We start from the raw sequence: 124,932 nt of genomic DNA, 5'->3' as shown, positions 1-124,932 counted from the left end.
GAAGCCATAATTCGGCATGTTCAATAGTCAACAAATCTTTTCTGCTGTTTTCACTGACCAGACCTACAGCTCGGCTCTAGCTGCATCTGAAACTAACAGGCACACAATCAAACAGATACAATCAAAGTCAAACCCGGCTGTGTGTGTGTGTGTGTGTGTGTGTGTGTGTGTGTGTGTGTGTGTGTGTGTGTGTGTTGCACCACCGTATCTGTCCTCTTCCTAGTTAAAAAAAGAATAAATCTTTTGTTTTATTCTTGCATATGTGTCACACTTACTTATTTTAAATACTAAAGATAAACTAAAGATCAAAGCAAGTTTTCCATCCAGTTTTTAAACGATGATGTTATTTATTAAGGCGAAAAAAAGCAAAGGGCAGTTCTTTAGATGCTGGGTTATTTTGTCACCTCCTGGATGAGTCGTTGATGCCCTAATGTACAACCCCATCCCTCCCCAATATATGAAATCATCATTCAAAAACTGTATTTTGAATTTACTCAGGTTAGCCTTGTCTAATATGACAAAACAAATAGAAACAATGAACAAACAAATCAGGAAGGGCAAATACTTTTTCACAGCACTCTTACATCTTTACTCTGTAGCGCGCTGCCTCAGAGCATCTCTGCTCAGAAAACCAGACATCACCTCTTGCCCTCATCAGAGGAAGCTTCAGTTCTTTACTCACAGCAGAGGAGCATGCTCTGTGCTGTTCTGGGTCACATGGCTGAGGTCGAGGGAAAACACTGGAGCGTTTGTGGTCTTGTGTCCTTGGACCTGAGCCTTAAAGCTGTTTGTGTTCGCTCACTTCCTCGGAGCCTAATTCACACACGCTAAGGAGATTGACAGACTCGTACTGACCTATTAAACAATAAAGTTGAGTCACACACAGCGCTCCCATTTAAACTCATGCCGTCACACAGAGCTTCATTAAAACACATCGTCAGGACAGACGGGCGAGCTGTTCATTGTTCTGGGCCTGTAATCACATATTCAGGGGTAAAACTGTACTTTCAGGGCAATTAAATTCTTTGACAAACATAACACTTGAGACACAAACTTTTCCACAAGGAGACTGATGCCATGAAGCCATTTGAAAGAGACATCATTAAAGTTCAAAATGAGGATAAAGGTAAAATCAAAATGAAGAAGGATTTTAGAATTTTGAGATGATTTAAGGAAGGATTAAAACAAGTTTGGTAAAGTATGATGTCTCTGGATAAAATAATGTGATACAGAATAACTTGAGACTCAATGGCTAAACTTTTTAAATATATATATTAGAGATGGCACAATACCACTTTTTTTTATGTCCAGTACCGATACCGATATCATAAATTTGGATATCGGCCGATACCGATATGAATCCGATATAGTGTTTTTTAATCAATAAAACTGTTTTTTTAATATCTTGCTGCATTTTGTATAAGTTCATACTCAAGTTTAAATAAACAACAACACTAAAGCTATTCTGTTATACCTGTATGTAAAAAATACACTGCACCCAAAATATTTCATAGTTCAGCAAAACTGATCAATCTAATAAACTTAAACCTACTCAATCCTTCCTATTCTGGTATTTTAAAGAGTACTTAGCAGAAATATTAAGCAACCTAACTAATAGGGTTGTAAACTCCCAGCAAAGAAAAAAGGGAACCACCCCCCACCCTCCACCTCATGATGCTTAATCGACGTAATCAACTTTAATTTGATGCAGTGTGGAAAAAAAAATGCACAGAAAAAAATTATTTTTCAAGAATAATTAAATAGATTCAACATCTTTCTTCTACAGATTTGCAGACTGCACAGATGGTATCTTCCTAAAGGAAAAAGTACTAGCTTACTAGGGTATATTACACTTAACCGTTACTATATACAGTAATGGACTTCTATATATTTTACATAAGATTCAAACTTTGGGTGTAAGATTCAGATAATTATTTATTAAAAGTTAGACATTTTAAATGAGAATAAGAAAGAAAAATATGTCTTTGTGCCCCCTTTTCCCTGTTCATGCCCTATCGGCCTCCCTGGCTAAACTTTGCTAGATCCGCCCCTGCACAGTTACCAGCCGTCAGCTACATAGAAAAGGATCCTGGTCTAGAAAGTAATATTAAATAAATTCTAACAACAGATTATCAAGGTTAAACGTGCTGTTGTTGTTTAGCCGCTGGTTTCCTCTTTCTGGTGCAAAGTGGGCCAAAAATAAAGAAGAGAGACGGACTCGTGACAGAAAAGCCGATCAGCTGATCATTAATCAGTTTCACGATTGAAGTAGCAGCAGGAGAGGGAGGGAGAGAGAAGAGGCACTTGCTCCATATATCGGTTGTTAAGCTTAACGTGGGAATGCTTTACAAACATTCAGAGATGAACTTGCACACTTGCTTTACTTCTCTCTGGGATAACTTCCTCAGAGATGAAATGCTGGTGAGGCTACAAATACACACAGCCGCTCTATCACGTGACACACACTGCTCCAACGTGCTACGGTTATGAGCCGAGTTACGCCGTGTCGCAAGTTTTGTGAGGTGCTTTTTTGATATTTAATGGATCGATTACATTTTTTATTCCTCTCCGATATCTGATCCAGTAATTTACGTCAGTATCGGACCGATACCGATTAATAATTAATTAATTAATATCGGATCGGTCCATCTCTAATATATATCAACACTTCACCGAGTTCTTTTGATTCCTCAGAGGCATCCAATGGAAGACAAAACACTGCTCAGTAGACCATTTAATACTTTATTTCTCTTTCACATTACTTCTAGAAGGGAGATGCGTCCTGCATGACACTTTGCCATGGATCTGAAAATGTTGGTGTGCCCCTAACAGTTTTATTACAGAAGCGCTCTCATTCTAGTCTAAACAACAGTGTCTCAGTAACTTTCCCCTAGAGATGGTCCACTCTTATCTACTTTTTCCCAGGCAAGCGTGAGCGAGAGTCTACAGCTTTCTACTCCTCAAGGACACATGGTCCAATGCCTTTATTTTTCAGTTGAGCATCTTGGCTGTCACCATCTTGATGTTTTTAACCCAGACATGAGGAACGAGAGGGGGGAGTGACCATGAAACAGAGGAACGCTCCATATAAACAGACAGTCTACATACTTCAAAAACATCCATCCATCCATCCCTGCTTAGCTGTGCTGACCTCCCTCGCCCCAGTGACCTCCTTCAGCTCATCTGGGGAGACACCAGGTTGCTCCCAAGCCAGCAGCTAGACAACCTCTTCTCAATGTGTCTTCCACCTCGCATAGGTAATCCAAGGTGCATCCAGGAGGCATCCTGGTCACATGCTTGAACCTCCTTAACCGCTTTCTGTCAATGTGGAGGCCCACTTCACTCCTAGGCCCTCCTGAAATAATCAAGTTCCTTACTCCATCTCTAAGACTCATAATTGAGTAACAGACTGCATAATGACTGAAATTAGCAAGCTTTTCATAAGGTTGGCGAAACTGCAGTCAGCTGAGACCAAAGAAGTTGAATCAGTGACAAAATGTTTCTCCCAGCGTCAACGCAACATTCAAATGAACAGAAGCATTTGAATGGGGTGTACCTAATAAATGTCCAGTGTGTGTATGTAATATAAAGTCTGTAATAACAGGTTTGTTGGGGATTCTAAACAGGATGAACATGTGGGTATGGTTTGTTTTGGTTTAATGCTTCTCCATGAAGCTATCATCAACTATAGATAGATAGATAGATAGATAGATAGATAGATAGATAGATAGATAGATAGACAGATAGTGTTATTCCCCCCTAGTATTTTAGATAAAAACTAAGCTCTTATGGTTGTTTTATTTTTGCTTGTTTTTGTGTTTGATACTAAACACAAACTCGAGACATGCTTCTGTGTCTGAACCTGTTTGTGTAAGTTTACTGTAGGTGTCTGTCCTGTAATCAGCACTCTGGTTTCATCGTCTGCGTGTGAGTGTCTTTGACCTTAAAGCAGCCATCTGTCGTCCTGCCTCTGCCTCTCTGCCTCTTAGTCAGGCGAGGAATTAATCAAGCCAATTACTCCCATGCTGAGATCTAGGTGAGCTGCGTGACGTGTGCTGGAGGAGGTGAGGCCAATATTTGTGTACCGGCGGGTAGAATTTATACACTGGTTGGATTTTTTTTGTTTTGTTTTTTAATTCTTTGTGTGATGTGTATGTGAGATCAGTGATTTTCTTTCTTTTTTTGTTTACGGTCTCATCATGTGCATCAGTCAGAGGTTAAAGATAAGAAATGCGGAGAAAGAAAGATGCCAAAAAGACTGACAGGAAAAGAGGCGTGTCCTTCCAAGAAAAAATACAACAAAGAGGAAGAAGGGGAGGAGAGGAGGAGAGGAAAGGGAGGTAGAGACAATAAAGGAGGGATAGAAAGACTTGAGCACTACTCTGGAGTAAATCCCCTCAATCTGATCAGTGTGTGAGGAAGGAACTAACTAACTCACAGCGTGGACGCACAAGCTTTAAGGTAAGAACGCCTGTGTTCATTTAACTAATGCCATGTATGTGCCATTGGACATATTTGAATTATATATATTTGCTGTTTATGTGTCAGGCATTTCAGTGCAGTGTGATAGATGCAGCTGCATTTATATTTAATACTAGAGAGATGAAAATGAGTGCTGGCTTTGAATCATCTGGATTAAAAAGATAAAACACTACGATGGGTACACAACTTTAATTTGTTATTGTTTTCAGTTTCTTATAACTCTGCTTCGCTAAACTTAACCGTCAGAAGCAATATGAATATGTTCGTTTACTAGAGTATTGCACAGTATTGTCTGGGTAATAAGTCAAATGTTGGACCTGCTGGGGAAGGTCTCAGATGCTTTTTCGTGAGCTGTGAGAAAAAGAAAAAGAATAACTGTTCAATCAGAAACAACAGTGATGTCACGCTGTTAAGTGAACCAATCAGATTTTCTTTATTTTTTTGTGCATTTAACTGAATAATTCACAAACAAAGAACCAGAATAATTAAAATTATTGAGGTTTTTGGCAACAATCCGAGTTGTTCAGCATATAATAGTTAATTTAAGCATCAAAATTGACATTAAATTTCTCTGTAACTGGCACTTAATAAATTGTTTGGATAATTATTGCTTAATCTTGCTTTTTAATGGGGATATTTTGCATATTTTGTGGCCAAAGTGTGCACTCTATGTATCAGGTTAAAACCTCTTGACAAATTAAATAAGAGTTCAACGGCAGCGATGTCGATGCTGACATTGATCTTTTAATGCACTGGGATAATTATAATTTAATGTGCTTCTACAAAAAACGTGTATAAACTGAGACCGGCTCATTTTGCAGAATGAGCTGTTCTTTAATCACAGGTCAAACAGCAGTTGTCAGTTTTGGAGATTAATCACACGACTTAAATATCCAACTTAACCATATGTTGCTGGTTGGTGCACGACCCCGGTGTGCAAGCTCACTTATCTCGGGTTAAGTTAGCACAACAACTGTTTTCAATTAGGTTAATTGAGGGACCTGTGGGTGGTAATAACCTCTAAACGGCGGCGATTGGGTGTGACACGGTTCTGCGCTTCGACCATCTGTCCCTCCTCTAAGCCATGTAAATCGCAGCAGGAAAAACAGAGGCAGAAGATGTCAGGTGGAAAGGTTATAGGCTGGAAAACACCCATTTAAAAATGAAGATTTAATCACCTTAGACTCCATCAGACACACACTCACTTTGTTTCATTATTGATAAAATACAGTGAACCATCAGCGCACAGTCATTGGAGAGGCTGGTCACTGCGAGCAACAGGTGGTCATAGAGGTTTAGCTGTCACATCACGTGTGTGCCATTTCAAAATGCCGACCCCGTATAATGAAGGACACGTTAGAGCTACAGAGAGGTCAGCTTCCCTTTATGATACAGATCATGAAGGAAAATAAAAAATGCAGCCACGAAGATTTCGATTAATATTAAAAATGTGCTCCTGCTTCACCGCTGGTCCTCTGTAGCTCCATCCAAATTCATCTAAAAACATCCGTATTAGCACTGGTGGGAGGGGTCAGGTCTCAGCGTGGTCATGCTGTAACTCTGGCTTGAACTAATCTTTGTTTGGACAGGTTCTGGTAGTTTTGGCACATGCCTCTGCCATGAAGGTTGCTGCCCAGACACACTAAAGCTAAGTGGGGGCACAAATGTCAGGCTGAGGTGTTTAACCTTCACCACATCCTGCTGAGAAGAACCTTTGTGTAAACTCATTGTTCCTTTGTTTGTTAAAGGAAGCTGACACAAGAAGAACAAAAAGCTAAAAAGAGACACTTTTATCTAAATCTGACAATGTCCTAAAACTCAATTACTAATATATAAGGATTCTTCTGGACCTTTTAGCTTCATTTTACAATAAAAGAATCAATGGATTCTATTAAAAGAGCGTTAACTAAAATCCTTTGTTTTGTTTTGCAGGTTTCTTCTATTCTTCAGTGAGGAGAAGAGAGACCCCAATCCATAAGAAAACAAACTCACACTCACATGTGACTGAGTTCCTCACAGCTGAGTTGATATTTTGGGGATGGAGATTTGTTATTTTGCTCCCTGATGCCTCCTTCACATCAGCAAAGAAGTCAGCACAACCTTTACTTCAGGTGGCATCACACATTTTGAAGCAAAGCCAAGCTTCTTTGTCTGTACAAACTCTGGATGGAGATGATGAGGAACTCGCCATCTGTGCAGCTGTTCCTTGCTCCCTTTGTCTTTTCTTTACTTTCATTACTCCTCTGGCCGGCATGTGCCAGCTCAGGGTCTGACTATGACTTTGGAGCCCACCCACGCTTTGTGTGCACCCCTATTCCCGTGGACGCAGACCCTTCCTGCTTCCCTACATCAGGTCCAAGCGTAGGTGCAGCGGGGCCCAGCGGACCAGGCCATCAAAGTGCACCTCCTGCTGGCTGGTGGGGCGTGAGCGAAGAGGCCAAAGCCACCATCCTCCACCTTAGGGAGAGCCTTGTCCAGCAGAAGGAGATCATCCTGGACCAAAGAGAGACGATTCGGGAGCTCACGGCCAAGCTCACTCTGTGCGAAGGCTTCGGACGGGATGCTTCACCCCACGACTCTTCACACTTGCATCACGCTGGGGTGGCCAGCCATCACTCATATGCTGACAATGGGCACTATAGCAACCAGCAGGGTCACCATGGAAACAGCAACCTCATACCAGACTCGCCACACTACCCCTCGGTGGGAGGGCAACGATTTGACGGAGGGCACAGTGGCAACAACCACGGGAAGGATAAACATGTGACACCAGGGGACGTCGCATCATCGCCAGAGCAGATGGAGAGGATGCTACAGGCGCTGAAGGAGAGGCTGGACAACCTGCAGGTGAGCATGAGGGAGACAGAACTTTTAAAACTTTTTTAAACTGTTGAGAGGAAGAAAGGCTGTATCTAAGCTGTTTAAGTAGATATAACTCAGCTGATGAGGTAGAGGGAAGCTTGTGACGTTCCCACATGTGATTTTCCTTTGTTTGGACATTTGTTGCATCACTGGAAGCCTTAAAGCGTTACACCCACTAAGTACTTTAGATAAAGGAGCAACTTAATCGCATAAAGCCACTCACACTCAAGAGAGTCCCTCTAATGTCCTTCAGTGGGCTCCAAGGACCAGCAACAAGCTCAGGGGTGGACGTCAGAGAGGCAGTGGATTGACCGGGTACATTTAAAGACCTCGAGGATATTTGAGTGTTTTGAAGTCTGTTTGGGTACCTGCCCTTATGTGCTGTGTTTTCCATCTGTTGTGATCACAGACAGGTGTCAGGAGCTGTCTAAGATTGGCAGTAATTATCGTGATCTCTCTTGACAGACTCATGATCAGGGCACGCACCACAACTAAAGCCCAGATTACCTGAGAGGAAGGGAAACAGACACAGAGTAGCACAATGAGTGTGAGGGGGACCGATCAGCAGCACAACTGGCTGCTTTGTTTGACATTACACAAATATCTGCAGAAGAAATGAATAAATAGACACCAGTCTTTTATAAAGATTGAGCGAGACACAAAAAGCAGAGGTGTTACATTGTGCCTTAATAATGCGCCTTCACCTGCGTGTTTCCACCTCTCTCTGCAGAAGAGGAACACATCCATCACATACTCCAGCTCTCTGAAGGAGTTGCTGCAGAGGAAGATCGACGCACTAGAGCAGCAACTGCACCATCACACTGACGGCCACGGTGGCCCGGACCACCACGATGATGACAGTAGCCACAGAGACGACAGAGAGCATCACGCCGATGACCACCATGATGACGGACACCCCGGTGACCACAAAGACGACCGCCATGACGATGGACATCGAAACGGTCACGTTGACAGCGATGGCGGCCACACGGAACACCACGATGACGGCCACAATGATGACCATCACGATGCAGACGGGGACCATGATGATGATGACGGTGGTGATCACCACGACAACGAAGCAGACAATCACAGTTACCTTCCACACACGGGATACAGAGCACCAGGGCCGCGGACCGGTTTCCACTCAAATAAGCTGGAAACGATGCTCAATCAGCTGCACCTCTCCGGTACGCTGTTCAGCAAAACTGCTTTTTAAACCACGCTCAGGTCTGATTGTTTGGTCAGCGGGTGAATGTTGTTATGTTTCTTTAAGCAGGTTCCAGCAGGAAGAAATCAAAAAGTCCTGATGCGTTCCAGATCAGCTTCCCTATGAGGACCAACTACATGTACGGGCGGGTGAAGAGGACGCTGCTGCAGGAGATCTTTGCTCTGACTTTGTGTCTTTGGATAAAGGCAGGAGTGGGACCGGGACTGGGGACACCTTTTTCTTACTCTGCGCCTGGACAGGCCAACGAGCTGGTGCTCATCGAGTGGGGGAACAATCCCATAGAGCTGCTGATCGATGATAAGGTGAGCGAGAAGAACCACGAGCTCGCCTCTGTGTCTGTGTCTGTCATTTTAAGAGAACTTCTTTTTTTTATGTGTGGATCAACTTGAACAATACAATAAACAAGGCCGCTATTAGGATAGTTAAAGTCTATGCCAAAAATCAAAGCAGTTAATCTAAAATATTATGAAATTTAATAAATGAATTATATTATAAATAATAAAAATCTAAAATTTAAAATAATATACTTAATATATACTTAAAAATTAAAATATTTCAAATGTAATATTTAAAAAGACTAATCAAAATGAATTGAAAGCATTCATAACTGAAATATTTGAATCAAAATCTGCCTGATTTGATATCTTTGCTGGGTTTTTTTAGTCATTGTCAATCAAACCTGAACAAGTCACCCAATAAATCAGATTAACTTTGGTGATCAAAGTCAAGTTATTTGTAAAAATGTACTTTTATTAACTACTAATGCTTGATTTATACTTCTTTATACATATAAGGTACTCATGTAGTGCTTTTTTACTTAATTTGAGTACTCAAAGTAATTTCTTAATACAAGCCCTATTCAGCCATTGGTACTCGTGCTTTTTTCTAAGCCTAAGCACTTCACCTAACATTCACTCACACTGGGATGGATGCATTGGAGGTAACTCGACATGTAGACTGGGGGATCCGGGGATAATGAAATACCAGAGTTTTACTGAAAAAACAACAAACAAACAAACTGGACATATTGTACCACACAGAAGTCAACAGTATTTTTCAGTTCAGTGACTCCATTTAGCAAACACGAAGCAGGAACCTGCTAAAGCTGCCTGGTTTGCAAATCTGTCAATCAAAGAACCTATATATACATAGCTCTAAAACTCCAGGAGTTTTATACAATCACCCACTGCACAGCTGGCTCACACACACAATAAAAAGTTTTAGGCTGTGAACATTGTTTTTAGTTTGACTTGCTTTTGAAGACAGCCTCTAGTGGCCACCAGAAGAACTGCAGTTTTTGGCACTTCACTGCTGGCTTCATTTTTCAGGCCTGGATTTTGCTCTTCGGTCTTCAGCAGTGGCTCTGCATGCACTGGGCATTAGAGAAAAACAAACAAACAAACCAGAGGAGATTGAAAACGTTTTAAACTGAATTTAAAATGTTAATGAAAATTAAAAATGGCACACCCAGTCTGCTGAACTCTCCTCTTGACACAACACGCTTATGACCAAACCCAACCACAAGGGGGCAGTGACATGCTAATTTTTTTTTACCCTGGTGTGGAGGAAGTTAAAAGTAATTGTTATTATCTGTTAACAAAGTGTTTCTGAATTGAAATCATATATCCTTAGAACATGTTTACATTCGTTTTCCACATCCCCTCCACAGGCAGCGACTCTGCCCCTGTCTCTGAGTGATGGGAAGTGGCACCATGTGTGTGTGACTTGGACCACACGGGACGGACAGTGGGAGGCCTACCAGGACGGGGTGAAGCGGGGATCTGGGGCGAATCTCTCAGCTTGGCACCCCATTAAAGCTGGAGGGGTCTTCATCCTGGGACAGGAGCAGGTAAAGTCAACGCGAGCTTTACTCCAGAGATAGAGGCAAATATTATGTCCAGAGTTAATATCCGAGCCATTTAGGACTCTTCCCAGTATTAAATGCCTGTATGTGTGCTCATGTTGAGGCTCCAATATACTGCAGACTTACCTTCATAAAAACATGACCTCATCAGTGACTCTGTTATATTATACACAGGAGATTTCACATAATCTTCTATATGTTAGTGAGAAACATCAGATGTTCATCACGTGTCTCTGATCGATGAAGATGATAATAATCAGGTATTGATCGTTGTCGTGCGTCTCCTCTTCAGGACACTCTCGGAGGGCGCTTTGATGCCACTCAGTCATTTGTGGGCGAGATGTCGGACCTGCACATGTGGTCACACCTCCTGAGCGCCAGCGACATCTACAGCCTGGCCTCATGTGGCAGCCACCTCAGAGGTGACATCATCGCCTGGTCCGACACGGAGGTGGAGCTTCACGGAGGCGTCGCCAGATACCCCTTTGACCCCTGTCACTGAAGGTCGTTACCCTGATGGTCTGAGAACATTTATGAAGAGAAGCTACGGGGACTGAAGGAGGATTAAGATAACCACTCAGAGCCAATGCCTTCCATTTGAACTCAATCAGTGAATTTTCTATAAATAAATGAACAATGAAAGGAAAAATGGTGATAAATCTTTATTCACAGGTAACGTGTAGGGACTCTGTGGCTGTAGGCCATTATTTGTTGTACCCACGAGTTAGTATTTTATTTAAACGGACAAGTGCTGTATGTGACATATTGCCATATTGTTAATAAGACAAAATAAAGTTGGTGTGTGCTAATCTTTGCAGGCCTTACACGGGGTCTGCTGTGGTGACAAATTGTAAGTTGTTAGTTTGAATGAAAGTCATAGAATTTTTTTCCTGCTCTGGATTCTCTTTTTAAAGGTTTCCATGAAACATACAGCTACTTCACCAAAGAAATGTAGACTTCAGGTTAAACTTTGTGTTGATCTTTTCTAATTTTATGAATCTGTGTATCATAGATAGGTCCATGTTGGATTTTGAGAGAAATGCTGAAGATCCTGTGAGACAGGAAGTGTTTTACAGTTAATACATGGACTCTTGCCTCCGTTTTGTACCATAAAAGGGCTTCTTTGAAAATGCTGATTATACCGTTTCACCCAAACTTTTATATCTTCTCATTGCAAATCCCATTTCTCACTGAAATAGTTTGTAACTTTTGATGTCGGCTGCACTGTGAATTTGTGAATCTGGCCTTGATTGTATATTTATCATTGTACAGTAATTTGTTTTTTAGCAATGTTAGAATTTTCCCATTGTGTTTGTCATTGAAAAAGTGTTTAAATAAAAGTGTGACAGTTTATGTGTCTCATTTTTCATTTGTTAATGCAGCGACTCCAAATGGTGCTCTGCAGTTTGCATAGCTCTGATCAGTGTTCACGCTCCATCACTGTCATTTTTCCAAGATATGTGAAACACTAAGTCTGGCAGACCTCACGTTATCGCTGTTTGACTTGCAATAACAGTGATGATTTTATATTTGTATAAATGTATGTTTTTGTTTTGCTACTTTGTTGTGTGTCATCATTTCAGATTAAATAGTTGCGTAGTCCTTTTTCCAGGTTAAATCAGAGAAAAATGAATAAAATTCAAATGAAATTTAGCGCAGATATCTTTTAAAACAAATTTAAATCTCAATCAATATCTCAGAAAAACAAAAAGCACAACAACCGCTCGTCTCCATTTACCTTTTATTGTTACACAGTAGTTTACTGGCACCAATGTATCACGGTTTTCCTTTTTGCTACATTTACAGATGATCTATCCATCTTCACCTCACAGTAAACAAAAATAAATAAATACAAAATAAACACGTTTTTTGAAGGTGGCGGCTCCGGGGTGAAAGGAATCAGAAACAGTGGTCCAGCTTCATTCAGTTCACTTTAGTGTTCATTCTTGCAATATGAATGAAAATATTATTTTTTTGGCAACTTTGCATTTCAAGAATACCCAGAAAGTGAAGGCCTACAGAGAGTCTCTGTGATGAACAAGAAGCACAAACATGAAAGATAAAGTGACACCCTGGAGGGTGAATCATAAAAGGGAAGACCCCGTTCAGCTTAAAGCAACATGATCAACATCTGCTGCTACAGCTGGAACTGATGAGGTGATGTATCGACACAGTTCACACTTCAGCCTATTAAGCTGCGTCTACGCAGGAAGCGATTCGCAGCGACGTGGCGATCATAAACCACAGAAAGTTAGTGACATTCAACGACTTCACCCGACTATGAAAAATAAAAAATAACCAAACACGCTGATGATGCAAAGTGGGCGGATCCCAGATGACTCTTTCAACGCTGCAGGATAGCGGTGACTGACATTCAACCTCGCAGTAAAAACAGGGAACGATATGCTTGTCGCACCTCTTCGAAGCCGACCAGTGAACATTTCGGGTCACTCTGGGATTTGGTTGCCTGAGTAACCCAACCACCGATTTATCTCAGGTCCAAGTTTCAGACGTTGTAGCAGAGACACCCAAACATCCCTCCCTCTCCCCAATCACCACCTTCAGCTGATCGAGGAGAACACGAGGCGTTCCTCAGCTAGCGTAAAGAGATAACTCCCCAGCGTATCCCGAGACACCTTCACTTTACAATCAGCCCTCTCTCCACAGCAGACCGGTACAGCATTCACATCACTGGAAATGTGGCCCCAATCCTGAGTAACCCTCTATGTCAATCACCAGTATCCTGCGCTCTCACTGGCAGCTTCAGTTCAGTTCAGGAAAGAAAGGTTTTTCCTCTGGATCCATCTGCTTTGCTTCACCTGTTTTTTTTTTTTAATTTTTGTTGTTTGTTTGTTTTTAAACACCCTTGAAATCGCTGAATGTCGTTCACTTTCTATAATCTCTGAATTGCTTCCTGTGCAGACACTCCTTTAGAGCAGGGGTGTCAAACTCCAGTCCTCGAGGGCCGGTGTCCTGAAACGTTTGCATGCATCCCTGCTGCAACATACCTGAATAAAATTAGTAGGTCATTAGCAAGACTATAGAAGTTGACTGCATGCTAAGGTGGCAGTTCAGCCTTGTGATTCATGTTACAGCAGCTCATGAGTGAATGAACATGGTACAATAAAAGTACTTTTAGAAGTACATTTTTCCCCAAACACTTAACATTTATTTTAATTTACTTGAGGAAGGGTTAGGGGTTGCCACTTCAGCATGCAGTCAATTTATAGTCTTGCTAATGACCTACTAATTTTTTTCCAGATGTGTTGCAACAGGGATACATGTAAAAGTTTCAAAACATCTGGAGGACTGGAGTTTGACACCCCTGCTTTAGAGTACTGTTTTCCAAAATGCTAACATCGATAAAGTGCAGTTAACAAACATATTCTCTACCATCTAAAGCGCCAATTCTTTAAACTACTAGATTAAGATCGACGACGGGAAACCAATCTAAAAGTCTTATTCTTTATATATAAATGTTTCTATGTGATATTTCGAAGTGTTTCTCGTCTCGTTTCTCTTCATTTTAAATCGCTGTAGTCTTCGGTAGCTTCGGTTTGTAAACGGCTCCTTCACACTTCATCTGGACTCGATCGTGTAACAACCGAAGCCTAAGACCGAATCTCTGCTTGTGCTTTACTGGGTCTGATTTACTCAGCAATAAATAAAATAATGTAGTGTGTGGTTACAGTTAAATCAGACTACAAAACTTCATTCTCTCAAAAGAAGGTACAACTGAATGGGGTCATAAACTTTTGCATTAACAATCTTCCATTTTAAATCTTCTCCAAGTCAACAGGAAACACTAACACTTCTCAAACCAGTGCACTAGCATGATCAGTGACGCATCAGACCTACGACCGACGCCTCAGTTTATCGACATGCAGTAAAACAGTAGCTCATACAAAAAACAAAAGAATAAATTAAATCATTTCTATGCGCATAGTAAACAAATATGCTAACATCTATTTACAAAAAGTGTACATTGTAATGAGCTGCCTTTGTGATTCCTTAAAACTCACTATAGCGGACAGACCCGACTAACAGTTTGACGTCAGACATGTTCGTCTTGTAGTGTTGAAAATGATGTGTGGCATGCTATAACGTTACATCTGCGAGAACATGATGCTAACTGCTCAGTGTCAGTGGTATAAAGGATTTGTTAACAAGCCTCCAAACTGGTACTATGATTTTCTACTCTGCTATTGCTCAAACATGTTAGAGAAACATGCTAAAGAACATTTATATATTGTCTAAGTGAGCTTAACCGCGCAGCTGTCTGCTTATGTTCGTCTCAACTTGACCGTACTTCATGATCAACAGTAACCTGGAAATATAAATATTGTGCTAATGTACAGTAATGACGTGTCTACAGTACCCAAATGTGGACGAGTAGTAATGTAAAACTGTTAAGTACTACAGGAAGCAATGAGAACAAGTTAGTCATCTGAAATCACTTGTTTCCATCCTCACTCCACTAACTCAACGTTAGACGTATTAGTGTTTGTGTCGTGAATTCACATTTTGTCTAGGGCAGGGGTGGGCAATTCCAGGCCTCGAGGGCCGGTGTCCTGTAGGTTTTAGATCTCACTTTGGGTCAACACACCTGAATCACATGATTAGTTCGTTACCAGGCCTCTGGAGAACTTCAGGACATGTTGAGGAGCTAATTTAGCCATTTAAATCAGCTGTGTTGGTTCAAGGACACATCTAAAACCTGCAGGGACACCGGCCCTCGTGGCCTGGCGTTGCCCACCCCTGGTGTCGGGTATGCACAATCAAGAAAGGCAATGTCTCGTTTAGGTTCAGAGGACTTCTAACCTGAAAAAGACCACATTCACACTAATGCAGATGAATCTCTGACAGATGTTTGTTTCATTGGTTTTGGATCCACACCTGCATCTTCATATCACCTCCCAAAAATCCACTACATGTGCCAAAAAAAGAAAAATTTCCAACAGGCATAGGCAGGGGCTCAAGTCAGCCTAGAGTGTTTATGCTGAACAACTCGCTGCTATTTGTAGGGGGTCTGTGTGATGAAATGCAACTGCAAGACTCACAAAAGTGGACAAGATCAGCAGAGATCAAGACAGAAAATCAAGGCCTAAATCAAGTCGCGCGAGCATTATTATACCCCCCTCCCCCAAAAAGATCTCTGCTTAATGATACTGGTGGTGATACTGGGGATTTATGCTTCAGTGGGAAATCTGCGCTGTAGCTACGCCCTTACTGCAAACCCATGTGTAACCCTACAGCGTAACCTGACGTGGACCTCCCTACAAATGTAACTACACATTGGGTCGATGTAGTAATAAGAAATTACTGAAACTATCGACATGGGCATGAGGGAATGTACATTGAAGTGGAAAAGCTACAAGGACAAATATGTTTACCCCTAATAAAAACAAAAAGACTGATGGCAGCAAAGAGTGGGGACCCAGCAGCATATAAAACACTGGGACACAGCCACATGTTACGGAAGCGTAAATGCCGCTAACAACGTCAGCTGCTTACGTGGGTTATGCCGTAGGCTCTACCTAGATTCCCTGCAGAAGTCTAAATCCGGCCTTACTGTCTGAAAGTTCAAGCCAGTCACAAAGCAGTGAGTCATTATTTGTTACTTACTGAATTTAAACCCTAAAGCTCAAATTCACATGAGAAAAGTGCCGGATTCCAAGACTTTGTGTGAGTAGTTCCACTGAAAACATCAAACGTCCCAAATGTTCGCAGATGTTTAGTAACGCAGACAACCAGCAGCATAAAGGAACCTTTTAGTTCCTGTGAGGTGCAGACTTAGCTAATCTTAGCTTTTCCAGGTCCCTCATTACCAAGTATAATGAGTGTGGCTTAAAGGCCAAAAAAGTTGTTTTAGAGAAGATCAGCACTGGTGTGAATATGGTCTAACACACGCCTGTAGTGTGTAACAGCAGTAGTGTAAGAACCAAGATAAGAGGCAGCCACACAGGGTGAGTTTCTCACTCTGAATGTGGCTTTTCAAAAGTCTGGCAGATAGGGCAGCAAGGAAGAGTCCTCAGAAAAGGAAGAGACGACTATTAGGGATAAGGAAGGAGGGGTTATCAAAACTTATGAACGAGTTGTAAGGAGCAGGGATGAAGGAGCTGAGGAAGACAGGGAGAGAGCGAAGGGCGTGATCTATGGCTGCTCCTCTTTCTTCTTAAGTGATATACGTTTCTTCCTGGCAGCAAGCATCTCGTAGAAGGGATCCACACTAACGGCAGATCTGAGGAGATGAAAAATAAACAGTGATAGAAGATACATATTACCTTTTAACTTTTACCCAACAGAAAGTACTAAAAAGGAAATAAATTCTCCCAAACAGGAGAATATGAAGTTTTTGGTCAGAATTTCCTGCTGTTCCATCACTAACCGCATTTTCTTTGACATTTTTCATTTACATACTTGATGCTGTGGATCCACTCGTCCTTCTCCTCAGGTGTGGGAGCAGAGATGCGGTACACCATGTGGTTTCCTTCCACTACTCGCCCATCAGCCTCCGTCTTACACGCCTTAATCAGCTGACCACGGTTGTTGGGGATGTACAGCTCAAAGCAGTTCTGTTAGAAAAAAATTATTTGAAAGTTTCAAGCAAAATACTGTTCATCACACTGTTTAGCAAAAACAGCCACTTACAGGTTTCCTTGGGTCTTCTACTTCCCGAATGCTAAGGTTTTCCAAGGGAATGATACCTCGTGGCTCTTTATCCTGTAAATAAAAAAAAACATGAGTTAATAAATATTTGTGGGTATTATTTTGTGTTTTATGATGATTTGAATCAATATGACAAAAAACACTTTAAATTGACCCATGTGTCTTTTTTTTCTTAGAGTAGCATTCGTACATCTTTATTTCTGTACTACTTTTTAACTTTGTGGCTCAGCAAGCTTCAAGCAAAGCAACACGCTCTTCCTTCACTCACAAATATATTTTTAAGTCTTGCAGTTTTCAAAAATCAACAGATCACAAAATCCTTTTTGCCTCACTAAAACAAGTGCGTCACATTCACTGCAATCTCGAAGCCATTAGTCTGAGAAGTTAGCTTCTCACAGTGATTATTATTATTTGAGTTTCTGGGGTAGCGAATGGAAATCCAAGTCAAGACAACCGGTTACATCTATCTCTCATTTTATTTTAAACAAGTCACACAGGTCTAGAAAAGGATCCATGACCCTCACCGGTCGTGAGGAAAAAAATTGACTGTTTTCTGATCGGTTGTTGGAAGTCGATTGCAGTCACTGGAAAAATGATTGCAAGAGTTCAAGTAACGCAACGGATTTCACCCAGCGAGACCCAGCAACCTCCGGGAATCACTGCCAGCCACTGTCATGTCTAATATCAGAGACAGCACATGAGCAATGTGTGCATGACATATGATGAGAAACCTTAGTAAAGAATTTAAATGCTCTGTGACTTCAGTAAAAATCTTCCAAGTGACTTTATGGGCTTAGTCACTCATTTAGGGTCATAATGAATAAAACCTCAAGTCCGTTTTGTAAATTTTGTTCATTCTAAGGATGTTTTCACACTTCTAGTTTGTTTACTCTCAACCGGATCAGCTGATGAATTTGTAACCTCCGACTTTAATCTACCAGGGGTTTGCTTTCATCTCAGGCTACGTCCACACTAGCTCGGATAGATTTGAAAACGGCGTTTTCTCAGTCTCAGTGTGGACGGGAGGCCGAAACGGAGAGAAAACGATGTGGACGTAGCCTCAAACAGAAAACAAATCAAAACGTGTCACTACAAACCAAATGTAACTGGAGTAGGAGCAACAAAAGTAAACACAAGTAGTAGGTGTTGAGTTCTAGTTGTCACAGTTTCATTTACTCTGCACGTCTGTAATGCCCAGAATGCAAAGCATACCTGGCTAGAGGAATGTGTTTAGCTCAAGCTTGCATACACCACAGTTGGATCAGATCGAGCACAAATCATGAGCTTGTTTAGAACTGGACAAAGATTACCTCCTGTAAAGGGTGCAGCTGTTTCGGTTCAGACACAGTAAAACAGTGAACGATTTTAATGGACTAAACAGTAAAGGTGTGAAAACACCCAAAGGCAGGAGGATTTTTCCGAGGATTGCTGGGTAATCGCTCGTTAGCCATTGAACAGTTAGATCCAAACAGAACAAGATGGTAAGGTCAAAAAAGTCCAGCTGGAGGCTGAATCAGAATTTAAAAACCAATGAGTGATGTCATGGAGGATAGATCCATCTTTTATATTATCTATGGTTCCAGCATGACCAGTCAATACTACCCAGACTATAAAACACCGGAAACCCAGGCGTGTTTGCAGAGTTTACATCCACTGAGACACTGAATGAAGACAGAGAGACTTACTGTAGTATATTCAAAGTAATAAAGGCAGTTATCTGTGAGAATGAACCATCGACGTTTCCAGGTTTTCACCCTTCCCCCTGAAACACAAAAACATTGATGATGATGATGAATGGCAAGAGAGGAAAACTAGCTCTGTGTGTATTACTTCTACAATCTACAGAAATCTACGTGGCTAATCGATGTCTACAACTTTTTGAATAACTCTGTCAGTACATACCTCCTGAGAAAACAAGCAGCGGCAGTAGAGGATGGAAATCGCAGTGAAGAAGGAGAGGGGAAAAAAAGGAAAGGGAGGATTTGGAGGAAGACAGAAGACAAAACAGAGACAGAGGAGGAGGAAGAAAAGGAGATCATATTAGTGACACACAGATGACAAGCCCCGCCATGCAAAAGAAAACAATCAGATTTTAAGGCTGCCATAACACAAGAAAGTGAGTCTTCTTTTTCACCATCATGCTATGGCAATTTTTTTTATGCCACAACACTGAACTGATTATTGGAGGCAAAGAGAAAAGTTTATCACAGCACAAAGCCTTAGCAGAGAGTACAGTAGCATACAGTATTAATAACACTCCTGACCAGAGTTACTGTAGTTTATTTTTTTGTAATTAGTTTTCATTTTATTTTGTTTAGTTTTTGTTTTTAATTCTGTTGAGTTTCCAGTTTAGTCTTTATTAGTTTCAGTGTTAGTTTTAGTCTTTTTAAGTATTATAGGATGGATATTGTATGCCAGAGGTAAGATTTAGGAACATAAGTACAGGTAGTACAATAAAATAGAACTTTTTAAAAGCAGTTAACTTACAGTCTTGTAGACATCTAATAAACATGCAAATACTATAACTCAGGATATTTCCTCTATATTTTCATTTAATTTAGTCTTTTTTGCAAGTTCACAAAATAGTTTTCATTTTGTTTTCTTCTCAGTTTTATTTTTTATTTTATTTACATCTAGTTTTAGTTTTTGGTTAACTATAATGACCCTTCTCCTGACATTTTAAAAGCACACACGCACACAGAGATAGAGATGAAGAGCAGTGCTCCCCATCACAGCATAAACACCGTACCGAGCTTAAGAAGCCAGCCCTCTCTGTCAGGGTTGAAGAAGGTGTGTGTCAGGTCATTGCCGTCATCTTCTGGGATCTTGAAGGGCTCGTTCTTAATGCTTTCATAGAGATTCTGAAGAAACAAATAAGAGAAACATAAGAACACAGAATAAACATCTCTCTGCATCTACAAAGAAAAGCAGTGCTGGGTTGATCGTACTCTGAGCAGCTCCTCTGGTAGGTCTCCCCCCTCATTGATCCCTCGGTTCATCGAGATGAAGCGGTCCACTCCAGGTTTGTCTCTCACGTTGGGATTGTGGAGGCTCGTGTTCAGCATAATTATGGCAAAAGAAAGCACGTAACATGTGTCTGTGAACAGGAGAGACATATGTTTACATTCAAGGTATCTACAGAGTAGGGTTTTTTCTTACTCCATTGCTCTTAACTATTAGCCTCTTAATACCAAGTTTTGACACCTCGGTGTATATCAATAAAGATGAGGTTTGACAACATTTTAAATAGTTCCTGGGTTTTTCCAAGGGTGGTTGCATAGGTGGCGACCAGCCTCATTTACTTCTGATGCAAACCGAGTCACTGTTCTTTAAGCAGGGCAGAAATATGACAGAAAGCACTCATTACAGGAAAAAGCATAAAGGGTTGCTCCAAGGGTTTCCATCGGTAAATAGTTTAGCATGTTTTACGTATTATTCAGTTTTTTATAAGTTACATTTTTCTGTATTTTTATTGTCTTATATTATTTTATGTAAAGCACTTTGTAACTGCAAAAAATACATATAGCTTATTTAGGTGTGAAGTAGCCTGAATGAGCAGTGAAGACTGTGGGCTGGCATATCAGGTCATTTCTCGTAAGACAGAAACTGTTTGCATGAGTGCACATATTCTGGAAGGCCACTCCTCACTTTACTTTCCGTTTCAACTGCACTGACAGGAATTCAAAGAACTCAAAAACAACAATTGTTCACTCACACCATAACTAAACAATTGATTTAAGACAAGCTTTCAGTATCACCTATTCTACTTGAACTGCAGTGCGACTGTGTGTTTATTTTACCAGTGCTCTGGAAGACACCGGGGTTGCAGTGGCAGTATCTCTGAGCAAAGGCTTCCATCATTCTGTCGATCTTCTGAGCTTCACCAGGCAAACGGAAACTCCACAGGAACTGTCTGCAGAAAACAGGTCAAGGTTTAGGTCAAATCAGAGGGAAAAAAACTGTGCTAAACAGTCGCTGCCGCTCTGTTTCATAACCTTTTTCCATCTGCATCCTCAGGTAAGAGCGAGAGTGGGATTTTCCACTGTTGACTAGGCTGCTCACCAGAGGATGCCTGATACAATTGAAGCTATTTTTTTCCACAACACACAAAAAAATCCACAGTAGACAGAGATTACCTGAGGGCCTGGACGAGGTTGAGATCAGTAAACTCATGGAGGTCAACGAAAGCCTGCAGGACTTTGATGTTGAAGTCATCTCTGCAAATCATAGAGGTCAGTTATACATGGCTGATTAAAAAAACAAGAGATAAGGGACAGAAGAAATGTCAACGCCTTGCACCTTTCTCCGAGGTAATCTCCTATAGCCGTCTTGTTGAGGCCCTCTCCTTTGTATAAGAACTGAGCAATGTCCTCTGGAGTGTGTCTGAGCAGCTCATTCTCCACCAGAAATGCAATGCCCTGCAGAGAGAAGAACGAGTCAGTCACAATCCAAGGAATCTAGAGGAGACACGTTCAGCACCTGTTTGAATATTTGAGGTATTACCTTTTTAGGATCCATGTTGAATTTCTTCCTTCCCATTGCCACATGCCTACTTTTCTGTAGAGTTTTACTGCAGAGAAGATAAATGTGTTGGCAATAATTAACTTCTGTGATCAAATCAAAGCTTCTGATAAAAATGGATCCTGACAAACCTCCATGAAAGCTATCACCAAGTACCAAGACTGTTTAACTTATAAACACCAACATTCCTCTTCAATACACCAAGAACATGAGGTTTACATCAATGCAAAATCTTGACATTCACCTAGAAAAGCTATGTGTAGAAAATTAAAAGGGAAACAATTACTCCATTTATTCACTAAAACAGAATTACTATTAAAGAATATTACCCCAGGCAGAGTGGACACATACATATTTTCAGCTCCCTGTTTTTATTCTTGGATTCTACACGAGTAGCTTTGCAGGAGTCACAGTTCAAAACAATGCATAATTATCTTAACCCCGTGAATCTGAGATATTTTGTTTTATAAAAAGACTAACATCCTTTTTAATGTGTAAGTAAAAATGCCTTTTTTGTTCTTAATTTGCCAAGAATTGGTAGAATTGTTTTCAAAGGCCAATAATCACATATCCCAACAGCATAAATAAGCTAAATTCATTTTTATTTATAGAGTCCAAACCAAAACAACATTATCCTTAAGCTGTTTAAGGCTAACTTAAGGTAAGGTAAAAACTCTATAATGAGAAAACCTCATCAGTCACAACAACCCCTGTGAGCAAGCACTTGTCAACAGGGGGAAGGAAAACTCCCTTTTAACAGGAAAAATCCTCTGGCAGAACCAGGACTAGAAAGGAGCAGCCATCAGCTACAACCAGTTGTGGGTGAGAAGGGGGAGACAGGACAAAAGACACATATTCAGTTTAGGGTTAGGGGTTAAACTGGGACATGGTGCAACCTTTTAGCTCCTCCACCATCTGGTTTGACAGCAGGTGAGTGGAACTGCTTTGCTCATAGTCAGAAATTTAGGCCATGTTTAATATAAGCTTCCACGGTTTTAACAGTATGCGTCACAGAAAATGAAATTTCTCATTTAAGCATATATACAACAGAAGTGATTTATTACTCCAAAAGCATTTTCTATTGTATTATTATTTTATATCACTTCCTCTTTGTTTTGTTTTTTAGAGTAACTGATGTGGGTTTTCTTATTACCTGCCCTCTGTGCTTGTCTCCAGTCCCTCTACCTCTAAAATTGCCTCTCGTAACTCCTCTCTGAGCCTCTGGATCTCCTGCAGCAGGACGCCCTTCCTCCTACGGATGTCCTCCAGCTCAGAACGCTCCTCTGGGCTCAGGTCTACTGGGACTGTAAGGGAAAAGAAGAAGAATGAGTCAGCTACTGCTCCATATATAGAAGGTGGTAACTGTGCCCGAACAATCCCAATCAAACGCTGTCTCCAACAGTGGCATAAATATGCTGTACGACAGCATTAACACTGCTCCGTTGACTGACTCCTAAAATAAAGCAGATTAAATTAGAATTAAATCTCTAAATGCTTCTTACACTATGACAGAGAAACTGCTCCAAGCCTGTCCCTGGTAAAGCACTGATTAGTTAAAAGCTTGGTTAATTAAAGAGAAAAATTACAAAAATAGTCTTGGATATTAATTGGGGCATCAACCTATGTAATTACACAATTTTCAGGGTGATGAGCTGACTCCTCTGAGATTTTGGCTGCCACTAAAAAGTGAATGTACTTTTGTACATTTGGTGTGGTCACTTTAAATTATTTTCAGTAGTACTCCTATCTATACTCTGTTCATAGCAATACACTGTGATATACAAACAGGGTTTTCCATTATGCAAAAGGGGCGACTACAAACATAAGCACCACTGCACTGCCTATAATTTAGACAAACTTAGAAGTTCATGCATTTTCCTGTTATTCTGGCCATTTTTTAAACAAAAAGATTTATTTTTAGCTGAAGTACGTTTCTCTGCAGTTTTTAAAAATGGCTACTTAAGAAAAGCAAAACCCTTTGCGGGAAGTGCCATTCTTTATTTGAGTGAAATAAAAACTGTATAAATCCACAAGAAGTAAGCATCACACTGAATGACCATCTCGCTTTAATACTCACTTTAAAAATTCAGGATGTGGCCAGAATCAAACCTCTAAAGCTAGACCAGGAATCAAGACTTGACTTCTGCATTATGAAGAAGTATAATTTATTTCCACTGCATATAAAATGTGTTAAATATTAACACCTGGATAATATACGGACTTAAACTACATTAGCACATACGGCCAGACTTAGACTTCTGCGGGGAATCTTTGCAAAGCCGACAAAGTGACCTACGTAAGTGGTCGATATTATTGCCAGCATCCTTGTCTGTGGTACGTATGCATTAATTACCATGTGATCGTGTTCCAGTGTTTTACATGCAGCGCCAGCCGATAGAAACAATTAAAATGCTGGGAGTTTTTTGGGTCTCTGCTTATTGTTGTGGTCAGTTTTTTCCCCCAGAGGCAATCATATCTACCCCTCTATTTTATCTCACCTCTTCTCTTGCCCATTAAGAAATTTGCTGACATTTGTGAGTCCTTATATTGATGCCATTATTACTCTTCATATATTGAGGTGATGATGGTTATTCTCTCACTGATTAAATCAAAAACTGCCGCAAAAAAGTATGTGGAAATGCACATGACAAATCCACAGCGCAAACCAGCCCAATAGCGAGCACTCCACGCTGCTCTGACCCGACATGTAGTTACATTTCTAGGGAGGTGCAAGTTGGGTTATAATGCAGCGTTCAGAGGGGTTCACGGTTACGCCATAGATTACGGTGTAGAATTCCCACTGAAGCACAACTTCCCAGGAAATATGACTGCTTCGCTTATACTCGTGGCAATAAGTCCGTGTTGTTTGACATAACCGAAGTCTGTGCATTTTGCTGTCCTGCCTATCTTACATTTAAAAAATAACATATATAGATATTTGTATATATATTTAATTCCCAATCCTGGTGACAGCCGAAAACCTCAATAGTGAGCATGGGTGCCCAGTTGTTGTCTTCAAGGTTTAAAACCATTTGCCAAAACCATAATCTTTCAATGGCTGGACAAAAACATGGACAAAAAGTGACTTACTAATAATGCAGGTCTAGTTTCCGAATGCCACAGTTACGTTAAACTATAAGTCTGTTTATACAACTAACTCATTTCAATAAGGGCCAACTAAATAACAACATTCCTGCAATAAATTAAAATGTTATGAAGCCAATAATCTTCAGTGTTTGCTGAAGCTGTTTTCATAGGCAGTGTTAAATATTTTATAAACCTCCATAAAATGATTACAACTTAACAGCACAACAAATTACAGGCTCCAAAATGAAAATAAAGTTAAGACATGATAGTGATAAAACAGTTTCACATAAAACTGAACATGATAACCTTCCGATAAGCAGTCTTTTTGCACCCAGTTCAGACATAAAGTACTGTGTAAAAAGCCTTGAGTCACCCTTCAATTTGTCAGTAGATTGAGAAATAGATTTACTGAAACATGTGAAAACATAAATTGAAATAAAGTATGCACGTCAAAGGGAGTTTGTACAATTCTCACAGGCTTGAAAGTGGTTATTTGTTACAACCACCTTTATTCTTCAAACCAGCCTGAACTGTTAGGCAGCTTTCTTTTCATTTCTTTAAGTGGTCTTCGGGAGTAATTCTCCAGCCTTCTTGAAGGACGCTTACAGCTCTTCTTGGATGTTGGCTGCCTTTTGTTACATTCTCCGCTTCATTAATGAAGGAGGTTGGGACTCTTGAGAGGCCAATCCATGACTGAGTGTCCTGCTATGTTTTGTTTTCTATCCAGGTTTGCTCTTATTACACTGACAGTGTGTTCGGGATCATTGTAATGTCGAACAATCAAGCTGTTGCCAGATGGTACTGGTAATTTTCCAGATATTATTGTACGATGGATCAAAATCTGATACTTTTCCACAATCACAATTTCATCAGTTTTGATAAGATCCCGAACACTACCTACTGAAATGCAGTGACAAACCATAACAAAGTCTCCATCTGGTTTTACAGATGTACAGCTGTAGACACTCACTGTTGTGCCTTTCTCCTGACTACCTCTGTACATATTAATGATTTAAATCAAAAATTTCTAATTTGGATTCATTACTCCATAAGACCTGTTGTCATTTATTTTTAGTCCAGTTCTTGTATATATGTATGCTATAAATATTCTTCCTATACTGGAAGAATAACTATTCTTATGCCTCAGCCTTTTCTGTCCATTTCCCTTCCTTAAGAATGGCTTCTTGACAGCCATCCTTCCACTCAGACCAGGCTTGAGTGAACAGTAGATGGATCAACTAATTGAACTAAAGAAATTAAAGAATAATGTGTTTTTGCTAAATTAAAATTGGCTATTTTCTGAGTAATTTGTTATGTTATGTGTAGGTAACACTAGTTCATGCCTTATGTTAGATGACTTTTATGCTTGAAAGATTTATGTATCAGGGTTAAGTGGCTTTAAAAAAAATTAAGGGGTTCTTGTGACTTTTTCACAACACTGTAGATATTCAAAATAAAGTCAGTGCTAATGAAACAGATAGTGCTATTAAACATACGTACATGTATATTGCATATATGCATATTTTAGAGATGAAGTCACTTAAATTTATGACTTTTAGAGGGATAATGTCTGAGGTTTTCTTAACTGTATTTTATCACTGTGCAAGACATTATATTAAAGTGAAAACATCAATTTAATCACCTGCTATATGACATAAACATAAAAGCAGTACCACAATCTACAGCTTCGGACTAAATCAATACCTCTGAAAACTCCATTAAAAATAATATTATTAGGATAACAGCATTTATCTGAGCAGGGTTTACTGCAGAAAACGTTGACCTAGAGGTCAAAGCAGCAGTGTTTACTCTGCAAAGCAAGCAGCTGCTGTGCACCACCACCACGCCCACAGCCTGGATCAAAGCCGTGATCCACACAACAGCATCCACTACACTAACTACCTAAAGAAGTTGGTGTTTTCAACGAAGTACGTCATTATTTCGAGCCTTTGTGTAGCCTAAAAGCTAGTTAGGGTTTTATAAATCAATCCACCGTGGTTAGCTAAAAAGTTAGCTTTTACCACTCACCGAAACGACCAATGTTTAAATGGCCTCATGCAAAGATAATGCATTTCCTAAGCTAGTTTAAACTGTAATATTGTAAACATGTACACCCATACCTCTACAAAATATTCTCACCCCTTTTCCGTGGTATTTTATTTCCATTTAAATGCTAAATGAGTTCTTGAGTTCTCACCTGCGCTAATAAACTAAAGCTAGACTGTTAGCCACAGTTGGCTAGCGATAGATACCCTGTGCGAATAGCTACTTACTGTAGTCCAGGTCATCCATTTTTGGCGCTTTACTTTTAGGCATAAATAGTTCAGAATCGAATGTCATTCAATGTCAAAAAATAGGGATATATATAAATATATCCTCAAAACTAAACGGGAGAAAAAAAAGACAACCACTGGTGTCGAAATTTTGGGCCGGAGACAAAGGAGGTGGCGACACCGGAAGTAGTGTCTGACATTTAAAGAGGTAATCTTCCGGTCAGCTGTTTTTCAAAATAAGATGCATCGCATTTAAAGCTAGTTTTAAATGATTAAATTGGCATTAAAGCACAACAAACCCTACTGGTTGGAAGCTAACCTACAAATAATTTCACCGATTTATTTCTAGAATAAGTCTTCTGCTTCTTTCAGCTGCTTTCTTTCTCTTCACCTACCTCTAGCATCCTCCTCTGTCACTCCAACCCTCTGCATCCTTCTTCACTACATTAATGAATCTCTCTAGTCTTCCTCTTTTCCTCTTGCCTGGCAGCTCCAAATTCAAAATCCTTTGTCCGATATATCCACTGTCTCTCCTCTACCAATATCCAAGCCATCTCAGCTTTGCTTCTCTAACTCAATATGAACCAAAATCGTTCAGAAATGTTCCCTGCACCTTGCTGCATCTGTGCCATGCAGAATTTAATCAACTCTGAAGTAAAAGGGGGTCCAACTCAGTACAAGCATGGCATACCTAATAAGTGGCTGGTGAGTGTATATATAACACTTTTAAGAGGGAAAAAAGGATCGACAGTTACAGATCAATTTTATTATGAATGCGTTGCTGGAAGGGTAAAAGATAAAAAAGCCATTTAGATACGTGAAAAAAGCTTCCTGTTTTCCAAACCAAATGGTTTAATTCTATTATAAAAATGTGGTGGCATTTTAGTGACTAAAGACAAAATAAGGCATTAATTTGCTCCAAACAAACTTATGAAGTTACATTTATTGAAAACCATATATAACTATTAACTGTACAATGTATATATTTTCATTGTTTTAGTAGTAATTACAATTTCATTACAGGCAGTCCACTACAGACATCTTTATGGCATTAGCAACTGAAGGGTAATACCCCATCATGGTCATATAGGAATTGGTCTTTAACACCATGGTCCCAGCTATGGCCATAGACAACAAAATGTTTAGGAAGGTAAATGGTCATAACTAGTCTCTTAAACATCAAGGGTAAACATTTTGGCAAAAACTCCATTCAAAGTGTATAGAGACTCATCTATTTGGTAATATTACAAGCCTAGACCCAAAATGTTGTACTCACATTCTGTAGCTGTGTAAGCACAGTGAAGCTGTGGTAGAATAGCTGCATTGTGCGCTCAAAGGAATACAAAATAAAAAAAAAGCAAAAAAATAAGATCCTGGTAAGCAAAAGAGTTTTACTCCATTTTCTGCAGTCAGGTTTAAACAGTTCATGATCAACAGCCAGAATTTACAGGCTTATTATACAAAGGCATTGATTTGTCCAGGTATGACCGAGACATACAGTAAGTTGATGATCTTCCTGATTGATGAACTGCACATGCTAATGATTTATTCTTCGTCCAAGTATCAGCAGGTTTGAATAAAATAAAATAAAAAATCCTCAAAGGGCTTCAACCTCTGTAGTTTGATTCAACTCATCAACATTTGGAAATACTTGTAGTCTCAAAATATATATTTCAGTTTTAAACATCAGTCTGTTGCCTACTTGAACAAACTGCCTCTGCTGCTGGCAAATTTCTCAAAGTGCAAGCTGTTCTTCCATCTGATTTACCACCTGATCTGACAACGCTGGGGATTAGTGCTGACTCTACAGCAGGATTTTAGAGTTTCAACATGATTTTGTTAACGGTCAGTCACATCCTCAAAAGCTAAGAGTCTTCAAAGTGCAACAGTTAATTCATGTCAGGTGACGCTAATGCTAGTGGATCTACTTTCTGAAACAAAACACTGCATCAGACAGAATAGTGTTACCTTTTAGTTTGAATTGTTCTAGTGTTGTGATCTTCAGCATGTTTGGGAAGAATAAATGTGAAATGTACTTCTTAACTGAGGCATGCAACGTCTGTTAAACATCACTATCACTGTGCCTCCACTGGTTAAGAAAAAAAGGCAGATTATGCAAACGTTGGTAATGGATACCCTTCAACGGATCCACTGCTCCTACTAATGTGGTGACCCTGAAAAGCTTGATCCTGCTGCTCTATGTGGATTTACTTGCATGAGAAAAATGATTACTTGTAGTCACTTTTTTCTCCACTGATACACAAAAGTGGCCGAGTCACATGCGCTCAGACTTTATGTTTTTTAAATGTAGTCAAAGGACTTTGATAGGTGAACGGAAATCAAGAAGATTAAAGTTTCATACATAAGAAGGAAAGGATAAAGGTACAGCTGTACTGTACAGTATCAGATAAGGCATTCCTTTCAGGGACTAAAGTTTTTATACTCAAACATCTGGATGTTGATGTAAGATGAGGCTGTTTGATGATAGAGACGTGGCAATAATTTCACTGGCTCTTGGCCCAAGAGAATCTCAATACATTTTTATAGCTTTTCATGTGTACAAACAATATTTTTTGAATTTAATCTGATTTCTCTTCATCTCAGCGTAAGGCAAAAACAAAAACAAAAATAAAACAGGTAGTGCTTCTTTGCATGCATACTGTTATGTATACATCCAACACATGCACTATCTGCACAAAAACCCATAAACATTCAATTGTTTTTCCCTCTCATCATCCCAGGCCGTGCTGTTTTCATGCTTCTCAGGGTACACTGTGCGTAATCCAACAGCTGTGTAATGAGGTGCATTTTTCATCCATTTTGAAATTCACTATTAATCCCTGCAGAGATGCTTCAATGATGCGTGGCTTGGTTGGTTATCCCTTTCATTAATCCGTAGAAAAGCAGTTTCTGCAATTCAGGCTATTTGAAGTCTCTCAGCTACTCCTGTCCTCTCAGACTATGGATGGCAACAGAGATTATATAATTCAGTAGAGTGCTGATATGTCAATCAAATCAACCAATCCCTGATTAGAATCTGGTAATCCTCTCTCCAGAGTCTCCAACAATGAGACGGGCAATGGAAGGATGGATCTATAAAACATTAAGAGATCAGGAAAATGAATATTACTAATCACAAGTGTTAGCAAAACAAAGCAGCACAGAACACACAGTACTTAAGTGTTGAGAGTAGAAACATACAGTACGTAAGTTGCTGTTGGCAATGTGAATGAATAATCACAGATGATTAATTAAAAGCTTTTAAAGTACAGAACATGTAGTTATTACAAACTAAATTCAGACTGAGACAAATGAAAAGACCTAGGAATTTATCACTGTGGTTTTACTCAACAAGTATTATTTATGCTAAATCTTGTTTTTCTTTCTGACCTGTGCTTGAAGCGGCCCGTAGGGCACAAGCTCTCCGTCCACAGTGAGTGTTCCTCGTGCCGACAGAGGCTGCAGCCTGAATGCTTTACAGGTAACGTGGCTCACATATGGAGAGCTGACAGAGTGGTGGGTTCCTCTTTCCATGGCAAAGAAAAGTCTCAGTAGAGTTGCTCTAGAGATCCCTGCTCGCACAAAAGTCAGATGGATCAGCCCATCGTCAAACCTGGCCTGGGGTGCAGCAAAAAGGTCAGCCCCAAGGTGGGTCTGATAAAGGGCCAGGACCAGGACAAAGTCCCCTTCAATGGTGATCCAGTCTCGAGTGGGAAGGGGCTGGTCAAGAGGGGGTAACAAGTCATCCCTTGGTAGATTTAAAGGCAGCGAGAATGATGGACGGTTCTTGAAGGGTCCTGCTGGTTCAGCAATGTCAAAGTTAAAAGAAGAGGATGGCGTGCGTAAAGAGGGCGAGGGTGATGTGGAATTTGGGGTGTTAGGACGAGGAGCGAGGTAGGATGATGAGTGTGGGGAGGCACAAGAAGGAGATGAGGGGGGTGTGGGAGAAAGAGACAGGGAGAGAGAGTTGAGTTTAGGTGGGAGGGAATTTGTCTGGGAGTGCTGAAGGAGGGAGAGGGGCCTTGGCCGGGAGGCGTTTTGGTTTTTGTCCAGGGTTTTGGCCTTGTAAGAGAAGGGAGAATGACGAAAGGGAGAGGAGATCGTCAAAGCTCGCTCACGAGCGACATCCAGTGTGTATGAATCTTTCCGGTAGTAAGTTCCATTCAGATCCATATCATCGACGCCATTTGAAGTGCCTAAATCTGCATCAGCCTCCTGACTGAGAGGCTGGTTGCGGAGAGCTTCGGCTATCTGGCTCGAAGGGGCTGAATTCTTTCTCACTGCCTGCCTGGTCTCATGAAGGCAATCCTGGTGGGTGACGCCATCCTCTGGCTCTTCATCTGCCTCTCGCCCCATGACAACCCCATAGCTCTCTCCCAGCTCTCTCGCATGCAACACTCCCTCTCCTTCTACAGAACCACTGCTCCCTTCCCCGTCCTTACCTCTATCGTCTTCCTCAATCTCCTCTGAGTATTGCTCTGCTGTTCCATCATCTTCCCTTTCATCCTTGATCCTCTCCAGCCTTTCTTCCCTTCCCATACTGCATTCATCCCTTTCATTTGATTCTGAACTTGTCCCTGATCTCTCTGAACAAGTCCCTGACCTCTCCTCCTCTGCTTCCATCTCCATCTGTCCCTCCCTCTCTCTGTCTTCTGCCAGACTGCTTGCCCTCACCACACCAGTTCCTCCTCCCCTGGCCCTCTCCCTTCTTCTCTCCCTTTCCTTTTGCCTCTCTTCTTTTTCCCTCTCTCCCTCACCCCTGCGCAAGCTCCTCTGTTCACTTATGCCCATGTCAGAGCAGGTGCGATGGATAGGCGTGCGGCAGAAGCCCTCCAGGCCTTCTGTGATACTGCGGGAGAGCGGTCTCCTTGGTGGAGGTGTGGCATCTGGTGATGTGGTGACAACAGAGGGTGGTAGGAAGGAGAGACGACCCTTGTAGGATCGTAGAGAAGCTATGCGCACTAACGTGCCCAGGGTGAAGCGAGCTGAGCCAAGACCACGATACCTGGAAGAAGACAAGACTGCAAGTGAAGCTACATTTTGAAATTGACGTCACATAATTCAGAATAAATTAAAAGCCAGGCTTTTATGAAGAAAACAACATTAGATTAAGATTCTGAAAACTTGAAACACCCACCTCTCACTCTCAATGTCCACATCGGACACAAAGCCCCAGGCAACAGAAAGAAAGGAAAACAGTTTCCTGGGTGCTGCAGCACGGTTGCTGTTGGAAGGGGCGGGGCTTGTTGTCACAGAGACCAGGTCCATGGGTCGGACTCCGCCTCGACAGAGCAAAAAGCAGCAGTTCAAAAGGAGGGGCTCTCGAAGGCACATGTCATACCTGAGGAAATTTTTAAAAAAGACAACAAGAGCCTCCTTTCAGTAAAAATAAAGACAGATCTGTACAAAGACTAGATTAAACAAAACAAATATACATAATTCTACGGTCCTTTGTTTAGGAAAAAAACGTTGTTTTTTATGTAGTTTATTTTAACAGAATAATCTGGGTATCCATGGGCTTTTTTGTAAGGTCAGTTTTCATAAAAATAAACTCATCTGACTACATCAGAGGGTCTCAGGATCATCTAAACCTCTGTGTACAAGCCAGCAGATGAGGACGTTACATTGAACATAAATGTCACAACAACTGGATATTCTTCTCGGAAGTTCAGTAAAGCAAAAGAGACATGCCATCATATGAATATATGAATATAATAAGAAAATTCAGCACTAGCAAAGAGAGCATCCATTGACTCTGAGACCCTCTGTGATGCAGATCCAAGGAGGTTTAAATCATAGAAAATTATTTCTAGACAGAAGGATTCACGGCTAGAAAATGAACCTGGTATCAAAATGTAGATTAAAAATGAGCCATTTCATTGGCTAAAAGTTGTTTTGACCAGTGAGCTATCTCACAGGATGAGATAGCTGGCTGAGGATTTACAGAAAGTGCACTTTTTTAAGTTTCTCCAGAAACGTATCAGAAAACAGATAACTCTTTCAGGGTATCACAGCTTGTTTCTGTTACTCTCTGTCAAAAATATTAAACTAGTTAAGTTTTGCTGTGGAAGAGTCCGCATATGCAATCTGTAATATGATTGGCTCATTCAGAGGTCATAAAGTTTAAAGAATTAACTTGACTGCACCCGTTATCAGCAAACACAATCTAGACTGTCAGCATTACTTTAAATCCTCCATTATGCAAACACTGAAGGAGATATGAAGACTTAATGTTCCACCTAATTCCACACTGCAAAGGCAGCTGGAAGAAAAGCTTCAACCTAAAATGATGTGCTCACCCTGCGTGGTGATTGATGGAGCCAGCCAGTGCATTCCCAGAGCCGCAGGGTAGAATCCCGACAGGTGTTTTTATTGCTTGTTCCCAGTCTGAGCGCTCCATCAGCCCATTAATTACCTGCAGGAAAACAAGACAGAAGATTTAAATAATCACAGTGTTAGACATAGACATACATTTACGTGCCACAATTTCAGCCTGGTTGTCCTCTCAGGCCAAAAACACCTTACCTCATGCAGTAGACCATCCCCAGAAACAATGATGATGCCATCCCACTCTGGGAGTGATATCTCTCTGATGAGCTCTCTGGCATGGTTCTGGCGTTCTGAGGGAGGGTAATTACGTTAATGCCTGCAATATAAATGCATGCATTCTGACTCATTGGGATGTCTTAGACCTCAGGGTGTTACCTGTCTGTATAAGGTTGTAGCTGATGTTGGACTCTCTAATCATTGGCAGGATGTGGGTCTGACACCACTGCATTGCCTGGCCTCTTCCACTGAAGGGATTGACCAATAACAGTAGTCGCCTGGGACGAGGTAGCAGACTTCTTGAAAATTCTTCACAAGAAAGACAGAACAGGATGGATTAATTAAAACCTGCACAGCTCTGGTCCAGGACAAAGAAAGTGGTTCAGCACATTTTCAAAACCAGCCAACTGGGACATAAGCTAAGCTGGTATTACAGTGTTGCCCAACCTTGGACTTTGAATGCATTTATCCATTTGAAGCCTCCTAAAGTTCTCCTGACAGAATACATATCACACTGTCCTTCAAGAGTGAGTTTGTCAATCATTTAAAGTCAGATATATGATAAAGGGCACATTTAAACTTCAAATTATAGGTATTATAGTTGGTCAAAACTAAACAGTGGCATACGAAGGCAATGAAATTACTCTAGTCCTGTTCTATATAACCTGTGGGGAAAGTAAATATCTGAGGATAAAATTCAATATAAACTGTAGTATGTTATAGATGAAACCACTGGTGCATGAGAGGATATTACGCGGCTGTGCTGTCACATAATCCTTGATTATGTAATAAACCACACTTCACGCTATTGTGCGGAAAACCCATCTGACCACACCTATAATGCCCGTCAGCATAAACATTCTCAGAATTGGACCACTGAATGATTCAGAAGTGTGATTATGAATGTTACACAAGCAGAAATTAAAAAAGAATGACAGCTGCATCACTGCGAGTGAAGGGTATGCACTAAAGATCTCAGAAGACGAGGATATTTAAGAGACTTAAGGATTAAAGAGTGAGCCTACAGACGAGGAAAAGAAAAACAGAAGATGGGAGATGCCGATTAACTCTGTGCCACACAGACAATGGAGACAAAAAAAGTAAACACAAACACAAAGTTCACACTGAGCTGTCAGATAACTGAGGATGGTGACTCCCCGCCCTCTGTCTCTGCATTACACACTGAAAGATACAGACCACATGTGCAGGAAAGATAAGAGGAAGGACGTATAGCTTTAGATGGAAAAAACCCTACAAAAAAAAATAAAGAAAACGATGCTGTTATGTGAAACACACAAAAGCCAAAAGCTCTCGATGCTAAATCTCACAGCCTCTTAGGGTGCATTAGTGTTAATCCTCATTTGTCTTTTATATAATGCCCCAAAATGTTAAACTAGTCTTGTTACCATTTGTGCTCTCAGTGAGGAAATGTAATACATTAAAGTCTTGGTTCCCTGTGACATTACGCTAGGCTTAGTAGAAGTTTACAAAGAGGGCATGGAGCAAAGTGGATTGATGCTACATTGTGTAGGTTTTCTACTGTAAACATCTGAAATTCAAGACTTTATCAAGGAGACAAATACAAAGGCTAAAGCTCCATAAACACTGTGATAAGCTATTAGTGTTACTCTTTTAATTAGGCCATCACCTCAGTGTACAGTACCAACGATCAGGGCGAACTGTGGTTTACAGTTGCTGCCACTATCAAATCGATTTCAGCCTAGTCTTATATATTATAATAGAGCAGATGTAGTTGTATATAAGACATCGGAAAACTGAATTTAGCATTAATGAATTTTTGCCTTATTGTTCACTAATTTGCTTTTTTTTCTATTAAATTGTGATAAAATAAAATAAAAACTGTCTGAATTACTCCTGGAAAATGTTCAAAAGCTTTGCTTCTACTGCCCATGGTCATTTATAATAAAAGTTTATCATTATGACATACTTACACTTAAGACAACATAATAAAATTCATGCAATAAAACAAAAAAAAAAAATCACACTCTACAGTATATAAATACACAAAATGTGTAGCTACTACTACAGTCTTTTGTATGTTCATTTAAAAACAAGATCCAAGCTGTACAAACAAACCTCAGGTAAAACATACACTCACCTGTGTTAGCAGTGACGGTCACACCTCTAAGTAGACACTGTACAGCAGCCGACCACCTCTCAGCTTCAGCTCTGCTTTCTGCCAGATAGGCCCTCACCTGCCTGCGCCGGGACACTCCTTTCCTTCGTTTTCCTGGTGGGTACCAGTACAGCACCAGCAGAGGGGGAGCAGGGGACCGGGGGCAGCTGCACCCCACCAACTCTAATAGGGGTAGCAGGAGACGAGCTTCTTTTCCAGGCCGGGGGGACAGGCGTTGTATATGTATGTGGGTGTGGGTGAGGGTCAGGGCGTAGTTGGATGCCGGAGCTGGAGTTGGAGGAGCAGCTGGGGACAGCCCTCCTGAACCACCGGGGCTGTTGGGACTACTGTTATTGTTGCTGTTGCTGCTTGTTCCCCAGCTGGCAAACTGGCCATGTAGGAGAGCTTCTGCTGGAGAAGGTGAGGAAGGTTCTGGGGATCGCATTTTCTTTGCTCAAAGTTAATCAGTCTAAAACAAAAACAAGGGCTTCTGAACTCAGGTGCTTGAAGAGCTGGGCAATCTACCAGCTGTTCATGTTTTGCAGCACAAATCGAAAGACTATGTCTGTCAAGAACTTTCTCCCTAAAATCTCTTCAAAATCATTCTTTTTGTCAGTGCTTCAGTTTAAGGGGTAAAAGTCACAAAAAATGATCTTCCTGTCGTTCCAGTTCAGATATATGTCTTCATTTGAAAAGAATACAAATAACGTTTCCCAGTTTAATCCTTCTTCAAATTAGAGTATTTTTTATTGATCCAGTGAAGATGGGAACTGCTTAAGACCAGTCTTTGTGTCACAGTTAGAAACCTCCCATCAAGGTGTGATCTGTGGAGCTGTCAGCTCATACAGTTTGCTCCGAGTTGGAAAGTGGACAGAAAATACATCAACATAGTCACAACAAACAGGATTTTTATAAAATGTAGAATCAGTCATTTAAGCAAAAAAAAAAAAAAGTGTTCTTCACAAAGTATAAAAATAAGTTTACATTACAATGTAAAAGCTGCCTATTGTGATAGCAATACAAGGCAGCTGAGCAGCTACTTAACAATGACAATTCGCCTTAAATAATTACACAAATGGACAAAAATGAAACTCTTAGTTGCATTAAAAATGATCATTAAGTATGATCAAGACAAAACACAAACACACCTTGTTTAGACAAGGAGGCTACAACAATTAAATTAAATTAATGCACAAGATTTTTGTAAAGTAAGTTGCATTTTAAGTGTTGCCCAAAAAGTAATTAATGCCACAAAGATAGATTAGTGCAGACTTTTCAAGACCTTTGATACTTCTATTGCTATCTTGTTCTAAGTGACATAAAGGAGGCAGACAAAAGGAGTGACTAAGCCAGTTCCCCAGACAGTAGTGTGATAACATTCACTCAATCAAGTACTACTCCCCAAGAGGAGGAGCAACACAAAGACAGGTGAAAAAACAAAAATGACAACAGAAATCAAAAACAAAAACAGAAACAAAACAAAAGACAAACAAGGAGACAGTTCCAGTTGGGTCCTTAGTTTATGTCATCTTAAAGTCCTTGAGTCAAGCCTCACGTTCCCTCCCAAATATCTCTGTTCCTGTTTGAGGACAAAGGAGAACAGCAGTTAGTGGAAAAAAACAACAGTAGGAAAAAGAAACAAAAGCAGGGGCCTGACTAAGAAGCAAGTTCAGCATACCCTGAATATTTTTCCTTATCTGGTTTCAGTTACTCTAACATGCACTGATCAGCTCAATAACTTAACCCAGTGTTTCCCAAACTACCTGCAAGTGTGTTCTCTTGATGGGGAATTGTATTGGCAGCTAACACCTAAACAGAAATATGGACAAGTCCATGCTATACAAGGAGACAAACCCTAATATTAGAAAAATCAAAAGATTTTTTAATGACCTAATACAGGCTGAAAGCAACACAGCTGCTACAGACAAAGCATGTATGTGTGTGTTCACTCACTTACTGTCCCAAGTAGGCAAACTTGTTGTGGAGGAAATTAATGAAGCACAATACTTTGTTATTAAGACACAGGAGGATCTGACATACGTGTATGTAAAACATTTTAAATTCAGTGCCAGTGAGGTTAAACTGTGTGAGAACATGTAAAAAATAAAGGAAAATATGGTTTTCCTGTCTATTCACAAACTTTGTATAAAGTTTGTAAGAACAAGGCACAGGTGTCCTGTTTTAAGATCATGCTACTAAAGGCGTACAGAACACGAAAACTACTTTAAACTTGCTAGCAGCAAACAGAAAAAAGCCTGTTCCTGTACAGCCAGTGAAAGCTTAGTTCACATTGCCAGCAGTAAGAGTCAGACCCGCTCCCGGTGGAAGTTGGACTCTATCAGGGCTGCCCTTTGTCACTAGTTCTATTTGCAGCTTTTGCAGACAGAATTTCTAAGTGCAGTAAGATTGTGGAAGGTTTCTGTTTTGGAGGCCATGGATAATCTCTCTGCTTTTTTGTGGAATCATGCAATTTTTATTTATTTTTTTTGGCCTCACCAGGAAGTGGCCTCCAGCACCGAGGTGGTTGGTAGCTTAGTGTGAAGTGGGATAAGAATTAGCGAATCAAAGGCTACGTTCACACTGCAAGCGAAAGCGCATCAAATCCGACTTTTTTGACCCTACCCTAAACTGTTGGGAAGACAACGTTGGAGAAACGTGAACATTTTATTTGTACTGTATAATCTGCAGATTCTGACAGAAACCTGCAACTATCCTTTGAAGCACAGCTCCTCTCTAAAACTGCAATAAGGATAATTATTAGGCCATATGTAAATAACACAATAACTTTATAACTTAAAGCAAAATTGGGAAACGTAAAGTCCGAAACAAGTCTTTATATTAAGGGCTATCAGTCAAACAATACTGTTTGCTCTGGGTCTAAACAGAGCGCATTGTGTGTGACGTCTTCTTTCGCGCATGCGGGCCACTTTGAGGGTTCACACTAGAGCGCTTTTGCTGTCACATTTTATTTGTAGTGTGAACAAGCAGACAAAAAAAATCGGATCTGATCAAAAAATCGGAATTGAGCATTAAGACCTTCAGTGTGAACGTAGCCTAAGACACAAGGTTCTCAGTCAGAAAAGGGGTGATTGCCCACTCAAGGTTAGAGAGGAGTTGCTGGCTGAAGTGAAGGAGTTTAACTATTTCTGGGTCTGATTCATGAGTGATGGGAGTTTGAAAGACTGACTGGCACAGCATCAGCAATGATGTGGACGATAAACCGGTTTATTGTGGTGAAGAGAGAGCTGAACCTGATGGTTTACCTGTTGATCTACATTCCTACCCTCACCTGTGGACCCAAGCTCTGGGTAGTGAACTGAAATATTGACATCATTAACACAATCAGCAGATTAGAGATAGGGTGAGAAGCTTGGTCGTTTTGGAAGGGCTCAAAGTAGAGTCATTCCTCCTACACATCAAAAGGAGCCTGTTGTTGTTCAGGGATCTGACTGGGATGCTCCCTGGGTGCCTCCAAGGTGAACTGTTTTGGTCATGTCCTATCGTGAGGACGCTCTGGGGTACACCAAAGAGGTGCTGGAGAGATCTCCCAGAAAGACTGTGAATACCTTGGTGTCTTCCTGGAAGTACTAGAGGAGGTAATTTGGGGGGGGGGGGGGGGGGGGGGGGGGGGGCTGCCCATTCAAACCATGATAGTGGTAGATGGATGGATGGCACTAAGAATCCATTGTTTCTCATTTTCAAAATTTCTCAGACAAAAACTTCACCCCCTCAAAATAGCAGTACCATTAGGTCCATGGGTCAGAATAGATCATTTACTCTGGTAAAAAGTGAATCACCCTTTGTAACACTGAAGATCCAGTGTTATAGCTGATGTTACCTCAGTAAGAGCAGAATCTTGCTTGCCAGTACAAGCCTCAGCACTATGACCACACCACAATGCTGTGGTGATAACCATGACATGATTTTGCAAATATTTAAGAAATCAAAATTTAAGAAGCACAACAGTAAATTACATGAAATGAATAAAACTTTAGATTGATTGTACTGCACAAAAACAATACTTCAGTCAAGTACAGAGGAGGACACTGACGATAAGAAAACTGATTATGGGTACAGGGTGAAGCAATATAAGATTCGTTATGCCCTTTGACCTGAGGTGCGTCTGTGCTAAACCACGTAATGACTCAAGAGTCACACATCCTCAACTGGCTTGCTGAGACACTATTTTTTGTGGAGGAAAGGTTGCATGACAATTCATGTTTTTTTTTTCTAATTCAGGGTAACTTCTGCGTAACAGGATTTAGGGGCACAGTGTCTCTTTCACGGTTTAAATAACCTAACCTAAATAATCGTATTAGATTTTACAGACTTTGCAAGAAGCATTAGTACAGTCTCATATTTGTACCAACCAAGGAGGTCTGGTATTACCTCTTATCAAAGAGCCATATCAGGATTTTCCCTGTATGTTAAATCTTTTATTTCCCTCCAAAAAGGTTTTAACCTTCTACCAAAGTAAAACAAACAGAGGTATGATTTTTGAAAGTGGGATTTCATTCAGTCAAGCTTAAACATAACTTTGGTTTACAACATGCCCCCATATAATAGAAAAACGCACAGACTTCTGCATAAAGTACTTATGTTGACCCTAGAAAAACCCTGGATATATAATCAAAATACACCGAAACACATGTATTATTTTCAAATTACATTACACGTGAGGTTACAGCAATGTTAAATTACCAAGTCAGCAGGAGACAGATCATTAGACTTTAGCCCATAAAGTACAATTGCTGCAGTCTCACCTGGGACTTCGGTTTACCCTAAATTAATAAACTGTTCACATCTTTCAACTTTTATAGCAGTCAGGAAACATTATGCAAGCTGTGGTGTAGACAAAATCAATACTTGGCTGATGTCCCGTCCTGATAAAGCACACACACAGAAAAAGACCCTACCGATGCCCATTGTTGCACCTTACCCTGTCCTTGAATTGCAGGGCGGGGACACCCAAAAATAATAATAATAATAATACTATGCTCCGGCTAATTTTGGTCTCCCACACAATGAGGTTGTCTTTGAGTGACTTCAAAGTACTTTTGGCCAATTTTCGATAAGGGTACACTTTTGAATTCGAGGTCGCTCTTGTAGTAAAGGCGTTATTAAACATTTATTAGCAGCTTGTCTGGTAGTAAGAGCTACGTCTATGTCGTTAAACTTTAATGCTACATGGATTTGACAGGCTGTTAGCCTGCTAACCTGGTCATGTTTAGCTGTATTTTGACAGTTACAGCACAGGCGAGTTAGAGCCGATAATTCTAGCTTGTAGTGCCAGAAATGAGAAGGTGAAATATGAACTGCAGGAAGCGGGTCTTTGTGTACGGTAAACAGAGCTGCTAAGCAATAGTTGTGAATTGAGCGTCACTAACATTAGCTAATGTAAACGGCTGACACGCTGCACAGGGGCTAGCTAACTGACATGTAGCCCCAGTTCAACCCGACTAATATATTCAAATATAACTCCACTAAAGATTAGTGAGGAACACTATGGACAAATCGAAAAGAAAAGGCCCATTTTGTTTTTCGCTGGGTTTAATTAAATACTTAAATTAGCGCATAGGATACATGGTTTTAGCTAGCAGTTATTAAGACCCTATCAAAATGAGCAACAGGAAAAGTTGTTTTCGAGCTTTGTATGTCGCCAGAAGCATATCTGTATAACCCATGTTTAATATCATTTCATGGTTTTTAAAGAAGAAAAGAAAAAGCCCCAACTACCTCATCTTGGCTCCCCTCTTTCGACAGATAGCCTCTGAATGCTGTGGCTCGGTGCAGGAAGTATGTGGAGACGCAGGAGCAGCAGCTCTGAGCGGCGGAGAGGAAATCCAATGACGATAAGGAAAACAGAACACCCACCCACCGACATTCTCCAATCATTGACAGACCAGCACTTCCTGGCCAACTCACTTGTTATCAGGCCGGCTGATAAATGCCAATTAAAAGACGTGTCCTGTAACATTTACGTGGGGACCTCAGTTTATTAGCCACATGCCATTCTTGTCCTCCAGCATGGCTGGTGCTTTAACACGAGCTCCACCATATTAACAATGAAGGGTGTATTTTGCGGAGAGCAAGCACTCAAACAAAAACACAGAAGACATTTTGTACAACCAGCCTTTTATTGGTAGCAGAGTGAAAACAAAAACGCATTAGTTCTTGTAGCCGCAGCTGGCTCTGCGACCACGGGCTCTCTCGAACTTCCTGCCCTTGGAGCGGACGTAGGGCCTGGAGAAAGACACAAAAGGGTTTAAATTTAGCATATCTAACACATAAGATTAAGTTCCATTTGTCCCTTGAACTCAATGTCAGTGGTAAAAATCGATCTTTTATTTTTCCAGTGGGAAAAGACTGAAGCAGGTATTTGAATGAAGCCTTTCATAGCTGGGCCTTTACATCATCCTGTGAGTCACAATCCAGCTATGTTGATGGATCATACATCATCCTAAGAGCTTCATTTGTTTGGGACAAAGTGCTGGAATTTATTTTGTTTGGGAACACATTTCCATCAATTCATCATTACCTTACATCAGCCTCACATGTCTTTACTTGTTAAAGGTAGGTTTCATCAACATATGAAGTACTTTATAAGTGTCTTCTGATTTATCTCAAGAGTCTTTTTATAACATCATTAACATGTGTGAAAGACATTGTTCTACACTGACAACCAACAGCACCTCTGAACTCCTCAAACCTTAAAACTATTGTATTTAAAAACATCAAACACTGATTAAATCAAGAGATATGTACCATGTCTACCACCTGTGAGATTAATTTACTAATTATGACTGAAGTGCTTACCACTTCAATCATGCTTTTAAAAGGGCGGAGATTTCTAATTCAATTTTGCAATCTCGTCCTAGGAGATGAGCCCAAGAAACAGCTGGATGTGTATTTACTAAGTCTGAATGTAAACTTTTTTTTTTTTTTTTTTTTTAAAAAGCATGCCAGAATAAGGAAATCTTTTAATTCTGGCCTTTGTGGACTCCTGGGCATTTAAAGCATGAAGCAACAGTAGACTACTGAGAATCCCTTGAGCAGTTTTCAAACATGCATTGGAAGCGCTTCTCACAGCTGTGTGAGTATGATGACCATCAAAAACTTAACCACAAGAGCACAAAACTCTGTCCAGACATTCTGAATATGTCACTTCCTGCTAAAACTAAACATTGATTAGTGATTAGAGAACTATGAGGCTTATAATCTCCTTATGTGTGCTACAGACAAGAAAGGGCAAGTTAAGGCAAGTGTGGACAATAGTCTCCCTGATTCTCTCAACGCAGTCCTGAGTACATGCACATAACCAGCTTTAGTTAAAGGCTAAGTAGGGCTGTGCGATATGACCAAAATCTCATATCCCGATATAAAACATCTAATAACGATAATGATATAAAATCACAAAATTTTAACATTTTCTGTAAATTCTGTGAATCTCGGGCAGCTCGACTCGTGAAGTGTTTCCAGCTGGGCGCCATGTACCTGGAGTCCAGTGTTTTAACCGATGCATGAAACTACACATTTTTAGTCATAAGTTGTAACGGCCGCCGTTTTCTTTGTGAGTATTTATTACACGGCGTGCTGCGGGGAAAAGCCTGTTCTAACGTTTGAGTCTAAGGTTTATTTTTTAGCACCTGACGGCTCTTTTTTGCTTCTCATCCGTAAACACTGCATACTCTTTCACGTGATTCAGTTTATTTTGAAGAGTCTCAACAGGATCTTGAGCTTTATTGTGAAAGGTTTATGTGGAAAATAAACAAGCGGATACGGGATGGTCGTTGTTGCTAACGACAACTAAAAACAGGCGCTTGTCCGTCTGTAGTGTGGTTATATAAAAGAGAACTTTAAGAAATTAATATAGCCACTACAGTGACCATCAAAACGATGAAAAAATATTGCAGTAAACAGTTTATTTTACGATACCACGAAACAAATGATAGCGTAAAATGAAACGATAGATGTTTTTATATCGTCATCCGATATATATTGTTATATCGAACAGCCCTAAGGCTAAGTAGTTTTTTACAACAGCAACTTCACATCAGATGTACACTTACTTGGTGTGGCTGTGAGGGGTTCCAGGAGCCTTTCCAAAGTGCCTGTAAACCTCTCTGGCTTTACGGGGTCCTGGAGGAAAAGACGATATTAAAGGTTAAAATATACATACACACACACACACACACACACACACACACGTAAGTATGTACACACACACACAAGTCATAACTGATGGGAGACCCGGACCCAGTTCCAATCAAACATCACTCCAACTCTGATTTAGTTCAAGTATTCTTTTAAAAAAATATATAATTTGTATAATAATAATAATAATAATAATTTGTATATAATTTGTTTCCTTTTCCTTATGTCAGATATTAAATTAAGTGCAAGAATCACGATCGTGGCTGAGGGGCGATCGTGGCTCAAGAGTTGGCAGTTCGTCTTGTAATCGGAAGGTTGCCGGTTCGAGCCCTGGATCCGACAGTCTCGGTCGTTGTGTCCTTGAGAAAGACACTTCACCCGTTGCCTACTGGTGGTGGTCAGAGGGCCCGGTGGCGCCAGTGTCCGGCAGCCTCGCCTCTGTCAATGCGCCCCATCACCAGTGTGTGAATGGGTGGATGACTGAATGTGTAAAGCGTTTTGGGGTCCTTAGGGACTAGTAAAGCGCTATACAAATGCAGTCCATTTACCATTTAAGTGCAAGAATTACATTTTAGTACGGACCAGATTTGTAAATATTAGGGAAGCACCACTGCAAGTTTTTCGAAGTTATAATGCTCCGACCTCAGGTGTCTGCTGATGCTGAATATGATGTCCTAACTGCTGTTTGCTTCCTACATGCTATGCTACCTCCACCTGCACCAAACAGTGAACTGCTGCTGAGGTGTGACAAATTAATCACAAATGAATCGATCCGCCAATACGAGATAAAGCTGTTTGAATCAAGAGTCAAATATCACACTGATAGATCCTTACCAGATATACTAAACACCTGAAGGAACAAGAAGACTGAAAGCCTTAAGAGTGTAACAGACCCTAAAATCTAATATTTGCACTTATTTAATGTAATTATCAAGGCTATTTGAGGAAGAAAAAAAAAAAGCAGACGACAAATGTTTAACACAATGCTGCAACATTATAGTATGTAATTACTAGGGGTGCAACGATACACAAAATTCATGGTTTCGTTCGGTTCGATACTTTGGTGTCACGGTTCGATACAAAAAAATGTTCATGCCTTTTTAATTTGTCATTTATTAAAATTATAAATATATATTTTAACTCAAAAGTACAGTTTTTAAATTTAATGTTGCTGAAACAACAAAGTAATAAAAAAAAAAAATCTGATTGAGAAATCACTCATCTTTGGAAAAGAGAGTTTATTACAGAGAAATGGCTCTTTCCAAAATAAAAGCTATACTATACTCTTCTTCTGGGCTATATTCTCAGCAGCATATTAAACATATGCTCCCCATAAGGAGAATCATGTGCTAACTGCTGTCTAAATGACTCAGGTAAAGTTTGTAGCATGCGTGCTTGTTGTTTGTCTGCTTCCACTTCTCTTTGCACTAGGATGATGTCGGCGTAAATGTGCAGTCATATTCGTTGTGTTCCCACTAGTGCTGTCAGCGTTAATCTGAAATGACATTAACGCCACAACACGGCAAATCTCCGTTAACGAGCTACCGCAGATCACCCCGTGCATGGGGCTGGACGGCATCAACACGTTAACGAACAAACTGCGCTAACGCAGTAGTTCCCACCCATGTAATTGAGCATTGCGTGGCACATCCGACATACTGTTTTACTTTTGTCCATGACGCGCTTACCTTCAGGGTCATACTTCACATGAAGACCAAAATAGTTCCAAAGGCCAGATCTGAATGAGGGTGGGGGAGGTTCAATTTGCCATGTTGCAACGAGCTTAGCTTCTGTCTTGCTAGCTTGTGCTGCACTCAGTGGATCTGCGCTCGACAGTGCAGCCTAGGTGGAGTAGTCGAACGCAGATCCACTGAGTGCTCAACACAGACAGCATCGTCAGAAGAAAAGTTGATAAAATAAATTAAAAATTTTGTATTGTTCGATACATATGCGGACCGAACCGAAAGCACTGTATCGAACGGTTCAATATCGATACGAGTATCGTTGCACCCCTAGTAATTACCTAAGCTAAACTAAAAATTTACATGTGAACTGAACTAAAGTGATTGTTTGAAGTTAGAAAACTGTAATAAAATAACAAGAGGACACGTCCTTAGTTTTAGTATTCGTTGGTTTGGTGAACTGTGTAATCACAGCTTGCCTAACGAGACTTTGGATGTCTTCAAGACTGTGATTCTACCAGTTTCAATTCTACTACTTAAAACCTGTTAATGATTATCCTAAATATTGTACCTTGGGCATACAATATCCACCTAATAATCAAGTATAAAGCTAACACAGAAACTAATAAAAACTTAACATTCTCAAACAATTAAAAAAAATAAAATAAAATAAAAAATTTAGAAACAAGCAATCTGCTCTGGAAAAATACTGAACTTCAACCCAGTCATCAGTTCTTATTGCATGTGATTATTGGTGTTATTTGCCAATTTCTTGGTTGTACCGATATTTAAATGAGTAAAATTTAATGCTTGGTTATCTCTAATGACAATAATGACTGAACATTCCCTCAAAAAAAAAGTCAGGTGAACAAATCTTATGTGGTTTCAGATAGGCTAAGACAGCGTTCTCTTGTGGAGAAATAAGATATTGACTGCCATTGAAAGCAGAAAAATACATAGTTGTTTGATGTACAATCCTCATCCATTGCAGTGTGTTCTTAGCCTCCAAATAGCCAATGAAGCTCAACCACTACAGCTTCAGCAAACTGCATACTTAAGCTGTTATCTGGTACATCTTCCTTATTGGCCAGTTTCTAGGGTATCTGGTGGAAACAGCTTGTTTCAAAAATAGGATCTCCAACTCAATATGTTCAGTTACCTGACAGCAGCACCGTGCCTTGTCCTTTGGGAGAAGCCAAAGCCAGCTGGTCGAAGGTCATCACCTGACCTCCTGCCTTCAGGATCCTATGGCGGGCACCATCAGTCACCCTCAGAGCACAAATCTGTGGGACAGCAAGCAAGAGGTGAGGTCTGATTTGAGATTTTTTTTTAAGCCACCTTTACAATGTTGAAGAAGCAGTTAGTAAATGTATTTTCTGGTGGGGGTGGGAGTGAAGTTGAACTGTTTTTTTCTTAAATGTAAGACCTACCTTGAGCTTGGGGATATCCTGAATCCTGACATCATCAGTGACTGTTCCCACGACGACAGCGATTTTGTTCTCACGGCCGGGAAGCTTCATCTTACGGATCTAGGGGAAAAAAAATAAACAAACAAAAAAAGAAGAAGAAATTGAGGCAAATCAATGTGTGATTATAGAACTGATAACAGGGAGCACTAAAATAAAAATCCAGTGATTTGTTTTACAGAATCTCTAAAGACGCATTAAAAACTAAATGGAAAGAGTAGCAGAGATGCACCGATCCAGGGCGCATAATCAGCCAACTTTCCAACATTCTGGTTCCAACAACCAGCCTCCTACATGACCGACTTACCATTACCATGAAGCTTACCATTTCATGAATGCGCAACACAGAAAAGAAGTTGCACTCACACACTCACAGCTATACCGGACATGCTGCGAGTGTGGGTTTCACACTGAGCGAAAACAACAAGTTGTCCACTTATGTCAGGAATGTTCATACCAGGAAAACCAAATCTAACCAAAACCTAAACACAGACATTTTAAAGAAACTCAAACGTAAAGCATCTAGAACTAAAGCAATCCAAAGCTCAGAGACAGCCACCAGTCAGCAGCCTCAGTATGCGCAAAGGGTCAAAGCAGTTAAGAGGAAAATTATGGCAATGAGTAACATTATTATTCCAGTATCCGGCATTTGTCTTCTTACACAAATCTGCTGAACCAGCTTTGATTGATGTGATCAAATCTGTCAGGTAACAGTAGGCATACAGCAACTCATTTTCCATTAAATTTTTCTACCTCTTTCCATCCATTGTTTCATTTGTTCAAACGAGAGATCCTGTAACTTTCTGCAGCTTGGGTGAAACTGTAAAGTGAGCCTCTTTTATTATAAGAGTAACTTCTTCCTTAAAGAATTAATTTTGTTAGTATATGCTGTCAATTGTAGTCCTTAGAAAGGAAATACACTCAAAAAATTGGAAATCTGAATCAGTAAACTGCAATTAGTGCATCTCTCATAAGAAGAAACCTTAGAGAAGCCCTGATAGCCCTCTTCCAGCTTTATTTTAGGTTCACTGCACAGTTCGGTACATTAGACCAGGGATGCTGAAGACTAACCCATTAACCTGGACACCATAGTAAAAGCAAACAGGAGAATATATGTGTGACAATCAAAGTGAGAGGAAGAAAGACCTACCAGGCGGGAGACAGCAATGGGAGGCCTGTTGGTTCTGCTCATGAACAGCCTCCTCAGGACGACCCTGTTGAAGGGAGCATTGGAGCGGCGGGCCAAGAACCTGTACAACTGTTAAAGGCAAAACACCAGGAATGTCAGGATTACAGGTTTCAGACTGTTCAATAGTTAAAATGCACAAGCTACCATTTCAAACTTCACACACCTAGAAATTAATCTTACCTTGACCAGGAGCCTCAGATAGATATCCTGGCTCTTTGGCTCCTTCCTGTGCACCTTACGGTCCTTGTTGTGCCTGATGTCGACTCCCTGGAAAATTGATTAGAAGCAGATTCATATATTAATCAGGTAAGAAGAACATATAATCTTGACCAAGAACACCTCATACGTCTAACCCTCAACTGTTTATCTTTAAAATAAAAAATATAACACCGAAAACAAAATAGCATACATTTAAGAGGGATATTACACACTACATAGCTCATACTCATCCACATAACAGCGGCCGATACACACGTTGACACTCTGCAGCTAACCGCTAACTCTGAACGGCACAGCAAACATGCACATAGCGTCAAATAAGGAAACTTCTGATCTTACGACACATACGTTGAAGTTGGGACAAAAATAAACAGTGACCTGTGATAATATATGGCATCATTAACCCATTGTAAATCTGACTTATTCTCAACTTGGAGCCGTAAAGCTACCACCGGTGTCGACTCCCAAGAATATAGGCTAATGTGAATTATAAAGTCAAATCACACGAAATCTTAGCACGACTCGGACATAAAGTATGTTTATAACGTGTAAATGTTTTCATCTAAAACATCAGGTGGTTTAATTCAGAGGATGACCGCGGATAGTCTGACTATCGTGTTTTAGAAATTCTGTTAGCAGGACCTACCATCTTGGACTCAGAGCGAAAAGGGAAAAGGAAGACCCGAGGTCTCGCGATAAGCTGTGCGCTTAGATCTCAGGCGCCTGATTGGTTAGAGAGCATGCGTTTCCTGCCCCAACAGCTCGGATGATATAGGATGGCGCCTCCAGTGGTAGAAACAGAAAATGAGCATTTCTCGAGTTCACCTTTTCGCATCTTTTTGGTTTAATTTAGTTATAAGTATTTAAGCAAATTAGTACATTGAGTAAAATACTAGAAGGATTATTTTTTTATCAGGCATTTTGAAATTAAACACGGAATTTCACCCAAAAAGTAGTTTTATATCACAGACCTTTAAAAATGAATTGTTTAGATTACATTTTGTATCAGAAATGGTTTAGCAACAGGAGCATGATTTATATTTAGCATATGAACAAATTGTTTTGGTTAGTTAAGTGGAAAATTTTACGTGACCTCATTATTAAAATTATAATAGCCTTCGTTTTTACCAGGCATTCATACCAGGTAATGTGTCTTGCGTTTTCCATGCTACATCGCTGCACCATGCATTCTGCAAATGAAGCTGAGGCCACAGGGTGTCGCCAAAATGCAAATAAAGCGACATCATATTTGAATTTTAATATGTTTTATTGCTCCCTGACATCTTTATTCCTCTCAGATCTTTGACATTTGCAGTGCCGTTTTATTACTACCCCGTTTTTCTATGCTGATCTCTCAAGTGGTTCTTGTTGTGATAATGATTTTTGATCCATGCATATTGGAGGATTAACAGCCCAAAACGGTCGCACGACTGAAAAATCGGCTCAAAATGGGCCAAAAAAATCGCACAGTGTATGCCCAGGGAGCACCTGAAGGAAGTGGTGGTGTACACTAAGTATTCATTCAAATACTATGTTTAAAAAGAAAAAAAAACAACAACACCCAGAAGTCAACAGGTTATGATCTCAAACACATTCCCAGATGTTTGAGTTAGTAAGCTGCAAATTTGAGATAAGCCAAATTTATTGACGGTGAAAATTTCGTTTGTTTTGATTCAATAGCGGAAAATAAACTTTAGTATTTCATATTTTGGTAAAGTTGGAAGTGAAGTAGAACATATAATGTTATTAAATTAACAGCCATTAACATGATGAGATCATTTTATACACAGAAACACAGTTAAACCAAACTGTTTGTGTATCTGTACAATGTATTTTCCCACTTTGTTCTTTAATGTGACAAACTAAAAACTCACGTTAATCAACCAAAGTAACTTACACAGAGAAACAGACACGCTGAGCAGAATTCTATATGATGCTTTTAATTACATTAACACGGGACACCTCCCTGCAGGTGGAGGAGAGGGGCTGGGGGAGTGGAGGTGAAGACATGAAAGCAGGAAGGTTGAGGGTGTGGAGAAGGATGTATGGGGTCTGCAGGTGAGGGTCTTAACAGAGGAAGGTGGAGAAAGGAGGTCAGAGGGTCTCGTGTCTATCTTAAAGTTCAGCAGCCTCCTCAATGCCCCTTTCAGCAAAAAACTTCCTAAACAATCTCCATTTACCGCTTTCCTTCTTTTCTGGCTCCTCTTTCTCTTCCACTTCCATTTGTTCTTGCTTCTCTTGCATTTTCTCGTCTTTTGTGGCGTCTGTCTCTTGCTCACAACATTTTCTCTGCCCATACAACTCCATCAAGTTTGTATAATTCTGCAGAAGTGCTTTGTAGTTATTCTTAAGTTGCTCCAATTGTTCCTCCTCATCTTTAGGCTCCTCTTTCATGTGTTTACACTCCTGCTGGTGTTCCAGCATTTCCTCCACACCTTTCTGACTCTGGGCCTCTTTGTCTGGCTTCACTTTTACACTTGCATCTTTTGGATTTTCCATTTCTTGCTTCTGCTCCTCCGCTGTTTTCTTTTCTGCTTCCAGTTGTTTGTAACGTTCTTCAAGTTCCTTGTATTTCTGCTCTGTTTCGTTTTTATACTTTACAAAAAGATCCCAGTGGATGTAGCGTTGCCTTTCTTCCAAGAGACCATTTAGACGTCTCCTCAGCATGTATGCGCTCTCGCTGAGGTCTTGGTTTGCTCTTCGGAGGGCGTTGATCTCATTGTAAGGCGGACCACCCCAGCGAGGAGCGCCAATGTTTAGTGGATTTCTTTGGTAGTTGAACCTTTGGGTCATTGTAAAAAAACTAACTTTTTTCTTTACCTTAAACAAAAGAAATCCTTTCTAGACACGAAATTTAACGTTGAATAAAGTCTTTTGCTGTTTGCAGTTGAAGAGCTTGTTAGGTTTTGACGGAAGAAAACACACTGATGAGACAAGCAAAGAAGGTTTAAACGACGCTTTCAGCTGTTTGCCACCGCGTGTCCATGGCAACGACCTTTGACAGGGCTCAAAGTTATTTTGCTCTTCAAAAACAAATAAATAACGACACACAGCACACAGTTTTGTATTTATAATTTTGTTCCACTTTCCCTTTTCCCCAAATATATTCAATACATTTTTGGTTTTCCTTAACAAATTTTCTGTTTTTGGTCTCATCCTTCACACCATCTGGGCTCCATAAAGAACTTTTTCTTCTGCGTGTCAGTCAGTTAAACTCACCCATTGCGATAAAACTAGCCCTTAAATAACTTCGCGTTACGAGAGCACATCTAAAAATACTTTTACTGCTATATTAATAGTAGTAATAATATCGTATTTTAGTATTTTCTTATATTTTTCTAGGTAGATGGAAAATGAAGAGGCAATTTTATGACAAAAATCAGTGACGCAGACTTAAATCACCCTTTAACAGAAATACAGCGAAAGCTCAGACTGTTCTGATAATAATGCGTTGGCATTAATTACAAAGATTCTGCTTATTTTTACGTGTTCTCTAATTATCTTAAACAAAAAACTTAGTTATTGTAGCTTAAATCGTTAGAGATTTAAGCGGTTCATTTTAACTTTCTGAATCACTCTGCTGGTATATCGGGAGTTGCGGCCAAGGAGCTGATCTACTTAATTATTTTAGTTTGTTAAAAATTCTATTCATCTTCTGCTTGAATTTGTCTTCAGTGTTTGTAACAGTAAAGCTCCAGATTACAATGACAGCAAATCACAACAGCAGCCTGTATTCAATTGGTTTATTTTTTTATTCACTACAACATTTAAGGTTTGTATAAGAGACTGAGAGAGGAGGACAGAGAGGGAGAGAAAGGAAAATATGTGATTGACTGAAATGTGCCTGTTTCTCATCTTGTCAGCTTTGCAACAACTAGTTCTTTAAAGACTGAGCATTTGCTCGGGTTTTTCTAACTAAAGCCACGAGAGAAGTGAGGATGAAAGAGAGGAAGTTTAAAGCACCTGCCCCTTTCCTGATTGGTGCCGTAATTGCCCTTTTGTTGAGGCAATTTTTAAATCTTTATTTATTTATTTTATGTGTGTGTGCGTGTGGGGTCTTGCCTGCGCCCCTCAACAATAATATTTAACTATTAATCACAGTTTTGCTAAATAAAAGGATCTGGCTTGCATCAGTCACATGACTACTATTAACCAATGATCGCCCTTGACTGCAGAGCGCGCTGGTTACGAGCCAGGAACGAAGAGCGCGCGTATTTTTTTTGCCGTCTGAGCGGTGCTTAGCTGACGAATTGAAACAAATGGGCGTGCCGTGTGTGCACCAGCGCAACTAATATTAGCTGTCCTTTTATTAACTGCACAAGTAATGCTAGTCACAGCTGCTAGCTGGCTGGGTAAGGGTGTCAGGGATCTTAGTCTGTCCACCGTTTAGGGAACATATTTAGTTTTAAAGTAAGTTCAAGGGCTTTTCCTGCCTTTCTGGAGGACTTATTCGATTTTTTTTGGTGAAATATATGCATATCCACATAATTTTGAATTATTATAATTATGATATTCTGAAAAAACACTTTAAAAAATATGGATTTATATTTCAAATATGACAAAGTGCTGATTTTACAGCAGCAAAATGATTGTCTCTCTAGAGTTTAAACATTTAACAAACTTTCTGCCTGCATAGACTGGGTAGTCAAACAAATTGAATCCCCATAAGTACATTATTTTATATTTTTTGCTTTATTTTTTATTTTAATTACTTTATTGTTATAGCACTAGGAATAAATAATAAGGGAAGTACTCTGGATCAGCACCATGATGCAAAATCTATAAAGATTTTTTGCAAAGGATTCAGGTAAAATTAATGGCTACAGTGACCCTGAGCCATTGCTAATAGCTAAAGTGTAGCTTTAGCTATTATTATTATTATTTTTTCCTCGCATTTGGTTGCAGTATTCTCTTAGTCTGTTTAAATCAAATGATTTCACCAGATCCTCTTAACCTTTTATTCACAATAGAACAAAACATGTCAAAAACTGAGACAATGTATCATGTGACGTTTAAAGAAAAATATTAGCTCATTTTGAATCTGATGGCAGAAACACATCTCAAAAAAGTTGGGATAAGTCCACATTTACTACAATGTAGCATCGCGTCTTTGTTTAACAGCAGCCTGTAAACATCTGGGAACAGACCAGCTGCTGGGGTTTATGGGTTTCTGATGTATATAAATCACTGCATTCAGATTTTACTCACAGTGTCCCAGCTTTTTTGGAATTGTGTTTTTAGTTAGTTTACTAAAGCCTTCGATGTGACGGGGAGAGTCTCAGGTTCTTTCCTATTCATGGTGTCGCTGCTGTCTGAGGTGACACAGGAAGATTGTGAAAACCAGGGCGACACCACCCAGAAACACCGTCCGAGCCACAGGGGGGACGAATGCAAAGTTCACTGCCTGAGGTGATGGGAAAGAAGAAAAATGGATATCATGATTGTGAAAGCCTGTCTCTTAGTCTGTGTGTGCAGAGAAGAGTTGAGCAAACCTGCATTGTTGACCAAAATACTACCCCAGTCTACAGAGTGGGAGAGAGAGAGAGATTATTACAGGAGATCTGGGAACATATCGCCATCATGAAGTTTAATAAAGACAGACGATGACTTTATACGTACCTTGTAAGATGTCCAAAATTTCTGCCTCCAGTCTTCAAGTGGGTCATCTTTGTGTTCAAGTAAACTCAAACCTACAATGTAGACAGATTTTTTTTTTTCAATCTGTCATTTAAAACTCACTTTTTTTTACCCAATTATTCATGGGTAGATTTGTGTTACTTGGTAATAACTATAAGGTAAACCGTTTGATTAATTCAGATGTATTGATGTAACCTAAAATGTTTGTGCAGATCAGTTGAGTATGCGAACATTTGAGATTTGTCCATATGTAATCCATGACTGAGGACAAAGCTTGTAATACTACAACAGTAATGAGCAGAAGTAGTCATGTTTAGTAATAAAACAGTGATGCCATCAGTACGGTTATATTAGTGTTCTTAGAATTAGGAGGCTTTTTTAGATGAATTAAGTTTATATACAATATACAGTGATCTAATAGGTGTTTTTTCATAGGTGAAGGCTGTTATGAAAACCAGAGTAGACCAAAGAGTCCAATTAGCATGCTAACAGTAACACCTGCTGACTATGGTCTTGAAAAGGGAAAATATCCAGTTCACAGAGTGAAAATGCCTTGTTGATGTCAGTGGTCTTGGAAGGATGGACAAACTGCAGGAAGGCCATAGTGATTTAAAGCATCTCTGAAGCAGCAGCAGTAGAAGAGCGCACACTAGGTGTCATTCCTGCCAGCTAACAACAGAAAGCTGAGGCTACAGTTCACATGGGCCACTAAAATTAGACAATACAAGATTAGAAAATCAGTGCCTGGTCTAATGAGTCTTGAGTTCTGCTGAGACATTTGGTTAGTTGGGTCAGAATTTGGCATAAGCAACATGAAATCTTGGAAAGGATTGTGTAAACGGTTCAGCGTAGTGGTGATGTAACAATAGGATTCTTTCTTTGCACATTTTGGGCCTGTTAGTATCAACTGAGCATCATTTAAACACCACAGCCTGCCTGAGTGTTGTCCACTCTTTTATAACCACAGTGTACACATCTTCTGATGGCTGCTTCCTGGATAACACATATCACAAATCTCATATCATCTCAAACTGATTTCTGGGCCATGACAGATTACTCAAATGGCCCTCAGTCACCAGATCTCAGACTTCCAATAAAACACCTTTGGGATGTAGTGGAATGGGAGATTCATTATGGATGAGCAGCTGAAAAATTTGCAGCATGTGTGATGGTATCGTATCAATATGGACCAAAATGTCTGAGAAATGTTTCCAGCACCTTGTTGAATTGACACTATGACAATAGATACCCCAACTCACTACTGACCTGTACCCAATAAGTTGACTAGTGAATATAGCTGCCATTAATTCCAAGTGGTATGGTGCAGTTGCATGGTCAGCAGATTCATACTGACTGTGAAAAACATCCAATAAAACAGTAAAACTATGTAGATGTCTATCTGAAGCCTGACTGGTGAACTCTGTCTTAGATTATGGGGATTTTCTTTACACAAAAAACTTATTTAAAAAAAAAATATATATATAGTACCTTTCAAGATAAATATTACAAATTGTGTCACATCCAATGGGGTAAAAACATAAAGACATAAAGAAAATATAAGTTTTTAGCTGCTTTTTAAAAACTACCAGCAAATCTACAGATCTCAAATTCAGAGTCTAGGAACCAGTCTTCCAAAAGCTCTGCCATCTTTAGATGTCAAACTTGTATGATGCACAGCCATCAGGTGTTGATCACATGACCTTAGCCTCCTGCTGGAGGTTCACAAATAGCTCTAAAAGTCAAAACTAGAATCTAAAAATGGACCATATATGGGGCTCGGTCCATCACTTCAGATTTAGAATATTAGGCCATATCAGAAAAATCTAAATAAGCTTTGAGACACACATACCAATGTAAAAGGCACTGATGGTGAGAGGAGCCGCAATCAGCTGATCCACCACCACCTTCCCAGTTACTGCCTTTACTCCGCCTCCTGGCAGCATCTTCTCCAGCCCTCTGAGCCAGTGATAGTTGAAGTTGGCGTGGAAACAAAAACCGACGGTCGCCACTCGAGCCGTCTGATGCCAGTCGACTCCTACTAAATCCTCCGATGTGGATCCTGCTGCTGGTTTCTCACCCAGCACGCTCTGCTGTACGAGGTCAGCAGAGGCGAACAGGGCTGTGTATCCCAGGATGTTACTGATGTACGGGCGAGCTTTGAAAACAGCCCAGACCCACTTCATAGTGAGGAATCTGATAAGAGAGAGCATTAAAGCTGAAGTCATTCGACATTTTCCTAAGTTAGGAAAGCCGTTCACTGAAGGTTGAAAAACAGTGGGTGAGGAAATTCATCAGCATAAGGGCCAGGCTATGATTAGTGATCCCCTAAAATATCCAGACTTACCTTTCAGTGTTGCTCCTCTCACACTCTTCTGAGTCTCCCCAAAGCCAAAAAGACACAAACTACATTTCTCTGGACAAAGAGGATCATCAGCAGAGGCAAATCTACATGTGACGAGATCTCACAGGGTCAAAGTTCTGCTCCTGTTGCAGGGCACGTGTGATAAAGCCTTATCATCCCCCTGGAGAGGACTGTGAGAAAGCACAATATGTGAAGCGTGAGACTTGACTGAACACACATTAACAAACTCATGCTGTAAAGCTTAAACAGCTGAATGTATGTGCATGCAGATTTGATAACGACGGTTGAATGTACTCATTGCACTCATCGTGTAATGTCACTATGTAAGGAAATCCTGGTAAGAAAATCTCTAATCTCTAACACACTATGACTTACCACGCTATTCTTTGTAACCACACCAGAGCTGTGCACCCTTGGGCCCGAAGCACATGTAGTGTCACTATAAATAGATGCCACTCCTGCAGCAGCGATTCCCTTCTCTGAGTGAACCGCTTGGCTTTGAAAAGGCGCCGAAATCGGATAGAAGCAATTTTCAAGATTTTATGGCTTATTTTGAAATAAGTGAATGAATTTACACCTCTCACTTATGTGTTTTGTTTTGTTTTTACTGTGAACATTCTCACAAAATCACTGACATCTTCCGAGTAGTTACTCTGTGTCCCAACAGCCAAATGAAAGCATAAATGAGACGATGCCATTGCATTAACTGCTCCTAAATTTTGCCTCTGCATATCAGGATCTCACCTGCATTGGGTGATTTTTGCTTTTACTTGTGCTGTATTAGTATATATTGAATGTTTTTGCTCATTGGTTATTGGTTATTGGTTGAAATGTGTTTTGTTTGACATGCTTAAACACATTTTCTTGGTTTATTTAGTGAAAAGCCAAAATATCTGCAAACTTGTCAGTACAGATTAAGAAGCTGGGTGGATATTTCACTTGAGTAATATAAAGTAAAAGTACTGGACAATTTGTTAGGTACACCTCAGGAAAAGCAGGTTGGACCCCTTTTACTATCAGATCTGCTTCATTTTTTTATGTCAGAGATTCAACAAGGTGCTTTTGGTCCATATTGACACAACAGCATCACACAGCTGCTGCAGATTTTATCTGATTTCCCAGTGTGGGTCTCCCATTCTGCCTCACTCCAAAGGTGAGGAACTGCAACCGGATTGAATTCTGGTGACTGTGAAGGCCATTGGAGTACAGTGAACTATTTATGAAAAAAAAACCCAGCTTGAGATGATTTGAAATTTGTGACATGGTGTGTTGTCTATCAGAAGATTGGCACATTGTGGTTATAAAGAGATGGACACGCCAGCAACAATGCTCAAGTAAGATGTGGTGCTTAAATGATGCTTAATTGGTACTAACAGGCCTATAGTGTGCTGAAGAAGTTCCTCACACCTTAACCCAACCACGACCATCCTAAACTGTTGATAAAAGGCTTGATGGGGCCATGTCTTCATGTTCTTTACACCAATTCTGACTCTAAAAAAGAAATTCATTTCTGAGAATGAATGTGGCAGTTTTTTGGCTGGAAGGGAAATAAGTCGACAACTTTTTACCAAGTTACTTTTAGGTAAAAGATACCAAAAAGTAACTTGACTGTCTACATATAGTCAAATGTAGACAGTCAAATTCCTACTCCTTATTTGAATTTTTGTTGTGTGTTGTGTTGGATTTGCATGTTGCTCTCACATCTAGAAAATTAACAATAATGGTGAGCTGCAAAGAAGAGAAAAGTTAATAATCTTAACCTTAAAATCACTTTGTAAAGTTAAATGTATTTTCACATCTGTGTAAATAAAATAAAATAAAATAAAGCCTAGCCACACACCTGCTGCCATAGATATGCAAAATGTTGAACTTGGAAGGTGTCCTTTTGAATTGTAAAGGTCAATTAAAAGCAGCTAGCAACCATCTTAGATCTTCCCACTGAGAATGTGATAATTAGGGCCAGAGTTTAAACTGGTCAATTAAGTGCTTGTTAACCCTGAACTCAAGCGTTAGTGTCTCGCAGTATTTAACAAGCTGCTTTCAGAAAGCCACACAATGGAGGCGTGTGCCCACACTTCTACAAGTGGTTGACTTCTCAGATAATTGCCCTTTTCTTTTCAGACCCTCTCATCATGTCTCACTTCCTCTCCCGTTATCAGTTTGTCAAAGCAGATTCCTTTCAGACTGCCTGGGAAAAAAAGAAGAAAAAAAAAAATCTGTGCATTTGCATTGACCGCTGATGTCACTCAGCTTAATTTGTGCACACATCAGTCCACAATACATGCACACACATGCATTAACAGCTGAATTACTGCAGCACGCCTCCTCAGCCTTCAGTGCAGTTTGTAGAAAGATACACAGAAACCTGGAGACAAAACGGTAAGCAGGCTTTTGCAGTTCTTTTTTATATATTTTTATATAATTATAAGTTATGTAGATCTGCTGTTTCCACAGTACAACACATTAGCTGTAACAGCGTTTTTATTGACATTTTGTTGTTATGTTATAATAAATATGAGTTACAGTCTTTACAAACAGGTTTATTTAAACACTTATTGCTTAATCAGTGATTTTTGCCTGCAGTTTGTCTTTTCTCATCATTTAATCATTTATTTTTTTTAATAATCATTCATCCTGATCACTTCCTATATGTTCATCTTATGAGAATTGGGGCTTGATTTCTTTATAGTGATTTCCTAGTTGGTGGAAATTGACTATGTACACTTTTGGGTACTTTACTTGTACTAAACATAAATTCACAGAGAAGTGTTGAACTTTTAACTCCCCTTCTATTGCTTTACAGATGCACTGCAGTTAGTCTGACGGCACATTTCTTTGTTTTTTGCGTTATAGTTGGGAATAAAATTTGTGGCAGCCAGGCTTTTAGACTTTTGACTTTTTATGGCATGGCTCAGGCAGTCCGGTTTGTGTTGTCTACCAATCAGAAAGTCGGTTTAACGATCCCCAGCTATTCCAGTGTACATGTCAAAGTATCCTTGAGCAAGACGCTGAGTGTAAATGTTAGAAAACACAAAGGCAGAGATAAAAGTGCTGTGTGAATGTGTGTGTATGTGTTAGTTGGGTAAATAAGACTATAATGGATAAGTCATATAATATTAATAAAAAAATCCTAAAATTGAATAGAAAGGTGCAAGTACCAGACCATTTACTCCTTATCATGTCACAGTTCAGTAATATTCTCAGAACAGTAATATTAATTTTGAGAAATAATAAGATCATTTTTTTCCTGTGCAGAATAAATACTTTTAGATATAGTGAAGGCAGATGATATTTTATTTAAGTACAAGAGAAATTTACTCCTTCCATCATTGTTTCTCGTCTGTCAGGAAATGCAGGATTCAGTTCAAGATTACTCTGATTTCTTTCAGAGCTCTGCCTGCATTACGAGTATACAGCACCTTTATGACAAGCACCTGTCTGAGCTCCTCTGATCAGGATCTGTTCTGCTCTCCATCCTTTAAACTCAAGAAGACTCTGCTGGAGCATTTATGTTATATAAATGGACGTTTATTCCACTTTAAGTCAGTGACTCCTGACTCTCCTAAATCTCCACTAAATGTATGTTTCTCAGGCATGCGACCGTCCATCTCCGCGAGTCTCGAGCCTGGGTTGGAGCGAGGGGTCCCCTGGGGTCGTGACCTGTACACCTTTGTAACTTCAGCAGCAGGTCACATGATGAGGACCCTGCAGAAACCCAAGAAGAACCGACCATCCAAGCGGCAGGTCAACCACCGTCGCTTCCTGCACAACATGATTCAGAGGTGTGTTTGACCATCAGTGAAACACTTGCAGTAAAATGTAGAACAGCTTTTTCCTGCCAGTGAAACTGAGCGTAAGAAAATGCGAGCTCCCAGATGATGAGAGGGGGAAAAATACAAAAAACATTGTTATGTAGCATTCAGTGTGTTGTGTGGTTTTCACATGAATGTGTACTTATTACTCCTTAAATCCCCTAAAATGATAAAGAATAAAGATGGAGGGTAGATAACATTTCATTTTTAAAGGAATAGTTTTTTGAAAATACACACTGAAGGTTAGGAGAGAAATTTGATAAAAATCTAACATATGTGACTTCAAAAAACAAGCTGGCAGGGAAGGTTCTCACAACACTGGCAAAAGTTGACTTCATCTTTCTAAAAATGTTTTTAAGAAAACATTTGAAAGATTTTTATCATTTCAAACCGGATAAGATTCATAGTTTAACTTACACATACATGCTAACAGTGAAAAACCATTCTCAGTTTAATATCCTAGAAATATTTCTAGATTTTATTGAGGCCTGAGATTAGAGAATAATTTGTCTGAAACGGTAGAAAGGTTGGCCTGCATGATTCTGAGCTGTTGATGACGTTACTCAAGAGTATCATCCATCCAGCTTCATCCTTAGTTCAGGCATCGTGGGGAGACTAGAGCCTATTCCAGCTGTCGCAGCGCAAGAACAACTGGACAGGTCGCCAGTCTATCATGAAGCTAACACTTCACACTCAATTTAGGATCACAAATTAACCTAACTTGCATTTCTTTGGACTGTGGGAGGGATTTGGTGAAAACCTGGACAGGGAGAACATAGAAAGGCCCCATCTGGCCGGTGGGTTTGAACCAGTAGGCAACAACCCTGACTGCTGCACCAACATGCTGCCCATGTAAGGCCATGTCCATACTAATATGTTTTTGTTTGAAAACACATCTTTTTCTCTCCGTTTTGGCCTTCCGTCCACACTGTGACGGTGTTTTCAGTCAAGGAAAACGCAGCGTTTTGAAAACGCTCTCCAAAGCAGATACATTTGAAAATGCAGTTTTCGCGTCGCAGTGTGGACAGCGAACCTGGAGCCTTTTCGAAAACGATGGCACATTTTAGTCATGTGACCAATTAAAGTAAGATAGCGGAGGGCATTATACAGCAGTTAATGCTCTATGTTGGTACAGGGCATTGAAGATGATAACAGTGGGTGGATTATATTCTTAAACTTAGTTACAGCGCTTTCAGAAAGACATCTACATTATTACATTACATTATTAATTATTGATTAATTAATTACATTATTATTTAAATTACTATAGCTCAGTAGGTAGAGTGGTTGCCCCATGATCGGAAGGTCGGGGGTTCGACTCCACTGAATAGCTACCCTGAGGTACCCCTGAGCAAGGTACCATCCCTACACACTGCTCCCCGGGCGCTGCATTGGTGGCTGCCCACTGCTTCAGTGGGTGAATGGGTTAAATGCAGAGGAGTAATTTCCCTATGGGGACTAACACATACACATTATTATCTACTGTTTTAATGATCTACAATTTTGTCCTGGTGTGTTGCAGCAGGGATACATAGAAAACTTTCAAGACACCGGCCTTTAAGTTTGACACCTGTGCCTTAGAGGATCCTTAAAAAGTCTTTTTAACCTAAGAACAAAAAATGGCAGCTTCCCCAAAACTGCTGTAAAAATACTATGTAATAATATTTTTTTCCACTTTAAATCACTTATTCTTTTAAAAATACTTCAGCCTGAGCTGTAAATATTGAATATTAATTATAGATTGGGGATTTTAAGCCTTTGAAGGCCAGTATGTTTAGATAACTCCATTGATTTTTAGTAAAATGGCAGATGGCTTGTATTTGTATAGCGCTTTACTCAGTCCCTAAGGACCCCAAAGCGCTTTACACTACATTCAGTCATTCACCCATTCACACACACATTCACACACTGGGGATGGCAAGCTACATTGTAGCCACAGCTGCCCTGACAGAGGCGAGGCTGCCGGACGCTGGCACCACCGGGCCCTCTGACCACCACCAGTAGGCAAACATGGGGTTAGTATCTTTGATCATTGTTTTTATTAGGCCCTGAGATGGGCCAACGATTAGCAGCGACATTCATTTTCATGCATTTCTATTTTTTCTACAGTGTCAGATTTTTATTTATTTATTTTTTTACAAAAACTGATACTTGAGGTCCTAACAACAAAAAATGCCACCTTCCCAAAAACTATTATATAGTAATATTTTCTTTCTACTTTACATGACACAGTCTTTTAAAATGACTTCAGCCTGAATTATAAATATGAAATATTAATGACAGTATTTTGGATTTTAACCCTTTAAAGAAGAATTAAAAAAAAAAAAAATCCTCTGGCAAATTATTTAGCTCAGCCAAAATAGCATTAAATAGTTTTCCACTGTTGTCCCAATTCATTGTTTCATTCACTTTTCTTCTTATCAACAGAAAATTTGCAGATATTGAAGCAGCAAACCAGCGGTTAGCATATGCTCTTTATTTTAAGGATGAGGACAAAGGCATGTCCTCTCTGTCATCACACAAGCCAGATTCACCTGACCAGTCAGGTAATCCATCTCAAAGTGGTGGTCCACAGGATGCCGATAAAAACAGCCTTCAAACAGGTGTAGATGGTGCCTCAAAGTCTATCAGTGTTTCCTCAAGTCAAGTAAATACAAAAAGGAAGCAGACTGAATCAGGGCATCTTTGGAAACATCACTCCAAATCGCAGTCCTCCACCTGCAGAGCTACAGCGAACAAACACAGGAAGAGGAGGCAGGAAAAGGGAAGCAGAGGTCATAAACCGGTGGAAATTAAACCTAATAGCTCCCCAAGAAGTTCTGACTTGTACCACGGGCCGGAGCTGTTTTATTTTAACAACGAAAGTCAGTCGAAGCCAGCCGACAACCACCAAGAAGACACAGAGTCGACTACAAATGACTTCATTCAGCTTGGCCAAAATGTGGACATCTCCCCCTCCTTCTCCCCAGAGTTATCTCCATTGTCTCTTGACTCTTGTGATTTCTCCGTTCAAGTGTTCACAGACCTCGCGGGCTGCACGCAGGCTCAGAAGAGCTACTTCGACTTCTCTGAGGGTCAGCTGACTGACATAATGGAGCCATTTTCCATTGACAATAAGGACTTAGGGGACTGCACTGACATAGAGGCATATTTTGAAAGCATTTGTGCATGCCATGGTGATGATGATGATATATTTGGAGACCAGTCACATAACTTTACCGAAGTGGATGATCTCCACTGTGAAGGTGAGTGTAGGTATGAATATGCATATGCAGACCAGGGAGTGACCTCAGACCACTTCCAGGGTAACCACAGGAGCTCAGTGACCCGGAGACAAAGTGCATACACAGAAGAGGAACAATTTAACACCTTTAAACTCTGTCAAAGTACAGACATCAACCATAAGCAGATCCCCTCCCCAGTCAGCTACCACTACAACATCGCACAGCTTCAGGCGTACCAGTGTTCTCAGGAGGAGAGCACCTGTATGCAAGTTAACTGTGAAAATAACCTACAGTTGACACCATTTGAAGGAGTTGCTCAGTCCTTCACTGTCCCACTTAACAACGCTGAGCTCCGCCCCATACCAACACCGCCTCAGGAAGACAACTGGCTGTTTACTGATATCCTGAAGGACAGAAAGTCACTTAGTTACTAGGAACACATGCCTCATGTTCTTAAAGAGAATCAGACTCAACCGGTCTCATACTTGAGAAGAAAAATTCTCAATGACTTCTTGTTTTTACTTTTGTTTAAAGACATTACAAATTTTTGGGGAACACATTAAAAATGCTGTCCTTTTTGTTTTTTGATGTTTTTGCCTTTACAGAACAATTGCCAGCTAACTACAAATACAGAAGTTCTGGGAATTATGCAATCAAACCAAACAGGTTCAGAGTAAAACTAAAGAAATTCACTCTGTGAATGTACAGTCAATGGCCACTTTATCAGGTATAGGGTTGGATCACTTTTACCTTCAGATCTCATTCATCATGACACGGAAACCTAATCTGATGGATTGCATAACAGCGGACAAACTCCAATCAAAGCTGGTCTGATATAAATCTAAGAATTTATTTATATTATTATGTATGTAAATTTATCCTTAAAAACTGGGAATTATGAGGAATGAAGAAACAGTATTTGTGACAGCTAGAGTAAAAAACTAATATAGAGCTGTGTACTTCAATTCTTCTGTCAATTACTCTGTTAAGAAATCTTACATTTATAAATATGTTCAAGATGGTTTTTTTTAACTTTTGAAAACATCTTTCAGACGGTGTCCTTACCAAGTTATAAGATTTATACTTCTAATTTGTGAATGCACCAGCTTTTAGATCAAAAACATCTGTAGGTGTTGTTCATATTACCTCATTATTTATTTATTTTTTTTTAGCATTTATTAGCTTACAACAAAGATCTGAACTATTTATTCTAGTCTTTATTTTGTAATTATACAGTACTTACCTGAGAGGTCAGTCCAAATCAATCTGTTCAAGAACTGTTTTGCAGTATTTATATAGATACTGTAAATAACTAGTCTAGGTTCTTCCTTGTATAGCAAACTTTAAACATGCTTGATTAGCTTTGTGAATTTTTATGTCCAAAATGTTTATGAGTTGTTATGAGGTGTTTTGTTAAAAAGCATGCTGGCATCACAAGTTCTTTTTGAAAAGGAGTTTGTGCATTTGCCATAATGTGACATACAGATGATCTACAATTTTTTTTATACCACCTTAATTAATTATTAATTACCAAGCAACCATGATCAGATTTAATGTTTTCTTGAATAATCAAGATTGTAGGCCAGGACTTCACACTGGATGAAAAAAAAAATATATGTAATTATTTAGAAAATGTTGCCACATTTTTGACAGATTAGGCATTTGTACTGTCTACACTGAAAAAAATAACCTGCTGGATTAACATTAAAAAATATGTACATGGTTTTGTCAACCTTAGTGTTTTATGTTATAACTGCACACATTTTTTTTTTGTAACATGAACATGATATTTTTATGTTGTTGTTATGCTTTTGACAGTGAACTCAGATGAGTTCTCCGGGTTTCCTGTTGCAGCTAGCTGCGAGAACTGATGTGAATTGCAAGACACATTGATTATTGACACTTTTGGCATAAAAAAACATTTTCAAATTCCACATTAAAAAAATTTTTTCACATTTTTTTTTAGATATGTCTGCATTTGTGAATAAATTTTTCCCAGTAACAAGACAGTATAATTTACTGTATAAATGTGAAGGAATTTTCCATATTTCCGTGTCCTTAAATCCCATTTCCTCCAGCTTGACCCCCTCCCTCTTTGATCAAAACATTTTGGTGGGTGTCATGGGGGTGAGGGGGGGTGAGTGAGGGGCAGGTGGGGTGCGGTTGGGGCAAGATGGGGTGTGAAAGGTGATTGGGGTGAGGGTCTTGACCCCCTCTCCTGTGCTGTTAAATCCCTTTTTTTCCCCCATTTTTGAAAAAACATTTTCAAATTCCACATTAAAAAAATTATTTTCACTTTGTTTTTTTTGTTTTTTTTTAGAAATGTCTGCATTTGTGAATACATTTTTTCCCCAATAACAAGACAGTATAATGTACTGTATAAATGTGAAGGAGTTTTCCGTATTTCCATCACATGAGCCATTTACTCATCTACTCAAAGCATCTGATATTGTAGCTGTTGTGCCGTGCCATCCCCCGAAACACAAGTGTTGCTTGTTTTATTTTTACCTCAATCAGTGGCAGCGACAAGAAACCCCTCAGCATGATTTATTTTTAATCAACATGTGTAGTGTTGTTAAATTTTTTTCCCGTGACCTTTACTGACTGATGCTTGTTCGTAATCATGTTTTTCAACTTTTTATTTAGAAAGAACTGAAGGTTTTCAGGCAAAGTTACACTTACACGAGTTTAAGCCTCATAGCTGATGCTAATAAATGCTAATGTTAGCCTCTGATTTAGGCTGCTAAAGTAAAGACTTTTACCCTACCTGACCAACATAGATTAACTTGGTGGTTAACAGACTATAGTGGTAATCCTATTGAAAGTTTAGTTTCATCTCAGCACATTTATAATTATATCCATTTTATAGCACATAGAAATGTTTAGTGAATATTTGCAGACAGACACATTCCCGCTGAAACTGTGTTTTTCCTTCAATATTTATTGAAAATATAATTTATGAAATGCTGAGCAGCATTTTTAGTATGTACACTTAAATAAATCGAAACGATCAATTAGTATTCATGATGTTTTTTTCTTCACAGCAGAGTATATTTTTGTGACCCTGTTGCGCTAATGTGATTAAACAATAATACTTATAACTAAATAAGACCAGGAGTGACATGTTTAGCCGCATGTTCTCCTTAAATTGCTGGCTGTCTGAGTGGTGTCCCAGAAACGATGTGGGCTTCATAGATAATTGGCAAACCTTCTGGAGGAAACCTGGTCTTGTTAGGAGAGACGGCATCCATCCCACTTTGGATGGAGCAGCTCTCATTTCTAGAAATATGGACAAATTTATTAAACCCCCCAAAATATGACTATCCAGAGTTGGGACCAGGAAGCAGAGTTGCAGTCTTACACGCCTCTCTGCAGCTTCTCTCCTCCTGCTACCCCCCCAAAAACCCATCTCCATAGAGACTGTGTCAGCTTCCAAAAAGACAAAAAACAAACTAAAAACCAGCAACAAACAACTTAAACATAAACAATCAAAAAGAAAGAACAATACAGTATCCACATCTGAACCAAAGAGTAAAACAGTGAAATGTGGATTATTAAATATTAGGTCTCTCTCCTCCAAGTCTCTGTTAGTACATGACTTAATGATTGATGAACAAATTGATTTACTCTGCCTTACAGAAACCTGGTTGCAGCAGGATGATTATGTTAGTTTAAATGAATCAACACCCCCGAGTCATTCTAACTACCAGAAACCTCGAAGCACAGGCCGAGGGGGCGGTGTGGCAGCAATTTTTCACACCAGCCTATTAATTAATGAAAGACCAAGACAGACTTTTAATTCATTTGAAAGCCTGATGCTTAACATTGTCCACCCCAGCTGTGAAACTCAGAAACCAGTCTTACTTGTTATCATCTATCGTCCACCTGGGCCTTACACAGAGTTTCTGTCTGATTTCTCAGACTTTATATCTAATTTAGTTCTGAGCTCAAATAAAATAATTATTGTGGGTGATTTTAACATCCATGTAGATGCTAAAAATGACAGCCTCAACATGGCATTTAGTCTGTTATTAGACTCAATTGGCTTCTCTCAAAATGTAAAAGAACCCACCCACCACTTTAATCACACTCTAGATCTTGTTTTAACATATGGCATAGAAACTGAACATTTAACAGTGTTTCCTGAAAACCCTCTCCTGTCTGATCATTTCCTGATAACATTTACATTTACAATAATTGATTACACAGCGGTGGAGAGTAGATTTTATCAAAGTAGATGTCTTTCTGAAAGCGCTGTAACTAAGTTTAAGAATATAATCCACCCACTGTTATCATCTTCAATGCCCTGTACCAACACAGAGCAGAGCAGCTATCTGAACGCTACCCCAACAGAGGTCGATTATCTTGTTAATAATTTCACCTCCTCACTACGTACGACTCTGGATACTGTAGCTCCAGTGAAAACTAAAGTCTCTAATCAGAAGTACCTGACTCCGTGGTATAATTCTCAAACACGTACCCTAAAGCAGATGACTCGTAATCTGGAGAGGAAATGGCGTGTCACAAATTTAGAGGATCATCATTTAGCCTGGAGAAATAGTTTGCTGCTTTATAAGAAAGCCCTCCGCAAAGCCAGAACATCTTACTATTCATCACTGATTGAAGAAAATAAGAACAACCCCAGGTTTCTCTTCAGCACTGTAGCCAGGCTGACAAAGAGTCAGAGCTCTGTTGAGCCAACCATCCCTTTAACGTTAACTAGTAATGACTTCATGAACTTCTTCACAAATAAAATTTTTATCATTAGAGAAAAAATTACCAGTAATCATCCCACAGATGTAATATTATCTACAGCTACTCTTAGTACCATTGATGTTAAGTTAGACTCTTTTTCTCCAATTGATCTTTCTGAGTTAACTTCAATAATTACTTCCTCCAAACCATCAACGTGTCTTTTAGACCCCATTCCTACAAAACTGCTCAAAGAAGTCCTGCCATTGATTAATTCTTCGATCTTAAATATGATCAACCTATCTCTAATGGTCGGCTATGTACCACGGGCCTTCAAGCTGGCTGTGGTTAAACCTTTACTCAAAAAGCCATCTCTAGACCCAGCAGTCTTAGCTAATTATAGGCCAATCTCCAACCTTCCTTTCATATCAAAAATCCTTGAAAGAGTAGTTGTCAAACAGCTAACAGATCATCTGCAGAGGAATGGTTTATTTGAAGAGTTTCAGTCAGGTTTCAGAGCTCATCACAGCACAGAAACAGCTTTAGTGAAGGTTACAAATGATCTTCTTATGGCCTCTGACAGTGGACTCATCTCTGTGCTTGTCCTGCTAGACCTCAGTGCAGCGTTCGATACTGTCGACCATAATATCCTATTAGAGCGATTAGAACATGCTGTAGGTATTACAGGTACTGCACTGCAGTGGTTTGTATCATATCTATCTAATAGACTCCAATTTGTGCATGTAAATGGAGAGTCCTCTTCACCCACTGAGGTTAATTATGGAGTTCCACAGGGTTCAGTGCTAGGACCAATTCTGTTTACATTATACATGCTTCCCTTAGGCAGCATCATTAGAAGACATAGCATACATTTTCACTGCTATGCAGATGACACCCAGCTCTATCTGTCCATGAAGCCAGATAACACACACCAATTAGTTAAACTGCAGGAATGTCTTAAAGACATAAAGACCTGGATGGCCGCTAACTTTCTGCTTCTTAATTCAGATAAAACTGAGGTTATTGTACTCGGCCCTGAAAATCTTAGAAATATGGTATCTAACCAGATTCATACTCTGGATGGCATTACCTTGGCCTCCAGTAACGCTGTGAGGAACCTTGGAGTCATTTTTGACCAGGACATGTCCTTCAACGCACATATTAAACAAATATGTAAGACTGCTTTCTTCCATTTGCGCAACATCTCTAAAATTAGAAATATCCTGTCTCAGAGTGACGCTGAAAAACTAGTTCATGCATTTATTACTTCCAGGCTGGACTACTGTAATTCATTATTATCAGGATGTCCAAAAAACTCACTGAAAAGCCTTCAGCTAATCCAAAATGCTGCAGCAAGAGTACTGACAGGGACTAGAAGGAGAGAGCATATTTCTCCTGTTTTGGCTTCCCTTCATTGGCTTCCTGTTAAATCCAGAATTGAATTCAAAATCCTGCTCCTCACATACAAGGTCTTAAATAATCAGGCCCCATCTTATCTTAATGACCTTGTAGTACCATATCACCCTATTAGAGCACTTCGCTCTCGCTCTGCAGGCCTACTTGTTGTTCCTAGAGTATTTAAAAGTAGAATGGGAGGCAGAGCCTTCAGTTTTCAGGCCCCTCTTCTGTGGAACCAGCTTCCAGTTTGGATTCGGGAGACAGAAACTATCTCTACTTTTAAGATTAGGCTTAAAACTTTCCTTTTTGCTAAAGCATATAGTTAGGGCTGGACCAGGTGACCCTGAATCCTCCCTTAGTTATGCTGCAATAGACGTAGGCTGCCGGGGGATTCCCATGATGCATTGAGTTTTTCCTTTCCAGTCACCTTTCTCACTCACTATGTATTAATAGACCTCTCTGCATTGAATCATATCTGTTATTAACCTCTGTCTCTCTTCCACAGCATGTCTTTTATCCTGTCTTCCTTCTCTCACCCCAACCGGTCGCAGCAGATGGCCGCCCCTCCCTGAGCCTGGTTCTGCCGGAGGTTTCTTCCTGTTAAAAGGGAGTTTTTCCTTCCCACTGTCGCCAAAGTGCTTGCTCATAGGGGGTCATATGATTGTTGGGTTTTTCTCTGTATCTATGAAGCGCCTTGAGGCGACTTTTGTTGTGATTTGGCGCTATATAAATAAAATTGAATTGAATTGAATTGAAATAAATAATAAATAAATAATAACTTTATCTTGATTGAAGTATAAGCGCAGTGCTGGTGTGCAGGGGTTTTATATGCCTTGTGGGGGATGCTGACATATTATAAATCGTAATATCTATATCAAGCTTTTAGCCTAATAAGCAGAGATATTTGTCTCTTTCTTAAAAATTCAGATCCTTAGAGATTATTTGAGAAATGGATCAAAAGCTATCATTAATTGAAGCACTCTTCAATCAATGATAGCTCTTCAACTCTTCAACCCTGCAGAGGAAAATATTACTTATTTCAAATGTGATCACACTAGGGCTGCCACAAACGATTATTTTCATAGTCGACTAGTCACCGATTATTTTTGCGAGTAGTCAACTAATCAGATCATGCATCCATTGGATGTAAAACGTGCAGCTTATTGCACCAGCATGCATCTGCTCTTATATAACTATCATTAGCTTACAGCTTTAAGTGTTTAAGGTATGTGCTAACCAGAGATGGGCAGTAACACGTTACTTGTAACGCGTTACTGTAATCTGATTACTTTTTTAAAGTAACGAGTAAAGTAAGGGATTACTATCGCAAAAACGGTAATTAGATTACCGTTACTTTCCTGTAGGAACGCTGCGTTACTGCGTTACTAAAACCGTGATTTTTTTGCGAGAATGTCTCATGACGGTGACGTAAGCGAGTGCGACGTTCGTGACAACAGCTGTGTGCAGAGCAACAATGGATAATATATCGAGTCCGGGAGAGAGTATGAGCATGCAGCGTTTAAAGCGTGGAAGTACTGACCTTACTTTAAGTTTGATTCCATAAAAAGTGACAAAAACATTAGTGTCCGTTGTGCGTGGGAAGAAAACTTATTTTTACAGCGAAAAAAACCCCCTAAACAAGCACCGAGTGCGCAACGACGTAATGGGAAATTCACAGAGAAACTCGCGGATTCTTCAACTGACTGCTGCGGCACACCTGCACCAGGGCACACCTCCGCCTACCCCACTCCTGCTTTACAGGTGAAAATGGAGCAAAAGGACCACTAGTCTTTGACTTTATTTATTTTCTGCTGTGTTTTACTTGCATCTATTTGAAAGACTAAGTGTAAACACAAAAAATATTTTATTTTATGAAATAAAAATATTTGCATATAATTTAATTTTTGCTTGATGCATAAAGTTAAAAGATTAAAACTGATAAAACAAGTTAAAAAAAAAAGAGACTTTTCCATTTGATTACATTTTGTATGATGGATTATGCATCATACAAGAATGAGAAGACCACGGATCGTAAGTTTGATAACATCATGGAGAAGCTCGCGGTTCTCCAACGGGAGATTGAGAGACCAGTGTCGGAGTGTTAAAGAACAGCTTTGAAATTCTCATGAGCTGCTCGCATAAAAGACAAATCAACAACATCAGCAACATCAACATCAATTGATACCCCCTCGGCGCCAGCTGTGGGCTCAAGGCTGGAGCCGAACAAAAACTCCCTGATAACGACTGTGTGTTGACTGTTCTTCCCACTCTATGCAAGACCACCTGGGTTGGCTGGTAGACTGTTTACTTAGCCTGGTAGGGCGAAGGACACTGTCTCAGCTGAACTATGGACACGCACACACATACATTTACACTGATAAGCACTCACACATCCCCCCTCCCCTTCCAATGCCTTCGATGCTTGTTGCCTCCTGGGAACACGAGGCGGGTCTGGGCCCACGCTGGAGAGTTGGCGCAGTGGCAGGATGGCTGCTGTGTTGCCTGGGATTACTCCTTATCCCCTACCCAACCCTGTTTCTGGTCACGTGCTCTATAATGTTGTATTGTGGACATTTATGTGCTTTCTGTGCAGAGGAGTTTTTTTTGTTTCCTGTTCTCATGCTGTCCTCTATAGCCCAGCATGAGTAGAGGTCTCTTTTTTTCCTCTTGTACTTTCCCATTGTAGTGTACATTTCAGTGTTTTTTCTATAATGCAACCGTTCTCTGACTTCTCTGACCCATGTGATGTCTGTGTTGTGTGTGTGTATGGTCGGGGGCGGGTTCATTCAACTGCAGGGCAACCTGCCACTGCATGTGGCGAATAAAACTTGAACTTGAAAAAGTAGAATTGGGCTGAAAGATCTATCGCTTTATTACCTATTCAGGTTGTAAATCGTGTTTTTAAAAAGTAACTAAGTAATTAATTACTTTTGAAAATAAGTAATCAGTAAAGTAACGGGATTACTTTTTTGGGGAAGTAATCAGTATGAAGTTACTGATTACTTCTTTCAAGTAACTTGACCAACACTGGTGCTAACTAAAAATAAAGACAAGATGATAGTTTATTAAATTTTAATGACATTTGCAGATTGTTTCGGTGGAGTTGCTACCCTCCTTGCTATCTAAAATATAACACACTTCTGATAATCAGTTGTCTGCTTGACGTTTATTCAGCTGTGTAAAAAATATAACTTTAATCTCAGCCAAACCGATTTACTCAGGAACAAATAAAATACTGAAAAAAGCCAAACAATAACATTTTTAAGTTATCTAAGTGACTTATATATCATGTTTAACCTGAGTAGCGAAAGACGGCAGTGGGTTTTTAAAACGATTTGCCGGGAGTCCGGTGTTCTCACAGGCTCTAGTGAGCCTTGAACCCCGGCTAGCTATCAAGCTGGTGGGTAACTGACGTCTCCGAAAACATCAGAGCGCTTTTGAAAATATGTGGTGTCTTGATAAACTGAGAAGATATTTGAAGTTTACACAGTTACATTCTCGCCTGAAAATATGTTAAACGTTTATTTTGTGACCTAGAAATAATAATAAGAGTAATATTAAAACTAACTAGCGCTGCCATTGTTGGAAACTGAGCAGGGCCGCACTATGAATTCTGGGATAGGTTGGGCCACGAATTATACACCCGACCCATCCTTCAAGTCTGGTGAAATGAAGGGCGCATTTGTTGGAGTCTTCGAATTTGGACAGCCTTCATCGTGTTGCTGTAACTAATTGGCCTACAAATGCGGGCACAGGAGGATGCGGTTCCTGAATTTGGACACAGCTACGTTACCGGACACTGCTTCTTCTTCTTCGGGGTTTAACGGCAGCTGGCATCCTTGTACATGCAGTGCTGCCATCTTCTGTTTCAGTCCGTTATTACACTCTTAAATCCTACTACTTATTCCTGCGTCTTTTGGGATCTTACAAAGCTTCAAACGACGCGTCGACTATTAAATTAGTTGTCGACCATTTTGATAGTCGACATAATCGTGACTAGTCGACTAATCGTGGCAGCCCTAGATCACACACTTTGGTTTTTCAGTGCAGCGCCAAGAAAAGGAAAGACTTCACCGAGTGAAAAAAAGATGAAGATGCAAGGTGGTGATGATCCAGAGCAGCTGGTCTCAGAAAATGAAGAAAAAGCCTGGTCAAGGTGAGTTTAATGTAGTGGTTGATTTAGTTTTTTCAAGGTATGTATGTTAATTTCATTATAAACTGCTTATGTTGCAACAGAATGCTGTTATGTGTATGCAACTCTACATGTATTATAATCCTTAGTTGGGCTGTTCGATATGACGATAGATATAGGATGATGAAATGAAAACACCCATCGTTTCATATTTATCATTATCATTTATCATATATCATTTGTTTCGTGGTGTCACAAAATACAGTGTTCACCGCAATATTTGTTCATTGTTTGGATGGTCACCATATGGATACAGGCACAGAAAATACCAGCATGGCCAGTGAAGATGAGGCAACTACAACTTATGTCTAAAAAATATATAGTTTCATACATCGGTCAAAACACTCGACTCCAGGTACACAACACCCAGAGTGTACAGACAATGCACTATTCTGTGATATATATGATTATCAGAATGAGAAATGTCTTATTTCGGGATATGCTATTTTGGTCATATTACACAGCCCTAATCCTTTTTTTAACTTAGACATAAACAACAGCAACAAAAAAGAAACTTTTTAAAATGTCTTTTTGTACCTGGAGTACATGTGTATACTGTATCATAAGAGGATAGACATGGATGTAAACCACACCTTAACTGTTTGGCTGAGGCAAAAACAACCACAAGGCTGTGATTCTAACTTAAGCGTACTCTGGATATTATTAAATGTGAACATATCGTTAATCATTACATTTTTTATTTGTCAGGTGTCCTGTTTAAAGAAAACACTTGGAGCCACTTGATTGAATGTATATACAAATTTACATGACAGCAAAGTGATTTCAAGGAAATAAAAATGCTCAAATTTGAAAGTTTGTGCATTATTTTGTGTATGTATCAGCTGTTTAGTTGTTTTATGCCGAGATTGCATGCTGTCATTATATTTTAGTATAGTTTTTGAGTTGAGGAGAATAAACGAATGTTTAACATTAATTTTACCAATGTTTTTGTGTACTAAGCACAGATTAATTTTAAAAGTTTTAATTTCTGAATTTTTGAGCAAATGGTATATTAGTTTGTAATTGTATAGAAATGTATGGTTAAGGATATAAAGAACTACATTTCATGAGTTACAGTGAAAAGAGGTGCCTGTAAATGGTAATATAAACAGAATTTTCAATTTTTCTATTAACGGAAAATATCAGTTAATGATACAGAAAATATACTGTGAATAAATGGAATTTTCCATTTTATAACTGAAGCAAATGTCCATAAATACTACAGAGAGTATACAGTAAATCTACTGAATTTTCCATTTGATCATTTATGGAAAGGTTCTTCAACTACTACAACAAAAACCCAGAAAATGTACTGGCAGAAAATTACTAGGATAATTCTCCGTTTTTCTATGGAATTCTTTTTTACAGTGTATGGGTTATGTTTAACATGTAAGAGTGTCAGTCTGTGCACTGATTACAGTGAGGAGTATGAAATGTTACCCATTATCCAAATAAAATGGACACAAAGTAATAATAATAACCAACAACATATATTAAAGTTAACCCCGGTCAGATGTTTTATTATTACAGCATAATTTAAAAAAGAGGCTAAAACGATAAAACACATTTTCAAAATGGTTCCACAGTCGCCATAAACAAACACAGACAGAGAAAAGTAAAATAACACTTTTGAGAAGCACCGGCCTCGTCTCTTGCTACAGGTAAACAGAGCTCGTTTGCCCTCGATCCAGCGGTTCAATCCATTTGTCTTCAGATTTTGGTCTATTTGATACACATTGTTTAATAAGAGTTATTGAGTAGTTCAGAGAGACAACACCACGTCAGCTCATTTGGCTTGATGCTATGTCGGCCTTTTTTTGTGACAAACCGCGTGACAAAGCAGACACAACATACTGACAGTGTCTGGTTGTTTTACACTATAAAGTGCAGCATTTGCACAAAAAAACTAAAAGAAACATAAAAGTTCAATCAAAACCCTTTGGATATTACTAAAACAAAAGAGTAACACATACAGAAAATAAAAATTAAAACCCTTTAGTTGGGTGTTAAATATATGTCGTCAGTAGTCTTTCTTGAGCCACATATTTTTTCTGTCACTAACTGTGAATCATGGCATGGCAAAAAATATGGATGCATGTGGGATGACTGCAGATTAATAAAATTGTTTTTATCAGTTCATCAGAGGCATGTTAACTTAAACAGTGATGACAACCCTGATTACCGAAAACTACTGTAGTGGTCACGTGTGTAATCAATGATAAACTCCACCAGGATTATTGACTCTTTTCCGTATAGTATAGATAATATAGGACTATTTAGAACAGTGGTCCCCAACCGGTACTGGTCCATGAGTCGTTTAATACCAGGCCGCGAGTTGAGGCCCGGGTATGACATGTATGGTTTTCAGGGTTTTTGTCGTTAACTCGGTTTCCCTGGGTCTTTTCCCGTGTTGTAGTTGTGTGTCTTATTTTGAAAGAAATATTTACGTGTTACCATAGCGACCAGAGGGCATTAAGCATCAGAGAGGTGGATGTTACTCTCAATGTTGTTGGCGCATTTCAGGAGGAAACACAATTACACAGTGAATTCGTGTTTATTATTATATTTAAAAAATATCACACTTTTTGTCTTGGTCGTATCATTTTATTTTGTTGTATTTATTTGCGCAACACCTTAATGGCCGGTCTGTGAAAATATTGTCGGACATTAACCAGTCCGTGGTGCAAAAAAGGTTGGGGACCGCTGATTTAGAATAATAAACACATTCAGAATCAGAACCTTACCTGTACCTTATGTACATTCTGTGGTATTCATTTCACTTCACTTCATTTCTCTCATTCTGTATTTTATGTATATAACATTTAGATTGGTTATTTATGGTTGGTTTACACAGCTTTGTGTATGTTCGTGTATGTATGTGTATGCATGTGTACATGTATATATACACGTGTGTGTGTATTGTGTTTTTTACATGTTGTTGTGATTTACATGGCTGTGCTTGAGAGCCATCATCTACCAGAACCAAATTCCTTGTATGTGTCTGTGCATATACATGGCCAATAAACGCGATTCTGATTCTGACATTCAGAGCAACATTTATGGTTTCAGCTACATGATCCGAAGCTTTCATTAGTTCAGATTTTCCAGTTAAAGCATCAGTGACATTCGTTGTACTTGTGCCATTTGGGAAATTGGCTTTCATTAGATGATCTGTGGCTTTCACAGGTCTGTACATTTAATGCAAAACTACACCCAGCAGCTAGTTAGCTTAGCATAAAGGCAGAACCCCTAAAAACAACAGAATTCACCTATCCTGTCAGCACAAAGTTTGTAGACTATTGAGTAATATCCAGTTTGTTTGGTGGAAAATTAAAGAATTATATTACTACATTACTGGATTACTGGAGGCGAGTTCAACATAGGCAGGCTTTCTTTATGTTAGGCCCCCGTCACACAGGCATAGAGACCGGCAGTCGTCAGTAGCTTACATGGAAGGTGCAGACTTGTTTTCAACATTCCCAATTTACTTGCTAAGCAGCACTAAGAGTCTTCCATACAAACTGACCATGACCATAGCTGGCATGGAAGTGCAACCTGCTAGCCACCAAAGAAATCACAACAAGGTTTTTGCTGCAGCACTCGCCTGATGACAGCCAGCAACCTCCAGCAACCACTTGCCAGTTGAGTGGGGTTATACACATTTTTCCCTAGCAACTGGAGGTTGCCAGCTGATTTCTAGTATGTGTGACTGAGGCTTTAGCTGACTTGACAAAAGCTAAAGCCTAAGTCAGAGGTGTTTTATGTCTCATTTAACTCTCCTTCCAAAGAACTGATCTCGAACCTAGCCAGGTAAAAAGACAGCCCCCTTTGTGACAATGCAAATTCTAAAATTAGGCTCAACCAAATTTGGTAATTTAATAATTAAAAAATAGTTGTACACATAACCTGCAGGTGAAATTGCCACTTTTTTCTTTTTGTAGCTCAGCTTCTTCTGCAGATATGAATGTCAGGTTTCACAGTGAGGCCAGACTATATGTTCCCCAGTTCCTATTTGCTAAGTTAACTGGCTGCAGCTTTAAAATGTAGGTAAAAAAGAGACTGATACTAACATTAAGCAAGAAAGAAAATTTCCCAAAAGGTTGAACTGCTTCTTTAGACAGCATCTGCCAATTTGTTAAGACCCCCCCCCAGTGCAGCAGAAGGTCATAAACTAAACTATATAAAAGCTATAAAAAAGGCCATCTTTTAAAAATAGAAGATATGACAATGGAGACGGTCTGAAGAAAAAACTTTAAAAGTGGGCTTCACAGCAGGGTTATCAGAGCAGGTGTAAGATAATGTCATCTTGAGTTGACAGGGTAAAAAAAAGAAAAGCAACTTCTTTTTCTATTTGCCATTTACTCCATAAAAGTTCACTCCTCATTGTTTCCACTGTCTTTTTTTTTTAAATCTAACACTACTAGTCCATGAAAATGCTTTGAGCCTAACGCTCAGTTATATTCTAATCTTCTACACAGGACCCGCGAGCAGAGGCAGAGTTTATTCTACTCAAGACATGTTAGAAAACCCAACCAGCCTCTACTCCCGTCATCTACTCTATTCTACAGCTACTCTACGGTAACTACAAATTTAAGTCCCTTTTCTCATCCGTACGCCCACCGTTTGGTTAAACAGAAAAGCTTTGTTTGATTAATAATTTACACAGTAAACCAGTAAAATCAACCTTACAGAGTACAAGATGCTTGTCAAAATAAAATGTAACGCCTTTATCGTTCTAAAACAAGAAAATAAGACCCATTCTGACCATTTGTTCTGCTTTGGATAAAAATATGAATGAATACAGTCCTCCACAAGTCGTTTCCAGTTATGTTGCCATTGAAGAGAATCCATAAACGTGTACTTCTTCTTCTTTCCCTTTTTCCTTTTTCTTTTTAAAACCAGCAATAATGTTAACCAGAGAGGTCTTCCATGCAAATTCACATCTGCAACCCGATGCTGAGATGCTGAGAGAAACAAGTCTTAGCTGTCCTTTAAAGTAACCCGGTTCAGCCTGACATCAGAGCCAGCATGAAGAGGAATTTTCAGACTAACATGCCCCCCCCCACCCCACACACACACACAAGACAGAAAACAAGCAGTGATCAATAACTTAAGTTGGTATTTGATATAAATTATACAAATTCAAAATTTCTGATGCAATATGTTAAGACTTTAAGTTAAAGAAACTATCTAATACTATCTACTGCGTGGTCTAACAACGTACTGTTTCTAATCTATAGAAAAGAGTTTATCGTCTAAAGCAGCGAGTCTGTCTGCATGTCAGCTGCTTTCAGCTCTTTGTGTCACTGTAATTGTGACAGGTGATATGAAAACAATGTAATGCATCCTGGTTTCTTATTATTATCTGTTAGGCCAACTTAGAAAATGTGCAGCACTGTGTTTAGATGACAATTTTCTTTCTTTTTGCCAAATTCTTCCAAGTTGAAAAAGTTAACTCACACTCATATCAAGGCGAATTCTCTGCTCCATGTGTGTACTTGACTGCTCGTGTAACATGAATACAGATTGTCATCTTCCAGCAGCCCTGATCTGTGTATTCAATCCACATCAAATGTTTGTAAATAAATCCAAATGTAAAAGTTTTTTACTGCTTAGTGAGCAGATGTAGTTTAGTTTATGAGAAGTGCATTACAGAGGTGGTAATGTAGAAACTTCAAGTCTTTGTTGTTTTATAAAATAAAATCAATTCCAGTTGACGCTTTGTAAAATTTCTTTTTTTTAAACACATTTTCTGTACTTGTTGAGAAAAAAATGAGGCAAAATCTTAAAGAGCATCGCTGTATCAGGGAGGATGCTTTACAACTAACTGCCTGATATTTATCCTACATGGCATTTAATTTAAAACTAGTGTAGCTATGTGCTGTGCCTGCCTCTGCATCACCGCGAGCAGTCGAGGCTCTGAGGCTGATGCTTGTGTGTGTGTGTGTGTGCGTTGTTTGTGTAGCTAAGCAGATGTGTGCGTGTCACTCTGCGTTGTTGACACTGTAGGGCGGCGGAGGGTCCAGGCTGTGTTCTGAGGATGGAGTCGGGGTCCCTGGGACCCCAGAGGAGGGGGTGGGTGAGGCAGGAGGCTCTTCTGAATCGGAGTTCTCCAAAGAAAGGTCATCAACCAATGCTCTGCGTCCACGCATCGACAGAGGCAGCGCAGCACGTCTGAACAAAAAGGAAGCGGGAGTTAAAAAATGTGTTTTTATTATTATTCAGTTACTTAACTGTTTAGTTTATGAAATTCCAAAAAACAGGGCTCAGAGTTAACGTTTAACGTTTTCAGGTTAACTGTTTCCACTCTTTTTAAAAAATGACTAAGAATATTCAAACTTTCCATCCAAATTTCACCAAGAAAGCTATTTTTTCCCCCTAAACAGAGAACTGTGTAAATATGCTAGAGACAAAAATATAAGCAAACTACTCAACTTTGTGTTTGTGTATGGAAAGCTGCAGGCTTTTCATACACAAACACAAAGACAAACACACAAAACAACAGACAAACAAATGAGAACAAGAAATAATAATAATAAAAAAAACAATGACCTACATATCTGGTCTCCATTCGGGGAAGCTGAGTGTCGCAGACAGATGGGTAATGTGTCAGTGTTACGTGGACACAAATGGACGCAACAAAAGAGCAAAGCAAAAAAAAACGATGAGAAGTTAATGGGGTGTTAACAAAATCAACAGTAAGTGAACCCACAGATAAATACATGAACCAACACACTCACACACACTTACCTGAGCTGGTTGCGGAGGGAGGATATCTCGCGGTTCATGGTCTGGCTGCTGTCAGTGAGTTCCTCCAGCTCCCTCTGCAGCTTCCTCTTCTGGGCACTGGAGCGAGAGTTCTCCTCCTCCACCTCCTCCAGCTGCCTTTTCAGCTGCTTCAGTCGGACCATCGACTTATCCAGCTGCAGGAGAAGAGCAGGGAGGAGGAAGAGGAGGGAAAGGACAGAGCGCAGCAGAGAGGTCGAATTGACAAGAGATTGCAGGAAAAGGGAGACCAAGAAGAAGGAGCAGGGACAGATATTTAAATGGAGAGATTAGTGTGAGGACAGGAGGACCGATGGGGATCAGGAGTCAGATTAAACCTGGCAGATTATTGCAGATGATGCTTTGGGAGGAGAGTCAGTGTCTCTGCTGTGACTGAGGGATTTATATTTCGTGGTGGAACATGTTCTAACTTCACGATGAACACACAGATGTCAATGCAGGATTAGGATTAGTCTGGACTGAGCCGGATAAATCACTCATTTTAGGATGATTTTTCAACACACTGCCCTCGGACACAATTAAAGCAGCAAGCTTAGCTGACCTGATACCCATTAAATGATTATTTAATGCCCTGTTGTTGACAATGCTATTCTGAGCATACTTAGATAAATGTGACTGACCTGCACGGTGCAGTCAGGGTAATCTTAATTTTCTCACCTGCTCTCTGTACTGGTCTGCATGCCTCCTCTCATCTTCTGCCTGCATCATCACCTCCTTCAGTTTCTTTTCCGTCTTCCGCATCAGTTTGTTGGCAATTGCTCGCTCCCTGAGGGACAAACAGGGTTGTTACAATCAATGATGACTTTTTTTTTCCTCGGATGTTTAGTGATTCTAAATCTGTCCGGCAGTAATTGCTTGGCCTATAACACTGAAAACCCTCATACGCCCCATGCCATGTATTTACAATCATGGCACAGTTCACATGTGTCGTTTTGTTAATAAATGTTGTAAATGTAACCTATTATCATAGGCCACTTTATTAGGTACAATTGTTGAACTGCTCCTTTACACATACACCTACTCAGCCAATCACATGGCAGCAACTGCTAAAGACCAAACTGAAATTTAGAATGGGGAAGAAAGGTGATTTAAGTGTACCAATCTCTTGATGCCTGCTTCCAGCAGGACAACTGGATACTTTCACATTCACATTCATAATTTGATTCAAGTAATCTCAAATAGGTTTTTTGAGATCATTATTCTCAAATGGCCTCCTCAGTCACCAGATCCCAGTCCAGCAGACCAGCTTTTGGATTTCGTAGAAAGGGGAATTCACATCATGGATGTGCAGTCGAAAAATCTGCAGCATCTGTGTGATGCTGTCATGTCAACATGGAGCAAAATGTTTCCAGCACCTTGTTGAATCTTTGCCATGAAGAAGTAAGGCCAATCTGAATGAAATTAAGGCTGAGACTTGATACTAGCAAGGTGTCCAGTGACTGTATAGGTAGGTTTTCAAGCTCTGTTCTAATTAACACATTTATAAAGGGCCCAATTGGGGCAGGCATAGCTCAGTAGGTAGAGTGGTCGCCCCATGATTGGAAGGTCGGGGGATTCGAATCCACTGAACGGCTACCCCTGAGCAAAGGAGCAGCACACTGCTCCCTGGTGCGCCTGCTTAGTGGCTGCCCACTGCTTCACTGAGTGAATGGGTCAAATGCAGAGAGAGTAATTTCCCCATGGGGATCAATAAAGTGTACATTATTATTATTATTAATATTCAATGTAACTAACAAATTTACTTTAAACTGATAAAGAAACCCTTAGTTTTATGTATGAAACAAGAAGCGGCCTACACCACTGAAAAATTAAACTAAGGCCTGAACCTATTCATGATTTAATACAAAGCTTCTTTCAGCATTTGGTTTTTCTAAAAGAGCCCATAAAGAGATGACTGTTCAGTGTCTCCAGTAAGTCTGTTTTCTTGTAAGTAGATTTTTCACCAACCAAAGTTAGAATCCAGTTCAGTATAAATTATAGACGCTCCTTGTTAGCTAGTGGGGGCTAGCATTAGCTGACAACTACCTGTAGTCCAAACAAAAATTAAAAAAATAAAGTAAAGGGCAAAATACTAAATTGTGGACTTCAAATGGTAGCTGCAAACCAATGGGTGATTCCAAAGAGTCCTTGTCTATTTTTATGTACAGTTTGTGTTATAAAACAATTTAATGCCTGAATTCTTTTTAGCAGGTTACAGCTTTGTAAACTGGAAGATTTTTGTACTGATGCATGTGTCTGTTTCTCGTACTGTCTCTCTTGTTCCAGCTGCTCTTCCATCGTCTCAATTTTTGCCTCCAGGGCAGCGACACTCATCCTATGTTTGCCCCTTACTGCCCCCTCCATCTCCCCCAGCCGGGCCTTCAGCTCCTTGTTCTGCTTCTCCAGCTGCTCTCGAGACACCTCTGCTTTCTGGGCCAGAGTCCTCTCTCCCTGCAGCTGCACAGTCAGAGTCTCCACCTGCAGTGGAAATGTAGCTGTGATGAGTGTGTGCTTCAAAGTGTGTGACCGAGACACTTGTAGAGTGAACATACCTGTAGGGCTGTCTTCCGTAGTCTCTCTGTCAACAGTTCATTGTTAGTCTGCTCTTCTTCCAGCTCTTCTTCCAGCTGATTGACTCGTGCGTCCAACCTCCGCTTCTCTTCGCTCAGCACATTCCTGGACAAAGGCAATCTCAGTAACAACACCACAAGTGCACAAACCCCCCCTCAAATCAACAAAATGCATCAGAGGTAAAGTTAAACTCACTTTCCAGAACTGCTGCTGACCATCTCGTCTGCTATCTCGTCTCTCTCCTGCTGGGCCTGTCGCTTCTGCCTCTCTGATACAGCCAGCTCCTGCACAAAGACGTTCATGCAGACAGAAAAGATTGGTTAAAAATAAATGCAAGATATCTTAATATTTATATTGGATGTTTGTTTTTTTTTGCACAGACATAGACATACATACCTCTGTAAGATGCAGGACCTCTGCTTCCAGTGTTTGGATTTTCTTTTCACTGTCTTTTGATTGGGAGATGACGTCATCTCGAGTCACCTTTGCCTCATCTAGCTCGCGCAGAACCTCCTTCATTTGACCCTGATAAGGATATTTTTAAATTAAGTACACTGACATTTACAGGAAACTGATTTTTTAAATAGGTGTGGGTACCCTGTTTTACCTGCAGCCTTCGAAGCTGCTTCATCGCCTCCTCTTTGCCACGGTTGGCTGTCTCCACCTGGGCCTCAGCTTCCTGCAGTTCTGCTTCCAGCTGCTTCTTGGATGACACAGACTGAGACCGCTGACTCCTCTCCTCCTCCAGCTGGATCTCTAACTCCCTCGCCTCGGATCAAAAGAAGAACATAAACAATCTGATTAACTTGGACAAAAAGTACATACCAGAAGCACCAGCACTTTCCTTTTTCATTCTCCATCCTACCTGTTTGCTCAGGGCCCTTCTCTTCTCCTCTCCCTTTTCCTCGTTGCTGCTGATCTCCCTTTCAAACTGAGCCTTAAGTGCCTGCAGGGTGACCTCCAGCCTCAGTCTTGAGTTCTCTGCCTCTGACAGCTCCTCCTCCAGCTCCTGCGTCTGAATGCGCAGGTTCTGGGCTTCTGTTTCCAAGGTCCTCCGTGTGCGCTCCAGCTCATGGACCTGACGCACAAGCATTTAAGAAATGGTGACTCACAGAGGACTGAGACAGAAATAATAAAAAAAGAGTCCCAAGGTGTACAGTCTTACATTTTTGCCCACATCGTCCTGCTGGTTCACCAGCTGCTCCATTTCCAGACGGAGCTGCTTGTTGGCTCTCTCTAGCTCTTCTTTTTGGTCCTGAGCCTCCTACGCACAGAAAGACAGACGATTTACCATCACAAACACAGATGTATGAAAAACATTTATGTGCCGTCTATCAAATAATTTACCTGCAGGGCTCGGGACAGTGCTAGACATCTTGTTTCCTTCTCTCTGCTGTCTGCTTCCGCTCTGTCCCTCTCTTCTGCAAGCCGAGCACTCACCGCCTTCTCCTCTGCCAGGCACTGGGGGGTCAAGGAGGTAATGTTACTGCGCATAAAGACATTTGCAGCCTTTGTGCGTATGTGAGAAGCAGTGGTATGTTTCTAACCTGGTCAAATTTCTTTTGCCTTTTTTCGAGGGCCGTGCAGTTCTGCCTCTCTCTCTGCAGGGCAATGGTCATGTCCTCTATTTCCTCCCTCAGTCGCTCCCTCTGCCTCTCCACTCTTTCTTTTTCCTCCTCCTTCTGTCGCTCTCTTTGAATGGCACTGTCCAGCTCTCTCTGGAGCTTCCTGCGTATCTCATCGCCAGCTTCCACGGCACTGTTCACCTCCTCTGACTGCTTACGTAGCTCTGTCAGCTGTAGAAGTAAAACAGACACAGGGTGCATACATAAGTCATAGATATAGACAGAGAACTTTACATTTAATACTGACTGTCTGAAGGAAAGCACTTCTGTGATTTTATGAAAAATGTTAACTGATATCTTTCTAAAGCAGCAGTTTAAGAGGTAAATAAAGTCAGTGCGGCCCTCAGACTTACCTGCTGGCTGTGAGTTTGGATCTGTCGGCTCAGCTCTTTGCCTCTTTCCTCCTCCTCCTCCAGTCGTTCCATCAGTCCATTCTTCTCCTCCTCCAGTGCTCGCACCCTTGAGGCAAGGGCCATCTTCTGGCGACTTTCGTCCTGTAGCAGTTCCTAAAAGAGAAGAGCAATGGTGCATATGAGGTTGTTTTTGAGTCATCAGTGGATCAAATTCTTTTAATTTCCTACAGTCAGAGGATTTTCTTCTGGACTTTAAAGAAATAGTTACTTTTTCTTTTTTAAACATGAGGAGTCTGTAACAGTCAAAGGCTAATGTCCAAATCAAATGCAGCCTTGGTGTCTGTGTGCATTTGTTACCCTTGCATCATGCAGCTGGCTCTCCAGGCTGCTCATTTCTTTAGCGAGCCGAAGAGACTTGGAGTCAGAGGAGGACAGATTGCCGGAGAGGGACTCAATCTCACACTAAAAGAGACACATTTAGGTTAAATTCATTCAACAGAACAGAAACAGAATACTTCTTTACTGACACACACTAAAACCACAAACCAGTAAACTGGTACCTATTCATTTGTACCTGCAGCTTGTGGATTCGCTCCTCCCTGTCCTCCCTCTCTCTGTCAGCCTGAGCCAGACGGGCGCTCAGTTCCTGTAGCTGGTTATCCGCCCTCTTACGACCCCTCTCGCTCTCTGAGCGACTCGCTTGGAGGCTTTTGAGCTCAGAGGTCAAATTCTGCCTCTCCTCCTCCAGCGTTGCCTTGGTTTTATCAAGGGACTGTCGTGCCTGAAGCAGAGCATGGGTGAGACACGATGAGAGACTGCGTATGTCTCCATGCATGTGCATTTGAATTTTTCTGTGTTTCTCGTACTCTCTTGCTGTTGTCCAGCTGCTCCTGCAGGCTGTCTAAGGCAGCGCTGTGTTTGACTCTGACTTCTGAAAGCTGGGTCTCGTGCCGGCGAGTCTCCTCTTCAACACATCGTTGGAGCTCACTTAACTCTGCTTCCCGTCGAGACCTGTGGAGTTATAAGAAGCGTGAGTTCTGGTCTGATAACAAAAACACTAAATGTAAACTTTGTTTTGTCCTCATCATCTACCTGAGCTCCTGTTGTGCAGCTGTGCTGTCCAGAGTGTCCTCTAGCTCAGTTCTCAAAGCCTCCAGCTCCTCACTCAGGTCTCGCCGTTGTTTCTCTGCTCTTTCCCGCATCCCTCGTTCATTCTCTACTTCCTCCTTCAGCTCTGACACTTGGGACAAGGCCTCCCTTAGAGACCTCTGAGCTTCAGCACGGCGTGCACCTTCTTCCTCCAACCTGAGAGATTCACAAAAAAACTTCAAAAATCCATTACAGGCTTATATTTTAGTTACTGCGTCTCTGATACTTTTCTGTGTCTCACCGGCCCTGCAGGGAGGTGATTTCTTTTTCCTTTTGAGCCAGACTGCCTCTCAGCTCAGAGGACAGCATTCCCAGGTCTGACAGCTGCTCCTGGGCCTCCATAGCTTCACTCTCCATCCTCCTCTTAAACTTCTCCTGTTCTAAGCGACCCTGCTCTTCACGCTTTAGGCGCTCTGCAAATAGCAATGGAGTAAGTTACAAATCACAGAATTTAAACAGTAAAGTTATTACAGTTGTAAATAAGCCTGCATTTCCCCATCCACCCACCAGATGTCACTAAACTCCTGTCATGCCACACCTACCTCAACTTGTTTCCACTTTCTTCATTAGTACCTGTACTTATATCTGCTCTCCAACAGTAAACTACCTTAAAACAGTTCCTGGGTGCCTTGTTCACCCTAAGTTTGAGTCATGCTCCTTACTTTGACTGCAGAAACCCTGACACTGCAAAAAACATAGACTCCTCCATTCAGTAAGGGTGCACAAAAATCAGAGTTTTGACTATTTTGTTAAATGTTCAGATATTTTTTTTTATAGAATTCTGGATTAGATAGTTAAACTTCAGACTGTGATTTAAAACACTTTTAATAGCCACATTTCTACAGCAGAAGCTTTTTTACAGTAAACTTTAAAGGGGCTCAGTGGCTTTCCAATGCAGGGACCACCATTAGAATTAAATTCTGTTTGAGTTATTTTACTGTCAAGCAGCTGAATTTGGGCTTAAGAGAGAAAAGGATAGTGCATCTATAAGGTGACTGAACAGAGGGAGGTATGTTTGTCAAAACAAACCAGTGAGTGACAGAAATAAATCGTTGCTTTCTGATTGTTGCACATCAGTTACACTGTAATAAATACAAAAACCCCTCCGCACTACCATCTGGGACGGTGTTGCATTGCTGTAACTGGGAAGCAGGCTGCACCTTCAGCAGACCTGACACGTGTAACTGCAGCTCTTGACAGACGAGTGGACTAATTCGTCAAATCTTTGAAATCAAACAGCACATTGAAGGAATTTTTTTTAACTGCCTGAAAGATTCTTGCAGATGTAAAAGCTCTGGACATATATACTTTCAAATAAGTCTTCTGCATGTTGTTTTCGATCTAAGTACAAATGGAGCTCTTGATTTTAAAGCTTCATGCAGCGACATATGATCTCTAACTATCTATCTATCTATCTATCTATGGGCATGTGACGGGACTACAGCGTCCATTCCTGCTGGGACACGTGCTTCTTGAATACATAAATATCAACCTTAGTGTGATTACTTGTGTGGAAACAAATTTGTGTGAAGGTCAAAATTCGTTTAGCATAGTTACCCTCCAAGTCAGCGATGACAGCTTCCTGTTTGTTCTTGAGCTTGTTCAAACTTTTTGTCTTTTCCTCTTCTTCAGTGAGCTGGTCGGTGACCTCATTCAGACGCTCCTCCAGCTGTTTCTTTTCCTGCTCAGAGAGAAACGATGATGCGTGAAACATTTTTTTTATTAGTAACTGTGCAGGAATAATTGCTTTCAAGTAGCAACCCTTCCTGACCTATTTTACCTCATTGCAATCCCAGTCTCATCGTGTTTTATTTTCTTCAAGTTATTATTTCTTCTTTCTTCAATTTATTTAGAAAATGAAGCCAACATAATGAAGAAAAATGTAAGTGTGCAACTGTAATTGTATTGCTGTAATGCTTGGGTTTGCAATTAAGGTTGTGAAACAACGTTTTTAAAAAGAAAAGAAAAATAATTTTTTTCATTGCTTGACAAAATTTAATGTGACGCTCACCTTGCCGAGTCGGTCTCTTTGCTCTACTGCAGTGACCAGGTCTGTCTCCAGACTCTTTACTTTGGTCTCCAGGGTAACCTTCTCCAGCAGGAGGCGTTGTCTGGCACTTTCCTCCTCCTCTAACTGCTCCTCTAGGTCCTGACAAAACCAGAGAAAGCAATGTCAAGGCAAGCTTGTTTTAATGTCAATTTACAATCGTTCTTACAAAGTTTTGACATAAAAAGACAGCAACTTTATAACCTGTATATTCTGCTGCATTTTCTTCTTCTCATTGGCCAGTTGCACACCTCTCTCCTCCTCTTCCTCCAGTCGAGTCTCCAGCTCGCCCAGAACCTCCTCCAGCTCCTGTTTCCGACTGGCTAACCTGGCCCTCATCTCCTCCGCCTCTGCAAACAGCTCTGCCTCTGCCTGCAGCTGGTCAGCCAGCACTGCCTTTTCCTCTATCAGCTACAATGTGACAGAAACGGAGGAGTGGTGATGAGTGAGGCCCCGACTGACAGTAAGACAGGCATAGACAGAACTGTGGTGGATAGGAAGCGCAATGAGGATGAGGTTTGTTTACCTGAACGTGCTTCCTGTCCAGCTCTGTGTAGTCCTGCTCCGCTCGGGTGAGTTGTTCTTTGGCTTTTTGTAGCGCTGCTTCCCGGGTTTGGATCTCCTCATCCTGTCGTGTCACCTGCAGCAAGGGCTTCACCTGTTTGGGTGAGGTGAAAGGGGTAAATATAAAGAATATTCCCAACGTTACAAGGTTTTCTACTCTCACACTGCCTTGCCTTTAGTTGTATATTATGTTTAATGTGGGTTGCATTTCATGTCTATGTTGAGAAGTTTGCACAGCACCTTAGTAAATAGTCGCCACCACTGCCAGTTCCTGAGTTTGAGGTAAGCAGCACAGTTCCTCTGCATCACCCTCAGAGCACTAAGCTGCTGTTGCTTCTTCAAAAAGGCTCTGAAAACAATAAAACAAACAAAATGCATCAATGAGAATCACATTTTTATTTAATATTGCACAGTGTACCTCTAGAATTAGAGGTATTAACACATACTGTATTCACCTGAAAAGGTGCTGCAATATTGAGTAATATCAGCAGGTGTTTGACAGGGTTAACAAACAACTTTCAATTTTTGGTAATGAGTTTTGGTCCATATAACTATGTTTTCCCCTGTTCTCCAACACACCTTCCACATATTTACTTTGCTGTTTTAGGATATCACTAACATAGTGAAGTTTATTAATAAACGTCATTATTGGGGAGACTTTTTCGGGACATGGAAACTTTTAGACTAAAAATTAAGTCTTGTTATTCTTTAATAAATCTTTAAACAATAGATTATGTAAAACAACTGAAACTTATTTTGTGTCTTAAATGTATGACAGAAATGTACCTGACACCAGATTAATCAAATGACGTATAACAATGAATAGACTTTTTTCCATTTAGTCAGCAGTGTAAACATATAACCATAATGAATTATGTAATTCAGGCTTTGCCAAATACCTTTCAAAACTGTTGCAACACCTGAGTCACTGATAGGGGCTGACAAATTGTTAAATATTAATGCTCCTTTAAGAGTGAAATACAAAACTGCCAACTGCACAGATACTAGCGCTGCAGAGAAACCTCACCCGTACTACATGTTTATCGCCCTCCATCTCTTTTACCTCAGGTAGCAAAAAAGGCTGTTAAACTGACCAATAACTAAAGTAACATGAATTTCATCTTATTCTTCCATTTAGATTTTATATTGAATTTATATATAAAAGACATTAAAAACTAATGAGATGCCTATAATAGTTCTCTATTAGTAATTAGTCTTACTTGCGTGAGAGAAAGCCTCTGGCAGCGCTCTGGAAGCGTATGATGGTATCAGTTATCTTTAGGTCTCTTTCTTCTTCCAGGTGAGCTAGGACTCCAGCTCTGAAGAAGACTTTACTCTGACCCACCCTGAACAGGTTTTTATCCAGCTCTAAAGCACTGATCTAGAAGAGCAGCAGGGGAGTTGGTCAAGCTTCTATCTGAACAACTGTATGTAATGCTGTGAAGTTTTAGCTGCTTGAAAGTTACATACCATGAGTTCTGATGCCTGTTTGCCATCCATGAAGGTGCGAGGAATGGCATTAGGGGTTAGGATCTCATATCTGGAAGACAAATGATAAATGTGCGATTGAGTGAATGATACGATGAGCAGAAAGGTCTACTGGCAGGTGCCATAAAAGATTCTTAAAGTGGCATGAAGTGTGTGCGTGTAGTTCACACTTCACGAATAAAAAAGACCATCACAAATACGCACCTCTGTCTGAACTCCTGGAACGGGATGCGGTTAGGGAATCCTTGTCTGCATATACGGATGCCCTCCAAAACACCATTACATCTCAGCTGGTCTAAAACCAGGTGAGGGGAAAGCTTACCGGCCTGAAGAAAAGTAAATGGGTAAAGAGTCAGCAGAAAGAAGGCTATTATCTCTTCTCACTAGTTCATCCTGACCACCTGCCTCACCCTCTTCTCGTGGTTGGGGATAATGCAGCGGAGGAAGTTAGGGTTGGTGTTCCTCAGTGTGGCCATCAGCTTGGTAAGAGACTCCTTGTAAAGCTGCCCAACAGTCCTAAACATTCCTTTCTTCGTCTTCAGTCCTGCTGCTCCGAATGTGACCGGCGCGCTGCTCTCTCCTGACGACACCTGGTCCAGACCCACAATCCTGTCCACTAGAAGGAAACAGAGCACAGGGTCTCACTTTTGGCAGAAATGATCAATTAGCTGAAGTTAAAAATAAATAAATAAAAAAACATGATTTGGCATTTCATGAGTGAGTGAACAGGTTAATGCTATTACACAATAGCAACAACACCTGGTTTCATATCTCCCATCAAGCTCTGGACAGAAATAATATATGAGATGGATTTCGGCCATCATTAGTTTTTAAAACTAGAACCATAGCATCTATTTCCACAGCCAGTACACACACACACACACACACACAAACACACACACACACACACACACACACACACACACACACACACACACACACACACACACTAACACTTAATACAGTGCATGAGTTTCACAGGTAATGTTTTTCAAGCTCAACCTGTCAACTTTGGACATGTCTGCACAGGCAAAGCTGCAGATCTGCCTGAAAAGACTGATGGTTTATTTTGTTAAGTGTATGAAGCTAATTTCATACACAGGAGTAAAAAGTAGAAAGAACAGAGAGGCCAGTATCACCACTCAGATCAATATGCTCCAGTTCATCAGACGTGATCTAAACCAGTGGTCCCCAACCCCCGGGCCTCGGACCGGTACCGGTCCGTGAGTCGTTTGGTACCGGGCCGCGAGAGTTGAGGCTCAGGTGTGAAATGTATGGTTTTCAGGGTTTTCAGCGTTATTTTGTTATCATTTTTAGCGTTAACTCGGTTTTCCTGGGTCTTTTCACGTGTGTTATGAAAAAATCTTCTTTTTTTCGGTACCGGTACTAGTTTTATTTTGTTGTATTTATCCGCGACACCTTAAAGGCCGGTCCGTGAAAATATTGTCGGGCATAAACCGGTCCGTGGCACAAAAAAGGTTGGGGATCGCTGATCTAAACTAAAAAAAACACACTGATCACTGATGACTAAAGCTAAAGCTAAAGGTCTACACTGGTTAAACCATGCTATGCTATTTACATGTCAATACTCTAAAGCAACATGTTGCGTCTCTAAAGCTGATTCAGGATCACATTTCTGCACGCAAGTACGCTTTCATTTTTTTTGTTTAGAGACCATGCACGTTAATTAACATGACTGTAAATGTGTCCGGGCCAACCAATTACTCATTTTAAATTATTGAATTGAATTCAATAGAGCTCTTCTAGTTACAGGCAGACACTCTAAGGTGATCCTGAATGTGGCTTTTGTGACAAATGAAGTGAAACTTCTACAGACAAGAATCACTACGAGAATTACTATCAGTGAAGAAATGTGTCACCACAGAGTTACGGCACTTTTACTGAAGGCCAAAAACGTGGTGAAAGAGAAATTAGAGAGCAACACAACAGCACAGAGACAACATGATACAACACAACACTACCACAAAAATATCAACTAAAAAGAGGGGGAAATGGCAGAAAAAGCAATAAAGACAACAAAAACTGGGCAGCCAGCAAACAACAGTGGCCGGAGGGAGGATTGTAAGGAGGTACAAAAACCTACTGTCTGCGCCATTAGTCTGCAGTGTGGCATAGGAGTCAAAGAAGTACACACGAGGAAGAGTTTGAATGTCTGATCGGGAAGCATCAGGAGACCACAGGGAGCAAGATCATAGGAAAGGAAAGGAGCCCAAAAGGGATAAAGAGCAGGCAAAAGAGGAGAAGACAAGAAGGAGACAGAACAGAAGAAAGCGAGAAAGAAACAGCATGTAAGAGAGGAGAGAAATGTAGCAACGTTAATACATTTTTGCACCAGAATAGCTTAAATATTTATAACTGGCACAGTTGCAAAAAATGCTGAAGTTTTCAATACAAAATCTGTAAAGGCAGCATTTAGAAAGTGTGTGAAACAGAAAGTCTCACCCTCTTTCCAAAGCTCTGAGACAAAATGATCAGACGACTGGTGGAGAAGAGACGCCACATTGTCGTTCAGGGGATCCATGTTCTTCACTAACCAATCATTTGCCTTGTAGTCCACCTGTGGAAGGAGAGGTCACATGGTAGAAATCAAAGCTGAGACAGATCATCACTGAAAGTCAAAACGTGGGTTGCCTAAATTTGAAAGGATAGATTAAAGAAAAACAAAAGTCAAGGGATACCTTTCCAGCGTAGTGAATAATGGAGAAGTCAGCTTCCCCACGTGGCTGCTTTGATTTGAAGAATTTTGGATGGCTGCCTTGCTCAGCAGACAGCTTCTCCACAAATGAGCGATCTGTGGCCCGAGGGAACCAGCACTCTTCATCAAGAAGGGCCAGAACACCAGGTGGGTTGGCCTGACATGAACAGAGGGGAAATTATTAGCAAAATGTGGATTTCCTCATTCAAAATGACAAAATATTAAAGAATTATTTGATGCTGTTTGCTTGTATTAGTTAATCAGTGGGCTCGTTCACAATCTGCACTTTATTTAACTATAAATAAACAATCTGTTGTCCCATCTGTATGGAAAGCACATATCAGTTATCAGCATCTAGTCTCATCTCATGAAAAGTAAAAATGTGTTTTAGTATGCATGTACTGGTCTCTCGATGAGGTCGATGCAGGGCTGTAAGTCCAGGCCAAAGTCAATAAAGTTCCACTCGATGCCCTCTCGCTGGTACTCCTCCTGCTCCAGGATGAACATGGTGTGGTTGAAGAGCTGCTGCAGCTTCTCGTTGGTGTAGTTGATGCACAGCTGCTCAAAGGAGTTGAGCTGCATAGGATCGGTTTAGAAAAGCAAACAAAGATAGAAAAATTCATGTTATGTACACTGAAAAAGTACAGGTACATTGTTGGATTTGTAAAGACATAAAACTGTATATAATTCACACCACTGCACATCTGTAATGCTGTTTTATTCTCCACAAAAAATACAAATATAATGCTAGAAATATCCCTTAATGTTACATGTTTCACTTAATTACAGAATATTTATTATATTTTGAGAACAAAGTCATCCTCTGTGCTAGATTGGGTTAAACTTCTCACTATACTGCATCATCACATGAACACACCTGGAAGATCTCAAATCCAGCGATATCAAGGATGCCTATGAAGGAGGCTCCCTGTCTCTGTCTGCGATCCAGAGCTCTGTTGATCCTGTGGACCAGCCATCTGAACAGACGCTCATATGTTGCCTTTGCCAGGGCCTCCACAGCAAAGTCAGCCTAGGAGAAAATGTATGTATAGTCACACTCCACAGGGACAAATGTTTGTTTATGTATGAGCATGTGTGCCTTTTTTGCATATAAGATCTTACTTGTTCTTTAGTCTGGGCTTTCTGCACATACTCTCGGCCTACTTTGATCCTTGGGGTGAGGATGGCCCGAGTGAACTCCAGCACATTGATGCCCAGCAGATGGCAGAGTTTCTGAGCAGCTGTGTTATCAGGCATGGACGCCTGGTCATGGTTCTTCTCCTTCATGAAGGATATATTCCCGAACTGGAGCACAGCAGAGATCACCTTCAGCATGGCTGCAGAGAAGTAAGACAGGGAGGAGGAAGGTGATTCATAGCAAGGATTGAAGACACAAAATACCCAATTTTTTTCCCCGCCTGTGTTCTCTTACACATCGACTCCTCGGGGTTGAAGCCCATAATAGCCATGGAGTCCATAGTCTGGGTGAAATTCTCTGAATCGCTCTGACCAGGAACAGGTATCGAGCCTCCACTGAGAAAGCGATACTGATCAGCAGTTCCTAAGAGCAAGTCCGCTAGAGACATAAAATACAGCAAGTTTTAGACACAGTTTACTAGTCGGTTTTGCAAAAATAGCATATATGTTTTATAATGACACTTGTATTCACCTCGAGTTTCCTCTGACGCTCCACATAACAACTGGTAAAAGATGTGGAAAGTCCTCTCATCCTTGGCCTGACGGGTGGCCCGGGACTTTTCAAGGAGGTCTGAATTTATATAGTTATGGATATGTGCAACCATTTTAAAGTTGTTTCTAGTACGGTACACAGGTAAACCCTTAAATGCTTTTCCAAATGAACACGGACAAGCAAGCATTCAAGTAAAAATTCAGAAAGACCGTCTGCCTTCTCACTCCCCTTTGCTGTAAAGGCAGGAGGAAGTGCAGTTTCACAAAGTAAGCAGAAAGATACAGGTTTCAATGTTGGCACCAACAATGTATCCCGCCACGTCAAAATTGATACGAATGAATTTACCCTGAAAAAACAGGAGAGGTGGCTCATGTTTCAGTTCATTTCTTTTTATACTGACGGCAGAACTTTATCTATCCGATTAATGAATCTAGTCCACTCTTACAAATCTAGAGGAGTTATCGTTCTTGACAGTCTTTGCGTTGCCGAAGGCCTCCAGTATAGGGTTGGCCTGCAGCAGCTGTCTCTCCAGCTCACCCTGTGAAACAGAGGAGACGTCTGATCAGACAAAACTACAGACATGACAGCTTCACAGAAAGACTTCTATGGGGGCCTCTGGACTAAAATGCACACGTTAACACTGCTCTGCTGAGAGGAACTAACGATCTGTTATGTAAAATACAAAAAAATACATGACTCAGTCTTGAAGAGCAGTGACACATACTGATGCATTTTAGGGCCCAATATAGCATCCAACACACTCCCCATTCCCCGTCACAAGAACAAATGATTCTCAACATAATTTAAATACTTGTCTGTCATTAGCAATCCGTGATAAGGGGATCAATTATGTTGCACATTTGCTTTTCATATGTTTAATAACTTCCTTTTTTAAACCTTTTTATTGATTTTTAAAATCAATAAAGGGCTACTATCGACTTGGTTGAGAAGCACTGTTACACAGCGAGATGTGAAGCTACATATTGGCTGATTCAAGCTCGCTGCAATGCATTATTGCAGTTGTCGCACTGCCGATGCAGCAGCTGACGATGCAGCAGCAGCCAGCGATGAGCATCAAAGGAGGTAGTTACAGGAGATGGTTTTATGGCAAAAACTATCAAAGAATGCCAGTCAGTCAACACAAAAGGCAGATGCACACAGAGAGAGCAAGAGGCCAGCCCTTTGATAGCGACAAAACACAGAGCAAACAATGTGTGCACTGCACACATTAACAAAGCCATATAGTTGAGTATGTACACTTCAAACGCTGTACACACAAACAGCTGCAACAACACACCCGCTCCCACATCACTCAATTGCATCATGTTCAGTTTGTGTTATTAAAACCACATCTACAGCAGAAACACTTTGCAACCACCTGCCTGCTGAGTATAACAGTAGAGACTGAACTAACTACCAGAACTAAAGACCCACAAGACCACGGGTTATTCAGATGAAAGTCAGAAAGAAGGAAGATATGATTCTCACTATGAAGCAAGACAATCATACCAGGTCCTGTAAATATTCTACAGGAAGAGTTTCACTTTTAAAGAAGGACTCCCCATAAATAAAAACCCAAGTTTTCTAAATATTTCATACTCACATATTGCATACTCTGGTGAATTGTGTGTGGAAAAAAATGAAGTTTTAAGGGGGAGGAGATTGGGTGGATGGACAAACATGTGGATTGGATAAACAAACAAACAATAAAAAGACAAATAAGACAAATAAGACAACAATCATAACAACAAACAAAAGAACAGAAACAGTCTAAATCGAATATACTGTCTAGGGCTTCACTGTTAATGAGCAACAATATCAGCAGTGACAGTTCAATGGTTTAAGGTTACTCTGCTTTGAGTTAGTTGGAGTTCATTAGGCAGAAATCAGGGCAGGAGAAAAGCAAAAGTAAGGACAGGGCAGCAAGACAGAGTTAACTCACCCTGTTCACTATAGTGCTGCCTCTTGTTAAGGACCTAGAGCCGTCCATCTGAACATGCAGGCAAGAGAGAAGGACAGTGCAGACGGAAGAAAATGAAGGAAAAACCAGTGCAGGAAGGAAGGTAAGAAATAATGCTCAGAATGATTCAAAGAAGAAGCCCACTCCGAGCTAAGATACAATAAACTTAACTGCACCTACAGAAAACCTGGTATGTCTTATAATATCAATTAACAGGGAAGAAGAAGATAAAGAAAGAAAAAAAAGAAAAGAAAAGAAGAAGAAGAAGAAGAAGAAGAAGAAGGAGAGGAAGAAGAAGAGTGCTAGCTCATGAAGTTGGATGTCAACAATGCAGGAGCTAACATATGGTTTTATAAGGAAGGAAGCTGACTCGACATGATTGTTAGACACACAATGCATTTTGGAGAGTAACACTCAATATAAACACAACAGTTTAATTTACAGCTAAGCTCCACAGCCTCCCTTTAATAATCACTTAAAACACTGCAGTACACAAGTCACAGTAAGTAAGACAATCTTTTCAAGCAGTTTCCAATTAGTTTTTAGTCTTTCTACACTAACAGCCCCTGTTTTTAGACCCAAAGTTAACTGTAAGACATCAAGAGTAGCGTCAGTCTTTCTTTACATATACACCAGCTGGGCAGCATTTCACGCTTAAAACATGCAATACTCTTCCTAGATTGGTGATTTAGTGGTCGAAGACTGCCTAATACGTAAACAGCAATGTCAACCTGAAATAGTTGTAACTGGGTTCATTTAAACTGTACAGTATTTAGAGTGCAGACTGCAGTTATTGGTTTCTCACATCAATCCTTAGTTATTTCTTCACCCATTCTATCCTTCCTGTCATTCCCCTCCTGTTTTATTCCCAAGTTTCTATAAAGCCTTTCTGTGTGCGATGTGTTCTCCAAGCTGCTCTTCTTCTGTTCTGTTGCACCTCTGCTGTAACATACCTGCACAGCTTCCTTTTTTCTACCCAGAGTGCCACCTTTATGGGAGGAGGCAACATGAGCCAGATACTGGATGACTTTCTTAGTGTTCTCCGTTTTCCCAGCTCCGGACTCTCCTCTGAAACACAAACACAAAACTATGTAAGGAACACAGCTAATTCCCCTGTTGGCCTAAATGTTCGGTCTTCAACATATGGTCTCAATCATGAATTGGTATATATAATTTTTACACAGAGAGAATCCACATGAACAAGTGGCCAAACGCACACTCGTCACAATAATAAACATTAGAGCCCATGCAGTGCATTCAAAGACCACAGGTCTAAACAGAAGGCAGGTGTGAAGGATATAGGCTATGCTATTGTTGTTGCTTTTGGAGAATAATGGAGGAGAAAGGAACAAAAATAGCAGCTGTATAAGATCTGAAAGAATCAGCCGAATTGTTCCACACACACACTTTGAGACTGACTCGAGATGAGCCTGATTTGGGAGCCTTGACAATGACAGGAAGAGTCTGGCAGGAAGAAGAGCAGGATGGTAGGATCAGAGGCAAGCAAGCAGGTAGGGTGCACACAGACAGGAGGCTGGCTATATTCACAATATGGTACTGAAGTCTTAGTTGATTTTCTGTGTTATTTTTCTCTCAATTATAGAAACTGTCTACATAGCTACATGGAAGAATTACTAAGATGCAAATTTACTCAGCTGAGATTTTTGTTTTTTTCTTGGAAAAAATATAAAATCCCAGATAAAATCTAAAATTATCACATTTTCCTCTTCTGATCTATATAAAAGGACCAGAGTGTTTTGATTTGCACCACATTTAGCTACAAATATAAACACATGAGTGCATGCAGGCCTCAATACATACTAATTAAAGCAAATGCACACTAAATATACAAATGCAGAAGAACTCCAGCAAACACTAGAAAAATGCTCCTCCCAAATGACAAAGCATGTACACAGAGACACACTGATGTCTTGCTGCAGGCTACTCACGTGCAGAGGATTGACTGATCTTCTCTGTCTGTGGGAGAGAAAACACGTCACAAGGTCATGGGGGCGACATAAAACGCCAACCGTTCAACAACAGGTTTGGCTAAAATGAATAAAAATGAATTACATAAATGACATATGATTCCTTGAAATAACACACTGTAGATTGCTCCATGGGAGTGAAGAGGCTTTCTAAGGCATTAGCTGGCTCATGTTATATTAAACCTCCACCCCCACAAACTGGGCATGAAGTGCTGTGGAAATCCATGCAGCCAAATAAATAAATATTCTGTGTATTTGAGCCCTTTTTCTCTGCATGTCAGTCACTTCTTTTCAATAAGAGCTGTAAAGCGAAGCTGGTCACCAGCTGAACTGGTCTCTCCAGGCTGCCAAACCACTCAACACTGGTAGTCAATGGGTGGACACTGTTTGCAACATTACTTGCATTTGCTTTTAAGATTCCCACGCGCTCAGCCTGGAGGAATTCATACTGGTCATACAGGTTGAATCACCTCGGTAACACACCTACCCTTAAAGAGGTGTGAGGTAATAATTTCGACTAAAGAGTCTCATCTGCCCTGTTCTGTTATCTCAGGTAGTCACTCAAAGGAAGAGACATTGCTCAACCGACCCTTTCTGTCTCATTTAATGAACTCGACATGAAAGGCGGGGAGGGCATAAAAAGTATCTGTCAGTAATTGCTATTACATGTAAAGTTATGCGGTTAACCACAACGAATACAAAGTTATATCACTGGATTGACTGTTCGTTAAAAGGAGTGCCACTCTTGGAAATCTCACTGGTAAAAATACCATCCCGTATATTTGTTTTAACTTTTCAGGCTTTTGATAACAACCAGGAATATACCACACCTTGAAAATGTATTCACAATGTGGCTTAGTGATCAAAGATCACGGAACATGTACAGGGTCAGAGTTAACTAAGGGTTAGAGGTCACAGACAGTGCTAAGTACCTTGCAGCATGCTGCGATAAGCAGCCTCTGATATGGCGTAGATGTGAGGGGGCATCTCGTGGCGTTTCTTGCCTCGGTACATTTCCACAATGGATTCTGTGTAGATTGGCAGGTTCTTGTATGGGTTCACCACCACACAGAAAAGCCCTGAATATGTCTAGAAGAAAACACACACAGGAGAGAGAGATTCACACTGACCTAATTTTACATGGGGGATGTCAATCCCAGCATAACTGTCTTACCCTCTCATAGTCCTATTCTTTATACTCTATAATTCAAAAATACAACTTTATGAAGAAGATAGTGAGTTTAATGACTGTTTTTCAAAATCTGCAACCTTTCTGACCTCTGACGCACTTAATACAAGTAATTTAGGCCAGACTGCAGTAGACTGACAAAAATTACATGTTCTGTGGGCGGCCTGTGTAAAATCTGCAGTATCACGATCTCATTAAACTGTTGCTTTAGCAGAAAGCACAGAAGGGAGGCAACAGTGTTGCCAAGATTGTATAGAGCATCCCGGGTTACATATTAATGCACAGGATTGTGCACAGAAGGATTGATTTTAAAAATTCAAAGGAAAATTGCACCTTTTCTAAACACAGTCAGTGATGACACACAGTGTGTCAACACCAATAAAGCTCCCATGATGATTGCTGCATAAATGAAAGTCATTAAAGCCCCCCACACCTATCTTATCCAATAGTATGATACACCCTTCAAAGCTATTCCAACAATCTCTCTGCGTTCCTGACTTTCCACCTCTTATTTAGCATCCTCCATTATTTACACATCATTAACAGGAAGCTCTGCATTTAATCGAGTCAATTTTCTTTATGTTATTTCACTTTAAATGCCACTTCACTGACATCTTACATCTGCACCCCCCCCCCTTTTTTTCCAGCAGAAACTGGAGATGCCCCCATAGCTGCCCCACACCCACACAACAACTTCGTAAACTGACTCCACACAAGCTGAAATGCATCTCTTACCGATGCATATCAGCTTACACAAGAGATCCCACCGCACTTCACATGTACACAACATCCAGGACTTCACGTGTCCAGCGACTGCTTCCTCTTGCTCATGCATGTGTGTGTACAGTGTGAGCTGTGGTTGGTGCACTCACATAGATCAGGCCAGAGTAGTATCTCTCTCTCAGGTTGTGCAGCACCGACGCTTCATTGAGGCAGGTGAGGTCGGCCATGTCCTCCACTTTGCTGAAGCGCGGAGGGTTCATACGCTGCACCTCCTCCCTGGACAAGGTCACCCGCCGCTGGCTGTCTGTCAGCTCCACCTCCACCTCATCGCCGCGCTCCTCTCGGATGCTGGCAGACTGGATTTAATAGAAAAAACATTGAGGAGTTTTCACCTCGTAACTGAGAACAAAATGACACTTGTTTAATAAAAGGATTTTTGGGCAGACTGTTTGTTGGATCACAACGATGCTATGAAGATGCTACTTGGCAGATTCAAAATCACTCAGAACAGCTTTCCAAACAGATGACACTTATAATAAATGTATCTTTGACTTAAAAAACAAACGAACTGTTAAACAGTTTCCTGTATCAAGCATATTAAGCTGTATAGTTCTATTCAGCTTAGAGGAGAACAGAAAGTTATGCCTGCACATCAGGTCGAACTTCATTCACATAACTTGAAGTTTGCTAAAGAAAACTGCCAAAATGAATGCACACATTTACTACACCTCAGAAGAAAAAAAAAAAACTCCTACCCACATTTAAAATACAGCAAACATTGTAACTATATTTAAAAGAAATGTTTGTCAGAATGGGACCAAGTGTGGTTTGGAGCATGAGTGTCATTACATTTGACAGCATGACGAGAATAGACGGTGACAGATAAGGACAGAGACGACCTCCTTTGTCACGCTGCTGATCTCGTGCTTGTTGGACAGGAAGTACTGATCTCAAGCTCTGACCATGTTGCAGGACCCTGCTCTGCTGCATTTTATTCTCTCCACTACTTGATATGCACAACACGCAAAATGTGTGTGTGTTTGTGTGTGTTTGGATTCATGTGGGTGAATGTTAGTCACACTGAACTACCAGCTAAGAATATGAAACTAGATGACAGTGTGCATGCCTGTGTGTGTGTGTGTGTGTGTGTGTGTGTGTGTGTGTTTGATCATGATTGTAAAATGAAGTCAGTGTCTCTGCAAAGGCCTCTTTAACATTGGGAGGCTGAAGGAGCGTATTGTTCTATTCATAGAGCTTTTTTATGAAACGAGTCCAGCAGAGACAGAGAGAGGCTGTGAGACAAAACTTCAAATTCTTATGTCACTTCCTTCAACATGCACACTGCAAACTTGTCATGAGCATTAGACAAGTAGCAAGGTGAAGTGAGACAAATAACATGAGGGCCTCATGATCAAGGCTGTTACAGTTAACCAAATGAGGTGTGAAAAACATTTTAGATAAATGAAATAAAGATAAATTCTGAACTGAGACATGTGCTTAGTTTTAGTACGGATCAATGTGGTTAAATGTTTCAGCACAACAAGCATGGTGACGCTTTTGTTTGTTCTTTTTACTGTAATATCTTTTCTGAGCTTGTGAAAACTTGTCCATGATGGATACACCCACATTTAAATTGTAAAGAAAATGAAACTAAATATTTTTAAAGACTAAAGGCCAAACTGAAATGAGCAAATCACAACTGGAAACTAAGTGGAAGTAAAACAATTTAAATGACAAAAGCAAATAACATAATCAAAAATATAAAATTGTAAGACTGTGCCTGTGATACTAACTACACTTAACCCTCTGAGGTCTTATCAAGCTGACGTGCATGCTTAGAGGTAATAGAGGTAGAGGTAATCGCTGCTGATGACTTAGACCTTACATAGTTACATATGTAAGTAACCATCACAAATCAAAAGTAAATAATCCAACAAGATGAAAAAATAGAGCACTGCTATAGTAACAAAAACCTCCTCAAACATAAAAAATGTGACACACACACACACACACACACACACACAGCCCATGTCTGTGCCTGACCTGTCTGACACACCTTTAACTAAGGGCACACACTCAGGGCCAATAATTCACCAGGGGATTAACAAACTCAGACAGTGGAAGGAAGAAATGAGAAAACAAGTGAAACTTGTCTATTGTGTTAACATCCTGCATGTGAAATGTTTGTGCTCGTGCACCGCATGTCATGGCAGCTCACCTCGAAGCCTTGTTTCTCTGACGGCACCCACACCAGCCTCTTAGCTGCCCAGTCAGCCTGGCTGGCAGCAGAGAACATAGAGTTGTTGGAGTTGGGAGACCCTGGCGCTGTGCCCGATGACAGGAAGCGGGTGACATCGTTGGCACCGCCCCCCGTTGGCCTGGACATGGTACTTCTGGCACTAGGTAAGGAGAGAATTAGACATGAAAAAAAGGGCGCAACAAAAAATCATTCCCTGTTGAGCCACTTCTTGCCACAGGCCTACAAACTGGAGCTCTGCAGAGGATATAAAGGACTGTCGTACTGTGATACTAATGTGATTCTGTGCCAAGACATCTCACACTTGATGTGCAACCAACCACGTACCCACATATATAGGAAGAGCAATAGTAGCACGCAAGCCATATCCAGCCGAGTTTTGGCCAGCGATGGCCTAATTGAAAGACACAGCAAATCAAGGAGAAGACAGGAATGAAAGAAAGACAGAGAGATGGCTGGGCGGAGAGCTGGAGGGGTGGAGGAACAGCGAGATACATCAATCCACTGAGTAAACTGACATGACAGTGAAGAGGGGGAAGGATGGGAAGGGAAAAGGGTGGGAAAGCAGTAAGAAGAGGAGATCAAAATGGACTGGATCTATTGTTAACTTGAAATAGATGAAGCACTAGAGCCCACTGGACTCAGCAGAGATAAAACTGTAGAGGCCCTCTCACTGAGGACTTGGACACAGTGGTGCCAAAATGCTGATTCGCCTTAGGGGCTGGGGTCCTGTGGAAGACGAGGTGACAGTCTAAAAGTGGCAGCTAATCTAACACATGAAGGCAAACTATAGCCAGGATCACTGCAGTACTACAACATAATGATTCAGCTACTCAGACAACTAAGAAATATACTAGGAGGGGCAATAAAGCCAACCAGAAAAGCCCGGTTGCAGGTGTGGCAGCTGTTACCACTGCTTTATTTATTTTATTCATCACTTAATGAGAAACAATCAGTAAAACAAAAATGAATATTTGATGCTATTTTAATCTCTTTGAATCTCTGAAAGTAAAGTGAAGACATTTTGAGTTGATATTGTGAGCTGCTGACGTGATAATGTACATTATTATAAATTATTACATTATGATACTTTCTGACTTTTAACAGAACAAAAAAATTAATCTAGAAAAAAACCTGAAATGTCAAAAATGCGCTCAGAGTATGCTGAACTGAAATCTATGGCAACAGCAGAGATGCTCGGAGTGGAGTAAGGTATAGGTGCTTTAGGTGGCTCCCCTAATGCCAAGGGGTCACCACAGCAGATGGTTATCCAGGCTTTTTGATTTAGCGCAGATGTTATGCTGGATATCCTTCCTGATACAACCCTCCCATTTATCTAGGCCTGGGAATAGAACTGGGAATGCAGGAGCTTGTAACCCTCAGGACTGGGTTTCAGTCTCCTCCTGGTCTTAAACTGCAGATGTTTCATGTGTAAAGCAAATTTGTTATAACAGCTAAAAAAAAATTATACTTTTTTGCAGATTTGCCTGGTGATTCTATGCACACATTTCATTTTTGTCCTCATGATACTGATATTTAAGTTGGTTTAGATAATGTTTTTTTTTTTATCTACCCAAATAAAGGCCAAGAGGTGTTTTAAGACTTTCCATATCTTCTATTGAACCAGGAAGCGAAACTCTTGAGATTAAGACCTTCTTGCAAAAGAGAATCTTAATCTGGGTTGAGACAGGAAGCATTAACCAAGCAGGTTTTTTGATAATGGGAGAAACTGGATTTCCCAGAGAAAATCATTGTAAGCAAAGGAAAAACCTGTTAACTGGACAAGAAGGGCCAGGGTTTGAACCTGGGACCTACTTACTGTACCACTGATAGCAAGATGGTTTTATTATCTGTTAGTTAACAGATAATTAGATTCCCTAAAATAACATTAACCTTTTGATTAATCTTTCTAGCATCCCAGCTTCAGCTATTGGTGTCATGTTAATATAAATCTGTGGCATCTGATGGCCTGAATGGTGAGTATGCAGGTGATTTTTTTTGTGTGAGGTCATTGAAATTAACAGAATTCAGTTTTATGAAGGAATGAGCTAACACAAGTTCCTCTGAAACAAGCACAAGGGATTACCTTTGAACAAGTCAAGTCTGACCAGACAGGCTTTTGTGCCGTCTTATAGGGTGAGTGTGTTAGCTTTAGGCCTATCCTCCATGCTTTAACAGGTATGTCATCGAGCTTGATTCTTGCTATTCATCTCACTTTTTTTGGCCCGTCTGTCCCCAGCCCTGTGATTACCATACCTGTAACCTTAATACAACTGTGGGTGTGGAGTAAACATGCTGACAAAAGAGTCGCCACCACCCAGACAGTCAGTATGGAAAATATGTGATCCCAGGGTGACATAAAACAGCTGTGCAACTGTTATGAAGTTCAAACTTCCCACATGTGCCACTCAGCCCCAAGTCTATTTCTTACTACTTTCTCATATTTCTGGGTAATGTAGTTTTAAATAAATATAACAACAAACACTTTATTTGCCTGGGACTATATACAGACTATTTCCAGGAGAAGAGAAGGCACATGGGTTTACTGCAGCCAGCATTGATGAAGTAATGTACAAACATGTCATGTCAGTGAATCATGTGGCTGACTAATATGCATTTAATACCTCTAAATGCCACAAAGAAATGTGCTCTATCGGGGTTGGGGTAAAACTTATTAGCAGTCAGAATGTATTGTTAGTTTTGGGCTTAGAAAAAATAAGCTGACATATGAATTATGTCTCTAGGAAGAGAAAAGGCATGAGATGTAACCTGTTTCCACAGACTATTCTTCAATCAGCCCTATCATCAGTCAGGTCTTTGCATTGTCAGCTCTGTAACTGTAGTGCACGATGCTGCTGAGCCTCATCGATGCCACCGATTAACTTGGAGCAAACTCCTTGCACAGGCGGTCGTATCCCAGGATGTCGCAGTACATCGTGGACTAAAGCAGCAAACTCGTCCTGCAGCAGCTGGAGTTGCCAAACCTTGACTGCTCTCCTCCATAGCAACACCCTGAACACTGAGCAGCAGCCCTTAGACAATACCTTGTGAGTTTGAACTGAGGTCATTCACTGCGGGGGTCCTCTTTTCTCTGTATGTGTGTGCGCGTGTAATTACTGTGTGGGTGCTTGCGCGTGACGGGTGGGGGAGCTGGAAACGCCTTTTCTTCAGCTTTGATGCCAAGTGGCACACAGCATCGGGGACGATACCGTGGCATCTGCGCACTTAAAGCGGACACGTTGAGGAAAAGGTGACATTATTATTTAAAAAAAAAACCCCACAGGCTGTAATAATTGCAGTGCGGCGCCTGCAGGAGCAGTCCAGCTGCGAAGCTGGAGCTCTGTGAACTAACCTGCATTTTCAAACCGTAGCTTCAGCTCAAATGGAAAAAAAAACCTGACGAAGACAACCACACCTTGAACGTGAAAGACATGAAAAACCATATGGGCCCCAGCCTTTAAATGACTGTGAACGGCATGCATGTGGCAGCCACAAAAACAGCCTTTTTTCCTATCATCATTATTATTAATAACAATAATAATACCACCATCATTACCATTATTACTATCACACAAAAATCACAATGGACCAACAGATTATGGTAATATGGGTCGGAATGTTAAAAATAAGGTCGAATAATTGCTTTTCTTGGCCAGACTTCAGGTCATTTCGATGAAAGGCTCTTTTAGCACAAAGACCAACCCTAAATTAAATGCCCCCAGCCCCTCTGCTGTTTTACATTTAGGCGTTAAGCCACCGCATTTAGACTAACCATACGAGGTTAGCCAGCTCCACTAAAAAAATGATACGTTGAGGATATTACACTGGCTATTTACGAGTTGGATTAGAGTAAAGGCAATTAAATGTCCTACCTTCAGGTTCCGCTTTGAGGTGTGGATAAGGCTGCGGTGTGAGGAGAACCGGGATGAGGCTGTTTCTTGGGTTATTTTCCTGCCTGATAGGTGTGTAGCGTACCGCATATGCGGCTTTTATCATTGCATTGCTCTCACAGTGGAGCAACACACACTCCTCGGTGAGAATAAAATAGACAGAGAGCACTGAGGGCAACTCGGCGGCTTCAGCCTCGGAGAAGGACTTCCTGCTAGCGGACCAACCAAGTACGAGCAGACGGGTTTTAGACAGGTCTAGAGAGAAACGAGTCCAATCATAATCTAGAACCGAGTCGTAGACCCGCCTCTTGAATACGACGGGAGCTTTCCGCCCTAAAACGGTCATAAAGCGCTCGCGCTGACGAATCGAGACAACAGCAGCGCAGACGTCTCCGCCTTTAACCAATGCTAACTGCCGTGAGGCGGGGCTTCTTCTGAATGACATGGCAAACAGCAAATCGGAGCGCTGGAGCAGGTGCCGTGCGGCGCTCTCGCGCTACAGTAGGGGGATTTGCGCGCTCTTTGTTTACCACTGACTGGCAGCGAGTGTCTGCAGACGCTGATCTGGGATCGGATTCGTTTGACTTCACCTTCAAGCTCAATGCAGGGTTTCTTGGAAAGATCTGATTCAAGGTGCCTGATTCAGATCACCCCAAATTTCCAAGAGTAGCACGGTTAGTAAATAAGTAAATATTTACACCAATCATATCAGAGTAATAGCGAGAAACTATGAAATCTCAACTTCTGCTTTAAAATTATATATTTGTTTGCACGCAAAACGTAACGCATATATTAAATAATATTAAATTTGGCAATAAAATAAAGTAAAATAATAGAGAGTGTAGTCCTTGTATTTGTGACTGTAACAATAATACTGTACTGTACAGTACTCTGCTTTGGTAACTATTGTCCATGATGTAAATATGTAAAAATTGTGCTTCTATTCTGTGTCCTGTTCTGTTTGTATAAGTGTGTTTTGGCTGCTGATACAACCAAATTTCCCGTTGTGGTATAATTAAAGGATTATTCTATTCTATTCTCTAATACAGACCTACATGTCACACACTTAATAAAACCTAAAAATTCCTGAGAACCTTTAGAGAATGCCCCAAGAGGAATTACCATAGCATAAGCAGGAAAACTTTTCTGTTCAACTTGGCATGTTTTTTTTTTTTTTGGTTTTTTTACCCCACCCATTTGTTCATTGGGTGAGGTGGGTTTACACTTATGGGTAATTTAGAATCACCTGTTAATCCAGTTCCACTAACTGTATGTCTGTGGACTGTGGGGGGAAGCCAGAGCACCCAGAGACAATCCACAGAGACACACAGAAAGTCAGCAGCCAAATATTGAAGTCAAACTCAGGACCTTCTTGCTGTGAGGCAACAGCGCTAACCACTGTCCCACCGTGCTGCTTGCTCAATAAAAGAAAGAAAAAAGGAAACAAGCTGAACAGCAGTGAATTAATGATTTGCATCAAACCCTTGTTTATATTCCCTAAAAAAATCATATTTGGTTGACTTGGTTACATTTATCACCCGTGCCACACCTGCTCTGTGTCCTTTTAGTCAGAACACAATTCTTTTCGCAGGCTGTGTTTCTACGTCTGATTCATCAGCAGTGATATAATTTTCATTTAATATTTGAATTTTGATAAGAAAATAAGGGGTAAACATATTAATCAAGTTACACTTGATTACTACAGTTTCACTTACATCATAAAGTTTTTTTCCCCTTTATAAATAACTCAGTAACTGTTTAGTTACATTTTCTGTAATTGGCTGAAATAATCACTGAAAGTACAACACAAGGAAGATATTCATGTAAAATTGCTGCAGTGGAATGTCCTTTTAAAACATATATAGGCTAACTGGGTGAAGTACAGAGAGTGCAAGGAGTATAAATAAGGACACACCCAATAATCACAATTGAATCCCCATGTTTTATTTCTTCTATAACACTGTTCTCTTTTTTATGGAAGTGCTTTGTGCCTGAGGCAGCTCTGAAATTATATATCTAGTGTCTGCTGAAGCAAAAAAAAAAAAAAGAAAAATTTCTCCTCAGAAAATCCACCCAAATCCTAGAACAGTAGCTTTTGTCGATTTCATATCACTTAATTTATTTAAAAAAGCGTTATTACATTATACTACTCTGTGCTTTACACTATGTATAAAATGTACTGTACTGTGAACAGTGAATCCAAATCAATCTGTCTATTTCTTTCTGCTGTGTTTAAAAAGTCCCATCATAGTAAAGTGATGGTGCTGTAAGTTCAAGTTACATTTCATGGAAGTGGATGCAGGGAGAAAATGACATGACCTCATGTGCAGCCTATAAATAGAAAATGGTAGCCATAATAGAGAAGTGAAAGGGAAGACAGACATGGAACAGCATTAACACTATTTATAAGAGATAATATGTTATCAGTCAGAACACTGCGATCGATGCACTGAAGTTAGCCTGTGCTGTTCCTGCAACACTACTGTGCTTTTGTAAAGTTTCATCAGTGATATTAGTCTCCATAATTAGTGCAAAGTGCAAACAACAAGTTTCCAGGTTGTGCGTCGGACAGGCTGATTACTGGTCAACACTCAACACGGCATTGCCGCCCCCACACTTTGCCAACACATGCTGCAATCAAACACTTACATACTGAGGTGGCATTATTTACTCTTAATTATTAATGTTAAAATAAACAGAAATATCTCAGGTGCTTTGTAATATATCTAGAAAGTGCAACTATTACATAGCCTACATTATATTATGGGTAAAAGATTCATTCATCACGGCACGTTTATATGGGGATTGCTCAGTTTTTTTCATCTTAGCACATACTGCACACTAAAAGTGGTCATCTTGCAAATGCACATGATAAAAAAATACAATTCAAGCACATTTTCAACATCATGCAGATGAAGGGACATTTGTAAAATGTCTGCTCTGTTATGAAGGCACCACCTACCACCTAAGGAAATTACATGATTTTATGAGCCAAAAAACACCCAACAACCCGGATTTAATTTTCTGGGAGTCTGATGTAGTTTCCAGTTGGATCTTCATCCACTTTTTGCAGAATTGTAGAAATGGAAAGATGCTGGATGTGAGTGTAGGTCTCCAATGCTATTGCCTTATATTCACTATTCAGTCTGCACCACCAACACTTAAAAGATTACAGTATTATAGCTCAGTTAAAGTGTACAATAATGCAAAAATAGCACACCAAAACAATAGCGAGGCTGCTTTTACAGACATAAGAGATAACAGCATACTTTGATAGTAGTGCCATAAAACAATGCATGGCGATCATCACATCTGGATCACCTGTGTGGTCTGAGACCCTACAATCATGCTATTCCACTCAACACAAAATGTTAAAATCAAGAAAAGTTTACAATCAGCGAACATCTTTTTCTTTGCATCACACATGGAAAAAAGCCAAAAAACAAACAACACAGAGAAAATACATCTACATGGAACAAACATCTCAAAACCGCTGCTAGTTTAAAGCTGTTTCTCCATGTTACTGTTGCTCTGCTTTGGCTTATCTCAAATACATTCTCAGTCCCTGATGCCAAAAAGTGCATAATCCATACTTACCATAAGAAAATAAAAGAACAAAAGAACAAAAGTGATAAGTGAGCATCTTAGTGGAATACATTCCTCAGAAGCTAAAACATTACCTCCAACAGAGGTCAAAATCTTCCCATCATAAAAATTGAGGGTCAATTGCATGTGGTAGCCACCACGGGGCGCTGTTGCATACCCTTGTCAGTCAGGTATTAGAGTCAGACTGTGTGCTGTGGTAGTGATGGGCCAGATGTGAGACTTAGCAGTTTTCAATGATTTTGAAAGATTGCCAGGACCAATTAGACAACTAGGTCAGTGTACTAAACCCAACTCACCAAAAGAGTAACACCAAACTTGCTAATGTTCGCACTAAATATTTCTTCCTCTTCTGTAAATAGTGTTTCTTCCTATCCTTTATTGTACACTGGTTTATTCAAGGCTCTCTCTACTATTCTGTCTCCCATCATCATATCAGTTCGCTCTCTGAAGTCGGTTTCCTGTCTTTTTCCCTTCCGTTCAGTTGTAGTGGAGATGTTCTGCCAGGGATTGCCTCCGGGTCGGTGGGGAGGCAAACTCAAGGTTTTGACCCAGCTCACCGTCGGGGGAGGCAAGCTGCAGAGCTACTTCGTTCTCATAACAGAATGACGACCGTGAACTCTGAATGTACTTCTGCTCGGCCAGATCTTTAGCACTGCAGGAAGGTGTGTTCGGGATTTCATAGGTCCGATGGAAAAATGAGTAATCCACCTGGAAAAAAGCATAGAACAGTGACTTTTAGTTAAATGCTCAAAAGGCTCAAAATGACAATACAACCCTGCTGATGTTTGGTTGAAGAATGTTTATTGCTGAATAGAAGACGCTACTTCTGAGTGCTTCCTTATTCACCTGCATGTTTGATTTGGCATATTTTTGTATGCTGATGCCTTTCAAGATCCAATCCTAAAGTGACTTTTGTTCTCTCCCAGGAGCAAAACAATACATATGTTATGTAATGTACAATTAGGGCTGATAGAATTTTACTTTTGCTGATGCTTAATTTTAAAATCTGTGTAATGCTAAATTTCTGATGCTTTCTGGCTGATGAAGTCTGGCTGTTCTGGATTGCATCATCTCTTGGTTGTTTCTGTGCACAGTCGGGATTCTCGGTCTGCATTTTCACGTGCTTTGTCACATATGTTGTCAAGCCTTTGGCCAAATATCTAGCTTCTACTTTGCAGACAGCAAGGAAACACACGTTAACACCAAACAACACGTCAACACATGCCAACTATTGAGAGTGAAAACATAACTTCTTGACTGTTATGAACACATTACCATGGTGGTGGTATTTCCCTGCATGTAGCTATGCTTGTTAATGTAAACATGCTGAAAGTAGCAAGTGTAAACACGAAAGTATGCAATCTGAGATATAACAGCAGAATTGACTCATAGCCTTTTCAATTAATGGTAACACAAAATGTTGCAGATTGACTAACTATTACCCAATCAGCAGCTCAGACAGGATTAAGTTGATTATCAAAGACTATCAAAGTTTTAAACATCAACTCCACTCTTTTTTTGGCACCACTGAGGCTTTGCTACTAAATGATAAATGGAGAAACACACTGAATTATATTTAGTTTGCTCAGCTTCACTCCTATTTTATCAAAAAACCTGGTAAAATGTATATGACGTCATGGCTATGCATCAGTGATGACTTAAAATGGTCTTAGATTTAAAGACTGGAAGCTGTGTCAGGATTAAATGGAAAAAAGAGTTTTCTGTCTGTACTTCTGTTTTCACCTGGTAGCCATCTTTCCTCTCAAAGAGCACTGGTTCAAAGCGGTGTCCCCAGAGGATTTCAGTAGCCAGATAGGAGCTGCGGCACTGCGTGGTCATGGCTGTGGCCTCCACCATGCCTTCAAGTATGACCACCACCTCCAGGTCAGAGTCGTTCTCCAGCGTTTTTTGGTCCATCTCAAAGAAAGGCGACTCTTCATTGATTTCATGGACAATTGTTACAGGCGAGACCAAGAAGATGCGGTCAGTGCCGGTGTCAAACCCCACGTTGATGTCCACGTTGTCCAGTGGGAGGTACTCTCCCTCTGGTGTCACCCTTGACTGGGAGCAGGTTTGAAATGTAAAAGTCATTATTTGGTCCATATCACATCCCACATTAGATATTTCAGTTCATTAAGGCTTTTGAGGAAATATTAAAAAGAAAACAGAAAGATTTTTATTATTGGAACAAAGGTTAATTAATTACATCGTGATATCACCTTGAAGGTAACACTTGACATTTTCTAAAGGTAATCTGATGAAAGCATTGTAAATTAAAAATCTTACCCTGACCGAATTGTCTAGCATTTGGTTATTATATTCAGCTGAATCTCACTATGCACTTCTTTAGTCACCTTGCCAATCCATAGGCTTATCACTCACCCAACCTTGCTATTGAACAATATCCAGTTTTAGTATTCACAATTGTATTCCCTTCATCCTCAAACTTAATCCCATCTGCCCTGCCTAAACTTTGATATGGTCATGCTATTAAAAGAGATCAAATTCTCCACACTGCAGCCAAAATGCGCTACAGATTTTGATCCTACAGAAAATCCTGAGGGAACACACATGCAAACTACAGATATAAGGACAAACATTAGGGTAAACTTCAGTAGTCATAGAAAACAATCACCGAACCCACAGAGATACAGTATACAAGAGGAAATGAGATGACGAAGGACAATGGTCCTTAGTTAAAGAATTGTGGGCAAGTTAATCCATGGTAAATCTTCCTAACCCCTGAGGGAAAATAAAACAAGCTCTCATTAACTACGGTCCACAGAATACGGGCCAGATGGTCTCAGCCCTCTCTCTTTCTCTTTTTTTCCCCTCTACTGCTCTATCACAGTAGCAACCTCTATTATTTGGTGCATTCCTGACTTTGACTCCGTTACAATCACCAGATAACTTCTTTGACCTTTTTCATGTCAGGGTTGTTTTCTGGCCTCTTTTTTCATCAGTATGATTATTTGTATTTTTTCCACTTACCTTTAGTAGTTGTGCTCTGACGTGTGCTTCTACCAGGTGGCTTTTGCGTAGGTTTCCGACCCTCCACATCACACAGAGTTTTCCATCTCTCAACGCCACAACAGCAGTGTCGGAGAACACCAGGGTCTCGTTGCGCTTCTTGGGCTTGGCAATCTTTGCCATGACTGCCCCGATGATGAAGGCGTCAATTATGCAGCCCACAATGCACTGCAAAACGACCGCCACCACCGCCAGGGGACATTCTTCGGTCACACTTCTGAAGCCATAACCGATGGATGTCTGCGTCTCCAAGGAGAACAGAAAGGCTGCCATGAAGCTGTTCACCTGGAAGAAGCATGGCTCCTCAACCGCTGCCTCTCTATCAGACTCTCCTCCAGAGCCAGCATCTCCTGATCCTGGAGATGAACTTGAGCTGGGGGTAAGCCGAATGGAGAGGTCTCCATGTGCAGAGGCAATGAGCCAGAAGGCAAATCCAAAGAGCAGCCAGGAGAGAACGAAGGAGAGAGTGAAGATGACCAGCATCCATCGCCAGCGGATGTCCACGCAAGTGGTAAAGAGGTCACTGAGGTACCGCTGGCCCCTCTCGCTCATGTTGACAAAGGTGACGTTGCAGCGTCCGTCCTTGCCCACAAAGCGTTGTCGGGGCCGGCGGGTTGAGCGCCTATTGCGCCGGCGGCTGGTAGTGGAGGGGGAAGAGAGTGAATCCTGATCTGATGAAGAACGGCCTTCCCCTCTCCCTCCTACACTACTGCCTCTTCCACTCTTGGGCCCTGAACACATTCTTCCTCCTCTCAACCCACCTTCTCCTCCTGCATCTCCTCCAGCTGACTCTCCAATGGCACCATGCCTCCGGGCATTGTTGGTGTTGCTTTGAAGAGGCAGAGCTTTGCCATTGAGGGCATGGGTCGGAGAGGGGCTGGTTGGGGTCCCTGTCCCTGCTGGGCTCCCCCCTCCGCCAGATGTATCTGCAGCACTCTGTGCTAGCCTCATGACCTCCTCCTCCTCCACTGGCCCATCCACCACAGCACTGAAGCGTCGTTTTACACGTGCTGCCCCCATCATCTGCTATGAGTTCTCTGTATTTATAAGTGTGCCTTGTTTATCGATGTAATGAATAAGCACCTTGATACCGTCAGTGAAATTATGTGTGGTGTTAATGTCACAGTCAGTCTCTTTTAATACAGAGATAATTGTAGGTCCATGGCGCCCAATGGTAACCAGAGGATAACACCCTCCAAGGCCATTGGTCAATCACTTTCTTCAGTGTCTCTTCCACAACTTCTTATTCTGTTACTCCGTACAGTCAGTCCTTTCAGTAATGGATTCCCAGCAAGCTAATGGGCTTTCTTGTAGTGTGAGTTCAGTAACAACCAATGACCTTAAATCACAGTCACTTTAGTGAAAGGAGGTGAGCTGAAAAGAACGACTTCAATAGCAGCCCAAAGAGTCCAACTCTGTGATCTGCAAAATTTCATTTGACAAGGAGTGGTAGAGCTGGGCTAACTTTGACATACATCAGAAAAGCATGCAGGATTGGTTCTATATAGTTGAAAACACTAAAAGGATAGTCTTGAGGTTTTTTGCTCGAGCAGGACTCATTTGATAAACACTTCAAAAAATATAAGCTGATAATGCAATGGAGCAAGACAATGGGATAGAAATGTGATGATATACAACGTACGCAGAGAACACAAAGCCAAATTCAGGTCAAACAGTATGATAACTTCCAACATGCAGTTGAAACAAGAAAGAAACATGCCAATTCTTACGATCAAACTTCTCTCCACTTTCACAACCACTTGAGAAGGGCATGAGGCAAAAGACAATACAAAACCATCAAATCTCTACTGTTATTATTTATCATTCATAATTCATTGCCAAGATATCTTGATTCAGCTGGCTTAAGCTATTCTCATCACTTTTTTTCACAGATAAAGGAAATACAACTTTTGTTCCCAACACCAGGGACCCAACTGAAAAAAAAAAACATGATTTGTTTGCCATTTCTTTTCCAATCATGTCACTGCCTTTACAATTTCACATGTTCTTTTTAAGTGTCTGCAAAACTGTTTAATGGCCATTGTCAGATTCTCAAAGACATATTTTGTGCACTGCCTCCTGGATAATATTGGCCGATAACTACATTTACAGCCACAACAAAGATATACCTCAACACATTTATAAAGAGTCAAAAGTTGAGAACAGCAATCACCTGATTTGATCTGTTTTCTGCAGAGGTCAAGCTCCAGAGTTCACAGGTCAGGTGTATGTCTAAGCAGGAGGCTGTAACAGTTTTTGTGCCTTGCAGACTCTTACTTGGCATCCCTGTTTGAACCAGATCACGAAGGCTATTTGAGCATCAAAGAGGTTCCTCAAATAAAAAGTTATTTGCAGATATTAAAAAAAATGAAAAAAAAACAAAAACAAAAAACATCAGCATGCTAGAGAATCTTTAAAGTGAACCACAAGTTATCAACTAATGAGCATGCAAAAGTATACAAAATCATCAATATATCGAAATGATTACTAAAGGCTTAAGTTAAGCAAGAAAAACATGCAAATACATCTGATAATGAAAAGGATGTGCTTGTAATATTATCATTTACCTTGCCCAATCATTCCCAGAGACCCTTACAACTGAATCCTGACAAAGTGTAAAAATCATGCAACCCATAATCATTTAGTAACCAGTGAACAAAATGAGTTACTCAACCATAACCGTGCACTGCTGAAGGTACAGAGAGAACAGCAAAGCAAGAAGCAGGAGCTGCTGCTATAACTTTCCAAATACAGAGCAAGTCATTGCATCCAACCAGTAAAAGCAGGGTAAACAAAAAGTCTACAACAAATGAAAATGGGGGAAAAGATCCCTCCTGAAGTGAGAAGTAACATAGGGGTTCATCTTTGCTTGAGTGTTGGCCTCCTTTTTTGACACATGTTCAGTGAGAGCACTGAGCTTTGTTGATCTGAGGGAAGGGAAGAGTCACAGAAGAAGGAAATGAAAGGGTCTGCTTCTTATTCTGTTTCCCTTTATTGAGGTTTCGGTGACTGTTCTGTATCCCTTTATGTTTGGATCATCACGCCTAACCCACTGCAGACTTAAAAAAGAAATTAGACCAAACAGAAAGGAGAATATAAATGTGAAGGAAGTATCAGCACTAGTTTAAATTATCATGTTGCCAAGTCAAAAGGCAATGAGAAGCTAAACTGCTAAAATCTTGTTTGTCGATCAGACACTTACCTTTGTTAGTGTATCCCTCTGGTTTATCAAATGCAGTTCATTGGTTGCTTTTTTGTGGATAGTGTTAAGATGAAAAATCAGACCTTCTTGTAGCTTGACCCAGATGTACCTATCAGAGAAAAAGAGAAGAGAAACAAAGAGAAAAATGCATGTTTATATCCGCATGTTATGCAGTAATATTTGCAGCGACCATTAAAATGTATCCACCATTAAAAAATGTAAAAAACACAACACAAGAAGTAGCACACTCATTGATACTTACAGAGGCAACTGAGAGGCCTATCTGCTAATCCTCTGAAGTCTTGCAAATAGCTACTTGTGTTATAGAAAGAAATGGTAGAATATACTAAGTAATTGCATCTAACAAATGTCAACCCACTGGAAATTCTCAGCCTAACTTTAAACTATGACTTGAGTTTTCTAATTAGCCAATCACATGGTAGTAACTGAATGCTTTTAGGCTTGTGGACAGGATTGAGATGAGCTGCTGATGTTCAAACCGAGTATCAGAACGGGGAAGAAAGGTAATTTAAGTGACTTTGAATGTGACGTGGTTGTTGGTGTCAGATCGGCTGGTGAGCATTTCAGAAACTGCTGATCTGCTGGAATTTTCCAGTCATCTCAAAGATTTACAGAAAATGTCCAGAAAAAGAGAAACTAACCAGCGTGCAGCATTTCTCTGGGTGAAAATTCACTGTTAATACCCGAGGTCAGAGAAAAATGGCCAGAGTTTTTTGAGCTGATATAGGCAACAATAACTTAAATAACCACTTGTTATGACCACAGTATGCAGAAGAGCATGCACAGCACGTCAAATGTTGAAGCAGATTGGGTATAGTGGCAGAGGACCAAACTGGATGCTGTCAGCTAAGAACAGGAAACTGAGGCTACAGTTCATATACCCTCACCAAAATTAGGCAACTTCCATTTGCAAGATTGGAAAAATGCTGCCTGCTCTGGTGAGTCTTAATTTCTGCTGCGATATTCAGATGGTAGGGTCACAAGTTAGCATAAACAACATGAAACCATGCATCTATCTTGCCTTATGTCAGCAACTCAGGTTGCTTGGTGATGTAAATGGTGTGAGGGATATTTTCCTGGCACACTTAGTACCAAATAAGAACCATTTAATTGCCACAGTCTAGATTGGTCTGGTTGCTGATCATAAGCATCACTTTATTGACACAGTGTAACCATCTTCTTATTCACATCATTAATAAGCGGCCATCAAATCTGCAGCAACTGTGTGATGCTGACATGTCCATATGAAGCAAAATCTCTAATAATGTTTCTAGCATCTTGTTGAATTTATGCCATGAAGAATTAAAGCAGATCTGAAGGCAAAAGGGATCCAACTCAGTATTAGCAAGGTGTAACTAATGAAGTGGCAGATGAGTCTATGTTAGTATGCAAAAAGCTGGAGTGGATGGAGCTCTGATACCATGATTTACTCTTGTGATGCTTGAATATAAAGAGCAGTGGCTCCAGTTTAATAGGGTGAGCTATACTGCAGAATGTGACATTTATTTAAAAAAGCAGGAATAAAGAAAGAAGTCATTAAGTTCATAATAACACTTAATTCATCAATGTTCAGCAATGATATTATTGTTTTTGTAACCTACTGGTAACAGCACCTGAAGATGAAAATACAGATCAAATAGATAAGACAAAGTTCGCATAGCTAGTTTACTGTAATTGTTAGACATCTATCTGCAGCCTTGAAAAACTCACTATAAGCTACATGTAGTCCACTTTCAGAATTAATGCAGGAGAAGTAATCACTCATATTCACCTCATTTCCAACACTATGCCAGCTACAACAAAAATTATAAATGCACATTAGCATTTATGTTAAAAGGTAATAATCTGGTGCAATACAGAAAACCTCCACTGAAAGTATAAAGGAACAACAGAGGGACACAAAATATACTAATATAACAGTATGTGTCAGCATGAGTATCATCCTGCTTTGAGAGCTGCATCCAAATGCGTCTTTATGCTCCTGGCACATCCTCATGTAGAAACTGATATATAACATGTGACTGCAACACTGTGGAAATTGTTCGAACGCCAGACTGAAATCAAACTGAACCCTAAAGTCTTTTATGGTCAAATTTTACACCAAACTGCACACTAACATTATGATTATGTGATTTATGATTTACATGCTTATGCTGCCCAGTGTTTACTTAATAAAGAAATAACCCAGTAGGCAGTCCTGACCTTCATACTTCTACTGTAACTCGTGCCAACCAAAGAACAAGTTCTCACATCGGCTATCTCTGGGCTGACTTGTCATTTGATGACTCACAACAGCCACTGGAGTAGGCGATGAGAGAGGCGTGCATGTGGCTGATATGAGAGTGTATGTATCGTTGTGTTGCCTAACCTTATCGTGTTGAGGTGGCAAATATCTCAAATGATTCCTCATACAAGAGCATTCACGTGGGAAAATTACATGTGTGAAGTTGTTGCTTCCAGAGAAGCATCTCATCTGCAGCCCTGCCTTATATGATGAAAGCTGGGCAACGTGATCAGACTAATCATGTCTGTCAGTCCTTTGACCAAACAAATCCAAAAAGCCATTCGGTGTAGACATCAGTGAAGAAGAACATAAAAAATAAAAAACTGTGTAACTGTACAAAACTGTTATCCTATTGGATAGACATAGAGTATGGAAAGAAAACTGGGAATGTCTTTGAAAATGGACCCTTCATCTCTACTTCCAGGATATCAAAAATTGTTAAAGGTTGCTCGAATGGGTGTTATGATGTCCTTCCATATACTGTAAAGAAAAACATTTTTATGTCTTGGAAAGTCTTCCCGCTGGTATATTTGACTTGTTTGTTGCATTGAAGGGAAAGGTTTTTGCTTTGCTAACTCTTGAGTCATTTCGGTGGTTTGAAATCTCATCAGCGACTGCAAACCTTTGGTGCCTGTTTACAACAAGGTCACTGCTGATCACATCTGTCACTGCTTGGTTGTTTGATATTTGGTTTGTATTTGCTACAACCCTGCGTAGTATGCTATTTGTTTTAAATTTACTTCTTTTGTTTATCTCTTAACAGCTTCCTACTTTTATTTTTCACACAGACCAGGTGTTGTGTTGTGCTGAGCCATTTGTTGTAACAATAAATACAATATAGATAATTTTTTTAAATTCTCCTGTGATATTAACTTTTTTAATTAAGCAAACAAAGAGAAAACTTACAGAAATACCAGCATATGTAACTGTAGCATCAAAATGATAACCCAACAACTGTCGTAATAATGTCCTTTATAATCTAGGGGTGTTAGATTGTGTTAATAATGAAATTTTGAGCATATCCGCAGGTTGTTAGTGCTTGGAATAGCTTTGATCTCAACATTAACCCACTGACTTGACAGAACAGGTGCTTTAATGATTGCATTTATCGTTCCCGTGCAGGACCACACTAATCCACTCTCACCACCTACTTTTCTGTGCTTTCTTTCACACCGGGTCTCTCATGATTTATTTTGCCTCTCTCTGGCATCTCCCCTGTCCTCGTTCTATCCAGATTATCTTGGCATATTAAAGTGTTATGTGGCCAGATTAGATTTGCAAAGGATATGATTCGACTGTCATTGAAAGATGTATTGAATAAACTTCACGTTGCAGTACCATCAGTATTTTTGCCTCTTCTGGTACACGGCTGAGCCGCCCTATTTCCTTTTTTCTTCAAGAAAACAATGAGCCAGAAATTTTCGCATCCCATTTTTGGTCTTTAAGGTATTTAGGTTTTATCACCATTGTGAATACAACATACAACACAGAACCTAAGCGAGCCTCTACATTGTGAAGCCACAGTAATATAGAGGGACATCAATAAGTCATATTGATCAATGGAGGTCAGAAACCAGGACACGGATTGGGTCTTTGTCCCTCTCTCGCAGCATCCCTTGGCTCATTGTCAAGCCATTTTCTCTCCATGTCTTTTATTTAGGCTTAATTTATATATGAAACCTCACAATGCGAGGCAGATTTTAATCATGGTCTATATGCACAAAGAAATTTCTCCAGAAAATCTATAAGCAAAGCCTGAAAATATAAGTACGTAAATGCACAACACTGCTGTGACCTTTTTTCCAGATCTAATCAATAATTTATGTTACAATAGCTACAGCTGGCAGGTGTTCACATTACCAAACAGTAACAGTTACATCAGAATATTAAGTAATATTATAATTGAGAAAGAACTGGGATTAAACCTGGATTTATAATGAGGGGGTGCCCTGTGGTCATAAGTGGTCATCAGCAACAGCAAAGGGAAAATTCAGCATGTACAAGAATTATTCATACAGATATCGCTGCAGTTTCTTTTTATTTGTGTTATTTAAATGCAGTTATTTCTATGACAAAAACTTATTTGAGAGAATGGAAATTCCTTCTCTGCAGAAAAAAACCCCAACAGAAATGCTATTTTGGAATAAAAAAGGTCATCTATGGGGAGATTTTTAGTAAAAATTATTTGACAGACTGTATATAAAATATAACTGTCTGCTTTGAATGTGTGCGTGCAAAACAAACAGCTACTGATAGGACAAGTCTGTTAGTATATATTTGTGCTGAAGATGCAAGAGAAAGAGAGAAGCAAAATATATGAATTATTTAACATGGCTTTAATACACGATGCTATAACTTTGCATTAACTAGCCGTGAATTTATTATGATATTAAACTGAAATTAAATAAGCTTGCTCCACAGTTCAGCTTTAACTTGAACTTTTTCAAGTAAACATCTCCTTAAAAACAAATGGGTCAAATGCATTTCAGCGGAATAAGGGGAGCATAGAGAACATTGGACAGGTGGTGTTACTGTGTTGTCTGATCCATGTTTACACTGATGGAGAAAGACGTGAGGCTGAACATTTCCTAATGATCCCCAAGAGTAACCATGCTCTGAATATACACTATGGGACCCCAGCCCATATTAACCTTTAAGTAAGATCACTGCTTGACTCATAGTAAACAGTTTTAACAGGGATCCTACCTTACTTGCAGTGCAGCCAGACTGCTAACATTTCAGCTGGAGCTACTGAATTTTTAAATGTATGTCAGGAGAAAAAGTTTAAAATTAAAAATGTTCCTTAAAATTTGGAACATTGTTTTCCAGTAAAACAGATGTTTTACTGTGCACAGCTAAGGTGAAGTAGTTACCAATTTCCTGCCAGCCAATGTGCACACACCCTCCTACAGCAGCATCTGATCATAAGCACAAGCATGTGGTCATCCTGGCATTCAGCCTTATTCCATCTAATTGAAAATTTACTGCTTCCGGTCCTCGCTCAGCTGTTCGCTGTGACAGAGGTCATTGTGTGATGACAACCAAATGTTAATCTCGGAGTTAAGACAGCGCATAAAGCAATGTGGTGGTTAAAACGCAACACAGCACTTTTCTAATTAAGAAAATACTCAGAAGGCTGAAAAGCATGCAGACAGGACCGATAATGTTAGAACCAACATCAGTATGTTCACACTGCTTCTAATCCCCCATTTTATCTTATACATATTATATTAAAACAAAAAAATGACTGCCCCATACTGGAGAGAAATCTAAAAATGGTGTTGTACCCTGCCACTGCTAATACACATGACCCCACAGGTGCAGACATACCCCGGCATCCAATGAATATGCAGAGCTTTAACTGATCTGTTCAAAGCACAAACAACGGTTCAGTGAGGCCATATGCAGTAAAGGCGACACTATACTACAGTCAACGTGTAGGCTACATACATTATATGAATGAAGAGTCAAACTGCAGCTTAAAATCGTTATTGTTTATTCTTATAAACTAAAAATAATCCTCTTCAGCTATCGGATAATGTGCAACACCATCTCCTACCTCCATCTCCTCCAACCGACAATCATAACATGCACCCCAGCAACATGCCAGTGCTAGTTCAATTTCAAGAACCTCTAAGACTAATACAACGATTAACAACAGGAGAGTAAAATTACAGGATACTTTTAGATAAGGCAACAAACAACGATAATATTGTGACATAAAGGCAGAAAACAGGAAGAGAAGCTTTATCAAAAATGTCAGAAATAGCATCAAATACATATTTTAATATTTTTAGTGAATCATCCTGCTGACATTAATCCTTCCATCTCCTCTGAAAACCTAAAAAGTAGTTATTTTTGATAACTGGTGATATGCTGTAATCTACAAAAGGAATCAAAACGTAACATCTGTAAACAGGTGTGTGTGTGTGTGTGTGTGTGTGTGTGTGTCTGTGTGTGTGTGTGTGTGTGTGTGCGTGCGTGCGTGCGTGTGTGTGTGTGTGTGTGTGTGTGAAATTACCAACAAGGAGGTTCTACCTAAATATGCCGTCAAGCTGCATTATGTGAGGTGAGCACAGGGTTGGAGCTTGACCCATGATGGGGAGAAATACTGAGCCACATTAACATCTGATTGTTTCCTTTTTCTCTCCCCTGTAACTTTCATTTCTCCCAAATTTATGGATGTTGCTGACGTATCTATCCGTCAATATCTTTTCACTATAAGAAACAAAATGCCAACTTTCAGTGCTATTTATGCTCTGATCAGTTGTCTTAGTTTCCTTTACAGTCACCTAAAGGTCTTTAATGCTGTTTAAAAATGTAATCGGCTGGGTAAAGAAAATGTTATCTCATAATCCCTTACTTTGGTCCAACCTGCGGTCCGACCACGTGCCACCCTCAAAAATCCTGATCCATGCCATGTCACTTTAACGTTGCTGTACCTACCAGTGCTGCCAGAAAATAAACCTGGTTGGAAATGATGGAGGCTGCATGTGTTTCACATTTGTACTCGTTTGTTGTTAAGTATTGCCTCATTTTAAAGCCTTTTTTTAAATACAGATGTGTTTCTTATCAGGTTATGACTCACAAAGGCAGAAAAGGATTAAAGTTTGGGTGCACAAGGCAAACTTATCTCTCTGACATTGTTCGTTTTTCTTAAAAAACAAAACAAAACATTGGCTTCTTTATTTATTCCTCCAGTAATCCTCCAGTTCTGCACATTGTGAATTAAGGTGAAAATACATTTAAATTCGAGATTTGACTATAAAACATCACACAGTGGTTTAAACCTGACACAGATATTTAAAGGTGCAGAAATGTGAGGGTTTTCAGAGTATTACAGTACGAAATAATATAAATATCGACAACTAAAATTACAGGCTGTTTGTAATCATAATTAGTGTTTGCGAACTTCCTTCAATCAGCAAAATTTAAGGAAAACAAAATTTCACAAGTGAAATTCAATCAGCACTTACCCTGTGCTGACAGCGTCCTCCCATGAAACCAGCGCCACGTCAGTTTGGTGCTTCGGGTTGTTTCCTTATTAAACCAGCCGCTGTTTGGTTATTTTTTTTAATGATTAATAGCCGCTGCGCGAGCTGTCCAGTGCTGGCGCTCTGTCCGCGAGCCCTCGGGTCGCTGTTGTGCGCGTCCACCCTGCAGTGCTGTGCGCTCCCAACTAGACACGAGCACGCGCCTCGCCGGAATGCCAGAGTGACCTTGTCACACCAGCCTCAGAATTACAGTTTATATGGGTAATATCCCAACATATAGAACCCAAACACCGATTATTTTTTACATTCAAGTTATTTTTAGTGTTTTTATTATTACACGAATAGCTAGTTAAACAAGGAAGTTATTATTCTTTTTTTTTTTTTAACCTTATAAGGAGGCCAAGAAGTGATCCATGCCATAAGTTGCTGCTCTGCTGTAGCCAATGGGATCCTGATAAAATAAACTAAAAATAAAACAATCTATTTGTAATCCCTCTTTTTGGCTTTTTGTGTGTAGGAGACTTGTATTTTAAGTTAAATTTACAATAATTTAAGTAGAAAATGTGATCATTATTAGATTATTACAAAGAACAAAGTATTATTTTTTATGGTTATACTGATTATTTTTATGTTATATATTTTTTTTACATTTTGGCTTGCATTAAAAGTGTCTTCTGTCTTTAATTTTAAACATTACAAAAAAGATCAAAAATAAATATCTGAAAGTAAATTGTAGGGACAGACAGAGAGCATCAGACAGTGACTATGTAACCGGAGTATTGAGTTAACTAGTTTGTGTGCGTCCGTGCATGTGTGTGAGTGTGTGTTTGTGCGTTTGCCTTTACTAATCTGATTTAATCTCAGTTAAGGAGGCCAAGAAGTGACCCATGTCATAAGCTCAGTCATTCTATGGAAACGGGGATCAGATTTTGGGGCAACAGCCAGAACAATCGACTGCATCCAACCAACGTGAGTCCATACACCTTTGGATGTTTTAAACCTAATGGTGTTCATTTATCTGCCTCACACGGCCACTGCTGAAGCTGTCTCGACAAGTATGCAGTGGAAAATCAAAATGTCCTGACATGTGAAAATGTTTAGTCAATGTATTATACATGTTG

At 40.3% G+C, this 124,932-nt stretch overlaps 8 protein-coding genes across 16 annotated transcripts; 2 read left to right on the top strand and 6 right to left on the bottom strand.

Annotated features, from left to right (window-relative positions):
* The first annotated feature begins 4,144 nt into the window (after positions 1–4,144).
* LOC146377802 (neuronal pentraxin-2) lies at positions 4,145–11,890 on the top strand. The gene is made up of 6 exons (XM_084943258.1): positions 4,145–4,461; positions 6,415–7,329; positions 8,075–8,534; positions 8,624–8,877; positions 10,245–10,424; positions 10,732–11,890. The coding sequence occupies exons 2-6, from the start codon at positions 6,649–6,651 to the stop codon at positions 10,939–10,941; spliced, it is 1,785 nt and encodes a 594-aa protein (XP_084799384.1). The 5' UTR covers positions 4,145–4,461; positions 6,415–6,648; the 3' UTR covers positions 10,942–11,890.
* A 276-nt stretch (positions 11,891–12,166) lies between these two features.
* On the bottom strand, positions 12,167–27,195 carry cyth2 (cytohesin 2). The gene is made up of 12 exons (XM_084943259.1): positions 26,990–27,195; positions 22,783–22,933; positions 21,612–21,678; positions 21,408–21,526; positions 21,245–21,325; positions 20,909–21,021; positions 20,057–20,205; positions 19,858–19,969; positions 18,794–18,870; positions 17,091–17,162; positions 16,860–17,014; positions 12,167–16,680 (listed from the first exon to the last, which is right to left on the bottom strand). Exons 1-12 carry the CDS (start codon positions 27,054–27,056, stop codon positions 16,593–16,595), a joined length of 1,251 nt encoding a protein of 416 aa, XP_084799385.1. The 5' UTR covers positions 27,057–27,195; the 3' UTR covers positions 12,167–16,592.
* Positions 27,196–28,505: 1,310 nt separating this feature from the next.
* sphk2 (sphingosine kinase 2) lies at positions 28,506–41,512 on the bottom strand. Its single transcript, XM_084943257.1, has 8 exons — positions 41,409–41,512; positions 35,655–37,251; positions 33,695–33,844; positions 33,515–33,609; positions 33,289–33,404; positions 32,127–32,330; positions 30,380–31,994; positions 28,506–30,082 (listed from the first exon to the last, which is right to left on the bottom strand). Exons 2-8 carry the CDS (start codon positions 36,115–36,117, stop codon positions 30,020–30,022), a joined length of 2,706 nt encoding a protein of 901 aa, XP_084799383.1. The 5' UTR covers positions 36,118–37,251; positions 41,409–41,512; the 3' UTR covers positions 28,506–30,019.
* Positions 41,513–41,790: 278 nt separating this feature from the next.
* rpl18 (ribosomal protein L18) lies at positions 41,791–49,127 on the bottom strand. The gene is made up of 7 exons (XM_084943260.1): positions 49,029–49,127; positions 48,344–48,430; positions 48,125–48,232; positions 46,939–47,037; positions 46,668–46,791; positions 43,742–43,811; positions 41,791–41,915 (listed from the first exon to the last, which is right to left on the bottom strand). Exons 1-7 carry the CDS (start codon positions 49,029–49,031, stop codon positions 41,840–41,842), a joined length of 567 nt encoding a protein of 188 aa, XP_084799386.1. The 5' UTR covers positions 49,032–49,127; the 3' UTR covers positions 41,791–41,839.
* A 4,151-nt stretch (positions 49,128–53,278) lies between these two features.
* Positions 53,279–56,244, bottom strand: LOC146377798 (mpv17-like protein). Its single transcript, XM_084945124.1, is given in 4 exon segments — positions 53,279–53,786; positions 53,875–53,904; positions 54,002–54,072; positions 55,869–56,244. Coding segments are annotated over 4 exon segments (603 nt in total). The 3' UTR covers positions 53,279–53,660.
* A 3,731-nt stretch (positions 56,245–59,975) lies between these two features.
* Positions 59,976–63,851, top strand: c16h19orf85 (chromosome 16 C19orf85 homolog). Its single transcript, XM_084942674.1, has 2 exons — positions 59,976–60,163; positions 62,621–63,851. Exons 1-2 carry the CDS (start codon positions 59,976–59,978, stop codon positions 63,849–63,851), a joined length of 1,419 nt encoding a protein of 472 aa, XP_084798800.1.
* Positions 63,852–75,192: 11,341 nt separating this feature from the next.
* myh14 (myosin, heavy chain 14, non-muscle) lies at positions 75,193–106,839 on the bottom strand. 7 transcript variants are annotated; one of them, XM_084943244.1, is made up of 46 exons: positions 106,657–106,839; positions 102,746–102,926; positions 100,677–100,883; positions 99,548–99,704; positions 98,577–98,604; positions 97,581–97,695; positions 96,610–96,657; positions 96,271–96,282; positions 95,113–95,205; positions 94,950–95,013; positions 94,647–94,745; positions 94,410–94,553; positions 94,100–94,314; positions 93,855–94,007; positions 93,380–93,553; positions 92,961–93,134; positions 92,725–92,839; positions 92,366–92,434; positions 90,672–90,877; positions 90,466–90,587; positions 90,244–90,313; positions 89,994–90,154; positions 89,014–89,122; positions 88,736–88,867; positions 88,414–88,620; positions 88,174–88,311; positions 87,720–87,843; positions 86,404–86,575; positions 86,106–86,318; positions 85,880–86,024; positions 85,588–85,794; positions 85,371–85,475; positions 85,014–85,166; positions 84,583–84,831; positions 84,383–84,496; positions 84,201–84,299; positions 83,901–84,113; positions 83,643–83,804; positions 83,432–83,560; positions 83,231–83,319; positions 83,017–83,140; positions 82,734–82,942; positions 81,143–81,251; positions 80,450–80,622; positions 80,256–80,279; positions 75,193–79,873 (listed from the first exon to the last, which is right to left on the bottom strand). In XM_084943244.1, the coding sequence occupies exons 2-46, from the start codon at positions 102,911–102,913 to the stop codon at positions 79,684–79,686; spliced, it is 6,183 nt and encodes a 2,060-aa protein (XP_084799370.1). In that variant the 5' UTR covers positions 102,914–102,926; positions 106,657–106,839; the 3' UTR covers positions 75,193–79,683. The 7 variants fall into 7 exon arrangements, with proteins under 7 accessions (XP_084799370.1, XP_084799375.1, XP_084799371.1 ...); XM_084943249.1 differs by lacking the exon at positions 92,366–92,434; XM_084943245.1 differs by lacking the exon at positions 96,271–96,282.
* Positions 106,840–108,518: 1,679 nt separating this feature from the next.
* kcnj14 (potassium inwardly rectifying channel subfamily J member 14) lies at positions 108,519–123,936 on the bottom strand. 3 transcript variants are annotated; one of them, XM_084943251.1, is made up of 5 exons: positions 123,794–123,936; positions 115,484–116,621; positions 113,272–115,069; positions 112,024–112,341; positions 108,519–110,988 (listed from the first exon to the last, which is right to left on the bottom strand). In XM_084943251.1, exons 3-5 carry the CDS (start codon positions 114,331–114,333, stop codon positions 110,758–110,760), a joined length of 1,611 nt encoding a protein of 536 aa, XP_084799377.1. In that variant the 5' UTR covers positions 114,334–115,069; positions 115,484–116,621; positions 123,794–123,936; the 3' UTR covers positions 108,519–110,757. The 3 variants fall into 3 exon arrangements, with proteins under 3 accessions (XP_084799377.1, XP_084799379.1, XP_084799378.1); XM_084943253.1 differs by having other exon boundaries at positions 113,272–115,596; positions 115,878–116,621; XM_084943252.1 differs by having other exon boundaries at positions 113,272–116,369; positions 116,513–116,621.
* Between the last annotated feature and the right edge of the window lie 996 nt (positions 123,937–124,932).

Source organism: Perissodus microlepis, chromosome 11 (genome assembly GCF_051167445.1).
Source record: "Perissodus microlepis isolate ML-2025 ecotype Zambia chromosome 11, ASM5116744v1, whole genome shotgun sequence".
In the NCBI taxonomy this organism is placed as follows: domain Eukaryota; kingdom Metazoa; phylum Chordata; class Actinopteri; order Cichliformes; family Cichlidae; genus Perissodus; species Perissodus microlepis.
This window is presented reverse-complemented; position numbering and strand designations above follow the sequence as displayed.

Bases quoted from the DNA above. Each gene is read 5' to 3' on its own strand.
- LOC146377802 (XM_084943258.1), top strand. From the start codon at position 6,649: ATGGAGATGATGAGGAACTCGCCATCTGTGCAGCTGTTCCTTGCTCCC. The intron at 8,878-10,244 runs GTGAGCGAGAAG...TCCCCTCCACAG, and splicing joins AGCTGCTGATCGATGATAAG to GCAGCGACTCTGCCCCTGTC. The intron at 10,425-10,731 runs GTAAAGTCAACG...TCTCCTCTTCAG, and splicing joins TCATCCTGGGACAGGAGCAG to GACACTCTCGGAGGGCGCTT.
- cyth2 (XM_084943259.1), bottom strand. From the start codon at position 27,056: ATGACATTCGATTCTGAACTATTTATGCCTAAAAGTAAAGCGCCAAAA. The intron at 21,679-22,782 runs GTAATAAGAAAA...TCTTCTCTGCAG, and splicing joins GAGACAAGCACAGAGGGCAG to TAAAACTCTACAGAAAAGTA. The intron at 16,681-16,859 runs GTATGTAAATGA...TCATCTCCTCAG, and splicing joins GAGTGGATCCACAGCATCAA to ATCTGCCGTTAGTGTGGATC.
- sphk2 (XM_084943257.1), bottom strand. From the start codon at position 36,117: ATGCGATCCCCAGAACCTTCCTCACCTTCTCCAGCAGAAGCTCTCCTA. The intron at 32,331-33,288 runs GTGAGCACATCA...AAATTTCCTCAG, and splicing joins TCCATCAATCACCACGCAGG to GTATGACATGTGCCTTCGAG. The intron at 30,083-30,379 runs GTCAGAAAGAAA...AATGTTTTATAG, and splicing joins ACGGGCCGCTTCAAGCACAG to ATCCATCCTTCCATTGCCCG.
- rpl18 (XM_084943260.1), bottom strand. The intron at 43,812-46,667 runs GTAACTGAACAT...CTTTTCCTCCAG, and splicing joins AGGCACGGTGCTGCTGTCAG to GACCCCGTAAAGCCAGAGAG. The intron at 41,916-43,741 runs GTAAGTGTACAT...GTCTTTCTCCAG, and splicing joins ACCCCTCACAGCCACACCAA to GCCCTACGTCCGCTCCAAGG.
- c16h19orf85 (XM_084942674.1), top strand. From the start codon at position 59,976: ATGCGACCGTCCATCTCCGCGAGTCTCGAGCCTGGGTTGGAGCGAGGG. The intron at 60,164-62,620 runs GTGTGTTTGACC...TCTTATCAACAG, and splicing joins CTGCACAACATGATTCAGAG to AAAATTTGCAGATATTGAAG.
- myh14 (XM_084943244.1), bottom strand. From the start codon at position 102,913: ATGTCCAGGCCAACGGGGGGCGGTGCCAACGATGTCACCCGCTTCCTG. The intron at 94,008-94,099 runs GTAAGATCTTAT...ATTTTCTCCTAG, and splicing joins AAGCCCAGACTAAAGAACAA to GCTGACTTTGCTGTGGAGGC. The intron at 86,576-87,719 runs GTAACTATGCTA...TGCTATTTGCAG, and splicing joins TGTCATCGCTGACTTGGAGG to AGCGCCTAAAGCGTGAAGAG.
- kcnj14 (XM_084943251.1), bottom strand. From the start codon at position 114,333: ATGATGGGGGCAGCACGTGTAAAACGACGCTTCAGTGCTGTGGTGGAT. The intron at 112,342-113,271 runs GTAAGTGGAAAA...ACCTGCTCCCAG, and splicing joins TCAGAGCACAACTACTAAAG to TCAAGGGTGACACCAGAGGG. The intron at 110,989-112,023 runs GTGAAAACAGAA...GCTTTTTTCCAG, and splicing joins AGAGGAAAGATGGCTACCAG to GTGGATTACTCATTTTTCCA.